The 132,536-nt window shown below is 52.3% G+C and overlaps 5 protein-coding genes and 1 long non-coding RNA gene across 7 annotated transcripts; 2 read left to right on the top strand and 4 right to left on the bottom strand.

Annotated features, from left to right (window-relative positions):
* Positions 1-2,474: 2,474 nt before the first annotated feature.
* Positions 2,475-5,137, bottom strand: CIAO2A (cytosolic iron-sulfur assembly component 2A). Its single transcript, XM_066558761.1, has 5 exons — positions 4,965-5,137; positions 4,508-4,672; positions 3,927-3,976; positions 3,555-3,600; positions 2,475-2,906 (listed from the first exon to the last, which is right to left on the bottom strand). The coding sequence occupies exons 1-5, from the start codon at positions 5,086-5,088 to the stop codon at positions 2,809-2,811; spliced, it is 483 nt and encodes a 160-aa protein (XP_066414858.1). The 5' UTR covers positions 5,089-5,137; the 3' UTR covers positions 2,475-2,808.
* SPG11 (SPG11 vesicle trafficking associated, spatacsin) lies at positions 5,087-37,271 on the top strand. Its single transcript, XM_066558487.1, has 41 exons — positions 5,087-5,196; positions 5,619-5,918; positions 7,238-7,422; positions 8,163-8,390; positions 8,921-9,107; positions 9,668-9,805; positions 10,513-10,970; positions 11,188-11,333; positions 12,003-12,135; positions 12,237-12,392; positions 12,843-13,018; positions 13,132-13,308; positions 14,383-14,454; positions 15,334-15,461; positions 16,021-16,193; positions 17,591-17,798; positions 18,248-18,451; positions 19,128-19,234; positions 19,956-20,101; positions 20,989-21,150; positions 21,500-21,566; positions 21,986-22,151; positions 23,118-23,296; positions 23,826-23,934; positions 24,136-24,295; positions 25,012-25,239; positions 25,973-26,173; positions 26,497-26,604; positions 27,201-27,360; positions 27,472-27,686; positions 28,095-28,782; positions 29,540-29,676; positions 30,585-30,783; positions 31,461-31,598; positions 32,114-32,247; positions 33,610-33,717; positions 34,203-34,371; positions 34,969-35,057; positions 35,503-35,658; positions 36,195-36,346; positions 36,887-37,271. The coding sequence occupies exons 1-41, from the start codon at positions 5,087-5,089 to the stop codon at positions 37,068-37,070; spliced, it is 7,341 nt and encodes a 2,446-aa protein (XP_066414584.1). The 3' UTR covers positions 37,071-37,271.
* Positions 37,272-37,715: 444 nt separating this feature from the next.
* On the bottom strand, positions 37,716-45,904 carry EIF3J (eukaryotic translation initiation factor 3 subunit J). The gene is made up of 8 exons (XM_066559108.1): positions 45,813-45,904; positions 45,624-45,724; positions 41,876-41,933; positions 41,563-41,654; positions 41,038-41,152; positions 40,062-40,220; positions 39,020-39,093; positions 37,716-38,710 (listed from the first exon to the last, which is right to left on the bottom strand). Exons 1-8 carry the CDS (start codon positions 45,838-45,840, stop codon positions 38,582-38,584), a joined length of 756 nt encoding a protein of 251 aa, XP_066415205.1. The 5' UTR covers positions 45,841-45,904; the 3' UTR covers positions 37,716-38,581.
* Positions 45,905-48,339: 2,435 nt separating this feature from the next.
* On the bottom strand, positions 48,340-79,614 carry CTDSPL2 (CTD small phosphatase like 2). The gene is made up of 13 exons (XM_066558981.1): positions 79,557-79,614; positions 63,113-63,321; positions 61,484-61,622; positions 59,844-59,993; positions 59,173-59,385; positions 57,080-57,158; positions 56,705-56,816; positions 55,774-55,860; positions 54,202-54,264; positions 53,490-53,569; positions 51,056-51,182; positions 50,755-50,850; positions 48,340-50,303 (listed from the first exon to the last, which is right to left on the bottom strand). The coding sequence occupies exons 2-13, from the start codon at positions 63,302-63,304 to the stop codon at positions 50,238-50,240; spliced, it is 1,404 nt and encodes a 467-aa protein (XP_066415078.1). The 5' UTR covers positions 63,305-63,321; positions 79,557-79,614; the 3' UTR covers positions 48,340-50,237.
* A 219-nt stretch (positions 79,615-79,833) lies between these two features.
* Positions 79,834-83,173, top strand: LOC136562111 (uncharacterized). Its single transcript, XR_010784468.1, has 2 exons — positions 79,834-79,946; positions 80,353-83,173. It is a non-coding gene; the product is annotated as an uncharacterized lncRNA (long non-coding RNA).
* A 1,252-nt stretch (positions 83,174-84,425) lies between these two features.
* On the bottom strand, positions 84,426-102,456 carry GOLM2 (golgi membrane protein 2). 2 transcript variants are annotated; one of them, XM_066558739.1, is made up of 10 exons: positions 102,013-102,450; positions 96,389-96,443; positions 95,298-95,400; positions 94,197-94,287; positions 93,208-93,352; positions 92,902-92,982; positions 92,465-92,563; positions 91,684-91,857; positions 88,841-89,008; positions 84,426-85,642 (listed from the first exon to the last, which is right to left on the bottom strand). In XM_066558739.1, the coding sequence occupies exons 1-10, from the start codon at positions 102,337-102,339 to the stop codon at positions 85,569-85,571; spliced, it is 1,317 nt and encodes a 438-aa protein (XP_066414836.1). In that variant the 5' UTR covers positions 102,340-102,450; the 3' UTR covers positions 84,426-85,568. The 2 variants fall into 2 exon arrangements, with proteins under 2 accessions (XP_066414836.1, XP_066414837.1); XM_066558740.1 differs by lacking the exon at positions 88,841-89,008 and having other exon boundaries at positions 102,013-102,456.
* Positions 102,457-132,536: the final 30,080 nt, after the last annotated feature.

Here is a 132,536-nt window from a genome sequence, read left to right on the forward strand (position 1 = left end):
CTCCTGCTCGGACAGGGCGAGCCGCAGGGAAGGAAGCAGAGCTCCCCCAGCCCTGAGTTTTGGGGTTTGCTGAGCTCTCTGCTCCTCCCGTCCCTCCCGGGCTGCTCTGAGCCCCTGCCGCGCGGTGACCCCGGCAGCGCAGCCTCCGGCCGGGGCACATGCAGGGAGCCCGGCCCCTTCAGCTCAGAGACTGTCCACAGCTCGGTGATCCGCCCTGGGATTGCCCACAGCTCGGTGATCCAGCCGGGAAACAGCACCGAGAGCGCAGAGCCCGCTCAGCTCAGCTCAGCCCCGGCCGCTCCTCCGCTCCCAGCTTGTCCGCAGCTCCTCCAGCAACCCCCGGGGGCTCTGCAGCCGCAGAGCTGCTGCTGGTGGCGGGCACGGGGCAGACGGGGGTCCCCGGGCTCGGTTCCCGGGATGGGTCCCCGGGCCGGGTCCCCGGGATGGGTCCCCGGGATGGGTCCCTGGGCTCGGTCCCCGGGATGGGTCCCCGGGCCGGGTCCCCGGGATGGGTCCCCGGGCCGGGTTCCCGGGCTGGCCCCTCCCGGCACAGCGGTGCCGCGGGTCGCTGGTGCCCTCTGCAGTTGTCCCTCCCCGCTGTAAATGCAAAGGATTCCTAATCCCAAGGAACGATTTTAGGACTTTTTGCTCCAGGTGAGGAGGGTGGCCCGTGTGTGTCCTGCCGGGTTTGGAGGAACGTCCCGAGTTCCTCCAGCACCCCAAATCCTGCCCGATGGGATCCCCCTGGAGCTGTCCCCGTCCCCTCCTCAGTGTCTCCTGCTCCCTGGCTGTTCCTCAGTGTCCCCAGAGGCCGATGGCAGCAAAGCCTCTGCCCAGCCCGGTCCGTGGGGCAGCAGCGGCGGGGAGGGACCGGGATCCCGAGCCCAGTTCAACTGGAAACGCTGGGAAGTGCAGCAGCTCTCAGGAGTCACCTCCCAGTGTCGCAGCAATGCTCCACTGCCTGCAGAACTGGGAACATTCCTGCTTCCCGAGGCCCGGGTTTGGGACCTGGCCCATTTTCCCGAATTGTTGCTCCAGAGAAGACCTTTCACCCTCTGTGCCCCAGCACAAACCCCTCATTGCTGAGGACCCCAGGGCACTGCAGGGACCAGGAGAGTCACCTTAGGGTCACCAGAGCATCCCATGTCCCCTGAGCTTGTGTCAGAGCTGGGAGTGCAGTTTGGGTGGTGGCACCGAGCTGTGCAGGGGCACACGGAGCCCCCAGGAGCCCACCCAGGAGAGGAGCTGCTATCTCCTGGCCCCAGGACCCACAGAACCTCCGTGCTGGCAGAGATATCTGCACTCTGAAAGGAAAATACCAACCCCTCTGCTGGAGGGCAAAAAAAAAAGCAAATTCCAGGAAAGAAGCCAGCAGATAATGGCAGCTCAGGCTCCTGGAGCATTTGGTCCATGCCTGCAGGAATGACCTGCCTGGGCCCCTGCCCAGCTGTGGGGTGGGACACAGGACATGTCCCCTGTGCTGGCACATGAGGCACATCTGTCCACGGGCTACAAAGGAGTTTGAAATTTAACTGAAATTTAACTGAAGCTGAGTAACTGGAGTTGAGAAGTGGTTTTCCACACCTGCAGGAACCTGTGGAAAAAAGGGGACTGTTCTCCTCCCCCTTTAATTAATTTCTTCAGCTGATTTGGCACTTGAGGGGAGGGGTGCCATGGAGCAGGTCAGTAGTTTGCCAAGGGGAACATTCCCTGTTTATAATGCTGAGTCCATTCCATGCTTCCGTGCCCTCAGGGAAGCTCTGTGGGGTTTATTAAAACGGCCACAAATCCCTGAAATCCCCACAGATGTTTGCTCTGTGCCCCAAGGATCTCTCACCATGGAACAGCCACAAACCAGGGAGCAGCAGTTCCCAAAGCCCTCAGGAGCCACGGCAGCAGATCCTGGACACCTGCCCTGGGAGGAGGAGCGGGAGGGAACTGCCCGATCCCCAGGGAAAGGTAAATCCGTAAATCCATGCTCAGCTCCAGAGCTGCTGGAAGGAGCCCTGGGGCACGGCCCCAGTGGGAGAGGAGGCAGCTGGAAATGCCGTGGGTGCTCCAGGTGAGGGCAGCGAGGGAGCAGTGACAGGAGCAGGACAGTGGCAGCCAGCAGGAGGGGCTGGGGGATGCTGTCGCCTCCCACACTGCAGGCAAGTCAGGAGGAAAAGCAGGGTCAAGTTCTCATCCACAGGGAAACTTCACCCTCAGGGTGGTTATGAAGCAAAGCTTCCAGAATCAGAAGTGTGTGACACTAACAGGAAAAAGAGCACGAGGATTTGGCAGGAATTGTGTCCCAGTAAAAATCTCCTTGTTCTAGTGCAGTCCCTCAGCTCCAAATTCTTCTTCTGGATTAATTTCAGCTTTGATGCTTATCAACACCAAAGAAGCTGAATGAAATTAATTTCTGTAACAGAAATCTAAACTTGATCTTTAAGAAAAAAAAACAAAACAAATTCAGGACCCAGGAAGCAACATTTCAGTACAAGAATCTGTTTTATTTTTACAGTGCAGTGATTGAAACAATGTAGAAATTCAACTTGCAAAACTGAATTTGTATCACAACGTCTCTCAGAAGGCAATGCAGATGTGTTGCTTTGAATCACAAAATATTCCTCTGGACACCAAAAATTACAAACTTCCAGCTTCCTTTAGAGACTGATTCCTCATAATTTAAATCTATCTTATAAACAATTTCTCTTTAAAAAAAGAAAACCACATGGAAGATAAGAACAACTCAAGTATAAACCCCAAGGCGTTGATTATTTGACTTGCTCAGCTTGCAGCGGGGCTGTGCCCGGGGCCGTGCCCCTAGTCGGGCTCAGTGACGCACTGCTCCACGATCTCGCGCAGGTTCGGGTTCTCCATGGCTGCTGCCACCCTCTCCTTGTCATTGATCTGCTTGTTGACTGCAAAACACCAGCACAGGGCTCAGGGGCTCAGCAGGAAAGGGCACATCGAGGGGCATTGCTGGGAAACGGGGAACGAGGCAGATGCAGGCGCAGTCACCACAAAGCAACCATGGGAAATCACAATTCCTGTCACTTTTCCGGCTCAGGAAAAGGGTGTGAGGTGTTCCAGTGGCATGTCCCAAAACCAAGGGTGAAATTCAGGGTAAATGAGTGGCCCAGGTTCAGTGTACAGCTCTTTAACCACAACATCCCATTTCTGGCAGGCACTGAATGCTCTGGGCACTGCTGGGACAGGGCCTGGCTCTGGCTGGGCAGAACACCCAGGTCCTGCCAGCTTTGCTGCAAAACCTGCCTGAGAAACATCCAGACTTGGTGTGGGGAGTTGAGGACAGTGGGGCCAGCAGCTGAGGCAGCTCCTCCTGTCAATTACTCAACTTTTGTTACAAACCCCTGCCAGAACTGGGGGGCTTTGTTATAAAACCAAAGCAGCAGCCAGCAGGTGGTCACAGAGCCACCACAGCCCTGGGGACACCTTGATGCCACTGGGTTTGCAGGCTCTGACAGGGGATTAGTTTCTGGGGAGGCAGGGGAGCAGAGGACAGGGCACAAGAGGCTGAAGCAGCAGCATGCACAGGCTCTACTCACTGTCCTCCTCCGTGGAATGTGTGCCCTCAGAAATGTAGATTTCCAGCTGGAGGAGAGATCAGCAGTGTTAGGGGCACCACAGCAGTGGAACATTTTCCTCCTGGCAGGAAAACCCCATCCCCACACCCAGGGCTGTCACCCTGCTGCCCCAGGAGGGGACTGCTGCCAGGAGCTCCCTTTGTAGCGCTCAGCTGGGAGCGTGGAGCAGCTACAAAAACAGAACCACCACCCAAAAATCAACTGCAGAGATCCTCAAGTAACTAATGTGTTCTTTACATTATTGGGGTCAAGTCTCTAAAGGTCTGTGTTTAATTTATGGAGGCTGACATTCATTCATGGAGTGTAAAACAGGCTTCAAACCAGGCACTTTACCTTGTGTCTAAAAGGCAAACATCTCTGAAGTTTTATTCTTAAACAAAGACCTGTTAAAAGAGAACACAAAAGAGATTTTCCTGTAAAATTGAAGGTCTGGGGAGCATTTTCAGGGAATCCATGTTTAATAACCAGTGTAAGTGACAGTGTCCTTCTGTACTCTGAGCAGCACAAGGCACAGAGGGAAAGGGGACAAGCAGAAAGTTGTACTTTTTTTGATTTTTAAAAGTTTGAGAGTTGAGAAACTCAGTTAATAACATTACTGAAGTAACTTGGAGACTACAAAGAAGGAATTCTGTACCACTTCCCAGCAGAGTTTTGAGAGGAATCTCTCCTTGAAGAGATTCCCTAACACGACACAAACAGATGGCTGTCCCCATTTCTCTGGATTTGGGGGTTTGTTTGGTTTGGTTTGGTTTGGTTTTTGGTTTGGTTGCACTGGTGGCAGGGTTCTCAAGCTGTAATTCCTGATCAAACCAACACAGGCAGGCAAGACTGAATCTGCACTGGGACTGGTGGCATCCAGGTAGCCTCAAAGGACCCCGAGCTCTTTGTTTGTGATCTAATTAAAGGAATCTCACCGATGAGAGTGGCCAAGGAGCAATGAGGTACTGTTGGTGTAAACCTGATGATGACCAGATATTCATCCTCCCCTATCTCCTGCACTTCCACGCAGTTTTCCGTCACCACTTCCAGTTCTTCCAAAGTGTTTGGCTTCTCCGGGTCCCGGATAGTCCGGATTATATCTGAGACAAGGGGCACAATAAGGAATCTTCCCTGGGACTCACAAAAGGGATTTCCACGAGCACCCCTTCCCGGCACTGCTGATAGAAGTGCTCACTTCCAAAGGTTCACTCTTTGGAAGCCACAAGCGATCCCAACGAGCCAAGCAGGCCCTTTCTCCCTGCCCAGCCCCTCGGGGCCCCCTCAGCGCTCCGAGCCCCTCAGGACCCCGCGCGTTCCCCCTCAGCCCCCCAAGGGCAAACCGGCACCGCGCCCGGGGCTCCCCCCGCGGCCCCCGCGCCCCCCGGCAGTCACCGTAGACCTCGATGGCCCTGTCGTGCTCCATGGCGCGGCTCGGGGGCGCATGGCGGGCGCTACTGGCAGGGCTCCGCCACACCCGGCCCAGCGCCTGCCACAGCAGCGCCAGCGCCAGCGCCATGGCCGCGCTCCGCCATCGGCCCGCGGGCCGCCGCGCTTCCGCCTGGGCGGGGCGGCACCGGCCAATGGCGGCCGGGGGCGGGACCGGGGCCGGCCAATGGGCGGGGAGGTACCGGGAACCACGCCCACGTGGGGCGTGACCTCGCCTCCGGGGTGGGGACACGGAGCGGGGACACAGAGAGACCCCCGGGACACGGAGAGGGGACACAGAGAGACCCCCGGGACACGGAGAGGGGACACGGAGAGACCCCCGGGACAGCCCCGGGGCACAGAGTGTGGACACAAAGGGACGTCCCGGCGCACAGAGAGAGCCCAGGACAGCTCCAGGACATAGAGGGGCCCCCGAGACAGCCGCTGCCGCAGAGTGGGGACGCAGAAATGCCATGGGGATGCATCTACAACAGAGATCAGAGGAAATATACAGAGAATTCTACTTAAGAATAAAGAAAAGTCTGCTGAAGTTGCGGGCCAGGGGGGAACTACAGCTCCCAGCGCGCATTGCTGTGCCGCGGTGTGTGCCGGGGGTTGTAGTCGGGCCCGGCGGTGCCCAGCTGACCGGAACGAGGGGCGGCCCCGCCGGGATGGCGGCGGCTCGGGCCGGGCGCGTCGGGCGGCGCTGAGGCCGGGCCGGAGGATGGCGGCGGCCGGGGCCCGGGCGGAGCTGCGTGTGCTGCTGGTGCCCCGCTCGGAGCAGCCGCGGGGCGCGGCGCGGGTGCGGCTGAGCAGGGCCCGGCACGCCCTGGGCACCGTGCTGCTGGCCGGCGGCATCCGCCTGGAGTCGCTGGGGACCGGGCGGGCCCGGGGCAGCGTCCTGCGGGGAGCCTGGGCTGAGTGAGTGCGGGCCGGGGCAGCGTCCTGCGGGGAGCCTGGGCTGAGTGAGTGCGGGCCGGGGCTGCGGGACTGCGGGGAGCCTGGGCTGAGTGAGTGCGGGCCGGGGCTGCGGGCAGCGTCCTGCGGGGAGCCTGGGCTGAGTGAGTGCGGGCCGGGGCTGCGGGCAGCGTCCTGCGGGGAGCCTGGGCTCAGTGAGTGCGGGCCGGGGCTGCGGGACTGCGGGGAGCCTGGGCTGAGTGAGTGCGGACCGGGGCTGCGGGCAGCGTCCTGCGGGGAGCCTGGGCTCAGTGAGTGCGGGCCGGGGCTGCGGGACTGCGGGCCCGCAACGGGAGCGCTCCCGTTGGGAGCTGGGTCTGTCTGCCCGTCCTGCCGGGTCGTGTATGTCCGTCCGGCCGGGTCGTGTGTGTCTGTCTGGCCGGGTGGTGTCTGTCCGTCCTGCCGGATGTGCTCACGGCACCTCATCCCAGAGCAAACAAGAAGGGTTTGTCTGTCTGTCTGTCGGGCTGTTGCTTCACGCCGCAGTGCCCCGAGTGCTGCGCCTCCCCCGCAGCCCGGGGCCAGCCCGGGTGACACTCGGCGGTCACATGGTGGCTTTAACGCGTGGTGGCTCCAGCATCTGCTTTGGCAGCTTCCGTGCCGAGCCAAAACCACACCTTAGTTCTGAGCACCTGCAGTGTCCGGCAGCAGCAGCAGCCGGACGTTCTGTGTCACACACAATCCCCAGCTGCTTCGGCTGTGAGGGACATTAAATCCCAGCCAGTGCCACCCCTGCCATGGCAGGGACACTGCCGCTGTCCCAGGCTGCTCCCAGCCCCAGTATCCAGCCTGGCCTGGGACATTCCGGGGCTGGGCAGTGCTTCAGGGCTGTCACAGGGCTCTGCTCTCTGCTTTGCCCTGCCCCGTGCTGAGCTGGTCGCTCTCTGTCCCCTCCCCATCACCACGGAGCAGGTGTGACACACCTGGAGGGGTTGTCAGCCCAAAAACCAGGGAAAAGTCTGGAATGGACAGTGTGTTCTGCTCTCCCTTGTGCTGGTGTTCTCCTGAAGCAGAGCATCCCTGGTGTCCTGGGTGGCTGGAGTGAAAAATGGAGAGGATGGAACCCCTTTATCCTGGAGAGGAGGAGGAGCAGGAGCTGGGGCTCCTCAGGCTCTGTCCTGCCAGGGATGGAGCAGTTCAGTGCTGGGAGGGCCAGGGTGGCAGCAGGGCTTTCAGTGCTGAGGTGAAGGTGTTGTCCCCTGCCAGTGCACACCCAGAATGGTCAGAGTGGGAAATGGGGAGAGGGAATAAAGCCATAACTTCTCTGAATGTTTCCCCTTCAGCTTCCTGTGGGACAGCTTGGAAGATGATGGTTCACAGTCCACCAAGACAAAGCTCCTGGCTCTTGCTCAAAGCCATGACCTGTTTGTCTATGAGTTCAGTGTAGAAGATGGAAAGCACAACTCCAATTCCCTGCACAGCTGTGAGGCAGAGACGCTGAGAAAGCTCCTTGAAGCTAAAAACATCAGTGAGTAAATTTCAATGTGTGGCATGTGTGAAATACTGCAGCTCTGGTTCTGCTGCTCCTGGTGGGATGGAGCACTAGGGAATTTCAGTTACCTCCCCACTGATCCAATGGGATCAGCAGGATTCATGGGCTTGAAAAATAATGGGGACATTTCTGTGTTCAAAGGTGACGTTGCCAGAAAGAATAAAACTCTTGTAGGGTCATTTTTTAATGATACAAAGTTAAAAATGAATTTTAATAAGATATATGCGACCCTGCTCTCTCAAATTTTAACTTTAATATTGGGACTGATGGGAAGAAAAGGGAGACAAGGCTCATCAATAACCCTGCAAAGACTAATTAAACATTTAACCTTGTATTTTATGATTAGCAAATATAGTGTGCCGTTAGAATGAGGCTTTGGTATTTTACATGTTCTTAAACAGTCTCCCTTCCTAAAATATTTTATTTCTAAAGTTTGTAGCTTTTCTTCTCAGTGCTGACTGAAATCCTATTTTGTGTGGATTTTTTAATGTTCTTCATAGTATTGTCCACTGAAAAAGCCACATAAAAAGTTTTGGGAAATGGTTCTAGAATTAGTGCCCCTGGCACAGAAAGTGAGATTTAAAACCAACCACCCCAACTTCTGTTAGGATGGGAACTGGGGCAATGAGTTTGAGCTGTCATTTTCTTGGGATTCCTTTACAAATCAAAAGTCTAGCTGGCTGTAATGTGAAATTTAAATACATTTAAATTTACAGGTCTGCCTTCAATTTCCTCTGTGAAGATTCTGTCTTTTGGAAACAACAAGTGCAAACTTCTGCTCAACCAGTTTCTCCTTGTGCACCTGACCTTTCCTGGGGAAGGCTCACCCCCAGAGCCCTGTGGCTGCTTCCCCCTGGCCCTGCCTCCAGGAGCTGTGGGGAGGATTGCAGACTCCCAGTTCTGCAGGGGGATCCTGTTCCTGTTGGACAGTGCTGGCTGGATTTGTATCCTTTGCAGGAGAGATCAGGGAAAAATCATCTGGAAGAGCAAAGCTGCTTTTCTCTGCTGTCAGGGCTGAGCAGAAATTTCTTTACAGATGTTTAAGTGGTGCCTGCAGAGAGGGTTGTGTAGCCAAATCCTGGTTATTGTAGAGCAGTGCCACAGCTGTGTGTGCAGGCTTTCCCACTACAGACCTGGGTTTATGGGTTTCATTAAGGGGTTTGATTCATGGCTCTGTGTGTAACAGGCTGATTTCTGCTGTCACCTCATGGCTAAATTAAACCAGAAATGATCTGCGGGCTCCCAGGGAGCCTGGGAGGCAGGTTTGTGTTGGGATGAGCAGGGGCTCAGGCCTGTCAGCTCCAGCAGCTGCTGCCATTAACCTGTCCCTGCTCACCTCCTCTGGCACATCAGAGCACAGTGAAGTCCTCTTGCCTTTCCCTCCTCCTGGGGCCAAAACCCAGCCCCTTCCCCTGCTGTGTAGGTGCTCTGGTGATCCCTCCAGGCCTGGGCTTTTCTTTGATGCTGTTTGCAGACATATTTGACTGCAGTGATGGTGCCCCCCTTGGGAGGGTGGGTGTGGCCCTGGGGGCTGGGCAGGGGCAGGGCCCAGCCCCTGTGTCCCCCCTGGCTGCCCTGGCGGTGTCTCCTGACCTCAGCACGGCCGTGGTCACCAACAGCTGCCAGTGGGCCCTGGCTGTGCAGCTCAACACCTACTTCAGGTACAGCTCCCAGGAGAGGGCTGCGGGCTCCCTGACCCTCACAGCTCCTGAATTCTGTGCCTGTCCTCCCTCACCGGGGTGCTGGCAGCTTTTTGCTCTGACTTCTGTGCTAGAGCAGAAATTCCTTCTTTGTTTAAAGATCGTCCTTGCATTGCTTGCTCCAGTTTATTCTCTGTCACAAAGGAAGCTGTGTCTATAACATCTCTTTATTTTAATCTGTCTGTTAACAAGCAGATTAACTTTGTCTTGCCCTTCATATTTTTTCCAGGAAGATGAGGTGCTCTCAGTGCCAGGGGTGGGTGGTAGAACCTTTTAGAAGTACTGTGGGGTATGGAATTATCAAACTCTGCTGGTACAGATGTACTGATTCAGCTTGGTGAATTAGGGCCAGCTGGTAATTAAGAGGTGGTGTCCACCTCAAAGGAAGGAGCATCAGGTTTTGATGGCTCACCTGTTACCCTGAGAGAAAACTGCACCCAGAGCTCCTGGAGGAGTTAAACATGAAAAAAACATCTTAAATCATCTGAGCAAGGTGAAATTTCATATTTATTTCTTTACAGACAGTTCCCTGAACATTTGCTCTGTAAGAGAGATCCTGAAAATCTCCCAGTGAAGCCTGCAGAGGGACTGGATGAGGATGAGCTGGCCAGCTCTGAGCACAGCATGGAGCTCCTGCCGCTGCCCTTCCGCACAGACAGGTACAGGAGGGAAGAGCTCCTGACACAGGCTGGCCTTTGTCTCCTCTGCATCACTGATAATAAACTGCTGATCTGTTTTCTCAGGTGTAGTTGGGACAGGTAAAATCAGCCATTCTGCTGTAAATGTTTTGAACTTGGGGTGGACCAGGACAGCTTTAGGTGTGGCATTGGACAGCTTCCAAACAGGAATTGCTGCTTTGGGGTCACCTGTGAGTCTTAGAGTATTGATAATAATAAAGCATGTCAGTTATAACTTTGTGTATAGATGAGAAAGGGTCAGTTCTGGAGTTAATTCTGTCCTACGTTTTTTTAATTGATAACTATTTGTTATCAGTTAAAAATAGTACAACATTTATATATAACTATCTATAACTATAATTTATTTATAACTATCTATAAATATAATTTATATATAACTATCTATAAATGTCTGTTCCACTATATTTTAATTGGCATTTTCTGTGAGGAAAAGAAAACTTTTCACTAAAAATGCTGGACATGGATGTTGTCAGCTGATCCAGCTGTGGTCACTCAGTTTGGCTGCAGGGGGTATTTAAATGTAAATAAAGAGGCTGTCATAAGCTTAAAATGCAGGATGTTGGATGGATTTGATGAGCTCTAAGTGTATTTTATTGAACTGAGAAAGCTTTGCCTGCCTTGTTCCTGGGGTAATACCTGGTGTTGAGGTGACTGTGTGCCCTGGGCAGGTCCTGGAAGGCACACCTATCCTCACTGTGGGACAGAGTCAGGAGAAGAAGAGCACCAGGCTCTCCAGAGTTGGTGAACGACTTGAATTTGCCCTGGTATCAGTTTTTTACCCATCTGGAAGATCACGATCCCGAAGTTTGCGAGGATCCAGAGAGGATGGTGGCCTTTGTGCCCCGGGCTGTCACATGGGCAGCTTCCCCAGCGCTCCAAGGCCAGCCTGCGGGTGCAGGACAGCAGTGGGCACAAATCCCCGCGGGAGCAGCCCAGGAAACGGTGAAACTGGAGTGCAAACTGGTGACTGGAGCCAAGGCTGTGTTTGTGCTGCAGGCACAGGACATGGGGCTGTCTCTGGCGCTCTGGGATTTTGAGTCCCAGGACGTGACGTGTTCCCACTTTGGCAGAAGCAGTGTCTATGTGGAGTGCAGTGCAGAGCTGCCACTGTGTCTGCTGCTCACAGGTGAGGGCTCACAAACTGTCCTGAGACAGCTGCTTTAGGGGATTTTAGTGTTTTACCTGGCTGCTGGTGGGTAACTTCCATCGTGTCCTGCTTGGGGAAACCCAAAGGGAGCTGCTGCAGCCTTGCCTCACTGTTCTGGAAGCAGCAGTGGGTAGAGATGCTGCTGCCCAGAAATGGGCTCCTGTGCCTTTACTAATGGCTTGGTTGTGTCGTTCAGAGCTTGGTCTGTCCCTGGTCCTGTTTGGGGTCACTCAGGAGGAGTTCCTGACCAGGCTGATGATGTTCGGCAGCGCCGGGGTCGTGGATTCCCTGTGCCACCTCAATGGCTGGGAGAGGTGCTCCATTCCCATCCATGCCCTCGAGGTGAGGAAAGATGCCTGTTGTTTGCAAGCTGTCCTGCAAAAAACAAACTCTGTATTCAAAGCATTGAATGCAGTTTGGCAATGCCAGTGTGGGTTTAGACACAATTAAAAGTGTGCCTCAAACCTAGGGGCAAAAGAAAGTGGTTTAGTTATTTGAATAAACAGCAAAACCCCAAGCAGATGAGTAACCCAAAGGAAGCAATACAGCAGCAAAGTGAATGCACATTAATAAAATAAAAGAGAGCAAAGCAGCGCTCAAAATTCCCTCTTAAATGAACCCAAAAGCAATTTTGCCAGTTTCTGCAGCAGTTTTTGTCCCCTTGCAAAATGTTAGCTATGAAAAGAAATCCTTGGAACTAGGTTTCTGGTTTTTGTGCTGTTCTTATAAAATTGCTGTAAGCTTATTCAGGGTCCTGATTCTCATAGTATTCACTTCATATTGCTGCAATAGCATTTTTTGTGTGGAGATCCAGGGCAGGGCTGGAGCAGAGCCTGGCTGAGGAGCCTGGCAGGTCACCTTGTTACTGCAGGCTGCAGGTGCTGCTCACAGAGTTTAAATCCCCTCTGGTTTCCTGTGTGTGTCACTGAGGCTGGAGGAAGAATCCCAGCAGCAAGTGTATGGTGCATGGGTGTAAATCCATGCTTAATTGTCCTGCTTCTGTTTGTCCAGGCAGGTTTGGAGAATCGCCAACTGGACACGGTGGACTTGTTTTTGAAAAGCAAAGAAAGTGTTTTCAGTCTGTCTGCAGCCTGCCCTGGGCCTGAGCAGCCTGGGGGTGCTGCCTCCCAGTCCTACCTGAGAAGTGAGTGAAGAACCTCAGCTGCTCAGGGGCTCATTTCACCCTCTGTCCCCCTGGCTCAGTGCAGGATGCTGATGTGTGAGCTGTTTCTGGACCCATTGCAGATCTGGAGGAGCTCAGGCCAGCTCTAAACTTGCTCTGCTCAGCAATCCAAGCCAATGATATGGAGCCTCACAGCAAGCCCTTCTCCGAGCAGCTCCTGAACCTCACCCTGACCTTCCTCACCAAGCAGCTGGAGGAAATCTTTGTGCACACAGAGGGTAAGATCACTCCTGCTGGGTCATACCTAGTAATGTGTGTCATCGTTTAAGTAAGTAAGAACTGCTAATTCTTTGAATTAAAAGCTTGATTTTGCCTGGGATTAACATAAAAATACTAGAATTAAGTGAGTGAAAGATGTTCTCCCTGTGTTTTAGATTGGACTTACCTGACTAATAATTGGTGGGACTAATACAAAATTTCAGTTCTCCTTTACTGATCCCTGGGCAGAAAAACCCCTCATTGAGGGCAGGGAGCTCTGTGGGGCTGTGACTGTGTCCTGTGTCCTGACAGGGTGCTGGGCTGTCACTGCCTGCACGGGGGACAGAGCTGATGTGCTCTTCCCTCTGTTTATTAATCATAATCAGCACATGTATTAATTCAGCATTGCTAAACATTAAAATCCTGCCTGTTCATTCCCATTTCACCGAAGTCTTGGATGCTTTTGGCAGAGCCTGATGAGTTCCTGCAGAAGGCTGCAGATATTTTGACTGATTACATCATTAAGCTGAGGAAGTTCCTGAGGAGGTACCCTCACCCAGCAGTGACCCCAGGGCAGGGAGCTGAGCTGGATGAGGACCTGCCTGAGATAGAAGAGAGCCAAGAATGGGAAAAACTGACTCCAGAGGTGAAAATCAGCAAGTTTATATAAGGAGATCGTTTATGTGGAAATGTCTTAAAGTACTGGAGAAGAAAGTCAGCATAGGGATGCTCTAGTGTGTTCCATGTTTTTCTCTTTAGGAAGTGATTGCTGAGGCCATCCTAAGCAACAAAATACCAGAGGCCCAAATCTTCTTCAGAAGGCAGAAACACCCTGCTGAGAGTCTGCAGGAGTTTGTGCAGACAGGTTTGAGCCTGGTCTATGACTGCCTGCTGAAGGGCAGCACCAGGGAGGCCTCAGAGCTGCTGAGGAACATGGTGAGAGGTGTTTGGGGTGCTCACTCTGCTTTGGGACTGTGCAGGGCACGGGGAGCCTCAGCTCCTGGGGTGGATTGATTGAAAACAGGGGGGATTGCAGTGGGAATGGCTGGCGTGAGGGAGCCTGGCTGGGGCTGTGTGCTGGCTGAGCAGCAGAGAAAGGGTGGCTCTGCCTGGGGAAGGGGCACAGGGACAGCAGGGACATCCCTGGCATGGGGCCACAGGGTTGGGGACAGCAGGGACATCCCTGGGATGGGGCCGCAGGGTTGGGGACAGCAGGGACATCCCTGGGATGGCACTGCAGGGTTGGGGACAGCAGGGACATCCCTGGCATGGGGCCACAGGGTTTGGGGACAGCAGGGACATCCCTGGGATGGGGCCGCAGGGTTTGGGGACAGCAGGGACATCCCTGGGATGGCACTGCAGGGTTGGGGACAGCAGGGACATCCCTGGGATGGGGCCACAGGGTTTGGGGACAGCAGGGACATCCCTGGGATGGCACTGCAGGGTTGGGGACAGCAGGGACATCCCTGGGATGGGGCCACAGGGTTGGGGCCAGCAGGGACATCCCTGGGATGGCACTGCAGGTTTGGGGACAGCAGGGACATCCCTGGGATGGCACTGCAGGGTTGGGGACAGCAGGGACATCCCTGGCATGGGGCCACAGGGTTGGGGACAGCAGGGACATCCCTGGCATGGCACCGCAGGGTTGGGGACAGCAGGGACATCCCTGGGATGGCACTGCAGGGTTGGGGACAGCAGGGACGTCCCTGGCATGGCACCGCAGGGTTGGGGACAGCAGGGACATCCCTGGGATGGGGCCACAGGGTTTGGGGACAGCAGGGACATCCCTGGGATGGGGCCGCAGGGTTTGGGGACAGCAGGGACATCCCTGGGATGGCACTGCAGGGTTGGGGACAGCAGGGACGTCCCTGCAGGAGCTGGTGCAGGGCTGGCACAAGCCTGCTCGTCAGGGCTGTGTGCTTGGGAGGAAAGCTGCTGTGTTCATTCTGTGCTCGACCTGTTCAGTGCATTCTGTGGGCACCTTTTACAGCGAGTGCCTCTCTGTGGCAGGGCCTGGATGTGAAGCAGGAGCTGCACAAGATCTGCTTGCACACACAGGACAGGCACGTCAGGGAGCTCCTGGTGAGTGCAGCAAGGGCTGCCTGGCTCCAGCCCTGCAGCCTGGCCTGGGTATGTGCTGAGGGAGACTCTGGGAAATGGATTTATAGAAAACTTTCAGAGTTTGGTAGACGGCTCACACAGTGTGTATTTGTATGTAAACTTTGTGATAAGAAATGCTGACTTAGAGATGTCATGGAACAGGACAGATATTGTTGAGAAAGAAATGGAACTGGAAATAAGTCTCAAAGGATAGTCTTACAAATAAAACTAGATGTTCTAGAGAAATAGAATTATGAAAGATGTATTGCAGTAGGACTTATGAAGGGTAATTTTAGATAATTTGTTTTAAGGTATTTACAGCATGGCGTGGCAAAAGCTGATAGACTAAGCACTTGTAATGTATTGTAATTAGGAAATAGTTGGCTTCTGATTGTGAGGCCATGAATTATAATATCTGTATTGTCTCACCCTTCTTATGAGACTGAAAATGGATTAAAAGTTATTAAACACCTCTCAGGTGCCCCACCTCTGGGTGAGAAAAAAGCTCAGTGTGACAAGAAACCCCTGAGTGCACTGACCTTCAGAGCAGAGACAGCCAGCCTTGCACCTGCCCCTCCTGGTGGCATTCCTGGAGCATCCCTGTCCCTTTGCAGCTGCAGTTAAACTACAGAGCTGTTCCTGGGTCATTCATTGCTCTCATCTAGTTCTCTCACAGTCTGGAGTCCTCTTGTCATTTAAGTGCATCGCCCTCTGCTTGCAGAATTGTTTCCCTACAGTTGGTTAATTGTTTGCACTTGCAGGATCGTTTACAACTTGAATAGATTAAAGATAGATAAAGACTGGGGGGAATTGGAGGTAATATTTTAACAGGTGGAGGTAACGCTCTAATTTGAATTAAAGGTGAAAGTCTTACAAGAAGAAAATTACTTTTCTGAAAAAGAAAAGAAAATGATTGACTTTGTGCATCAGGTTGAAAGCTTCTACTCAGAATCCTTCCAGGAAAACAAAGAGACTCAGTCTCTTTCCAGGTAATGTGGGTTATTAATTTTAATCATTAATTAATAGCATTAATGGGGTTTAAAGTGTGCTGGATTCTACATTCTGTGGGATTTACTGCACTAACAAATTTAATGTCATTAATTTCACACTGGTGTTCGTTTGCAGAAATCAGAGTCAGTGTGGGAACTGAGTCATTTTCTCATTTCTGTGGCAGTTGCTGTCATGTTCTCTCGTGACAAACTGCTCTGTGAGTCATGACAAACTATTGTGGGGGTGACAGAGCTCTTCTGCCTCAAAGGAAGCATTTTTAATAATAATATTAGAATTACCACTCAATTATTCGTGTTCAGATGTTTGCTCTGGTTTTGATCTATGATGTCTTTAATACAGCAAACCAAATAACCTAGAAAATAATTTTACAGTTAAATAATGGTAACTGATGATACTGATAATCTGTTGGAAAACCAGGCAGTTCTTTACTCCTGAACCCTCGAGCTCAGCTCAGTCCCCCTGGCATGCCGGGCTGGGGGCTTTGCTGAGCCCTCCCCAGGTGCTGCTGAGCCCCCTGAGCCCTGCCCGTTGTTGCAGGTGCAGCAGCTGGAGGAGGCAGCAGGAGCTCTCTGGGCCCCGGGCAGTGCTGGGCTCCCAGCTGGGCTGGGGCAGCCCCAGGGCGCCCTGGCTCACAGTGACCCTCAGCTGGGCCCTCTGCTGGGAGCAGCGGCTGCAGGAGATGGTGCTGCTGCCCTGGAAAGCACAGCAAGGCAAGTGCTGTGCCATGGGGCTGCGCTGGCACCTGTGGGCACAGCCACAGAGGCCATGTGTGTGTCACTCACCGTGGGGGCAGTGGGGCTCACCCCGTTCCGTCCTGGTGGGGCTCACCCCGTTCCATCCTGGTGGGTTTCACCCCGTTCCATCCTGGGTCTGGGCTCACCCCGTTCCATCCTGGTGGGGCTCACCCCGTTCCATCCCGGTGGGGCTCACCCCGTTCCATCCCGGTGGGGCTCACCCCGTTCCATCCCGGTGGGGCTCACCCCGTTCCATCCTGGTGGGTTTCACCCCGTTCCATCCTGGTGGGGCTCACCCCGCTCCATCCTGGTGGGTTTCACCCTGTTCCGTCCCGGTGGAGCTCACCCCGTTCCATCCCGGTGGGGCTCACCCCGTTCCATCCTGGTGGGGCTCACCCCGTTCCGTCCTGGTGGGGCTCACCCCGTTCCGTCCTGGTGGAGCTCACCCCGTTCCATCCTGGTGGGGCTCACCCCGTTCCATCCTGGTGGGGCTCACCCCGTTCCATCCTGGGTCTGGGCTCACCCCGTTCCATCCTGGGTCTGGGCTCACCCCGTTCCATCCCGGTGGGGCTCACCCCGTTCCATCCTGGGTCTGGGCTCACCCCATTCCATCCTGGTGGGGCTCACCCCGTTCCATCCCGGTGGGGCTCACCCCGTTCCATCCCGGTGGGGCTCACCCCGTTCCATCCTGGGTCTGGGCTCACCCCGTTCCATCCTGGGTCTGGGCTCACCCCGTTCCATCCTGGTGGGGCTCACCCCGTTCCATCCTGGGTCTGGGCTCACCCCGTTCCGTCCTGGTGGGTTTCACCCCGTTCCATCCTGGGTCTGGGCTCACCCCGTTCCATCCCGGTGGGTTTCACCCCGTTCCATCCTGGGTCTGGGCTCACCCCGTTCCATCCTGGGTCTGGGCTCCTCCTGTGGAGAGGGGTTTGGAATTAGCTGGGAGGGACTTACCTCATGGGAATGCCACCCTCTGCCCTGGGGAACTGCTTCCAGCTCTGCCAACGTGAGGCTCCAAGAGCTGGAACAATACCCTTGATCCCATGGCAGCTGTTGATTAAAAATAGGTACCTGGAGGGACAGGACCCAGGAATGGCTCCCACTGCCAGAGGGCAGGGCTGGATGGGATTTTGGGAATCAGGAATTGTTCCCTGGCAGGGTGGGCACGGCCTGGATCCCTGGCAGTGCCCAAGGCCAGGCTGGGTGGACTTGGAGCCACCTGGGACAGTGGGAGGTGTCCCTGCCCATGGCTCTGGATGCTCTTTAAGGTCCCAGCCCAAACCATTGCACAATTCTGTGTAAGAAAACACCAGTACTTCCCTCAGGAGTGTTTGTGTGTGCTGGTTTCATCCATTTGCCTTTTTGAAATGCAGAACTCAAGACCTGCAGCGCTGAGGTGCTCTGGATGCACCTGACAGCCCAGCATGACTGGTTGAGGATTTGTTCCTGGATTGAGGAGTCAGAGCCCAGCCAGGCTCCATGTGGCAGAGCTGCCTGGCCCCCCCTGAGCCCTGACATCGTGGACAGGAGCACTCTGTGCAGCCCCTACATGAGACAGGACATCCTCAACAAGCTGGCCAGGTAGGGGCCCCAAGGCTTCTCTCTCCTTCCTGTGTGAAGCCAAAATCAGAAATAAAATCCTTGGCACATACTGGTTTTTATACTGCTCTTTTTGGAAACAGCGCAAATCCATTGATAAATGTGATTTTAGTCTCCTACTTTACCTGCCAACAGTAAGAGCCAGGAGAGCAGGAGCACTCCTCCCTCAGCCCTTGGATGTTTCAGGGGTTACACTCCTGATGCCCACTTTAATGCCAGGGAGGAAATGCTGAGCATTTCCCTGGTCACACCTCGCTCTGGGCAGTGCCCTGCAGTAACCACAGTGCTGTTGGGGCACAGGCAGATGGATTTTGGCACTCTGTGTCTGCCCTAGCAGGGAATTAATCCCTGCTCTAATTGTGAGCTGGAAACACCCATCAGAACTTGTCAAGGAGAGCTGTGTGATCAGTGTCTGTGCTTTTTTCTGACAGAAAGGGCATTTTTGTCCCTTCTGAGCTGGAAGATTTTGAGCTGCTGCTCCAGAGGTTGTCGTGCCTGGGGGGAGTCCTGCAGAATCCTCACCCTGTTCCAAAATACAGCTCTGCCAGTGGCCTGGACTTCCATGCCCAGTTTGTCCTCCACTGCCTGGAGCACAGCCTGCAGTACCTGCTGTACACTTACCTGGACTATTACAGGTAGGAATGCTTCCCATCCCTCAAACCCCACAAGGGATCCAAAATTTAAAGAAGGAAACACAATTTGAACACTTGGTGGGGAGCGTTTTCCTCAGCCCTGGCAGTGTCATTTACCAGAAACTCTGGGGCAGTGTGGGAGATTTTAAGCTGTATTTTGAAGCTTTATTCAGATTGTCTTAATATTAATTTGCGTGTCAGTCGTGAAAGGAAACAATTACAGCTGTAATTAGTATAATGCTGCAAGCAGTACAATCCTGAATGAGCCAAGTTGCTCTTCAGAAACTCCGAATTTACAGAATTCAGAAACTCTCTTGAGCACAAGTGTGAGTTGACTCCTGATATGTTCACAGATAAGGAAATTGCTGATTTCCACCTAATCTAGGGTTAGTTGGGGCTTGAAGGTGGTACCAGTATTAGCTATTGGAGCTATATGAATACTTCCCACTTAATGCTTACTTGGCAATTAGAATTTCTGAGCTCTAACTCCAGTCTAACACTGGAATTACCAGAGATGTAGAAGTGGACCAGAAAAAAAAGCCAGTACATAATTTTCTGGTTGTTTGTCTAACCACTTGTATTTGGTATTAACACCCATGAGATGCTCCAGTCTTTAAGGCTGTGTCACAGCAGTGGTTTCCAATGCTGTATTTTCACTGTGCTGCTCATTTATTTGCAGTTTAACCCCTTCAAACTGCCCTGTCCTGGGTAACAAGGAGCTGCAGGAAGCACATCCCTGGTTTGAGTTCCTGGTGCAGTGCAGAGGGGTCGCCAGCAATCCCCGAGGTAGGAATTGCTCCAGAGGGGGCTGATGTTCCTGCCCTAGCCCAGGGCTTGGCACAGCTGGATTAAACCTCTGCTCTGCTGCAAACCCCCTGTCCATCACCTCCTCATCTCTGAAATCTGGATTAGTTCCTGCTGGAGCTGTGCTCAAAGACCTGGAGACTGCACAGGAGTGAGGATCACTCTGTGTGTGACCATCCTTTCCTCCAGTTCAGTTACGTTGCCAACAGGTTGAGCAGAAGGAGAATTCATGAGAAGACACACATCCCATTAAAATTAAACCTTCCTCTAGTCCCTGTGGTGCATTTTGATTTCTCTGCCCTTGGGTTGTGTGTTTGCTTTACTGAAAACCAATAGAGTTTGTGCCCCTAGCTCCTTGCACTTTTAAAACATTTCATCTTCTGCAGAGTCACACATCAACAAAAGACAAAACTAATCCCAAGTGAAGCTTTTTTAGAAAGCATGGTCAGTGTAGGATAAAGAATTGAACCACTCCAGTGCTAAACTGTGGGGCTCAAGCCAAGCCTGTCTGTGTGGGCAAAGCTTGGTAAACCTTAGCTCATCTTCATTGTGTTTATAGGCAAAGTGAGGGAAAGCAGAATGGACAGCAAAAAGTAATAAAATTCAGCATTTTTCACAGGCAGAGGACAGCTGTAATGTGTAATTAATCGTTTAATACTGGTTTTACATGGAATTAAATTTCACTTTTTTTTTTCCTTTTAAGATCCCAAGATGATTTTCCAGGCCAGTCTGGCCAATGCTCAGATGCTGATTCCCAGCAGCCAGGGGGGTGTGAGCAGCATCCTGCTGGAGGGCAGGACCCTGCTGGCCCTGGCCACCACAGTCTATGGGCCTGGGGGCATCGACCAGGTACTGCCTGACCCCTCTGACCCCCCTGCCCAGGTACTGCCTGACCCCCCTGACCAGGTACTGCCTGACCCCCCTGACCCCCTGACCAGGTACTGCCTGACCCCCCTGACCCCCTGACCAGGTACTGCCTGACCCCTCTGACCAGGTACTGCCTGACCCCCCTGACCCCCCTGACCCCCTGACCAGGTACTGCCTGACCCCCCTGACCAGGTACTGCCTGACCCCTCTGACCCCCTGACCAGGTACTGCCTGACAGCCCTGACCCCCTGCCCAGGTACTGCCTGACCCCCCTGACCCCCTGACCAGGTACTGCCTGACCCCCCTGACCAGGTACTGCCTGACCCCTCTGACCCCCTGACCCCTCTGACCCCCTGCCCAGGTACTGCCTGACCCCCTGACCAGGTACTGCCTGACCCCTCTGACCCCCTGCCCAGGTACTGCCTGACCCCCTGACCAGGTACTGCCTGACCCCTCTGACCTCCCTGACCCCCCTGACCTCCTGACCAGGTACTGCCTGACAGCCCTGACCAGGTACTGCCTGACCCCCTGACCCCCCTGACCCCCTGACCAGGTACTGCCTGACCTGACCCCCTGACCCCTCTGACCCCCCTGCCCTGCTGCTCCTATCTTGGCTGTGACAGAAAAATGCCCCCTTGGATAGAAAACTGCTGGAGCAGAGGGGGTGACCAGAGTGTCTTGATCCACAGCACAGTCACCTGCAGCATCAGGTGCTGGGGCCTGATACAACTGAAAAGCATTTTACAGGAAAGAAGATGGTATTTTCTGTGTTGTCAAATTCCCGTGGGGTAGATCGGGACACCCCAGAATTGTTTTGTTGCTATTGAATGCAGTTTCCTCCTAATTAATTTTGCTTGCTTGCAATGTAGGTCCTTCAGAATGAAGATACAGAAAAACCTCTAAAGAAAGTTGATCCACAGCTCTTGAAGATGGCCTTGACCCCTTACCCCAAGCTCAAGGCTGCTCTCTTTCCCTCCTGCACTGCTCATGGGATTTTGCCTCCTGACATCTCTCTCTACCACCTCCTGCAGGTACCCAGAGTGCTTTTGGCAGGGCACCAGGACAGAGGGGTTTGTTTGCAGATAAAGCTGGGGCTGGGGGCCAGGGATTTCTTTGGCATCCTGGATGTGGAGCTGAAGTTCACAGCTTCATCCTGAGCTGCTTTTTCGGGTGCTCTCTACACCCTGTGAGTTTGCAGTGCTGGAATGTCAGAGGGGTGTTCTCGCAGTGTTCAGTGGGCAAGGTGTTAAATAGTGCAGAAATTGCAGTATTTCAATTTTACAATGTTTGTACCGGTATGAGAATTAGAAATTGAGAGTTACAGGACAGTGATGTGAAATTCTTAAGCTGCCTCAATTTATTTTGTTTCTGATCTTTCAGTCATTAATGCCCTTTGATCCCACGAAATTGTTTGGCTGGCAGTCAGCAAACACTCTGGCTGTGTCAGGTATGTCCCTTGCCAAGGTTTCCATGCTTTCCTAAAGAAAATTACTGTCCAGGGGAATTGTTTGGCAGATAAATTTACTCAAAAGGCCATTTCTTTCACAAGAAAAATAGTGTAATCTACTGAAATTCTGTTTTGCACTAGAGTTCTAGATTTTTGCGTTAAGCTTTTCACAGGCAGAACTTTTTCTAAATATAGAAAATTATCTGAATATAAGATAGAAAACCAATGTTTTCTTTTCCAAGCAAGCTGAGGCGATAGAGCTGTGCTTTCCCAGTGAGGAGTGGGGTTTCAGGGTGGTTTTGGATGTGACTTAGAGCCCGAGGAGCACGTTTGGCTCTCCCCTGAGTTCTGCAGCTGAGCCCTGCTGCTGCTGCTGTGCCCTCAGAGTGTCCCTGACAGTGCTGCTGTGTTGTTCGCAGATGCCTGGAGCCAGCTGCCCCACTTCTCCAGCCCGGGGCTGGTGAGCAGGCACGCCGTGCTGGAGAGGCTGGATTTCCTGTTCTACCTGCGGCACGGCCGGCCCGCCTTCGCCTTCGGCACCTTCCTGGGCCAGCAGCTGGCCAGGAGCAAAGCCCCCAGGCAGCTGTGAGTGTCCCCAGCTGGGAGCCCCTGCACCCTCCCCAGCAGCACTCAGTGTCCTAAGGGTTAGAAATCAGATAGCGCTGAAAAGACGCGAGCTTGGTTTGGAGTCACCTCGGCAAATCTGCACAAAGGAAGTGAGGAAAAGATCCCCGGTTTGATCAAACATGGGTGGGCTCCTCTTTTAGGAAACTGAGCCCCTAGTTGACTTTGTAGGAGCATGATGCCCCTTTTCTGTGACATTTCCTAGTTTAAATAGTAAGGCAAAAAATGCACTGGAGGTTGATAGAATTAAATGTCCTGGCTGAAGCTTCAAAATCAGGTGTTCAGTCAAGTGACACATCTTGCTTGAGTACATGAAACTTGCTGTTTAGTGTGGGAATTAGAGCAAATCACTTTGTTTCTGTCTGGTTTGTGTATCAGTCACTGTTTGTTTCTCTCCATCATTTCCACACAGATCTGTTTCTCTTGTGTAAACAGGTAAAACCGGGGCAAAAAGGGAAACATGCATTAATGTGAAGTCATGGTGTAACAGACAGCCAGGGATGCAGGGTTATTTCAGTGACTGCTGTGGGAAAACCCTTTGGGTTCATTTTTCTCTTAGCACCATCTGCAGGTCAGACTCAGGTTCCTGGTGCTGCAGTGGACTGCAAACTGCAAAGGCTCTTTCTGCCTTTCTCAGCTGCTGAGGGGGTGTTTTGTTAATTATAACACCAATTCCACTACCTTTAGTTTTTGATAAGCATGTTAAATTGCAAACTCTGCTTATCACATGTAAGCCTTCATTCTCATCCCCACATTTTTTACAAATATGAAGCTTTTGGCTCACAGTTACCTCTGATACTGATGGCTCAGAGTTCAGCAAACCCCACAGCTGCTTGTTTGCCTGGGGAGGGAGTTTGGGGGGGTTATCTGGGAAAGGGAGGCTGACTGCATTGGTGCAGTGGTGCCAGCTGTGTGTGCTCCCTGCAGGATCCAGCAGGCAGCTCGGGAGGCCCAGCTGCTGGCCCTGAGCTCCTTTGGTGTCCCCTCGGTGGCTGCAGCCTGCGTGTGCTTCCTGGAGCTGCTGGGGCAGGACAGCCTGGGGCTGCGCGTGGCCCTCAGGGCTGCCAGCCTCATCTCCAGCCACTGCCCCACCAGGGACTCCCTGGGTAAGGCTGCCCTTGTCTGCCTTGCGTGCCTGCTCTGGGTGTCTTGGCAAGGGAGGGAGGGATGCGAGGGGCTGCCTGGGGCTCAGCACTGCACTAAAAGCATGGAAGAGCTTCCTTGTTCTTTTGTTCCCGTTTCTTTACTCATTTTGAAAGGTGCATTTTGATCCTGTAGTGTCAAGTAAGGCAGGCAGACTGATACAGGCTGTATCAGGATCTAACAGACACTGCCCAGCAGCTGCCTGACACTGATACTAGTGAGGTTCAGTTGTAATAACATTGCAGAGAGTTAAACAAAGTCCATTGCCAAATCCCCTTTCTCCTTCCTTTCATTTACCTGCAGGGATATCAGGTGTTCAAAGCTGTGGGGAAATTTATCCTAGGGTAAACTTATCCTAGAAATAACTCTAGAAAGTTGAATTTCTAACACCAGGGCCACAGGTGTCTGCTTGCCCAGCTAGGAAGCTACTCCTGAAAATGCTGGCCCGGCTCTGATCCCAGTAGCACCTCAGGAATGTGTTCTTTTAAACAGTTGAGAAGCTAACAAGGTTGGCTGATGGTGAAAAGGCAGCAGCAGCAGCAGTTCTGACCTCCTTGGAAGAGGCCTTCTGGGATGCCATTGAGCAGCAAGGCATAAAGAGGTGAGAGCAGCCGGGTTTGCTTTCCTGGGAGGTGGAGGCTGAGCGCTGCCCTCTGCCCTCTGAGTGCCAGATAACACCGAGGAGGGCAGCACAGGACGGGGACCTGGCTGCAGTGGCCCCCGGTGCTGTGTGCAGGCAGTGCCAGGGTCGCTCCAGACCCGAGCGTGTGCTGCAAACTGCAGCTCTCTGAACTCTGTGCAGGACATCCAGTGACTGCAGGAGGCAGTGGTCCCTGGTCATGCAGTTCTGCAAGCTGCATAACCTGGAGCTGAGCACGTCCTTCCTGAGGGAATGTGCCAGGTCCAACGAGTGGCTGCAGTTCCTGATCCAGACCCAGCTCCACGGCCACCAGCCAGCCCAGGTGAGCTCCCTGTGCACTGAGCTGGGTCTGGGAGCAAGGGAATGTCCCAGTGTGGAGACAGCAGGAGCCTCACCAGCTCTGGGTTTTGGTTCTCTTGGGATGTCCATACCCTGGGACTGTGGTAGCCCTTCCCTTGCAGCCACACTTGTAAATTTAATTTAAACTCAAGTAGTTACTGCTTTTTTTAATGGGAGAGTTGCCAGATGTTCAGTGTAAGTTATAATGAAGCTATTCATCTTTCCTTTCAAAAATTATTTTTTTTGTAAAGATACTTAAACTTTTGAAAATCCAAATTTTCCAAGTTTAATTTTGAATGCAATTTAAAAAGGAATAAAACACTCCAATAAAAGCAATTGGGAAAAGTCATGTGAGGAAGCTAAGTGGGAAATTCCAGGTAAGATGGTGCTTAGCAGACCTAGAATTTTAACTTGGATCTGCTTGTGGTTTTGAAGAATTTATAACTCCACAAAAGCACCTGAGTAGACTCTTTTCACCTCTGTTGCTGCCCTACAAGATAGAGCAGAACTGAGGCTCCCTTTGTGGAATAGGATGAGCTTTCATTAGAATAATTCACACCTACAGAACCTTTTTCATCTCCAGGTCTCCAAAGCTGTTCTAAAAACGGAATTTGGAGAGTGTTTTGTCTGTGTGTTCAGTGCTTCCATCCTGCCCCGTCCTGTCAGGCCTCACAAGGCTCTGGTGCTGTTTCCCCACAGGTCATTCCCCTGCTGCAGGATTTCCCTGCTGTGGTCCAGGATCACCTGCAGCTGGCCCTGGGGAGGCTGCTGGGAGCTGAGGCAGGAGCTGCAGGCAGGGCCTGTGCAGGGAGCCTGTTCCAGACGCTGCTGCAGTGCCAGGAGCAGCCCAGCCCCTGCGGGTTCCTGCTGGCTGAAGGGCTCAGGGCACAGGCCCCCGTCCTCAGCGTGCTGGCAGCCTGCTGCCCTGTGAGTCTGCCCTGTGGGGATGGGTGGCTGTGCCAGGCTGTGCCAGGCTGTGCCAGGCTCTGCTGCCCTGTGGGATGGGTGGCTGTGCCAGGCTCTGCCAGGCTCTGCTGCCCTGTGAGTCTGCCCTGTGGGGATGGGTGGCTGTGCCAGGCTCTGCCAGGCTCTGCTGCCCTGTGAGTCTGCCCTGTGGGATGGCTGGCTGTGCCAGGCTGTGCCAGGCTCTGCTGCCCTGTGAGTCTGCCCTGTGGGATGGCTGGCTGTGCCAGGCTGTGCCAGGCTGTGCCAGGCTGTGCCAGGCTCTGCTGCCCTGTGAGTCTGCCCTGTGGGGATGGCTGGCTGTGCCAGGCTGTGCCAGGCTGTGCCAGGCTCTGCTGCCCTGTGAGTCTGCCCTGTGGGATGGCTGGTGGCACAGCTGGCACTGCCAGGCTCTGCTGCCCTGTGAGTCTGCCCTGTGGGATGGGTGGCTGTGCCAGGCTGTGCCAGGCTCTCCTGCCCCGTGAGTCTGCCCTGTGGGATGGGTGGCTGTGCCAGGCTGTGCCAGGCTGTGCCAGGCTCTCCTGCCCCGTGAGTCTGCCCTCCTGGGCCTGTGGGATGGGTGGTGGCACAGCTGGCTCTGCCCCAGGGCTGTCTGCACTGCCATCACAGCTGCTCTTGTGTTTCTGGGGTGGCTGTGCCCAGCGTGCCCCCTTCCACCAGGAGGGGAGGTGTGAACCCTTCCTTTTGGCATTTCCAGGGTGCCAACCTCATCTCCTGCCTCTGTGTGTGGGTCATCACTTCTGTGGATGATGCCACCAGGGCTGAGGCCACTGCCCACAGCCAGGGCGGGGCAGAGGGTCCCCAGTGGGACCTGCAGGACCTTGCTGTCATCTGGAAAGTCCTCTTGAGGAAGCAGAAGAGCAAAACACTTCTGAGTGGCTTCCAGCTCTTTTTAAAGGTGAGGGGATGTGGTTTCAGGGGTGTATTTGATGTGGGCCTCACCTTCTGGGCCGTAAACTCCCCTCTCTCTTGCTTGTGCCAAGGATAACCTGCCTCTCCACTGAAATTCCCAGTCAAATTGGAAATTCTTCCAGTTATCACAGATTTTTAGATCCTACATCAACCTTGCATGCAATTTTAATAAATTAAAGCTCCATTGTTCTGCTGCTGAGGGTGACAAATTCTACATTGATTGAATGAAATAATAGACGATTTTTAAAGTATGATTTATTTATTGGGTACTTTTGGGAATTCATTATCATCTGGTTTTGTGTCTTAAAGGATTCCCCTTTGCTGCACATCCTGGAGATGTATGAGCTCTGCATGAACTGTAAGAAGTACAGTGAAGCTAAAACCAAACTGGACAAATTTCAGGAAAGCCTCACAAACGTAAGGAAATAAATTTTCTCTAAATGTCATTGCTGGGATTGGGCAGCTGGGCCAAGAGGAACAGTGTGTGAAAACACTCTGTCTCTCGATGCAGATGCTTTAGCAATTCTTTCCTTTCCATCCCAGTTTCTGGTTCCCTGCTAACTGACATTATTCCTTGTCATTAATGGTTTTCCTTCCTGGACACTGGGCTCAGGCAGCTCAGTTCCCTTCCTCAGCAGTGTAACAATAAATTCTACCTGGCCCTGCTGGCCCTGCTCGGCTCTCCCACCTCCCCTGGCTCTCAGCAGTACCTGCTGCTCACCTGCAGTGCAATGTCCCAGCTCAGCGCAGCTCGGGGCTGGCAGCTCCGTGTTCCATCAGTTAATTAATTGATGGAACAATTAATTCTACCTGGCCCTGCTCAGCCCTCCCACCTCCCCTGGCTCTGAGCAGTACCTGCAGCTCACCTGCGGTGCAATGTCCAGCTCCAGCTCAGCGCAGCTCGGGGCTGGCAGCTCCCTGTTCCCCGAGGAGGGGCACAGCTGCTGCCCCTTCCACTCCCCCCAGGAGCACGGGGAAGGGCCCCCCTGATCCTGAACCCCTTGTTTCCCCAGCTGGGGGCCGCAGGGGGAGCAGCCCCCGCGGTGCCGCTGCCGTGGCTGCGCTCGCAGGCGCTGTTCCTCCTGGAGCTGATGCTGCAGCAGTGCCACACTGACTACGAGCTGGGCAGGCTCCTGCAGCTGCTGGCTGCGGCAGAGCCCCTCCTGCTGGACGGTGAGGACAGCGGGAACCCCAGCCCTGCGGCAGGGCTGGCTCCTGGGGGAGCCCCGGCCTCCCCTGGGCTTCAGCCCCAGCCTTGCTGAGCTCTTGGTTCTCTTTTGCCAGGCCCGCACCTGAAGAGGCTCTGTGCCCTCAGTGAGGCCCTGAGGGACGCCTCCATCTCCATCAGCCGCTCCGTCCTGACCGCCTGCAGCCTGGAGGCGTTCCAGGGGGAGTGCAGCTCCATTCTGGAGCAGCTGCAGGAGAAGGGAATGTTCAGCCTGGCTCGGGAGGTGGCAGCCCTGGCTGAGCTGCCCGTGGACAGCGTGGTCACACAGGAGGTACAGTGCACGTGGTGACAGTCACCTCTTCCTGCTGCTGCCAGGATTGAGGATGCGACTTCTCAGCCTTCCTGAAACATTCATTTTTTTGTTAAGTAATTTTTTATTTTAAATGCAAGTACAGCCAACACACAGGCTGTAAGTGCTGAGCTGCAGAGTGCAGGACAACTGTCCTCATTCTCCTGCTGTTTTTATTTGTATGCAATCACTTTTATTTGGGGAGAAAAATAGATGGGTTTGTCCATCAGGGGGTGTAAGGAGATGGTCTTTGAGGTCCCTTCCAACCCAAAACTTGTTGCGTTTTGGGGCACTTCCCTAAATCCAGTGTTTCAGTGCTGCCCGTCCTGTGTGAGCTGGAGTTTTCTTTCTTGGGAAGACAATTGTGATAAACCTCTGTGGATTTTACAGGTTCTGAGAGATCTACATCATTTAAGAGACACTGGCCAGTGGCATCAGAGCCAGACCAGAGCAGAGTTCTGGCAGAAGTGCAACGACATCTTCAGTAGACATTCCATCTGCAGCCGAGCCGCTGCAGGCTTCTTCCTGCAGCAGGCTGACAGCGTGTGGGCTTGCTCGGGGCAGGAGAAGACAACCAGCATGGTGGAGAGGCAGCTGCTGCTCACCCTGGCGGGGCACTGGCTGGCCAAGGAGCGCGGGGTGGCGGCGCAGGAGCTGCAGGAGGTGGAGAAGCGGATCTGGCAGTGCCGCGTGGCGGAGCGGGCGCTGCTGCCCGAGGGCTCGGAGCCGTGCCCCGGGGCCCTGCGCTTCGGCAGCCTGGCTGAGCGCTTCTCCTTTGCGCGGCTGCCGGCGCTGGACGCGGCCGAGCCCCGCGGGCTGCGGGCGCTGCCCGCCCGGGAGGCACGGGCGGCGCTGGGGGCCGCGGAGCGGGCGGCGCTGGGGGCCCTGCTGGGGACGCTGCTGGAGCAGGGCAGCGTGCACGAGGCCGCCCGCGTGTGCCGCTACTTCCAGCTGTGGCACCGGGACGTGGCCCTGGTGCTGCACTGCAGGGCCCTGGCCCTGGGCGAGGCCGCGCTGCAGCAGCTGCAGCCCGAGGTGCAGACCCTGCTGACGGCCGAGGCCAGCGCAGAGCCCAGCAGTGAGTGACTCCCGAGCCCTGCTCCCCCCTCCCCGAAGCTCTGCAGAACCCCAGCTCCTCCCGCCTTCTCTCCCTGCTGCAGAAATGCTCTTCTGAGAGCAGCTTGTGGCCTTGCCGTGCACGTGTCCCTGTGTGCTCCTGGCAGAGTGTTCTGTGTACACTTCCCATCGATCCTGAACCTTCCATTTGTCATAGCTCCCGGTTCTGGCCCAGTAAAGCAGCACTGGGCTTTATCCCTCTTCCTGCTTTTAGAAAAGACTCCACTAATTTTTTTCCTGTAGCTGAAGCAAGGCAATACCTTAGTTAATACATTTTTCTGACTCCTTTAGGCATTATGAAGGGTTTGGTGTTTCTTGTTTAGTAGTAAGGCTAAGGCTGAGAATGTTTATCTGTAAAGTTCTCTGCCTGTCTCTGAGGTCTGAGTGAGCAAGTTTCAGCTGGAACATCCCTTTCTAATACTGATGTGTAAAGCTGAATAGATAGAGAAGAGCATAAATGAATCCTAAGCCATCAGGAAGGCTGCAGAACACTTAATCTTAGAGATTTTATATCTGAGAAATTATTGAGGATATTTGAGTTCTGTTACATTGTTTGTACCCTGAAACAAATGTAAGATTTAAAAATCACAGGTGCCAAGAGCAAGTTTTCAAGGTTTGAGGAAGTGTTACAGAATTGCTGCAGGTTTTGAGAGCCTTGCCCAGGTATAAGGGAGTTGTCTGCCTTTGTGAGATAGGAATTGATGGTTTTTTGTTTCCAGCATCCAGCCTGGAGGACTGGACCCCTCTGGGGTGTGGGGATGATGCCGTGGTGGCAGCACTGAAGGCCCTGGCAGAGGAATGTGTCCATGGCAGGGGTTACTGCAGGCAGGTCCTGTGCCTCTACGAGCTCTCCAAGGTAAGCCCAGGGGCCAGGGCCTTGGGCCAGCCCTGCCGGGGCTGGGGAGGGCAGGGTGAGAGGGTAGAGGTCCTGGCAGGTGCTGCAGAGGGTGGAATTCCAGCCCTTGTGTGGGAAAAGGCCAGAGGCTTCCTGGGCATGATGTGCTGAGATGAGCTTGAGCACAGCTGTGCAATTCCAGCTCCAGGTGATGCAGTCCATCCCCCCACTTTGCTCTCCTCAATTCAGTGTTGTTTTACACTTTTTGGGCCTGAAGCTGCAGCGGTGTCCTTGGTTCTGGGGCTGGAAAAGGATTGTTTTATCTGGCTGAGCTGTGAGGAGAACTGCTGACACTCTGTAATGGAGTTCAGAGTTGTAAACTAATGCAGTACAGAATCTGGAAAATGTGGAAGCTCAAGCTTAAGGCATCACCTGGGGTTAAGGGGAGGTGCCATGGGTGGGGATGCTCTGATGGTTTTGGTGCTGCTCCTTTGGGGAGGTGCCATGGGTTGGGGATGCTCTGATGGTTTTGGTGCTGCTCCTTTGCGGAGGTGCCATGGTCAGGGATGCCCTGATGGTTTTGGTGCTCTCCCCCAGGACCTGAGCTGCTCCTTTGGGGAGGTTCCATGGTCAGGGATGCTCTGATGGTTTTGGTGCTGCTCCTTTGCGGAGGTGCCATGGGTTAAGGATGCCCTGATGGTTTTGGTGCTCTCCCCCAGGACCTGAGCTGCTCCTTTGCGGAGGTGCCATGGTCAGGGATGCCCTGATGGTTTTGGTGCTCTCCCCCAGGACCTGAGCTGCTCCTTTGCGGAGGTGCCATGGTCAGGGATGCCCTGATGGTTTTGGTGCTCTCCCCCAGGACCTGAGCTGCTCCTTTGCGGAGGTGCCATGGTCAGGGATGCCCTGATGGTTTTGGTGCTCTCCCCCAGGACCTGAGCTGCTCCTTTGCGGAGGTGTCGGCGCGGGAGCCGCGGGAGGTGCTCGGGGCCCTCCTGGCGCGGCGGGGGCCGGAGCGGGGCCGTCGAGCCCAGGCCTTCATCACCTGCCAGGGGCTGCCCCCCGCCACCGTGGCCCCTCTGCTGGCACAGCAGATCACCCACGAGCTGCTGGCCTCGGCCCAGGGGAAAGGTGGGCACAGGCTGCCTGTGGTGTGGGCACACACCTGGGCTGTGCTGGGGGCACAGGGAGCACACCTGGGCTGTGCTGGGGTTTGGTGTGTGCACAGGGAAAAGGGGACAGGACAGGTTTGGTCTCTGGGGACATTTCTGTGTCCCCAAAGCAGCCCCTGCACTCAGTCTCTGAGAGCTCAGCTCTGCTCTGTGAGCATTGTCTGCCTCATGTAAAGTTCTGTACAAATGCTCATTTGTAATTATTCCTGTGTCCAGTATGGTGTTGCAGTAGTTAAGGCTGTATTTTTGTGGACATAAATTTAATATTTTTTTAAAGGCTTTTTGGCCTTGGTCTTTGCTGCCCCACATCATCTGACCTGGGAATATCATGTGCATTTCCCTGTGTAAAATATGACAAAAGGTTCTCCCCTTTCTTTTTTCCTTTGGGAAATCAGGGGCAGCTGTATGGTTGTCCACTAGGATTTTGTTGGGTTAAACTGGCAAAAAAGTATTTTCTGATTGTTAAATTTAAGCAATAATGCCCAAAGTGTCTTTAGGATTGTAGTCCCAAGTCCTCAGTCAGTCTGGATGATACCAGATTGGTTTGTTTGGGGTTTGTTAATTAATGATAAGAAATAATAGGAGTTCTCTCCTGCACAATCAGCAGTGGTGACAGAATTCTCTCTCTGGCCACAGGGCAGAAGCAGGCTTGGAACCCTGCAGTGGAGAGCCAGGAGCTCCTGCAGCTTGCCAAGCTGTGCCAGGATCACACCTTGGTTGGGATGAAGTTGCTGGATAAAATCTCCTCAGTCCCCCGTGGGGAGCTGTCGTGCAGTGAGTAAATGGCAAATCCTGCCTGGTGTAACCTGTGTGTAACTAACGTGGCATTGTTGGCTTAAACTCACAGCTCAAAGGGGAGGCTCTGCTGCTGATCTCCAATTTGATATCCAGTTAGTAGGGCTGAGGATGTGCACAGTAGATAGGGGTGTTGCTTAAGGGTTTATTTTCCAAACAAAATTCAGATTTTTGTGCTAAGCAAGAGGTGGGAGATGCAGCCAGGGAGTAAACTGAGCTGTTGTGGTTTGTTACAGAAGGGGCATTGTGACTTTGTTCATATTTATCACAGTTAGGAACTGAATGTTTCAAACCCAAATGCAAAACTCGTGCCCTTCCTTTTCCCAGTGCAGGGCTGGCAGGCAGGGCAGTGAGGATGTGTTACACATTTGTCAGCCTTGGCTGGGGGAGGCTGCAGCTTCCGTGCTTGTGTGTGGTTTGTGTTTTCTGGAGAGAGGCAGCAATTCACTTCCTCAGCCCTTTCACTGAAGTACCAGAACTCTTCTGCTCCTCAGTTACAGAGCTGCTGATCCTGGCCCACAGCCTCTTCAGCCTGACGTGTCACATGGAAGGGATCACGCGAGTGCTGCAGGCAGCTCGGCTGCTCACCGAGGAGCACCTGGCTCCCAGGGAGGAGTACGGGCTGGTGGTGAGTGTCCCTGGGGCTGGGGCTGTCCTGGGCTGTCCCTGGGCTGTCCCTGGGCTGTCCCTGGGGCTGGGGCTGTCCTGGGCTGTCCCTGGGGCTGGGGCTGTCCCTGCGCTGTCCCTGGGCTGTCCTGGGCTGTCCCTGGGGCTGGGGCTGTCCCTGGGCTGTCCTGGGCTGTCCCTGGGCTGTCCCTGGGGCTGGGGCTGTCCCTGCGCTGTCCCTGGGCTGTCCCTGGGCTGTCCCTGGGGCTGTCCCTGGGCTGTCCCTGGGGCTGGGGCTGTCCCTGCGCTGTCCCTGGGCTGGGGCTGTCCTGGGCTGGGGCTGTCCCTGGGCTGGGGCTGTCCCTGGGCTGGGGCTGTCCCTGGGCTGTCCCTGCGCTGTCCCTGGGGCTGGGGCTGTCCCTGCGCTGTCCCTGGGCTGGGGCTGTCCCTGGGGCTGGGGCTGTCCTGGGCTGTCCTGGGCTGTCCCTGGGCTGTCCTGGGCTGTCCCTGCGCTGTCCCTGGGGCTGGGGCTGTCCTGGGCTGTCCTGGGCTGTCCCTGGGCTGTCCCTGGGCTGTCCTGGGCTGTCCCTGGGCTGTCCCTGGGCTGTCCCTGGGCTGTCCCTGCACTGTCCCTGGGCTGGGGCTGTCCTGGGCTGTCCTGGGCTGTCCCTGGGCTGTCCTGGGCTGTCCCTGGGCTGGGGCTGTCCTGGGCTGTCCTGGGCTGTCCCTGGGCTGTCCCTGCACTGTCCCTGGGCTGTCCCTGGGCTGGGGCTGTCCTGGGCTGTCCCTGGGCTGTCCTGGGCTGTCCCTGCACTGTCCCTGGGCTGTCCCTGGGCTGGGGCTGTCCCTGGGCTGTCCTGGGCTGTCCTGGGCTGTCCTGGGCTGTCCCTGGGCTGGGGCTGTCCCTGGGCTGTCCTGGGCTGTCCCTGCGCTGTCCTGGGCTGTCCCTGGGCTGGGGCTGTCCCTGGGCTGTCCCTGCACTGTCCTTGGGCTGTCCCTGGGCTGGGGCTGTCCCTGCGCTGTCCCTGGGCTGGCTGGGGCTGTGCCTGTCCTGGCTGTGCCTGTCCTGGCTGTGCCTGCCCAGTGGTGATTCAGCTGCTGGGGAAATGTGCTGCTCTGTGGCACTGGGCATCTTTAATTGCTGCCTTGAAGGATCTCCTGGAGCCTGGGACGTGCCCAGTGGAATGGTGTCAGTGCTGAAAGCTTCACAGCCTATTTTTATGAGATCAAATCATGCCCTTTGAGCTCCCTGTGGGGCAGCTGCAGTTTGTGTTGGTCTAGGAGTACCCCCATGGCTCCAGGGGAACGCGTGCAGCCTGGGCTGCCCTGGGAGGAGGGGATTGTTCACTCCCCTGGAGCTGCTGAGGTGCCCCGGTGTCCCCAGGTGCGCCTGCTGACAGGCATTGGCAGGTACAATGAGATGACCTACATCTTTGAGCTGCTGCACCAGAAACACTACTTCGAGGTGCTCATGAGGAAGAAGCTGGACCCGGTATGTGAGGGACAAACGTGCAGGGAAGTTACACCCAGTTTACACAGGCTGAAATTGTCTGGACATTTTACTTTCTGAGTAAAATTTACTTCCTGAATAGAGAGTCAGGTTTCATAGAAATAAATTAATGCTGGGGTTTACTCTTATTTTAGTTGAAACATTATTTCCTAATTAGTTCAGTGCTACAACGAGAGCAGCGTTGAAGCTTGAACTTGACATTGTCAGAGTTTTAACATCCTTGCTTTGCTTTTATTTGCAGTTAAAGTTTCGTGGGGGTTTTAAAAATCACAGATACTCATAGCTGTTTAAAGTAAGCCATGAAGAAATGTCACATACTGACATTGGTATGCAAAGAAGCACACGGGTGCTGGATTTTCATGCCCAGCTGAGCATGGGCGTGGGGCTGCTGTTGGGTTTTAGGTGCAGTGGTCCCTTCTGGGGACAGGGTGGGTGCAGGCTGTGCTCAGGGTGCCCTCTGTGCCCAGAGCGGGACGCTGAAGGCAGCACTGCTGGACTACACCAAGCGCTGCCGGCCCGGCGACAGCGAGAAGCACAACATGATCGCGCTGTGCTTCAGCATGTGCAGGGAGATCGGCCAGAACCACGAGGCTGCCGCCTGCACCCAGCTCAAACTCATCGAGTGCCGGCCCTGGGGTGAGCGGGGGCGGACGGGAGGGGAGGTCCTGGGCTCCTGGAGCAGCCCTGGAGCTGCTGCTGCCGGCGGGAGGCTCCTGCCCTGGGTGTGCACACAGGGTCTGACACCCGGGGCTCTTTCCTGATGTAACATTCCCGCGGAGCAGGGACGCTGCCAGGTTTCCCTCAGCCCACAGGATGTGACACAGCGGCCTCACAGGGGCTCTGTGGAGTGCTGGGGTTTGTCTGTGAGTGTGGCAGCCACGGGGCGAGCTCTGCAGCGTGGGCAGCCAGTGCTGTGAGAGCAGCGACGCCGGGAGCTGTGCCGAGGGATTTCCGAGTGGCTCTGGCAGTGGTCAGTGCTGGGATCTGCCACAAATATGGGGCTGGGGTTTCTTTCCAGCTTCCCATCACTCAACCAGGCTCCAGCAAAGCTTTGGTCCATTAACTGAACAGGCACTGTGTTTCATCCTGCTTTTTTAATACATAAATGTTGGTTTAGTTTTTGGTGCTTTATGAGACAACACCAGGGACAGACTTGGCACTGGGAGGGAGTTTTAAAAGTAACTTTGTCACCTTTATAAATAATTGGTTATTCCTTCCTTTTTCCCCTTTCAGAGGAGTCTCTTCAGGATGTTCCAAATTTAAAGAAGCTGCTGCTGAAAGCTGTGACTCTCTTCATTGATGCAGCAGAAAGTTACTCCAAGGTAAAGTGAGATGGAATGGAATGATTTGTGGAGCACTTGAGGAGTGGGCTGTGCTGGGAGAACACCCCGAGCTGCCCTGGGGAGGGTGTGCAGGGCCCCGTGCAGAAGGGATCTGTGTCTCTGCAGCCCAGGGCACCAGCAGCGTGGCTGTATCTGAGTGTGCCATGCTGGCCCCTGCTCAGGCTTTAACAAAGCCTGGGTTACAGGTGTGTTCCCCACTGTCAGGGCAGGGACCATGAGCCTAAGGAGCAAGGTTAAAACAATTACAGTATTTAAACCCAAGCGTAATTATGGTGGAAGTATTTGTGGGAATGAAGCTTTGTTGAATGCCGATGGTGGATGTGAAGCTGCAGTGCTCTGTCGCTGCTTCGGGCCCTGCAGGGCTCTCAGCTGTCTCAGGGCTGTCCCCAGGCTCCCCTGGAAGCTCTCAGCTGCTCTGTTCCAGGACTCGTGTGTGCGGCAGGCGTTGCGCTGCCGCCGCCAGACGCGGCTCATCACGCTCCAGCTGCACTTCCTGGGCTCAGGGCAGAGCACCAGGATCATCAACCTGGGCAGGCAGGAGCTGCCAGGAGCCATCCTGGCCTTGCCCAGGTTCTACCAGGTGAGCTGGGCTCCCTTGGGCTCCAGGAACTCCTAATTTGGGCACTGCAGTGCCTGAGTGCTCAGCTCCTTCTCCTGGCCTCAGAGCCTGTGGCTGTTACCCCACCTTATATCCCGTGTGATGGAGGGACAGGACACAGGGAGTGGCTTCCTGAGGGTGTTGGATGGGATAATGGGAGGGAATTGTTCCTGGGAGGGTGGGCAGGCCCTGGCACAGGTGCCCAGAGCAGCTGTGGCAGCCCCTGGATCCCTGGGAGTGCCCAAGGCCAGGCTGGATGGGGCTTGGGGCAGTCTGGGATGCTGGAAATTGTCCCTCTTTAGGGGCTGAGGAAGGTTGTGCACAGTGCTTTGTTCCCTGTATTTCTCTGCTGTTATTTGTTACCCTGTATTTCACAGCTGCTCTCAAGAACAGCAGCAAGGGCTGGGTCGAGCAGAAGCTCCCCAGTAGCGAGTTCTCAGCATGGAAGGTTCTGTGCAATGAGTTCTCAGTGTGGAATGCTCTGTGCCATCCCCGTCCTGTTCCTGCTCTCCCTGCAGGCAGCCATCGTGGCCGAGGCCTACGAGTTCCTGCCGGACTGGGCTGAGGTTCTGTTCCAGCAGGTGATCACCAGGGGGGACTTTGTGTACCTGGAGGAGTTCCGGCAGCAGCGGCCGCTGCGGCCCGGCCTCTTCGAGGAGGTGGCCAAGAAGTGAGTGAGGCTCTGCAGCTCTACCTGCACAGGGCCCCTGAGAGGGGGGGAAAGGGTTAAACTGTCCAACCTGTTATGGGGGCTTGAGATGGAATTCCAGAATGGTTTGGGTGGGAAGGGACCTTAAAGCCCATCCAATGCCATGGCAGGGACACCTTCCACTGTCCCAGGTGCTTCAAGTCCCAATGTCCAACCTGGCCTTGGGCATTCCAGGGATCCAGGGGCAGCCCCAGCTGCTCTGGGCACCCTGTGCCAGGGCCTGCCCACCGTGCCAGTGAAGGATTTGTTGGTAGGCTTGGTTCCTGGCACAGCATGGGAGTCACTCTGCTCCAGCCTTGTCCTTGAGCTGGACAAGGAGGGAGCTCAGGGCTGGGCAGAGCAAATCCTTAAAATGAATCAGAGCAAATAAACAACCAGGAGATTCAAGTGTAGGTGTTGAGTGCGACCTCTTGCTGAAATGTCATTCTAGCAGGCCCAGAGCAAGAGTCTCAGGGGCCTGGGGAGGTTCTGTGCCTCCACTCCCATGTGCAATTGTTGCAGGGTCAAACAGCAGCACGCCCCTGCTGATGCTGCCCTGAGGAACCTGAAGCGCTTCCTCACCCACTGCGAGGACATCTACACCTACTACAGGCTGGCCTACGACCACAAGTTCTATGACGTGGTGAACTCCCTGCTGAAGGACCCTCAGACTGGCTGCTGCCTCAATGACCTCTTATCCAACTGAATTCCAGCTGAATTCCAGCCTGGAGCACAGGCTGCAGGCTCACTGCTGATTTACACAGATTTTATCAATGGCCTGCTCACAGCGCTCTGCTGCTCCGTAAAAATTACTCCAGAAAACTGAACAAGGTTGTAAGTAGTTAAATGCTGACTGTGTTAACCTAAAATTGTGTTTTGTATAATAAATCTTATTGTTTATAAATTACTTGAGTCACCAGCAAACACTGACTGGCCCAGGTGGGGGGTGAAGCAGGGATCCAGCAGCCCTTTAAATCAGGGGCATGGGGAGGGAGCAGCCCAGGAATTGTATCCAAAGAGGCTGGAACAGGTGTACAGAATGGCCACGCAAAGGGGGTGGAACGAGCAGAATCATTGCAGGTTTCAGGTACCCAATAGAATAATGTCTTCTTTGAGTCCAGTCTGATTTCTAAAATCTTGTACAGCCTTAAACAGCCCATTCCTAATTCTGCTGTCTGGGAGTAAAAGAAATAATCAAGTGCAAATGTATTTTTACAGTTATTAAATGTTAATTCCTTTCCAGGCCCAGGCCATGGGCAGACTCCCAGCACAGCTCAGCTTTGCAGCTCTCCCTCTTCAGGTATTTTTCCTGTCAGGCCCCAAAAAGAACTCTGCTCCAAGGCCAGCCTGGTGAAGTCCTCAATAGTGATTTTTATTAAATTAGTTGCTTTATAAAACATTGCAGATGTTGTAATTGTTAACATAACAATTTGCCCAACTGTAGGAACTGCTGCAGTTTGCTAAGCAAGTTTGGTTTTTAATGAAAGAAAACGGCCGAGTTGTGAGACCCACCACAACCCAGGAGAGCCCCAAGGAATTCATGTGGCTTGGTTTTTCTTTTACACTTAACCCCTTAATTAACTGTTAAAGAACACCCAACCCAGACAGCTGCATTAGTAGAAATTTAAATGACTGGAACTAAATAAACTTCATCCTTGAGACACAAGTGGGTTTTGCCTTGCTCTGCCCCCACCAGGTGCTGTTCAGGTGTCAGGCTCTGGAGCAGTGGCTGTCCCAGGGGACAGGCTCCCAGGTGCAGTATTCCACACTGAAGTTAGCAGTTCCCTTCCCAAAATACTGAAATCCTCAAGCTCTAACTCAAGACAAAGCGACTGGAACTCTACGTGCACACCCTGCCCTTGCTGCAAACTGCTCTTGCTCAGCCCTGGCCCTGGAGCAGAAACAGTTAAGGCCATGTCATGGAGCTGTGCTGGTTATAATCCTTCACCTTGTTCCAATTCCTTCCCGATTTAGTGGCTGTTGCTATGAATAGCAGCAGTGCCCATTATCAGAATTTTGGGTTTTTAACTGCAATTTACAGACCTTGTCCGTTCTACCCCCGCCCGGAGCTCCCGCCCGGACCCAGCACCTCCAGCCCCCAGCACACAGATACTGCAATTCTGATTGTAGCATTTGGCAGAATTTAGAGGAAGAAAGGTTGTGCTACATGTTTAAGGGATTATGGGCAACAGAAAGACAACAGAAGGGAGATAAATGTCACATGAAGTCTTCAAAGTCTTGTACGTACTCGCCGTCATAGCCGCCGTAGTCGGCCAGGTCGTCTTTCATCGTCGCCTTCAGCCCCCCACCAGGCACAACACCTTTTTTCTTCTTTTTGGCTTTATTCTGTGCCAAGAGGACAAGGGTGGTTATTGCACAGGCCCAGAGCTCTGTCACTACCCCAGCCAGGCTCAGCCCAGTGGCACTGAGCTGCCACAGCCCCTGCACTGAGCGTGGCCCTGCTGATGGTTTCCACCCCACGATTTCTCTTTTTAGGAAAGCTGTGACAGTTCCAGGTGTCCCCAGCCCCCTGCACCACAGCCCTGCCACCCTTTGCCTTTCATCTATTTCCCCTGGACTCTCAACAAGTAACTAATGAATGCAGGGGAGCCCCAAGCAGGGGCTGTGATCCCTGAGGAATAGCCCCAGCCTTACCTTCTCTTGTTTTTGTTTTTCACTGCATAATACTGTCAGAGTGTTTGTGATCTTTTTCAAATCATCCACCTCCACTGCATCAGGGAAGAAAAAGGAAAAAAAAAAGATTCCTTATCAATTTTGTTCTTATAAGGCAGTTAAGTAACATCCACAGTCTCTAAAACTAGAAATAAGCATTAGTGTAACTATGGGCAATTACTTGATTTAAATCAGCAGAACACAGAGTGGGTGGTTCTGGTCCTTACAATCCCAACAAAGATTCCAGCTGGTTCCTTGGAAGCCTGAGCCTTGTAGAAGGTAAAACTTGCAAATAAAGTCACTGAACACAAGGGTTTTATAGAGACATTTGAACAGTAAAATATGGAGACAGTAAAATACAGTAAAATGTATTAAAAGGAGCACTGGATTAACAATAAATTATTCTGTTTATCAATAAGTGGTGCGAGAGGCTGGCAGTGCCTCCTGTTAGGAGCTCTGGAAGCCCTGAGATGGAAGCTGCCAGCTGGGATGATGGATGTAGGCAGCTCCTCCTGGGATCGAGTTACCCCTCCCTGAAGGACAACTGGGTACAGGACAGGGAACCATCCCAGCCACTGCTCCAGCCACCAGGGCACTGGGAATAGGAGTTTAAATTACTTCATCTCTGTATAGTTACATGCTGAATTCCAGAACAGTTAATCTGCAGCTCCAGAATTACATGAACTTGATTTTGTAATAGTTTCCCTCTAAATGAAGTACACAAATTATCTGCCTCAGAAAATTTACTCCTATTACTATTTTAGAAATGGCTTCAAGAAAAACATGCAGGGTTTGGATCAGCATAAAAATTCACACTTTTCAGAGAACTGTCTCTAACCAACGTGCAGAAAGAGTACTCTTGCACGAGGAGAGGATCCTTAGTGGAATCTGCGGGAATGGAATCAGGTCAGTGCCTCACTTAGTACAAACTAACAGAGCAATCCCCTCTGAGCACTACCACAGCACGTTTTCTACCTCAGCTGCAGCCAGCTCTGGCAGTAGAGCTGGGGCTGTCTGCACTTACAGGAAATACAGACGTCCCGAAGCAACGCTTCCAAAAACCCGGCGTAATGTAAGGACTTCTCGTACTGTGTGATCTTCTCCTTGAGCAGCTTCCCAAATTCCGTGAAGTCATCTTTTGAAGAGGGGTTCATGGCATCTATTCCACAAGTGCTATTTACACCTGCAGGGACAGGCAGGGCTGTTACACAGAACATGAGCTGTGAGCCCTCAAAGCGGGCCTGGCCCCCACCTCCCCGAGCTCCGCTCCCCTACAGCCAGGGCCCATCCCTGGCCTTACAGGAAAGAAGGAAGTTTGCTGCAAAACTCAGTCATTTCATAGAAACCCTGAATGGTCTGGGTTGGAAGGGTTAAACCCCATCCAGTGCCACTCTGGCAGGGCAGGGACACCTTCCACTAGCCCAGGTTGCTCCAAGTCCATCCAACCTGATCTTGGGCACTTCCAGGGATCCAGGGGCAGCCACAGCTTCTCTGGGCACCCTGTGCCAGGGCCTACCCCTCCTCACAAGGAACAATTCCTGCCCAATATCCCACTTAACACTGCCCTTTGTCAGTGGAAAGCCATTCCCCCTTGTTCAGTCACTCCATGCCCTTGTCCAAAGCCTCTGTCCAACAATTTTTGAAGCCGAGTCAAACTCAGTAATTTGACCCAGCTATTCCTGTTCTCTGGACAACCTGCACCAGGAAGCCCCTTTTCCCTCACATGAACAATTCCTGCCTCAGCCTCCTGAGTGCAGAACTCAGCCGGTTCTTTGCAGCTGTGCACACCCCCCAAGATCTGTGACAACCTCCCCCGAGCAATGAGCTGAATCATTCACCATAATTAAGGAAACTCTTCCAGTTTGAGGAATGCTGCTGTGCATCAGCATCTTTGCTACTTCTTTGTTCTCAGTGCCACAACTCTGCGTGCTGAGAGCCAAACCCTGCTCATGCTTTGCAGGGTCCCAGGGGTTTATTTATTTCCTGCTGCTTTAACTCACCGAAGGTTTCCTTTGCCAGCTCCAGGTCCGACTCCTCTTGTAACTTCTTTAGCCGTAGTTTGTCTGCCAACTGTTCTTCTGGTGTGAGCTCCTTCTGTTCCTCAGGTGCCTCTAACTGCAGGGAGAGCACACAGAGAAGGTGGCACGCTACAGACATGGTGCCTTCTCCAGAGCCACTGCAGCACTCACTGCTGCCTCGACTCGGGGCACATGGAAAACCTGGGACCCGTTCCCTGCAGTCTCCATAAATTGTTCATTTCACAAGGAATGGGAAGAAACACCAAACTCCCACTCCTGGCTGTTCCATCACGTGCTGCACACAAAGGAACTGGGATAACACTGATCCAATCACTGGTTAAACTATGCGGGAATTAAAGCTCCCAGCCCCAGAATGGGATCACTTACAAGACCTAAGTTTGGTTTATCAGATGAGTCAAGACCTTTTCAGATCTTGCTCAACCTCTAAAAAACCAAATCAAACCCGCCCTCTGAATTTTATGTGACCCAGAAGAAATCAGGAGTTACCCTTTTTTTAAGCTCTTCTTGCTTTTTCTTTTGTAGCTTTTCTTTTTCTTTGATTTTTTCTGCTATTTTCTTTTTTTCTGAAACTTTCGGTTCTGTAAAGGGTGGAACAACAAACACAGCTCTCAAAAGTCTGATGATTTTTTTTCCCCTACACAACCACAGAAACACTGGAAGCTCAGTTCTGAGCAGAGTTAAAGACATTTCTGTCAAACCCAGCCCCAGCCCCGCTCCAGTTTGATCCTCACACACCCCAGACACATCCAGTGCCTGCTCCCATGCTGATACAGAGCCAGGGGTTATCTTAAAGTCTCACCTTGTTTTACCTCTGTCTCCTTCACCTCCTCCTCTTCCTCCTCATCATCCCAGTTATCCTGCAAAATAGTGAAGATCCTTTTACAGATGCCTGTCACCTCCTCCAGAGCCCACAAACCCACTGATCTGGTATCAGGGTGAGAGAGCCATGGGAGCTGGACCTCAGGGGTTTTTGGAGCTGTCCACACTGATTGGGGCCAGTTCCTACTATGAAAAAGGCAGGTTTTGGTCAAACAACCATCTTGTGCCAGTCATTACAACAGGCAGGTCACAAACAGTCAAACACCACTGACACAAACAGGACTTTATTCTCATTTCTGGCATTTTGAGACACTGAACATCCCTGAGGGATGGGGGCCCTGCCGGAAACCCCCAGAGTTTTCAGCTGAAACCACGTCAGAGCAGCACAGGCTGTTCTGTCCTACAGCACCCAGGGCCCCTCTCCTGGGCTGGGAAAAGCTTCCCATGGCTGCAGGGATTTTCTGGGAGGCCCCAGCAGAGGCAGTGGTGCAGAGCCCCACGTTGCACCGGGATGTGCTGATCCAAGCAAGGAGACACCGAGTCCTTCCACCAGCTCAGCCCGGATAATTGGCACCTGTAGGGGACTCGGCTTCCCTTCCACATTCCATGGAGCTGACTTGAATTTGGAGCAGCATTATTTTAGCTCACATCTAATTAACTTTGCTACACCCACTGCTTAAACAGCTCCACTCAGCACTGAGGAGCTGCCTCAGCCCCAGCCCGGCCAGGCTGCGAGTCAGATGCAAACTGCAGGGGAAGGGCAGCCTGGCCATGAGGGATTCATCCATGGCACTGGGATGTCTGGGACACTTCACAGAGGGCACGTGGGCAAGGACTCGATGCCATGAGATGTGCCCCAATCCCATCCTGCCAGCCTTGCCTGGCTCATAAAGCCAGGGAATACCAAGTCCTGCCAGCCAGGCCTGGTTTATAAAGCCAGGGAATACCAAGTCCTGCCAGCCAGGCCTGGTTTATAAAGCCAGGGAATACCAAGTCCTGCCAGCCAGGCCTGGCTCATAAAGCCAGGGAATACCAAGTCCTGCCAGCCAGGCCTGGTTTATAAAGCCAGGGAATACCAAGTCCTGCCAGCCAGGCCTGGTTTATAAAGCCAGGGAATACCAAGTCCTGCCAGCCAGGCCTGGTTTATAAAGCCAGGGAATACCAAGTCCTGCCAGCCAGGCCTGGTTTATAAAGCCAGGGAGCTCTCTGGCAGGAAGAGCCAACTGCCCCAGCGCTGTGTCCTTGCAGTGATACAGTAGTTCCCAGAGAACACATTCATTCCCAGTATTTCAACACTGTTTCTGTGTCCTTCACCCGCCCAGGAACATCCTCCCTGTGGCTGGGACCGGGCACTGGCTCCCAGCTCCAGCCGAGCTCTGGGATCGAGCAGGCCCTGCCCTGCTCTGGCTGTGCCAGCCCTGAGTCAATAGATGAAAATTCCTGGCAGCAGGCCTGACTTCTGGGGAACATGTGCTGGGGAACACTGAGAGGAGTTTTGTTACCAAAGGTGCTAATTTTAAACCCGGGAAGTTGACGTTTCCCAAATTAACAGCTACTGCAAGTTCATTACTCAAAAACCTTCCAAAACACAGATCTGCAGCTACAAAGCACATTCCACAATGTGAGATGCCTTAGGAAAGCCATGGCCAGAAAACACTTTGTGCTGCCACTTTAGACCACGTCATCTCCCTCACGTGGGGATTTCCCCATGTGGGCCCTGGCACTGAGGGATCCAGGGCCTGAGCAGGGGCCTTTGGGAGTCTGGCAGGAGGAGCAAACCAAAGGAAAATAAACCAAAATAAAACACCTTTCCTTGCTGGATCCTCTCTAGATGCAGCTCTGGCACTAAACCCATAATCCCTTGGAAATAGTTAAGCAACTGCATTAAAGTACGTGTAAGATGTGAAATGTCTTCCCACTGCCAGAGGGCAGGGATGGATGAGATATTGGAAAGGGATTGTTCCCTGGGAGGGTGGGGAGGGACTGGGATGGAACTCCCAGCACAGCTGAGGCTGCCCCTGGGTCCCTGGCAGTGCCCAAGGCCAGGCTGCACAGGGCTTGGAGCAGTGGAAGGTGTTCCTGCTGTGGCAGGGGTGGCACTGGATGGGATTTAAGGTCCCCTCCAACCCAAACCATTCTGGGATTCCATGTGGGGAATGTTTGCTCCTTCATTAAACAGACAGAGACCCCTCAGGTGTCTCCAAGAGAACCACTCTGGTCCAGTTCTCCTGGACACATTCTATCCAGCAGGAAAGTTTCTCACTTTCTAAGGAAGGAGGAAAAGCAAATGTCACAAACAGTCTGAGCTACAGGTGTCTGTACACACCTGTCAGTCACAGAGCTGTCAATCACACACACCTGTGCCACTTCCACCCCTGCAGTTCCACGCTGCCCACAGCCATTCCCAGTGCCTGGAGCTGCTGTGCACACACCTGTCCTTGTCCTGCTGCTCTAATGTGACACCTGGGACACTGGGCTGGGGCTACTATTCAATTTAAGAAGGAAAGTTACACACAGAATCACAGAAATGTGCTAACTTCAGGGTTTTTAAAAGATGAAATACTTTTCCCGTACTGTTTATGGGAAGAACTCCACCTGAGCCCCAAGAAAAACTGCTGGTGCTTTTCAGAGATTCTGGTAACAGTGTCCTCAAAACCAACCCTGAGTCCTCACCCAGTGTTACAATGTCCTAGGGCTGGAGAAAACAAAAAGGTCTTTTGTAGTCACCTTATTCCACTGACAGAACCCCGGGATGGTTTGGGTCCCCAGGGACCTCAGAGACCACCCAGCACCACCCTCTGCCCTGGGCAGGGACTCCTTCCACTGTCCCAGGCTGCTGCAAGCCCTGTCCAGCCTGGCCCTGAAACCCATCTGGTGCGCTCCTTGTGCATTCCCTGGCAGGCCTTAGCACTATCCGTACGAATATGGAGGTTTTTGTGGCACCACCAGCCTGCCAAGGGGAGCCGAGCAGGAGCAAACAGCCTTTGAGGGAGCTCTGCCTGCAGAAGCACCAGCAATGATCATCCGCACGTTTTATCCCACTGCCGTGCAGACACCACGCTGAAACACGGCAAGATCCCACCTCGTGGCGTCTGGAGAAGCAGGAAAATCGGGCGGAAAAGACGTGCTGGTAGAGCACAGAAGCTTCTGGTCAGCAGCAGAAGCACCAGCACAGCACACGGCTGTCATTAACCCCGTCCCGACGCCTCAGCAGCGCATCCCACCCACAGCGCAGGGCCCGAAAGGCTGCAGACAGCGGGGGCACAGTGCCCTGCAGCCGGGGAGCAGCTGGAGCGCAGCAGGTGGATCCCCCAGAGAGCGGGAGGTGCCGCTCCCGGAGCGCCTGTCTGACCCTCCGTGCGCTGCACGCCCCGGGGCAGCGGCACCGGCTGCGGCCAGGGCGGCTCGGCTCCTCCTGCCATTCCCACTTGTCACCGTGACCGACCCGGGGCCGCTGCCGCGCGGGCGGAGCCGCCGTGCCCGGGAGCCCCGGGGGCGTCCGGCCCGGCCCCGGCGCCTGCCGAGGCCCGAGCCCGGCCCGGGGCCGCGCAAACCCGCCCGGCCCGGCCCGACGGGGCCCCGAGCCCCCGCCCCGGCACCCGCCCCGGCTGGGCCCGCGGCCCCGCACTCGGGCGCCATATGGCAGCGGCCCGCCCGCCCCGCCGTCCCCATAGCGGGCCCCGCAGCCGCCGCGCCGCGGGGTCCCGGCGGGGCCCGCCCGGCCGCACCTTCACGTCGTCCTCCTCATCCTCGCCGGCCCAGCGGTCCCCGGCCACCCCCGGCACCAGCCGCTTCGCCACCGGCTCCACCACCTCGAAGCTGTCGGCGTCTGTGGGGAGAGGAGCGCGGGTGAGGGGCGGGGAGCGGCGCGGGGGGGCCCCCGCCGGCCCCGGGCCCCGCGGCCCCGCCGCACCCACCCCACGAGTCCGCCGCCTCCGCCGCCATCTTGCCCCGACCGCGGCCGCCGGGCAGCGCCGCGCGGGGCACGCCGGGACGGCGGCGGGGTGACCCCGCCCCGCCCCCGGACACGCCCCCGAGAGGCGGGGCCTGAGCGCCGCGCGGGAACGGGGCGGGGCCGGGACCGGGAACGGGACCGGGAACGGGATCGGGAACGGGATCGGGAACGGTACCGGGATCGAGAACGGGATCGGGATCGGCCCTGGGCCCAGCATCCCGCTCCCCCGCCCGCAGTCCCGGTCTGTCCCGGGGCAGCGCCCGCCCGGTGCTCTCGCGGGCCGCAGCCGCGGGAGCCGCCCCGGCCCCGCCGCACGCCCAGCCCGGGAGCGGAGCGGAGGGAGCCGAGCCGAGCCGAGCCGAGCCGAGCCGGGCCGGGCCGGGACCGGCCGCGCTCGGATCCCGGCAGCATCCCGGCAGCATCCCGGCACGGCTCGGGCACGCCACGCGCGGGTTTACCCACACCGGGGCGCCAGGCTCTCCTCCCCTCTGTCCTGTAACATGAACAGAGAAAAGCTGGAATTGTTCACTTCACTGTCAGCTCCCAGCTTCTGTGAGAATCCCAGGAAGCGGAAAAGGAGGATAGATTTTGTCTGAAGATAATAAATTTAAAACGTGCCTTTCATAAAGCAAATCAATGATCTCTGTATACACCTGTATAAATCACACACGTGTCTAGGGAAAACACAAAGGAAAACAGAGACTTGCAAATTTATCATCCTTTTCCTGTTCTCCATTTTCGAGACAATATAAATAATAACAGCTATACCTACGGCTCAAACCATGTCACAAGTTACATCCTCACCAAGTCTACACAGTTTCAGAGCCTCAGGGTGCTGTGGAGATAATCACAAAATTGCCAGGAATTGTGCAGTGATTTGGAATACATTAATACTGGAATATGTAATTTGGAATGCTAAGGATTTACACAGAATATTTAAATTTTTCCTTGACAGTAAAACACAGACAGGACTTCTTCCACTTCAAGGCTGAAAACTGACAGGAGCAAAGTCTTGACTTACAGAAAACTGAGGCTCACTGAAGGATGATATCAGCTAAAAATCATAAAAACAGAATCCAGAGCATAAGTATTTAATTAAATCTTTGTGCTTCTGTAGACTAGAAATGATTGCAGAAGAAACAGAAATCCGTAGCACAGGACTTCTCTTCCCATCAGTATTTTACAAGACTGCACCCCATCAGCACAAATGACATTTTTGCAAGTACCAAGAACAAAAACTCCTCCTCCGCTGCCGCGGGTCCCTCCTGCCCCGAGCTCGGTGATTTCCAGCGGCCCCACTGCGGCCCCGGAGCTGCGGTGCTGGCAGGGCAGGGACGGCGCTGGCAGGGCAGTGCAGGGCAGGGACGATGATGGCAGAGCTCCTGTCACTCCCGCCAGGGTCAGTTCCACACTTCAGGGCTCTTCCTGAACCCCATCCGTGCCTTCGACGCCTCCCACTCCAGTCCCGGCACATCCAAAAGCAATGGAATTGTCAGGTGGGGTGAATCCAAGGTGGGGGAAGCAGGAACACCGAGGCTGGGAAAACAAAGGCCTGGACAGGTACTGCCACCGAAGGGCTGGGAGGTGTGACATGGAACAGAATCCACAGGGACACGGAAAACAGGCCACCACAAGCCAGCACAGACCACAAAGGAAATCATTCAGAACTTTGGAAATAGGATGTGGTGCTTTCCATAAGGACAAGACCATATTCCATAAAGAATCAGTGATCCAGCTGCACGGTGCCCTGCTCGGGGGCACTCACACCTGGCTGAGCCCCCCAGGCACAGGGGGGGTTTTGGGGACACAGCCTGACCCAGAGCTCGGCACAGGAACAGGGAACTCCCCCTTGAGATGAATGCAACAGAAATAAAACCTGTGGATGAAAAGTCTGCTTCACAGCAGAAAGGTGTGCAGGAGGCAGAAGCACTCTGCAGAGTTCAGTGATAAGCACCAGGCTTGCAGCACAGGAAAATATGAATATTTAATATGTTTACCAAGCATCTCTGTCAGTCCCGTTGTGCACCGCTGCAGAACCACATCCCCTCGTTCACATTCGGGATTCCCTCGCGGATCTGACGGGCACAGCACACACACAGCTGGAAAGTGCAACATGCCTTTGGTTTGCTCAGCTCTGGAAGCACTTCTGGGATGGCTGGAGCCACAGAGGACCTGGGGATGTTCCTGGAACGGGTGAACATCCCGCCACAGCTGGAAAAGGCCGTGAGCTAAAGCTGGGCTCCTTCTGGCAGATCTGTGAATTTTACAGCAGTTCTGTGATGTGGAGAAACTGGGAGGAATAATCCCCTGTTAGGCAAAGCTTCACCAGGGAACTGAAACCCCTCAGGTTCAGATTTACATCGCAAGGAACAAGGGAGAAATGGCTGCAAAGCAAGGGGCAGCTGCACACAAGCTGCCCCTCCCTTCCAGAGTCCATCCATCCATCTCTCCATCAGCTGCCCAGGGGACACAGCTGCACCAAGCAGGTGTAAAGGTAATGTTCTGTACATTTTATTTCAATAAAGACATAAGACAAACAGCGTAAAGATGCCCAGATGCCCTAAAGATAAATACATTTAAAAGATTCTCATTAAAATGAATCTGTAGTATTTCTTTCCTGCAAGCAAAATACCTTTCTTTAAATACAAAAAAAAAAAAAAATCAGTATTCTGAATTGCAAATGTTTTCACTTTTTTTGCAGAAAATCTGCCATGATGATTTTGTTTTTAATGAATAAGGATTTTCCACAAAACAGGCTTGCTCTACATGCTAAGTTTTAACAGTTCAGTGACACCATGTGCTAGCTACATACACAACAGATAATATAGTAAGAAAACACTCAACCTGATGAAAAGTTAAAATCTTCATTAATACACTGGAAAAAGTTGACATAACTCATGCCTTTTAAAATCAAAAATACAAAAATTAAATGTTTTGCTAAAAAGATTTTCCTTATTTTAAGGACTCATTTGAAAATGAAGCTGCATGTAATTTGTACAATAAAATTGTACAAGTAAACAGGTAATATACATAAAAAATTAATTGACATACTTCTCAATTATCAGCTGTCCACCTTTAATTTCCAATACTGTACTTTCTTATCAAGCATACAAAATAGCAAACTTCTCTTTAGAAAAAGTGCCGTTCTGTGACATCTTTTACACAAAACCAGTCCGAGCCTGTGGCGTGGTAATGCAGTCGAGAGGCAAAGCTTCCTAACTCGTACAAATCCTACCTTCCGTAAAAAGCCTCCGGGAAAGGCGACTCCCACCGCTACAAAAATATCCCTCCGGGGCGCTGCATTAGGAGCCAGGGCCGGGCTGTTCCCTCGGAAACCAGTGGGATGGCAGGGCAGCCCTGCCCCGGAGAGGCTGCTTGGAACCAGGAGTGTCACAGGAGCCCTGCCCGGGGCGGCCTGGCCACAGCTGCCAGGTGAGCAGCCCGTCCTGCCCGGGCCCCGGGCACAGCAGAGGGTGAGGTATTCCTTGTCCATCGTGGTGCCACTGCCAGCTGTGCTCTGTCCAGAGGACGTGCCATCGCAATGGTTTAGGATATTCCCAACGTTAGTAATTCTTATCTTCGTCTTATCTAGCCAGTCTCTTGATTTTTTTGAAAAGGTTTTCAACTACAGTAGAATATTACAGAAAGAAAATATAAATGCAGGGTTTCTTTTTTTTTTTTTTTTTTCTTTCTAAATGAAACTTACGTGGGCTAAAACTAGAGAATATTTTTAAACAAATATACAGGATGCAGGCAGACAAAGCAGGGAAACGGCCAGCCAACTGTTTAATAAAAAACTAACAAAATTTGGCTATTTCCAGAAAAACTATGAAGCGCCTCAACTAAAAGGAATGCATAATGAAATTCTAATCTAATACAGGTCAAAAATGTAAAAAGGTTATAAACCTTAACAGGAAAAATAAAACAACTTTTACTGGCCATTCCTGTTGAAATGAGAATCTTAAAAGTAACAGAAAAGTGGCTACAAACCCACTTAGAGCACCGAACAGAGAGAAAATCCGAGTCCGTTTTCAATCTCTGTTGTATCATAAAATCCTGTGTTTCTACAGGTCAAACTGCTGGTGGCAGAAACAGAATTTTCTTTATAAACTGCAGATGTCCTGTACATAAAAAATTTCCTTGGAGTTGCACTAGTTCTAAAGACTTTTCTGTTCTAGCCTCCCTACTGAGGGTACTGGATTGTACTGATGGCGGCAACCTCAGGTGTAGAAAGTCTCTTTCTGTAACCCTTGATCATTGTTGGGCACCAAAGATAAGAAAAGCAAGACGGGGTACAAAAATGCAAAATTTCAACAGTAATGGCAATGTTTTGTATTAGTCCAACAGGGTCCTGCATTTCCTCCCCTCGGCAGCGCGAGCACGGGCTTTAATCGGGGGGTAGCAAATCATGCAAGCGAAATCTGTCTCTGATGTGAGGTCGGACGTCTTCGTTCTGTGGGGGAAAGGGCGGCATTAGGAGAAGGAGCACAGCCAGAACCCCATTGCAGCAGGGCTCCTCGCCTGACACCCCTCTCTGAACACACAAACAGAACACAGGGACGATGCCATTCCAGAGACTTACAGAAACAACTCCACAGCACCCACAAGAGCTCAGGAGTGATTTATTGGCCTTTCAGGAGCAAAGGCACACAGCACAGCCAGCAACAGGCACTATGGCATCAAAACGCTCAGAGGTTCCCAATTTCCTGGCGACTGATGTCACAGTCCCACAGCCCTGCATTTTCAGCACAGTCAGCAGTGACAAGCCCCCTTTTGCTGTGTGAACACGTCCCTGGATCTTCAGCAGCCTCAACCTCAGTGACTCAGAAAGCCTTAACAATAGGTGAAAATATTAAAGGAACTCTCTGACAGTTCTTGGAAAAGCCAAGAAAGCAAACACTTACCAGCTCTACTAGTTTCTCCAGAAATGGAATCAACTTTAGGAGTTCATTATCATTTTTATCCATGAACCAGCTTTCTATAGGAATTCCATTGGAAAGCTGAAGTTAAAATACAAAAAAAATTAATCAACACACAATTTATATTTAATTTATCTACAAATAAGACTTGTGAAATAGCATTTGGGGGAAAAATGTTTCCAAGTTACAGATTCCTGAGTGTTTTCCCCACAGTTTGGTTTGCAGACTTCAATACCAAGCCCCAGACTTACATTTCCCTGAGGTGTCCCCTGCCCCAGCCCCTCACCTGGTAAGCAAAGGCTTGCGGTGAATTGTCAATGATGATGGTTTTGGAGAGGTCTCTGCCCAGGATGTTCAAATCCTTGATGTAATTCCCTTGTACACACACACAATGCTCACGGAAGAGTCGATGCCTGTCGTTAAAGGAAAACACTCATCAATGAGGCCAAGGACTACATCCACACTGCACCCAGAACACACAGCTTTGCCAAGCATTATCCAGTTTTTTTCTCTTCCCATCTCCTGTTAGAGAATTGTTCCCCTTTTCTGTTCTCTTTAGAGCTTTTTACTGGTAAAATTCCCAGTTATTTGATTTTGCACTAACCCAGTTCTGGGGTGGGTGTTTGTATTTATTCAGGCTCTTCTTTCTGACCCCGTTCCCAGACAGGCCAACGAAGGGACCCAAGAACACCCCAAGGATCTGCCAAGCTCCACAGAGGTGGTGCTCCACAGAGCCAGTGGGTTTATTATTTATTGGGGTTTATTATCCCTTTATTCTGTCCCAGCCCTCTCAGAACAGAGCCTCCCTGTGCCACCTCACAGAACACAAAGTGTCACAAGGAATGTTTCCTTCCCTGTTGCACCTCTGCTGGCAATTAACCTATTTCAGTTATTACACCTCAAAAAAACCAAAACCTTGGGGCCAAAACATCCCATCACCACCTCCTTCCTTTGCCATCAGCCAGCTCCTGTGTAATTCATGACAGAAGGAATGGACAGATTGACTAAGAGGACTCTGATTGAGAACCCAGCAGGAATAAAACTCCCATCCCATGGCATATCCACAGAACCATAAATTGCAAAGTAGGCAGATTTGGTGCTGCCCAGCCCCACTGCAGAGCAGCCCCTTCAGGCTGCCTGTATATTTAAATGAGTGCTCAGGAGCTGCACAGTGTGCCTAATTCCATGCAGGAGCTGAGCTGCCCACGTTGCCATGGAGGGAAGCGAGCTGCTGCATTTATATATAGAGTGTGAGTCACACGTGTGGGGCCTGGCAGGCACTGGGGCTGGTGGCAGAGCCCAGTGAGCCCAGCCACAGCAGCCCCAGCCAGAGCCAGGCAGCACAGGAACACCTCTGCAGGCTCCCTGCTGCTGCTTGTGCCATTGGCTCTGCCCTGTGCCAGGAGCATCAGAGCCCTGAGGGCTGGATCAGGTGTCTGCAGCAAGGTGTGACACCTGGACACAGCCCCACCTGGACACAGCCCCACCTGGACACAGCCACACCGGGACACAGCCACACAGGGACACAGGGACACCTGGACACAGCCACACCTGGACACAGCCACACCTGGACACAGCCACACATGGACACAGCCACACCTGGACACAGCCACACAGGGACACAGCCACACACACTGTCCTGTCTGCAGCAAGGTGTGTGTGACACATGGACACAGCCCCACACACTGTCCTGTCTGCAGCAAGGTGTGTGTGACACCTGGACACAGCCACACCTGGACACAGCCCCACCTGGACACAGCCACAGAGGGACACAGCCACACCTGGACACAGCCACACCTGGACACAGCCACACAGGGACACAGCCCCACCTGGACACAGCCACACAGGGACACAGCCACACAGGGACACAGCCACACCTGGACACAGCCACACACACTGTCCTGTCTGCAGCAAGGTGTGTGTGACACATGGACACAGCCACACCTGGACAGAGGGACACAGGGACACAGCCACACAGGGACACAGCCACACCTGGACACAGCCCCACGCACTGTCCTGTCTGCAGCAAGGTGTGTGTGACACCTGGACACAGCCCCACGCACTGTCCTGGAGTGCCATGCCCTACTGGGCACCATCCTCTGGGGTGTCCCCACCAGGGAGGGCTTCCCTGGCCTGGACACCCCACACAGGGAAAGCCCTGAGCTGAAATCAGTTTGGATCCAGCATTGCCAGGTACAGTCCCCCTGCCAGGTGAGAGAGACAGAATCTCACCCCTGGAATTTCCTTCTGCCCTAAGGAACTGGAAAAGCCAACACTTCCCAACAAAGCTCAGTAATGAGGAATGAAAAGCCAAACCAGCTCCAATACAAAACCAACAGACAAATGATTTTGTGACTGAATGAGAATTAAAAGGATGCTGATTGTAAAAGCTATACAAATCACAATTTATAATAAATAACTCAAGTTATTAAGTTGAAAAGTAATCAGGCACTCATTTAATTTCCTTTATTTGCAGTGGGTATTCCAGAGCACATTTTTGATCCCCAAGAGGACATTTCCCATGAGCCAGCCTAACAGAGACCTAACAGGGACAGGTTTTGGCCTGGGGTTAATTTATCACAAGGCACCAATCCCATCACTTCAGTCTATTTTTCTCCCTCTCTTAGCCCAGGCAAACCCCAAGGAATCAGTCAGGGAGACGCTGCAGTGGGTGAGCAGGCACAGGACTCAGTTTGCTCACGACATTATTCTGGTTTTACCTGACCAGCTGCTTTTTGGGGTCCAGGATGTTCAACAACTTGTCTGCATACACCTTCTTAGAAGCAGTAAACAGAATAATCTGGGGATTGGAGGGGAAAAAAGTCACCACTGGAGGTACAAGGAAGTGGATACCAATTCAAAATGAAATTCAAAGGTGGTTGGGGGAAATGAATTTGTAGAAAAATTTTGAAGTTTGATAGAATGTTCTTATAGTGTGTATTTGTATGTAAACTTTGGGATAAGAAATATTGACTTAGAAATGTTATGGAATAGGATAGATATTGTTGAGAGAGAAATGGAAATAGAAATAAGTTTTAAAAGGTGGTTTTGTAAATAAGATTAGATATTTTGGAGAAATAGAATTATGAAAGATGTATTGTAGTAAGATTTATGAGGGGTAATTTTAGATTATTGCTTCTAAGGTATTTATAGCATGGTATGGGTAAAGTTGATAGGTTAAGAAATGTTTATAGTGTATTGTAATTAGGAAATAGTTGGTTTGTGATTGTAATGGTGCGAATTATAACATTGGTATTACTTTACTTTTTATATGAGATTGAGAATAGAATAAAAGTTTTAAAAATGTTTTTAGTTGTTTTATTTTCGGGTTAGAAGAGAGTTTTAATCTGATAAATTGGTGTTTAGTGTGAGGAAAAAGGGGTCTGACAGTTGGAAAGTGCCAAAGGGAGAGCTGGAGCGTGCCAGCCTTACCTCGTAGATCTGAGACATGCGCTCCAGGAACTCTCGGAAGAACGGCCTTAGCCGGACATACACCTGCACAGAGAGGGGTTCAGCAAAGGGGAGATTCCAGCCTCCCCCAGGTGAGCATCACACACAGAGAGGGGTTCAGCAAAGGGGAGATTCCAGCCTCCCCCAGGTGAGCATCACACACACACAGAGAGGGGTTCAGCAAAGGGGAGATTCCAGCCTCCCCCAGCATCACACACACACAGAGGGGTTCAGCAACAGGGGAGATTCCAGCCTCCCCCAGGTGAGCATCACACACAGAGAGGGGTTCAGCAAAGGGGAGATTCCAGCCTCCCCCAGCATCACACACAGAGAGGGGTTCAGCAACAGGGGAGCTTCCAGCCTCCCCCAGGTGAGCATCACACACACACAGAGAGGGGTTCAGCAAAGGGGAGATTCCAGCCTCCCCCAGGTGAGCATCACACACAGAGAGGGGTTCAGCAAAGGGGAGATTCCAGCCTCCCCCAGGTGAGCATCACACACACACAGAGGGGTTCAGCAAAGGGGAGATTCCAGCCTCCCCCAGGTGAGCATCACACACAGAGAGGGGTTCAGCAACAGGGGAACTTCCAGCCTCCCCCAGGTGAGCATCACATACACAGAGGGGTTTCAGCAAAGGGGAGATTCCAGCCTCCCCCAGCACCACACACACAGAGGGGTTCAGCAACAGGGGAGATTCCAGCCTCCCCCAGGTGAGCATCACACACAGAGGGGTTCAGCAAAGGGGAGATTCCAGCCTCCCCCAGCAGCACAGAGAGAGGTTCAGCAAAGGCGCAGCCTGCAGCAGCACAGCCAGCTTGCACCCTCCCACCAGGGTCAGCACCACAAGCAAACAAGCAAGCAAACAAACAAACAAACAAACAGCAAGGATCAGGTTCCTGTGTAACAGCACCCCAGGGCCACCAATGCCCAGCCTGAGCAGCTCAGAGGGAGCAGTAACACACTGACATCAGCCTGAACATTCTGACGGAAAACTGGATGGAATTAGGAAAAAAATGAATAAAATACAGACGTTGGACAATCTCTATGTTAAAAATGAAACTGGTTGCTTTGACCAAACACCCTGAGTCAGCTCTGACCAGCAGGGCAGCACCAGTTCAGGCCCTGGACACAATAAATAAATCCTCCTCTGAACAACCACCAACAACTACCTGAGGCTGGGGATGTCAGAGTGATTTAAACAAAGGCTTCAGCTGTTTCTATAATTCCATAAACTCAACCACCAGCAGCACAGAACTGCACACACAGAGAAGCCATGCCCTGTAAGGAACTGTGGAGTCACAAGAGGCCCCAGCCAGGAGGGTTCTGCCTCCCTCTGACTCCAAAGAGAATCATCTGGGCTCCTGGGGAAGAGCTGGAAGGGGAACAGCTTCAGTGAATACAGAATTTCCTGCCAGACCTGACACCTGCAGTTCATCGCCAGACAGGTGCAAACGCCAGGCTGCTGCTCCTCCCTCTTCAAACAAGCTGGGAACAACTGCACACAGCAAGGAATCCCACAAAACAAAATCATAAAGTTTGTGTTTCGCTATTTACCTGGTAAATGACATCTTGAAAAAGAACTGGAAAAGTGAGTGCAGCATCTTCTAATTCATTTAGACTACAGTGCACTAATGTTTCATCCTGGAGGAAAAAGTTACACAAAAGAAAGAAAAGAGTGTGAAAAAACAATGTGGAAAACACAAGTATTTTCTGCATTTTTTTTCTTCATTTTAAAGCAGGTTTATTTAGAATGGAAACTGTACTTTTGTGCAAGTGCTGTCAAGATTGAAGAAAATTCTTAGGATGAATTAACATTTCATTATTCTTGTAATCTTTTAAAATTTTCAGTAAAACTGTATGCTGGGGGTGTAGTTATAGAGAGGTATTTTAGTTTGTAGGCTCTTCTCTCATTCAGTTCCAGGCTGTATCTTTCAGTGTGAATAATCCACCCATCCCTATGATCACAGGGATGGCCCAGCTGGTGCTGCTCAAACAAACACACCACCATTAACAGGGTCTGAAACAACCTTCAAAACAGAGACACTGAAACAAACCATCATAAAGAAAAATGTATCTTATAGAGCATTTCAAAAAGTGGATTTGTGCCCTTTAAGAATGTTCTAAAAAGCAAAAGTTTAATTTTTCATCAATCTTGATGAAAGACACTCGTAACTGAATTCTGCTATTTATTCCACCTCATTTTTCCCCTCCTGGATTTAGGGAAGCTTTGTGGGGACAGATGAATGTTTGAGATGTTAAAACTGTAATGCTTTTCTTTTTTAAAAAAAGCAGGATGTAAGTATTTGACAAATGCAGCTCACATTCTATTCCTACCACAATTAATTCTTCTTCAACTATTTTTAACTAAAATTATGCAACATTCAGCAGTCTTTGTTTAAAGCAAGCATAACTGATTTCCACAATGAACAAAATAAGGGAAATGCTCCATTCCCCTGCTCTGTTTTGTGTTTAGAAAGGTATTTACCAAGTCTAGAACTAATGAGAACTCTGGTGTGCTTCTGGTTTTCAGTGGGAGAGCTGGCTTTCTGTTCAGCTGCTCTTCTGTTAGTGGGGGGACATGTTTGATGAAATAGTATCTGAAAAGAAAACAGACTTTGCTGTAAGAATGTACATTATTGAACTGCAATGTAGTATCCTAACTTAATATTTGAAATATTTAAGGCACCAGAAGTATTTTAAATTGAAATAAACCCCACATGAGCATACACTTTTTTTTTAAGCTCAGAGTTTTTGGAGTTCATTATCATAACATGAAAATTATCCAATTTAAATAGAAGTATCTTAATTCAATACCCCAAATGATTAATTTACTATTTCCAGCAGAAACACTGGCACTTACGGATCAAAGACTTCCCAGTCCTCTTCATAGGTGGCTTCTGCATGAGCTGATGAGTAGCCACTGTCTGGAGATACTGGTGCTGAAATTCAACGAAAATGACCAAAACAAAAAATAAAACAAAAAACCACAAGAGCTGGTCTTATTAGTGCAGTTCTTTAGAGTGACAATTTGCACTCGAGACTCGTGGGGAGGAAACCAGTGACAAACTCTCCCTCCAGCCCCAGCTCCCCTGCTCAGGGGTCACATTCACCCCTAATGCAAAGCTGCTCATCCACCACAGCTTGGAGGGTCTGGGGAGGCTTTAGCTCAGGATTTGATGCTGCCCATGCACACAGAAGCTGAATTTTTGTCAAAAAAAGATGTTGTCTTCTGAAGAAAATATGGAAAATGAATGAAAGATCTGTGTGTTTCTCATTTACCACATGCTTCTAATAAAAGACATCAAAACGTAGCAAACATCTCTGGAGATCAGCAAGCCCAGAGTGTGCAAGTTCAGTGGTAATAGTAAATCCTTTCCTCTGGAATCTCTGTTTCCACGGGAAGAAGAGTTATGAGGCCACCTGAGCTACAGCAGGAACAGCTAAGTCCTGCCAAAACTGTCTTTGGTGCCTGAACCAGATCTGCCTGCCAACCACAAAAATCAGTATTGACACTGTTTGCACAGCCCAAGGGAAGGTGGGACAGCAGCCCCTGCCAAGGTGCTGGATTCCCTGGGATTAGCCCTTCCCTGTCCTGTGGCACAGTCCCCTGTCCCTGTCCCTTACCACAGGACAGGTGGGACAGGAGTCCCTGCTGAGGCACTGTCCCCCAGGATGACCCTGTCCCCATCCTAAGGACAGGTGGGACAGGAGTCCCTGCTGAGGCACTGTCCCCCAGGCTCACCGTGTGTGTCCCCCAGGCTCACCGTGTGTGTCCCCCCAGGATCACCGTGTGTGTCCCCAGGCTCACCATGTCCCCCCAGGCTCACCGTGTGTGTCCCCAGGATCACCGTGTGTGTCCCCAGGCTCACCGTGTGTCCCCCCAGGCTCACCATGTGTGTGTCCCCAGGCTCACCATGTGTGTGTCCCCAGGCTCACCGTGTGTGTCCCCAGGCTCACCATGTGTGTCCCCAGGCTCACCATGTGTGTGTCCCCAGGCTCACCGTGTGTGTCCCCAGGCTCACCATGTGTGTCCCCAGGCTCACCATGTGTGTGTCCCCAGGCTCACCATGTGTGTGTCCCCAGGCTCACCGTGTGTGTCCCCAGGCTCACCGTGTGTGTCCCCAGGCTCACCGTGTGTGTCCCCCCAGGCTCACCGTGTGTGTCCCCCCAGGCTCACCATGCTCCCCCCAGGCTCACCATGTGTGTCCCCAGGATCACCGTGTGTGTCCCCAGGCTCACCGTGTGTGTCCCCCCAGGCTCACCGTGTGTGTCCCCCCAGGCTCACCATGCTCCCCCCAGGCTCACCATGTGTGTGTCCCCAGGATCACCGTGTCTGTCCCCCCAGGATCACCGTGTCTCCCCAGGCTCACTGTGTGTGTGTCCCCCCAGGCTCACCGTGTGTGTCCCCCCAGGATCACTGTGTGTGTGTCCCCAGGCTCACCATGTGTGTCCCCCCAGGATCACTGTGTGTGTGTCCCCCCAGGATCACCATGTGTGTCCCCAGGCTCACCGTGTGTGTCCCCCCAGGCTCACTGTGTGTGTGTCACCCCAGGCTCACCGTGTCTCCCCAGGCTCACCGTGTGTGTCCCCCCAGGATCACCGTGTCTGTCACCCCAGGCTCACCGTGTGTCCCCCCAGGCTCACTGTGTGTGTCCCCCCAGGCTCACCGTGTCTGTCACCCCAGGCTCACCATGTGTCCCCCCAGGCTCACTGTGTGTGTCTCCCCAGGCTCACCATGCTCCCCCCAGGCTCACCGTGTGTGTCCCCCCAGGATCACTGTGTGTGTGTCCCCAGGCTCACCATGTGTGTCCCCCCAGGCTCACCATGCTCCCCCCAGGCTCACCGTGTGTGTCCCCAGGCTCACCATGTGTGTCCCCAGGCTCACCATGTGTGTCCCCCCAGGCTCACCGTGTCCCCCCAGGCTCACCGTGTCCCCCTTGTCCCGTCCCTTACCGGTGAGCGGGGGCAGGTCGCGGTCCCCCGGCTCCTCGGGCTCCCCCAGGCCGTTGTTGAGGGCCCTGCCCTGGCCGGGCGGCGCGGGGAAGGCGGCGCCGTTGGTGGAGGTGGCCGTGCTCGTGGTGATCTCGTCCACCTGCTCCATGTCCAGCTGCTTCACGATCTCCTCAGCCTCCACTGCCTGGCCCGGCGAGTCGGAGCCCGACGTTCCTGAGGCACATTTCAAACACCCTCACCCTCAGGCTGGGCTCCCAGCACCGCGCTCACACTCACTACAAACCACACGCACACACCAAGTCTCAGAATAATTAAAGATACCTGCACAGATTCACGCCACAAAAACAAGAACCCAAATGAAGACCATGACGATGACTTTAAAACATGTCTGGGACAAGGAATGTAATCCCTTTGTTTTTCCTCTCCTTATTTTCTTTTTTAATGAAAGGTGCACCACTAAATACACCCAATGAAAGAAATGTTCTAATGTTTGTAAGCTTCTTCTATTAACCATCAACCCATCCAAGAATGAAGGAGCCTTTTTGCCTGGCAGCAGTAACCCTTGGTTTGTAAGCCAGAATGAAAAGTGTACTGTCACTCAAAGCAGCTATTTTACACAAAACTCTGTCACTCTCAGCTTTAAGACTATTGGCTTTTTAAATAATACTCACCATTTTTATTTGCTGGTGAAAAAAAATTGAAAACAGGAGAAAATATGGTTCCCAGTAACGTTGTTCGTGGGGGACTGCCTGTGGTGGGGTTATCTTCCAATTTTCCATTTTGCTTTACGTGTTGGTTCGTCATCTCATAACTTCCAGCTTCTGGAAAAGAAAAAAATACAAGTTTTAACACCACCCAGCCGGGCTTCAGGTGTTCCTTTCTGGTCAGCCTTTGCACTCTAAGGGTGTACTCTTGTTCATGGCTCAGCTGGGTCCATGAGAGTCAGCAACTCTCTACCAGCACAAACCCAAAATGTCCATTCTCAACACGCTCAGAAGCTTCTCTCTGGATGGGGCAGCAGCCCCTGCTCACACCAACAGCAGAGGTGGAAATGCTGGCAGGGATTCGGTGGAGGCAGCCCCGGAGCTGCCAGTGCCAGGACTCCACTAGAGGGAGGCACCAGAAAGGGTCAGAACTCCCTGGCTGAGCCTCCAGCTGCTCCACAGCCCCGAGTTTGGAGTTTGTTCCTCTCCACACACACAGAGAGGCACAGCCACAACTTGGAAGGGAAGGAATTGTCAGTTGTGATCATAGATAACACAGGACACAATTAAATGAACATCCACGTTCCAGATCTGACACATAACAAGGGTGATCTCTCATGCCACAACTCAAATCCCCATCTCACAACTCTGACAGCAACCTGCCTGTGTTTGACAAGAGCTCTCAGTATCTAATGACACCTGCTTACTTCCACAAAAGTCAGGAGTTGGGAGGTCATGTTTCCCTCTTATTTGTGAGAAAACGGGAGAAGAGCTAAATCAAATTATTATGGGACTTTCAGAATAATAATTAAAATAAAAAAGTTAAATTAGTTCCAAAGCAGTAGCTGCTGATCCAAACTGTACTCACAGAGACACAGTGGGAGTGTCTGGGGGATGGAAGTGCTGCTCACCCCTGGAAATCGTGTTTGGCTGTGACCAGCTCAGCTGGGCTCTCCCTGCAGGCAGCCAGAGCTGCAGTAACCTCCCCACTGCAGCAGGGCCCTGGCTCAGGGCACAGCCGGAGGGGCAGAGCTGCCCTGCCCTGCAGTGCCCCACAGTGCCCTGCCCTGCCCTGCAGTGCCCCACAGTGCCCTGCCCTGCCCTGCAGTGCCCAGTGTGCCCACAGCCCTGGCTCAGGGCACAGCTGGAGGGGCAGAGCTGCCCCGCCCTGCAGTGCCCATGGCCCTGGGTCAGTGCACAGCTGGAGGGGCAGAGCTGCCCTGCCCTGCCCTGCCCCACAGTGCCCTGCCCTGCCCTGCAGTGCCCCACAGTGCCCTGCCCTGCCCCACAGTGCCCTTCCCTGCCCCACAGTGCCCTGCCCTGCCCCACAGTGCCCTGCAGTGCCCCACAGTGCCCTGCCCTGCCCCACAGTGCCCCACAGTGCCCTGCCCCACAGTGCCCCACAGTGCCCTGCCCTGCCCCACAGTGCCCTGCAGTGCCCCACAGTGCCCTGCCCTGCCCCACAGTGCCCCACAGTGCCCTGCCCCACAGTGCCCCACAGTGCCCTGCCCTGCCCCACAGTGCCCTGCAGTGCCCCACAGTGCCCTGCCCTGCCCCACAGTGCCCTGCCCCACAGTGCCGTGCCCTGCAGTGTGCCATTCACCCACCTCCATTGAGCTGACTTTTCCGCCGCACACGTGAGAGCTGTTTGTTGGGCTTCTCTCCTGTCTGGGGCGTGGAGGTGATCAAGTTGTTATCGATATCCCGCTCAATCCGACTCCTCTTGGGGGGATTTTCTCTTTCTTCCTTAAAATACAAAAGAGGGGGAAAACAAACGTGCTGAGCAGTGCCATTTTCCATGGGACAGACCAGAGAATGTCATCTCCTGGAGAAAGTTCACCAAAAATCCCTTTACTGCTCCACTTCCAGGTGCAGAACGTGCAACAAGGGTCTGGCCAGCTGGGATCTTACATGAGTTTAAACTAAGTCAAAGTATGGGGAATGAAAACTGTACATGGAGCTGCTGTAGTAGAAAAACTGTCCTTACAGCCAAGCTAAATATTCCAGTGCTGCAGAGGCTGGGAAATGCAGAGACAAAGCCACTAAAATTACCTGAAACTTGATTTCTCTGTCTGCTAAACACACAACAGGTGCACTGCCCAACAATATCCAATGTGACAATCCATATCAGTACAGGGCAAAACTGAGCTGTGAAAAGTCCAAGGATTCTCCTTACCTGGGAATAAGTGACTGCAGCACTCATGGGAATGAGACAGAACCAAACAGTTCTGCCCATCTTCTGTGCATGGCTGTATGTGCAGGCACACGTTTATGGCAGGTTTCTTACCCTTTTCCCCCAAAACACCTACGACAAGTCGATAAAATGTTGAAATTTTATCAGATTTTTATTTATCACAGAGCTGATCTGGGATACATTGTAAATTAGTTCTGACTTCCTGGATACTCTTCTTTCGAATCTGCAGTTACATAATGGCAGTATCTGAACGGCTGGGATGGATGATGTGGGGTTTTTAACTGGCCTCCATCTAGAGAAAAAAAGCCAGTTTTTGAAGTAATTGCAAGGTTACATTCAGCCTATAAAAGTTTTTATATATTTATATTTATATTTTTAATTTATATATATGTGTGTGTTTGTGTATATATATTTTTCAGCCTCAAATATCCATGCAGCACATGCAACAGGTGCTCCCATGTGCAGATCAGTAAAGCTCAGCTTTCTAGCTGCACCAAGATGTGAGATTTTGTGGTTTTCCCCAACAAAACCTGGATGTGATGCTCCAAGCAGGGAAGTGCTCACTGCAGGAATCCCTGAGCAGGGGATCAATTCCATGGCACTTGGATTTGTGAGGTTTGACCTTCATTGATTAAATGACTCCTGAACAATTTTGAATAAAACTGCCAGAAATAGTAAAAAAATTAATGCTTACAGACTGGCTTTTCTAAGTTGTTAGTACTGGTAATTCCTTGAATTTGGATCCAAGGAATCCTTAAAGTAGAAATTAAGAATGTACTGAATTTATTTGACATTTTTACAAAGAAACACCAGGTAATAAAGCCTGGTGATTTATTGGACTATTAAATACACCTACAACTGACTCTTGAGGGTTTCAAAGTCAGCTGCTTTACCTGACACAACTCACAGGCACCTGTTGCCTTCCAACTCTTTACATTTTGCTTCCACCACACGATTAATTCTTAACAGAGCTGGTTTTCAATCAAACTTGAAGTGATTATGACCCACTTGAAAGCAAAGCAGGGGCCTGCAGGCGGCGTACCTTGGGTGTGCTTCCTTTAATGAACTTTTTGATCGAAGACAAGAGGCCTGTCTCATTTTTGGGTGGTTTTCCCCCGCCGCCGGCCAAGGGCTCCTCCACCTCCGAGTGTTTCCGCTTGGCCCGCAGCGCCCGCTGCGTGTGGAGCTGGTTGGACTGCTGGGAAGCTTTCCGTGTCCTCAGCCTCATCTTCATGGGTACCACATGGAACGCTGCAGAGGGAAAAAGGGAAAAAGCCCCGCACTGAGGAAACGTGGTAAAGCTGCAGCTCCCGAATCTCAAGGGTGACGTGAGGCTGGTGGTGCTGAGCCCCCGGTGTGCCCCAGCACAGAGCTGTGTGCCCAGGGAGGGCACCACGCTGCCAGGGGGACAAACTGTGGAATCTGCCATGGGTACAGCACCCAGCACATCCATGGATCCAGCACTGAGCCTGGCACAGCCCTGGTACAGCACCCAGCACATCCACGGGTACAGCACTGAGCCTGGCACAGCCCTGGAACAGCACCCAGCACATCCATGGATCCAGCACTGAGCCTGGTACAGCACCCAGCACATCCATGGGTACAGCACTGAGCCTGGCACAGCCCTGGAACAGCACCCAGCACAGCACTGAGCCTGGCACAGCCCTGGTACAGCACCCAGCACATCCATGGGTACAGCACTGAGCCTGGCACAGCCCTGGTACAGCACCCAGCACATCCATGGGTACAGCACTGAGCCTGGCACAGCCCTGGTACAGCACCCAGCACATCCATGGGTCCAGCACTGAGCCTGGCACAGCCCTGGAACAGCACCCAGCACATCCATGGGTCCAGCACTGAGCCTGGCACAGCCCTGGTACAGCACCCAGCACAACACTGAGCCTGGCACAACCCTGGTACAGCACCCAGCACATCCATGGGTACAGCACTGAGCCTGGCACAGCCCTGGAACAGCACCCAGCACATCCATGGGTACAGCACTGAGCCTGGCACAGCCCTGGAACAGCACCCAGCACATCCATGGATCCAGCACTGAGCCTGGCACAGCCCTGGAACAGCACCCAGCACATCCATGGATCCAGCACTGAGCCTGGCACAGCCCTGGTACAGCACCCAGCACATCCATGGGTACAGCACTGAGCCTGGCACAGCCCTGGTACAGCTGGGACAGGCAGGAAACCCTGACCTGCTCAGAATGACAGAGCTGTCTAGGGTGGAAAGGACCTCTCAGGTCATGGAGTCCAACCTGAGAACAATGACACCTTGTCTACCAGCTGGGTGTCACCTGCTCTGATGAAAGCATTGATTGTAGGGTGTCTGTTGTCTCCAGCCCCAAATGACTGGACTCTGTGACCCAGGAAGTTCTTTCCTCTCTCTGTTCCTCAAAATCCTTCACTGCAAGTCTCCACATTAAACTTGGGATGAGGCATAAAGGTAAATTCCTGCCGAGTGCTCACAGAAGGAATCATGAGCATGTGCACTCGGAGTGGGTGAGTACAGGGCAGCTCTGCAAAGAACCCAAGCTGAGCTCCAAGACAGCTGAGTCCGGGAACCACACCAGACCTTGGGAACACCCATGCAAGGGCAGTATCTGTTAAAGCACAGTAAAAGGCCATTCCAGGGAATGCATCTCATTTATCTCCAGCCTCCAAGTGGGTGCTGGTACTGTCACGGCAAGCCTCAATGTCACCGCTCTCTGGGCTGGGGACGTGCTCTCTGCAGCTGCCTGGAGCTGGGCTGGTTTGAAGGGGACTCCTCCTTCAAAGAAAAACGAAGTAGCAAGAAATCCATCTGAGGTGCAATGCACAGAAATACTGGAAATAAAGTAATTTGCCTTTCCTAGCTGAAATCCTGACAAAACGCAGGTTTTTAAAGAAAACTGTATGCTTATCATTACAGGAATCAGTGCCTGCCTTTCTGGAGTCCATTCAGTGTGGATCTGATTGCTGCAGAGACAGAATAAACAATCTGCAACATTTAACATATAGGTAATGTCACAACAGGTATGTTGCTTAGGAAAAGGCAATGGTGGCACTGGGATGAGTCACAGACAGGGAAACAGTGATAATGTTTTTGAAAACCTGTTACACAGCAGTGTTTGTTCCCAGGTAAGTCTCAGTCTCACACAAAGGGGCTGCAGCTAACGAGGAATGACCCAAGTACTGACACTGCTGTCAGGCTTAGCAAGGAAAGTGCTCTGTGGGTACTGCCAAGGGTGAAACACGGTGTTACACAGAACTGCTAATGGAATATTCACTGCAACTGCCAGCAAACACGGGGCTCAATTTCCACAGGTCCGTGCTCAGCACTTCCATCAGTGGCCAGCTCAGTCCAAGTGTCCCCAGCACTGCAAGGCCACCACTGACCTAGGGGCCACGTCCACAGGGCTGTTAAATCTCTCCAGCAGCAGGGTCCCCAACACTGCCCTGGGCAGCTGTGCCATGGCTGGACAGCCCTTGCCATGAAGGAATTTTCCCCAATATGCACCCTGAGCCTCCCTTGGCCCAGTTCCCTCTCCTCCTGTCCCTGTTCCCAGCCTGACCCCCCAGCTGTCCCCTCCTGGCAGGAGCTGTGCACAGCCACAAGGTCCCCCTGAGCCTCTTTTCCTCCAGGCTGAGCCCTTTCCCAGCTCCCTCAGAAGCTCCTCACATGATTCATGTTTCAGACCCTTCCCCAGCTCTGTTGCCCTTGTCTGGACATGCTCCAACACCTCAGTGGCCTTGCTCCTGTTCCCTCATTTCTTTCCCACACTTACTTCAGATCCTGTCTCCTCCTCAGAGACCTGAGCAGCTCATCGAGATAACAGGGGAAATTCCTTCATTTTTACACCATCAAATCAGCCTGTAAGGGGAACCAGTGAGCATCTGAGCAACGCAAGGGAGTGTCCGTGACACAGCTGGACATCCCACAGCCCGGGGGATGCCGGACAGGACAGAGCCCAAGGACAGCAGCAGGGAGCCCCGGGAGGCTCCTTTGCCAGAGCACTCACCGTGCTGCAGCCCTGAGCCTGCAGTGAGCCGGGCAGTGTGCGTGGGGCCAGGGCACACGGAACAGAGCCAGCGGGCCTCTGTGACCTGCCAGTGATGTCACGGAACCACTGAGCTGGACGAGACCACTGAGAACACCTGGTCCAACGGCCCCCAGCACTGCAGGGCCACCACGGCCCGTGTCCCAGGTGCCACATTCACAGGGCTGCTGAGCCCCTCCACATTGGGGACTCACTCCACCACGGCCTGGCAGCTGTGCCAGGCCTGCAGAACTCCCAGTGGAGAAATTTTTCTTAATATCCACCCTGAGCCTGCCCTGGCCCAGCCTGAGGCCATTCCCTTCTCTCCCGTTCCTGTTCCCAGCCCGACCCCCCGGCTGTCCCCTCCTGGCAGGAGCTGTGCAGAGCCACAAGGGCCCCCTGAGCCTCTTTTGCTCCAGGCTGAGCCCCTGCCCAGCTCCCTCAGCCTCTCCTGGGGCTCCAGCCCCTTCCCCAGCTCGGTTCCCTGCCCTGCACACACTCCAGGTCTCTCTTTTTGGGAGGGGCTCAGAGCTGCCCCCAGCACTGGAGGTGCCCCAGCAGTGCCACCTCAGGGCACGGGCACTGCCCTGGGCTGTGCTGACCACACAAAACAAATGCGTGTAAAAAGGAATTAAAACTGTAAAACATGGACAGGAGACAGACACTAGTGAAATTCCAATGTGGGAATGAAAATATCACTTCCAATTTGCTATAGTATAAGCCTGACTTTGCTTGCCTGACTTTTCTAGAACTGAAACAAGTATCAGTGGGACAAAAGATGAATCAATTAAATACTTGTCAATAGTGAGGACACATTTATGCAGCAGGGAAATGCTCAGCTCCTCAGTGCAGCCCTGCCAGGGACTCCTTTGGCTCACTGCACATGCTGGGTATCAAGCCTGGGGTTATAAATATCTCTAATGGACTTAGCAACAGGTACCTACAATCCTCTCAGAGACAGGAGTTTGCTTTTCTAGCACTGGATCCAGACGGGAGGAGAGTTTTTACTGAATTATAGTTGTGGTTCTTTCCTGAACCAGGCTATAAAACTTAATGCAGTCAAAATAATCAAGTCTAAACATGTAGGAGAATTTCCTTCCTCAGAGCTGCAGGATTTTGATTTCCCCAGCACGTGCCATCCCTTACGGGTGACCAAGGACCTGAGCCTGGGCTGGCACTGCCACCTCCACTGTGCCAGGGAGTTTGCTCAGGGAAATCAGCTCCCAAAGCCCCTTCTCTCTTCAATGACTTCTACACTTACAATAAACCCAGAAAGAGTGGGGGGAAAAAACCATGTTCTTCAAGAGAGAATTACATGGAAAAAGAAGGACTAAAAGGAATATCCACTCAATAATTTGTGGGACAGGAAAATAAAATGTAGGAGCTGTTTAAAAGCAGCAGCTGAAGGAGCTATGGCTGCAATAAATTCCATTTTCCTGAGTTCACACACACCAAGTGTCAGGCTCCCTACCTTGAGAACACTGTTGTTATTCCATGGCCCAGGTACACTGTACTTACAGGAAAGAAATTCCTGTGAATGACTCATATTTCAAACTGAGAGCACACCTCCACGGAATCTGCACTTAGGGATGGTTTATTTCCCACCATGTATGACACTGCTGTTTTCTCTGCTTTCCCCCAAACTATTAAAAGGAAAATTAGGTGAGGCACATCTAATTACAGGGTTTAGGGCTTTCTGATACAGGAAAAGGTTGAGGATGGTAAAAGAACAATGGTGAAGAACAATAGGCAGAGATAAGTGACAAGAAAATTCCAAACTCTGTTGTTGAACAATTTCTCCATTCAGTTTGGCACTCAGGAATAACACGGAGCTGCCACCACAGATATCAATCTATCCCAAGCCTCCACACCACCCAGCAGCTCCAGAGCATTCAGACAACCTGAGCATGTCCAGAGTGTGACTTTGGTGACAGCAACACAGGAGGTGAAAAACTTCTATTTCTTTATCTGCGTTTTTTTCTTGAAACATTTTTTACACAAAGCCAAGAAAGTAAATCTTTAAACAATTTTAAAATTTTGAGCAAGAGCATCAACGCATGGTGTAAACAGAGAGGGAGACGTGACCGACTGCACAAAGCTGTGACCTGTCCCCACATTTAACAGCTGTGCCAAGTGAGGGGTTTGAAACTGAGGGAGTGGCAGGCTCGGTGTCCCTGTCCCCTGCCAGCCCAGCTGACACACACCTCCCTGCTGAGACGCGTGTGCTTCTTTCTGATCTGCGGGATCCGCAGGCAGAGCCACGGGCAGAGCAACCAGCAGCAGATCTTTTGCTCAGTTTCCTTGCAGACAAGTCATGGCAGAGGTGTTTTGTTTTGTCAGGTGTTTCACGGCTGCGATGTGACCCAGGTTTCAGGGTGAGGAGCAGCCCAAGGAGGCGATGTGCTCCTGGCTGGCTGGGATCCATCCCCACGGGGCTGGGGATGCTTTCAGGAAAGCCAGAGCCCAAGCTGGGCGCAGCCCTGAGCCACAGGGGAAGGTTATGTTGTTAATATTATGTTATTGGTGTGGTATCTGTACACGCTGGCAGGGCTCTGGGGACACAGCAGCGTGGGCTGAACCGTGCTGTGCCCCCCAAAGCCAAGGGCAAGGATGGGCGGGTAAACCTGCACCCAGACAGGTCCCAAAGCCCTTCTCACACCTCAAGGAAATACTCCTTGTTAGCTCAAGATGTTGAGACCCTTCCCCTTTAACGACTCTTGGCCTTTTTTAACCAACTTACTCTCCTTCCCTAGAAAATCACAGCCATTTCATGTCACTCCAGCAGATGCATTTCATGTTTTCTAATGCACTGCACTACTTGTCACTCTTCTCCAATCTTTAGGTGTGTTTTTCTGCCACTGCAGCACTAAGAGAGCAATAAACCAGGAAAGCCTGACTCAAAGCAGTCTGGAAGTGATGCTAGTCTGGGATGGGTGAAAGCAAAATAAAAAGGCACTGATTTATTAAAAGAGCAAATCACCCAACACATACTATTCAAATGTTGGTGCTGGGTTAAGAAATCTGGATAAATGTATAAAGCCATCACAAGTTCCATCAAAACAACAGTAAGTAATTCCAGCTATCAAAGGCACCTCTAAATTCTCCCTGTTTCACTGAAAGCCCATTTTCTGCTCCTCCCCACCATCCAGGGCACCAAATCATTTCCATCTGAAACAAAATCCTGCTTGAAATCCTTGCTCTTCAGCTGTTCGAACCCTGATCCCTCAGGACACCTACCTTGTGCTCACTTCTACTCTCCCAAAGTCTGAGTACTGCCCCTAAAACAAGCCCATCCTTAGAAGGATTTGCCAAAGAAGGATGGCAGCTTTTTACAATCGGCCTCAACAGAAAATAGATCTTCTGTTCCTTTCTTTTTCTGCTCTAGCCATCATATTTCTGTTTTGCCATTGCTTTGCTAGTGAGGCTTTGTTTTGATTATACCAAATGCATTTGGAACTGAAAGTTTATTCCCTCCCAGCCAAGATATTTTTCTCTTTGCACTGAGGGTACACGCTGGTAATTAATTCAGGCTTTCCAGTTTTGTGTCACACTAAGCAAGGAGGAAACTTGGAGAACTGGGGTAAGCACGGGACAGCAAACCTCAGAGCAAACCCCAAAACCTGCTGCAGAAAGAAGGGCCTATTTCCAACCTCTGGTGCTGCCAAGATGACAATTTCACATCAGCCACCTCCAGATCTTGTGGGGCTCCTGAGAGGTCGGGAGAGGAAAGTTTGCAGGGCTGGAGTTGCAGACGAGCAGGAACAGATTCCACAGAACCAGCACTGCTCCTGTTGGGATTCTGGGAGGGACCAGCTGTCCTCAGGCTCTCTGGACATTTAATCCACACTGCCAGGCACACAGGGAGCCTATTTATGGAAGTCAAGTCCCTCTGTTAGAAGCCGTGGCATGGACAGGTTGCAAACACTTCCTGAACAGACCTTCCGGGATGTGGTCTGAACACAAAACAATCCCGAGGAGTTACTTGTGCTAATTGTTCAGCTCGCCCATATCAGTTATCTTTTTCATTAAAAAACAGCAGAAACAGCAGATTAATAAGCCTGAGTACGTCTGGGTTTGCCTATGGAAGCTGAGGAGTAGCTCCTGTGTTTGTGAGGAGAATGTAGGAATTTCTGCACGGTCTGCACAGCAGCAGAGCTGCCTTTTGCTTCACTTCAGAGAACCTAATCCTGCTCCACTCCACCTGAACCCTCCCGGGGGATCGCAGCCACAATCCCGTATCCCACAGGACCTTGTCAGGCTGCTATCTTTCAAAGGGATAGATAAGGGTTCTGGCTGCTCCTTCGGCCTCAAAAATAGCAGACTATTTTTATTGCAGGATAAAGACTCTTTAAACGATAATATGATTCTCACTGCCCTGGCAAACACCTTCCTTGGTACACTGCATCCCTTCAGAGCCTTTCACAAGAGGTTAAACTCTGCTCTCCCCTTTGCACGGGGCTGTTTTCATGCTCTCCTCGCACCTGGCCTCCCTGATTTACAATAAAAAAATCAACCAACTCTGTTGTTAAAATGGGGAAAATTCCAGCACAATCAGGATTCGTATTACTCAGTGTCCAGACAAAATTTAAACGAATCATTTTCCCTTATGAATACATGCTGAATTAATACTGACTCTTTCATAGCCCATCCTGGCTTCTTTCCTGCATGGAAAACTTCATTCTCACAAAATTGCAAATCTGAGATTAATTTGGGCCTGTACCTGAGTTAAAACTGACATGAAAATAAGTTCTAAAGGTTTAACAGCTGTACTCACTTGTGAGTGATGCTATGTTTTTACCCTTAAAACATAATATTGAGACATGATGAACTTGAAACGTATCCAGTCCCAAAAACTTGCCTGAAATGAATTTCAGGGACCTGTCTGATTCCGTCACAATGAAGCTATTTTGTACATTTTATTTCATTCTCTTTTTTTACTCCCTGTTTTACTTTGGGTAAAAAATCCACAAGAAAAAAAAAAAACAAAAGAAAAAATAACAACAAGCTTTGTTGCTTACTCAATGGAAAGTTATAGGAAGTTTCTGCTCAATATTCCAATAATACAAAGTATAATAAGCACAAGCTACCAATGACAACAGAAATTCTGGAGGGTGAAACTGCCCTGCATCCACGCTGCAACGTTTCCAGTTGATTTCACCCTGAATTTCACTTATTTCTTTCACAAGATAATCACCTCCAGGTTGGTCCAATGCATCTCTGTCACTCTGAAATGCACAACATGCAATGAAACAAGAACTTTCCGGCTGTGCGGTGGCAGATCTGGCTCTGCAAGCAGCCAGGGCACTGCTCTGCTGAGCGAGGAGAAGGGGTCTGGCTCGTGCCCTGCTTTGGGGAGTTCTGTCTGCGGGGCTTTGGAGCTGGGGAAAAGAGGGGTCCTGCTCCTGGACCACAGCCTCGTGGTGGAAACCTGTGGGTGAGTGCCCTGATCGCCACACAGCCGCTGAGAATCTGTACTGAGGGACCCTGAACCAGAGAAATCAGCAGGAACAAGAAGTGCCGGTACCACCTGGGAGCTTCCACAGTCGTTGGATTTGTTTCCAGCCATTCCCCAGGATCAGGAGTGAGCCTGGCCTCTGGTCAGAAATCCCTACCATGGAGAAAGCACCAAGGCACGTTCCAAAGCAGCACAAGTGGTTAATTTATCACATTGCAAAGCAGCTACATTAGACTTTGGGAAAATCTTCCAGATACTGAGGAAACCTGAGTTAACTTAAGTAACAAATTTCCTTAAGTAACAAGTTACCTTAAATACCAAAGAAATACTTGAAACAAGCTAGCTGCCACCGCTGTGCCGTGCGGTATATGACAGAGCACACATCACTTCTCACCAGCAGGGCTGAAGAAACAACTCAGCAAAACTGTGGGAGAGTAGAAATGTTTTACTGGAGGTGAAAGGAATGCTCTCTAATGCCCATTCCTCCTTTCCCTTCATCCTTCCAGCCCCTGCAGCTCCTTTGTCCTGACCCTCCAGCCAGCCATGTCTTCAGGCTGGAGTGTTTCCACTCGGGAATAAAACATGGAACTCCTGGCTGGCAGGGAAAAGGACAGTTCTAGCATGGGTTTCTTTTGCTCACTGCACTCTTTGATGGGCTCTGTCCTTCAGCACAGAAACACTGATCAGCTCTTCCTAGAGAAAATGGGGCTTATCCAATTGCAAGTGTCTGTGTGTCTGTCAGTCCTCCCTGGGAATTGCAGAGTCCACGGACCAGCATCAACCCAATGTCACAGAAGAACAGAAATTTTAAATATACTCAGTTCCTACAAGGTTTCTGAAAATTCAAACCTGTGTAGGTAAGCCAGATCCTTCAAGCATCCCAGGTAAGCCAAAGATGGCCGTGGCTCAGTCCTTACACACAGGCACATTCCACCTTGCTTCCTTGCTTATCCCACCTCTGGAATATTTAAAAACTGGCACACTGAAGTAGGAAAATATTCCTTGCTTCGTCCTTTCAGTATCATGTATGTTACAAATCAGAAATTAGTGCTGTTAATTGTCTCTGAGCACAGAGGGCAAGCAAAGCCCACCCCCCTGATTTCAAAGAGGCAGAGCCCAGAGCAGGAGCAGGGGAGGAGTGTCCGTGCAGCCCCAGGGAGCGAGCAGAGCTGAGCAGCACCTCAGCCCCACTCTGACACTCAGAACGCTGCACAGGTGCTGTGCCTCCAGCCTGTGGGTGCTGAGGGGGGCTTTGAACCCTCTGTCACAGCCTTTCCACCCCGGTTTGTCCCTCCCTGCTTTCCCCAGGGGTTGAACACAACACCTCACCAGCAGGGTGGCATCCTCTGCCTGCTCCTGCAGTACCATGCTAATTGACTTAGGATATTTCCATATTAACTATTAATCTTTGAGATGGAACATTATCAAACCTTTTCAGGTATATAATAAACCAATCTACTATCAAAAGAGAATTATCTTCAAATGAGTCCAAGAGGGTAATTACACCTAACAATTAAGTCTGACACCTCTTCACCTGAATCTCTGTAGCCCCTTTTTCCAACTGAGCTCCCAAAAACCTTTCTCTTAAAAGTACCAATGAGCTTCCTAGTCCCTAAGCAACACAAAAGTAAAAGACTCTAAACCCAGAAATTACAGTTGTTTAGGAATATTATTTTAGCTACAATGAAGTCCTCAAAAGTTTCTTCCAAATCTTTAAGATCATAAAAGCATCAAGATTACACTAACTTTATTTTCTCCTGTAATCTTTGTAATTTCTGGCCTGATAAGCAAAATAAACAAGCTTTTCCAATTGTATTTAAATTGATTTAACTACAACTGCTTGGTCTTGACAGGAGCTCAAGGTGTCAGACAAACTGAGGTAGGTAACTCAATCAAATATAATGTAGTTAAATCCCACACTCACAATGCCTGCAAGTACCTTGAACATTCTTGTATATATTCCTGCTATTTATTAAACACTTCCCTTACTTTTTGCACACTGTTTTCCCCCTCTGAAAACAAACCTTAAACCTGCAGTTCACACTCTGCCTTGCTTTGGCAAGCCCCAGCCCAGACCTGCTGCCCACAAAGCTCACAGGAGCTGTGCATTCCTGGCTGTTTTCCTTTCCCTGACCATCGCCCCTGCTTTCCCAGCTGCTCCCACAGCCCACACTGCCAGCACCAGCACTCAGCCCTCACCTGTAGGATTGCCCTGCCAGGTGATGGACTGGAACTGGGTACCAGGCACCGCCCTGCAGCCAGAGCACTGCTCCAGAGAAACAGAAGCCTCCTGCCCCTAAATGAGCTCCCCTGGGACGGTAAAATGAGAGAAGCCTCCAGGATGGGGAGGAACAAGGAGCGGTGCTGTTACGTCCTCTGGAAGGGAAGTGGAGGAGAAGCAAGGGCACAGGGCAGGTCCCAGCTGTCACCTGGAGCAGGGGACCCCCTCCTTCCTGGAGCAGCAGCGCACACACAGCAGTGCCTGGACGTGAACCAGAGGAGGGCAAGCCTGCAGGGAGCTCCAGCAGGCGGAGTGCAATGCCAGCACGGGCTCAGAAACACACACACACACACACGCACACACAGTGTCGGGCTCTGCCCCAGCCCCTCCGTGCTGAGCACAGCACGCACAGCCCCCGGAGCTCTGCCCAGCCTAAGGAAACCTGTGCTAGGCTGGGTCTAAGCCAGCAGCCTTCCCAGGCAGAGCCAGCTGTGGGAAGAGGGAAGGGAAGGGGGAATGCTGCTTCTCCCCAGCCAGGCCGAGAGGCTCCCGGAGGGCACCACGGCAGCCCAGGAGCCCGCGTGGGGCTCCCCACCAACCAGGCTGCTGCTGTGGGGCCAGGGAAGCCCTTGTGGTACAGCCTCAGCCTTAGATTGAATTACCTCCCTTCCACTAATTAGCACCTCCTAAAGTACAGGGTAAATCAAAGCAGCCGTGGGTTAGAATGGCCTAGGGTAAACTGAGTTCTGATTTAGACTGAATTGGTGCAGCACAGGCCAAACTGCTCAGAACAACTGCTCTGATTTGATCAGAGTTCCTGCTACTTTATTAACTTAAATTAGCTATTCCCAAACACAGCCTAAATAAGGACAGGATCCCTCCCTTCCCTGGGAGGCTTTGAGGATGCTAATGAGCCCTGCAGCATCAGCTGCCTGGCCCTCTTCTGCTGCTAACAACACTCTTGTTTATACATATAAGGTAATTAATTTACAGGTAAGGTCTAAACCAAACGCTTTAGAGTCCTAGATTCTTTTCTCCTACTTACACCTGGAATATTGGCAATGACTAGCAGGATGTATTTTTTGTAACTATGCTCCTTTAAGTAAGTATCCATATTTAAGTAAGTATCCATAGTTTATTTTCCAGATGCCGTGGAGTTTACAGCTCCTTTTAGTTAAATTTATTTTCATGACAGTATTATGCTTAAAATTATACTGCCACACGAAATACTATGGGCACAGAAGTAGAGGTGTTTCATGCATCCTAACTAGAGTCCTCACCCACCAAAACTGAACGCTGAATTCAGACAGGTTAGGACTGTTAGGGATAATTTCTATTTCCATCATCTCTTTTCTATGTAACTCCAGCAGAAGCGTCACTTGGTGGGCAGTGGATCCTTGCTGGACCTAATGCAGCACAGGCACTTCCTAAATGTTGGCTTTAGGGTTATTTTTAGCAGGATGCACAGAAATCTGACTGATGGGGCTGGACTCTGAAAACGCCTCCCGCGGGGAGCTGTATTTTGCATGTCCCAACAGAGCAGAGATCAATGTGCTGCTGCGTTAATCCTGTCCACCAGCAGCTGCACAACTCCTTCCCCTGGGCTTGGCCACACATTACCAAAACACTGCCCCATCAGACAGGGAAACTGAGGCAGCAAAGGCCGTACCTCCTCAGATCCCGCACGGATCCCCAGTGCTGGCAGAGGTGGGAGTGCACTGCAGGCTGTGCTCAACTCCCTGTTTTCTTACAGCAGATTGTCCTGACAAGGGTTTTCCTTGGATCACAGGATATGATGAGAGAACTTATCATTTGAGAAGTTAAGAGCACCTTAATCAAAGTAATTACTGAAACTGATCTGATTGGGAAGTAATTTATTTAGAAAAAGTTAGGACTGCCAACTGGGAAGCTCCGACCCAACCCCCGAGCTGATTGCTTTAGATGTGGATGATTTCCCACTTAATTTTTCAAGTGCTATTGAAAATGTCTTCATCTGTGAATGTCAAATATTTATTTTTCTAAAACACTAAATAATGGCCATCTAGGCATCTCAACATGTAAACAACATGTTAGATAGGCTTTCAAGCACCCTGGTGTATGTGAGCTTCTCTGAAGCATCAGAGCTGCACCCCACTGCAGCTCCGTGGCACTCCAGGGAATTCCCCAGGGATGGAGCCCTGTAGGGCTGGCACTGCCACATCCTGCCTGGGAGAGCTCCTCTTAAACTGCTGAGAGCTCGCTCTTCCCTCCCAGGATCCCAGCAATGATTCCATTTGAACAGTCTGCCCCCTGAAAAGCACAGCCCATCATGGATTTGATTAATCAGCTCTGCACTTGTGGTGCGTATTTGCATTTTCTGAGGATTCAGTTGGGATGTACAAACATCAAATCACAGAACTGTAGAATGGTTTGGGTTGGGAGGGACCTTAAAGCTGATTCTGCTCCACCCCCCTGCCATGGACCCCCTGCCACCTTCCCCTGTCCCAGGCTGCTCCAGGCCCCATCCAGCCTGGCCTGGGACACTGACAGGGATCCAGGGGCAGCCACAGCTGCTCTGGGCACCTGTGCCAGGGCCCCATCCCCTCACAGCCGGGAATCCCTTCCCAATATCCATCCATCCCTGCCCCCTGGCAGTGGGAAGCCATTCCCTGTGTCCTGTCCCTCCAGACCCTTGTAAAGGGTCTCTCTCCATCTTTCTTGCTGGCTCCTTCAGGTCCTGGAAGGCCACAATGAGATCCCCCTGAAGGTTCTCTTCTCCAGGCTGAACAATCCCAATTCTGCCAGGCTTCCCCCACAGCAGAGCTGCTCCATGCCCCTGATCAGCCTGGGGGTCTCCTCTGGACTCAGTCCAACAGGTCCATGTCCCTGCTGTGCTGGGAACCCCAGAGCTGGGAGCAGCACCCCAGGAACTTTTCATACACAGCACACAAAAACCAATCTCCTCTCTAAAACATACAAGAGATGGTGACAGCAACTCAGGGGCCAGCAAATGAAGGGATTTCATTCAGACTTGGTCCTTTGCTTCCTGGGCTCCGAGTAAGAATCACCACATCTGATCTGCCGTGAGTGAAGAATGAGAAAGGCACTTGTGGAGAGGAGCACTCCTGAGGAATTACAGAGTGAGGATGCAGTCACAGAGGGAGCCTGTGTGAGGGGCAGCCTTTAACTCTGGGATGATCTCAGTGGTCCTGCACCGACGTCACCAAAGTGCCAAACCCAGCAGACATGGGAACTGCCTTCCCCAGGGAGACCAGGCTGAAAGCACGTGGATGGGGCACAACCTGGGCAGGGCACAGCTGCACACCCACAACCTGGAAAAGGCACCTTTAGGGCTGTATGATTACTTATCCAGCTGTGATCCTGAAATGATCACAGTGATGCTCTGGAATCCATTGCACTGTCCCAAAAAAGGCAAGAAGTCTCAAGCTCCTCTCAGAGCACACATATGTCTAGAAATACACAGGAATTCTAAATTTATGTCAAATTCCAGCCCTACTTCATGCATCCTGCTTTTCTAGACTCCCAGAATGGCTGAGGTAGGAAGGCAACTCTGGAGTTTCTCTTGTGCAACCCCCCTGCTCAAGCTTTTCTTGCAAGTTCTTGCCAAAATAGTTCAGCCTGACTTTCAGAATGGTTTTTACAAAAATGTGTAAGTGCCCCAAGTTGTTCTTCCCCTTACACCTGTGGGAAAGCTTCTTCCACAGGAATGAAATATGTGCACAGAAATCTGTCGAAAGAGCAGATGTGATTCCCAAAGTCTCCTGCAAACACGATTTCTGTTGGTGGCACCTCACAGCATTACAAGAGATCAAAGAGGAGCCAGTGCAGTATGGAAAAACTTGGGAAGGTGAAGACTCAGTGTCCTTTTGAATTCTGACAACTTTTTCTGTTTTTTTAACTGCTTAATGCTGCCGAGGCTCTGACAGTGTCACATCCTTGTGCTGGGGAACCACCACCCTGGAAGGGGTGCAAGGCTGGGCATGGAAAATCACCTTTCAATTATGAAATGCACGCATGGCCCCAGCATACGTGGAATGTTTACATCCTTAGAAAAACGATCCAACTGTCCCATTCAATCTCCAGGGCAGACTGACAGGGGAATTTTTTCTTTAATAAAGAACTTTGATGGAACAGGAATGTCAGCTTTGGTGCACACTGCACTGACTGGAACAGGATCAAAACTAAGTTCCACACGATGTTTTCAGAGGAAAAGAGGAGAATGTTTCATGGAATTTAAGTCGGGATTTGGCTTGCATCCTAGAACATATATCTTGTTATGAAAACTGCTGAAACACTTTTAAGTGGGCAAGCCGTAAGTGTCCTTGGAGCTATCCAGTCAACTGGAAGTCACACAGGCAGAACCTCCTAAAGTAGAAAAGCCTGAAATTGGGAGGGGGGGGTGAGGGAGGGGCAAGTAATCTTGGAATCCTATCTGTTATCCAGAACGGCTCCCTTGTGCCTACAGCATGAAGTAGTTACAACTTGTTTTCTGCTATTGTCACAGATCCAGGACGTTACTCTGGCTAAATCATAATCTCTTCCTGCCTCAGTTCATCCATGTGCAAACCTGGCTCGCTAACTCTTACCTTAATGTGTCATGGGGCTTAATTAATAACACTTAGGTCTTTTAAGTCCTCTACAAACATTAACTACTTCTTGTAACAACTCTCCAAGGTATTATTATCCCCATTTTACTCGTGGAGAAACGGCAAAAGAGGTTGTCACTTGCCCAAGGCAACAGAGTAATAGTTACACTTAGAGATCCTCTTCACGGGCTACTCTAACAGTGGAAACACATCAACAAAGGCAAAGACAATAACGACAAACTCGAAGTTACTTTTAAAAGTGCACCATAAGCATCTGGAAGACGATGGAAAATCCCTCCCAGAAACAATAGGCTTGGGACCAGAAGCAGCATCACAACTGTCACCACAGAGAACGAAGTTCCTTGGACGGACCCAGGCTTGAGCTCACCCAAACAGCCTGACACAAACAGCCAGACCTGTCCTCTCCAGCGCTCTTAAGTACCATAAAATTGAGCAACAGGCTCGTACAGTGCTCTCCAGTAACACCGAGCGAGCAGATAATCAATGTGGTATGCAGCATGCTAATTCCTTCCGCCGCGTTCCCAGCAGGGACCGGGAACGCCAATAACGGCCCCGGACGGCGGGGGTCCCGCACGGTGCCGGCGCGGCCGCCGCCCCCGCCGCAGACGGCGACAAAGTTGGTGTCCCCCGCGCCCCGCCGCGCTGACATCCCCGGAGCCGCCGCCGGGAGCCCTGCCCGGGCAGCGCGGAGCGGCCGCCCCCGCCGAGCCCGTCCCGCTGCCCCCGGGGCCGCTGACAGGCGCGTCCGGCGCTGCCGCCCCGGCGGCGACAACACCGCCAGCAACAGGCGCGTCCTGCGCGGGACCCGCGCGGGCACGGCCCGCGATGCGCCCGCAGCGCTGCGGCTCCGGCCCGGCCCCGGGGCGCGGGACGGGCCGGGCGGGCGGGACCCGCCGCAGGCCTCGGCCTGGAGGGGCGGGCGGGGGGTGTCAGGCGGGGTGACACCGCTCCGCCGCTCCCCGCGGCAGGGCCGGCCCGCCAGGGCTGCGGCCGGGGCTCGCCCGGGGCTCCGCGGCGGCCGCGGGGGGCGAGCGGGGGGGACGCGGCGTGTCGGCGGGCGGCGGGCCCGCCGCGGGCAGGCCCCGAGGGGACATCCCGCCGGTCACTCGGAGCGGCCACCCCGCGCCCCCACCTGATCCCGGGCTGGGACCCGCGCGGGTCCGCCGCGTCACTCACCTGCGGGAGCGGGGGCCGGGGAGCGGCGCCGCGGGGCCGCGCTGCGGGCGGCCGGGCGGCCGGGCGGGCGGAGGGGGCGGGCGGCGGCGGCGGGTCCGCGCTCCGGGCGCTCGGCGCTCAGCGCTCAGTCGCCATTTCCCGCCTACCGACCCGCTGCACCGCACCGAGGGACCCGGATGGCAGCGGGGCCGCCGCGCAGGCGCGCCCGGCCGGGGGAGGGGGCCGGGCCGGGGCAGGCCGGGAAGGAGGGAACGGGGCCTGGCGCGGCGGCGGCGCCGGAGCCGGCGGGAGCGGGGCCGGCAGCGGGACGGAGAGCAGCGCCCAGCGCCCGCGGTGCCTCGGCGGAGGAAGCACGGCTGCCCCGGGTCCTCCGCCGGGCCGCGCCGGGAGGTGAGCGGAGAAAGGGGAGCTCTGAGGGGACCGCGGGGCGCGAGCGGGGCGGGGGGCGAGCGGCAGCGAGTCCCGGCCCTGCCCGCGGCCCCCGGCCCTTCCGGCGCTCCCCGGGAGCAGCAGCGGCAGCGCCGGGCAGCACTCGCCGCGGGCGGACGGACGAACGGACGGACGGACAGACGGGCAGCGCAGCCCCGCGCCGGCCCCGGCTCCGGCCGCTCTCGCCCCGCGCTCCCCTGGGCACCGCCGGGCGCTCCCCGCTCCCGGCCCGGCCCTGCTGGCTCGCCCTCCGTCCCATTCCCCAAGCGTAGGGCAGCGCTGGCTTGCGGTTTCGGTTGCTGTTTTAAGTCGCCTGTGGAGTGTGTTGTGAAGTTTTATTTCCGCTTTCTCTTTTTTTTTTTCCTAGGCAGCCTCTTTGTGTGGGAAATGCTGAGGATGCTGCGTGCTTTACTATTTGAAGGGCTTAATGAAGCAGCTTGGCCATCTCTTGCAGTACAGCAGCATGTAGTGAGGTTATATTTCTCATCTCAATGCTACTGAAGTTGGAAATCTTAAGTTTTCTTTTGATGATCACTTTTACTTACCAGTCTTTGTAACAGAAATCAGTTCTCAGGTTCCCCTGTGTTATGACAGGATAATATCTCAAGGTACTGCCCTGAGTGGAAGGTTTTTACAGGAGTATCTGGCATCCTCGAATTTAGCAGTGAAGAAACTTACAGGGGTGTTGTGTTTCCTGGTACCTGTGGACTCCCTGCTTAGCTTTTGAACGTGGATCAGATTATAGAAGTCCCAGCTCTCTAGTCACCTAAAATATTCATTGGCTTGTTAAAGAGAAGTACATCTGCTGCTGTGAAGCCAAGATTTGGTTTAGAATTCTATAAGCAGGACTCTACTGGTCTGTCTTTAACAGAAGACGTTATAAAGCTAATTTTACCATAGAAAAGAGGTTGTAGGAAGGCAGTGGAAACTCATTCAGAACAGGGAACCATATTCCTTTAGAGCATTCCAGTATTTCCTGTGAATATTTTGTGAGTGATCAGCTGTGAAAAAGGTTCGTTTGGGCATGTTAGAGCCTCATTAAGATGGTTTGGCAGTCCCTGAGGAGGAACCTGTATGGCAGGATAACTGTGTGATGTCTCACACTGTTACCCCAAAAGGACAGTCACTGATACTTAGAAAGTGGGAGTTTTGGGAAATGGTGGGTGGAAATACTCTCTCAAGCCATGTAATTAAAATGAAACAAGTGGCCAGAGGAGCTGATCCAGCAAGATTCAAAGCAAGCAGGTATTTGTGTGAGCACCAGCATGGCCAAAAACACTCTGACAAGAGATCAAACGTGTGACTCAGGGTTCAAACTGATCTTTATGGCAAAGAGAACTGCCCTTTTCTGTGTAACAGGATATCAAAATTTGCTTTTCACAGTGCCTTGTGCTCTCCTCGAGTTCCCTGCTGCTGAATTAGGGAGAAGGGGCTGGACTGGCAGGAAAGGGGATGTGGAAAATCATCTTGCTGATGGTGTTGCTGTGCAGGGAGGAGTTCAGAGGTCCCCCTGCTGTACCCTGCTCCCCACGGAGCACAGCCTCAGCCCCATGTGGGCAGTGTCAAAACCCTGTGCTGGCACACACAGCTCAGAACGTGGGTTTGGGCCAAAGAAGAGGCTGAGCTGGCAGCAGTGGGCCTCCCCTGGCTGGAGGGTCTGGGCTCCTGAGACCTTTGAGGAGCACGTTTGCTTCACTTCACAGAGACGCTGAAGGGGAAACGTGCGCCTGTCAGACCACTGCCCATTCCTGCACTGGGATCCCGACTGCTCCTGGAAGACATTGGGCTTTAGGATCAGGGTTTAGGATTTCCTCCCAGCTCTGTCCCCTGAGCCTCGCAGAGCCCTTAGCTCTGTGGTCATACACCACGTAAACTGACGTGCTCCAGAGTGAGCTCCCTGATGCTGCAGAGCTCATGTGGGGAGGGTTGTTGTAGCATCTGCAGCTCAGGACTGGGTGGGGTTTATTCCAGTTCCACTTTCAGTTTAACTTCAGCATCTGGCACTTCTCAGCAAATTCAGAGTCTTCTTTGGGTTTCTATGTTACTACTGCCCATTTCCAGTGTTTGCTGTCCCTGTTGCCTTTCTGAAGGGGATCAGTTCCCTCGGATAGCTGACCAGAGTTGAGAGAAGCAGCTCCCAGGCTGTGCTGCTGCTCCATCCCAGCAGTCTGGGAGCCAATCTGGCTGTCCAGGAGGAGCTCCAGACTCGCTGTTCTCACTGCAGACACTCCAGCTGACAGCACCAGGGATTCATCTGCTCCCAAAGCCTGCAGAAACACGGGAATGAGCCTTGTGTTTGATCTGGCACAGTGCAGCACTGGAGAGTGGCATGAGACATTCCTCCAGGGATGGAAATGCACAGCCACCAGCAGTCAAACCTGGTTTTGGGAAGTTGAACTGTAGATTATCCATCCCAGTAATTCCAGTGTGGCTACACAGGGTTTCATATAGGTTGAGGAATTGGAGTATTATGGTTTCTATATTGGCATAAAAATGTTCAGGCATAAATATCATTACTCTGTTTCTGGCTGGCTTGAAAATTCCACTGCACTCTCATAAATAGGGAGAGATGGCCCCGGTTGGTTTTGTGGGTTTGTTTTCCTGTTTTATTTTAACTGCAGAAATCTGGTCTCAGTGCTGGAGCCAGCTGGAACAGCAGGACACTGCTCCTCCTTATAAAGTGCCTAATCTCACATTTTCTATCATTGCAGCAAGATTTGATCCTATCCTTTTGGTCAGCCTCCTCAAGGAAGGGTCCCAGGTTACTTCAGCTGGAAGTTCCCTGTGTGGGTGCCAGGTTACTGAAAGCTCCGTGTATCTCCTGGAGCAGAGAGTGCAGCTGGCAGATTTATGGCATGTGGAAATTCGCCTTAATAGGGATAAAGGAGAAAGTTTTCAGACAGAGAATTTCTTCACAGATGTGTGTGTACAGGGAAATGGGTCCTGTTGAGAGCTCAGGACCTCCAAACCACCACATAAATGAGCATCATTCAGTCCATTGTGCAAACTGTAAATAGGCAGAAAATAATTTATAGAGAAGAAAACCTTTTGTACTTTCTGCATGTACTACTGCAGAACACTCACTCACCAGCTCTTCTGTCCTGCAGGCTTTGGATTTCCCACTGTTGCTGGGTTTGCATATATGGAAATGTAAAATGGTAACATTTAATAAAATCCACAAACCATTATCTCGTGTTTGTTTGTTTCTTGTCACTTCGAAGTATCTTCAGCTCTTCATGGCTATTAAAATGCTGAAAAATATGAGGGTTTGTTTCATCCAGAACTGGGTTTGACCTTTTGGCAAGATCCTGCCCATCAGTTTGGTTTTCCTCATTTTGAAATGAAAATGGGTTCACCAGTGATTGGTTGTTTTTGTGGGATCCATGTGACTTCGGGAAAGCTTTGGCAGAGTCTGCTTGCTGAAAACCTCCAAAACTGGGCAGCTTGGACTGGCTGGAGTAACTGGAGTTGTTTCTCTGGCTGTTGGGTGGAGGTGCCTGCATTTCTGACACTGCCTGAACTCATCCCTCAGCCTTGGCACTGGAACCTCAGCTCCCTGCTGTCTGAAATGCATTTTTGTCACGTGGATCCCAAGGGATTTGGAACTGGAACCTCAGACCCAGCACTGGGTGTGCTGCTGGAGCTACCTGGGCGTCCTGGTTAAAATGTGGGCTGGCCTTTGTTGGGTTTCTGCTGCGGGGCTGGAATGTGAGAGCCAGTTTGATTCCAGTCTCGCCGGGTGCTGAGGGAAGCAGCTGCTCGGGATCTGTCAGCGTTGTCTGTGCTGCCATTGCCATGGCAACGGGAGCCGGCTCCACACAAGCGGCACAAGGATGTCGGAACAGCATTTCAAAACAAACCCGAGCTGGATTGTGCTCAGAGCCCGCGGGGCGCTGCACAGCCCGGCTGCATCTCCTGCTTGGAGAGGTGCTCCAGACCCCTCATCATCTTGGTGGCCTCCTGGACCCTCACCAGTAGCCCCCTTGTCTTTCCTGAGCTGTGGAGCCCAGGATTGAACACAATGCTCCAGGTGTGGCTGCACAAGGGTGAAGTAATCACTTGGACAGAAAGAGGAAAAAAAGAGAAAACATGGAATGCAAGAAAAAGAAAAGGCAGAGAAGGAGGAACATGGAGCAACCCACCTTCAGCACGGGGGCCCAACAGGGATGGTCCTGGTGACGGGCAGGGAAGGGAAAAGCAGCTGAAGCTGTGAGTACAGAATGGTCTCATGTCAACATTTCAGAAGCAGCTCTCTATTTAGGGGTCTCCCCAAGCTGTGCCATGTGATGTGCACTACTTTGGAGAATGTGGGGTTCAGCTGGAACCAGGACACAGCCTTGAGCTGGAGTTCCACGTTTTAAATGCAGAAACTGGGGGGATTTTTTTTTTGGCATTGACACTTGAAGTAATAATAAACTGTCTTAAAAACCCATAACAAAATTGTACAAGCATTGAACTTTATTTAAGAGGTTCACTGAGCTGGCAAGGAGCAAACCTGACCCATTACTTCAGCCCAGCACCAGAGCACAGGGATGAGTCCAATCACCCTCACCAGGGCCATCAACCCGTGTCCACAGGAGCCCTTGGGAGAGCAGGGGGGACAATCCCCTTCATTCCCACCACTGCAGAGCAATGGAATCATCCCCATCAATTCTGAAAGTGAATACAGAATACAGAAAAGGGTCTGACTTACAGCTCTGATGGAGGAAACCAAACCGTGGGATGTGCTGGGTGCTCAGGATCAGGGCAGCGAACTGGACATGAACTGGAGTGGCTAGAGCTGGGATGGACACTCTGGACAGCACAGCAGCACCCACAGCGTGTTTACCTGGGCACAGGCTGGTCCTTCCATCGAGGGGCTGACACAGCTGCTGGACATGTGTCTCACTGACACACTTACCCTCTTTAACACAAAGATTTCCTGCAAGCTGCAAATTACTTATATCACCTTTTAAATCGAGCTATTAGTTGCACAGCTTTTTTGGGATGTATCGAATTATTCAAGTCCTACTACAGATTTACAGCTCTAGCTATGAGATGTGGTCACTGCACAGGAGTTCAGTGGGATGTAGTGCTGGGTCGCAGTGAGGAGGGAGCAGTTACTGAACCATTCAGTTCCCAGTCCCTCTGACATTCCATTCTCACTGCTGTACAAGCCCAGCACTCGGGAGCAGCAGCTCTGCCACACAGGTGGGACTGTAGAAAAGGAGTTCTTGGCTGTACATGGCTTCCACAGTGGCTTTGTTACATCAGGTACAAACTGTACAAGTTCTCTGGGTTCCAAGTGTTCTAAGTGGCAGAAACAGTTCAGCCTGTGTTTATAGACTGGGTTTAAGTGTAGAGATTATTACAGGTAAGGACCAGGCTGAGTAACCAGCTCCATGTGACAGCAAAGATGTGGGTTTAATACAACCTGCAACAGTACAAATATGTACATATGTACAGAGGGGGTCCTCTCCTCCTGCTGCTGAGCACTCTCGGCACTTGATCCTCAGCTTCCCTGGAAGCAAGAAACACTGGAGTGAAACAGGTCCAGTTTTGCAGCACCTCAGGTTCCTGGGTTGAGCTCTCTGTGCCCGGGGCCTACAGGACCCCCTCGCTGAGGCGGGACTTGCTGTAGTCCCCCAGGTCGTTCTGCAGGTCTCGCTCCTCATCATCTGCAATTACAGATTGCAATTAGATCACAACTGAAATGCTCGCATCAGATCTGATGTGGTATCACTGAAAAAATACTGAAGTGCAGTTCCCAGGACATGGTGCTAAAGGGCACAGCCCTGAGCTGGCCAGGGCTGGTGGCAGGATGTGTCCAGCCCAGCTGTGAGTGCTGCAGGGGGATCTCTGGCAGCAGGGCAGCCCCGCCTCACAGACTGCCTGAGTGCAGACACTGCAGACTGTCACACCAGCTGCTGGCTTTGAGACTGCCTAGCAAGCTCTCAAACTCCCCCACTCAAACCCAGCTCCTGCTCCAAGTCCCATGCCCAGAGCTGACACCATTCACAGAGGGTGGGAACCTCAGGGACTAGCACAGGGAAGTCACTGGGACCCCTTCTTCACCAAGGGCCTCCTTCCCTCAAAAAGTGAAAAACCCTAAAACTTCCATTTGCTCCAACTAATAAGCTTTTCCTGCACCTCAGAGCTATTCCTTTCTCTCAGGAAAGACTCTTGTTCACAGCAAAGGAGATCCAAGCTGAGCTCCCCCAGCTCTACCTGGAGCTCTCCACACCGTCACACCCAGCACCCCGGGAGCCAGGCAGGGGCCTGAGGTGCTGCTCCAGCAGCAAAAGGCTGGAGTTCCCCTGCATGACACGGGTTTGTTCCACAAGGAAGTGCCACCACAGCACCTGGATGCCCTGGAGTTACCCCCCCTCCACCATCCAGCCATCACTAACAGACATTTTAGAAGCTGCCACCTTCAAACATCCCCTTGCCCTTCAGCAGGTGCCTGAGGGCAGGAACCAGGCTGGGTGCTGCCCTGCCCCAAGGAACATCCCCCAAATTGGCAATTTCCCCTGGATAATTTCAATCTAAGCCTGCACATTCCTGGAGGCAAGAGAAACCACGTGGAATCCAGTGGCTTTGCAGCACATGCCACAGGCTTTGTTCAGCCTGATGCAGACCCGGGTGATGTTTACCTGACAGCTTTCAGACAGAAATTCTCGTTCCTTTTTTCCCCTCCCTAAACAAATATAACCACCCTCCCTTCAACCCCCCCATTCTGCCCTCTCCTGCCCTGCAGACAAATCAGTATAAAGCCTGAAGCAGCCACTTTTTCTGGAATACTGTCCCTGGAAGCTCCACCAGCCACACTCAAATCACAGCTCAAGCCAACACGACAAGTTATTAAGGAACAACAGAACAAAGCTTGGGAAATGTGGCTTGAGAAAGTAACACATCTGTTCAGACCATCTGCAGGAAGAAGCTTCCAGAAGTCACCCTTTAACCCTAGCTCTTAATCCAGTCTGTCTATACAGAGACAAAGAGGGGTTCATCAGCAGAAGGACCTTCCCCAAGTTCAAATTCCAAGCCACCAGAGCAGGGACCTTGCAGGGACCCCATCTGGAAGGGAAATGATTTGATGGGGTCACTGTCAGTCAGAGCTCTGTTTTTCCAAACACCACTCACACTGCAAGTTACACGAGCCCAGTCTCTGGGGTTTAACATGTTCCCACCACCTAGAGGTGTATCATGCCCACCCTTTCCAAAGAGGCACTGGGGAATGCTGCCCTTGTCAGTGCAGCTGTTCATGGCAGCCCTGCTGCCTGAGCCACCAGCTCCCCCCTGGAGACCCCACAGGCAGGTACTCACACTGATGGAGCAGCACAGAGCTCTGTGGGATGGGGACAGGGACAGAGTGCTGCATCCCTGCCCCTACGGTCTGGCTCTGCTCCCAGGGAACAAGGGACAGGACAAGAGGAAACAGCCTCAGGCTGTGCCAGGGGAGGGTCAGGTTGGATATTGGGAACATTTCTTCACAGCAAGGGCTGTCCAGAGCACCTACACTGAGCGAGGCAGGTGGCACCACCAGCACAGACTCAGCTGCACTCACAACCTCCACAGGAGAAGCCCAGGTCAGGAACTACTGCAGCGAGGAGCTGGGTAGGACTCACTGAGGGCTCAGGGACACACAGGAGACCCTGCACTGCCTGCCCACAGCAGCCCTACACCATCAGGGGCATGGCTCCCATGGCCCCAGCACGGACAGGAAAGTGCCACAGGAAGGGACACCTGCTACTGGACCAGGCTGCTCTGCATGCCCCTGGGCCTGTGAGCTGCCAGCCCAGGGACCACCTGCCAGAGGGGCAGGTGTGACACACAAACCCCTGCAAGTCCTGAGCACAAGGGGCACACAGCAGCCTGCAGCTGGGGCAGCAGGCACTGCAGTCCATTAATAAGTTAATCAATTGCCACAGGTCCTGGTCCATCCTATTCCTTCACTTGTGCATGAGTTTCAAACTGCCAGCCCAGCCCAGCCTGCTGACACTGCACTTAGCTGCATGCTCACACAGTCAGCTGCTTTCTACTGGCTTTGCCCATTCATTTTGCCTAGATGCCAGTTAAATACAGTGCCTGAAAAACCTCCAGCTAAAAAAATTACTAACTTATATAACTTATGAGGGTCAAAATCAGGGGGGCTGTAGGATTTTTGTCCCATTTCCTATTTTTTTCCCCCCCTCTTTATTTCACATTTCCATTTAACTGGAAATACTCTCTATGTTTACCCAACATTCTCACCCTACAGACATGCAGGCCTGTCCCAAATATCCCCCAAGAGCTGGATGGAGAAGGCAGACAAGGCAGGCAGAGGCAAGCAAGGGAGGCGATGCAGGAGCTGCATGCAGGACAGGGAATGGCCATGCACACACAGGTGTTAGGCAGCACTGGATCAGGAGCTCCAAGGTGGGTTAGCAGAACACCACAAGCCTGTTGAATCTGTGTATAATGCACAAAAGTGACACCTGGAATCACCACCTGAGGCCTCACTGCACACCAGCTCCAGGCAGGTGTGACAAGAGCAGGAGTTGAACCACTTCATTCCTCTATTTGACAATTTAGCAATGTCAAGGGCCAAAGCCCTCCCAGCCAGGGGCAGAGCTGGGGGTTTGAGTAAAACCATGTCTGGAATTTAGAGTCTTGCTTTTCCTAGCAGGAGCTATAGACAACTGCAGTAAGGTGCCAAAACCCTCACTCTCAAGACTTGCATTGTTGCTGTCCCACAGAGAGCGAGACCAAATTTCAAGCTTGTTTATCTGTCTGAGCAATTTGTGATCAGCTGAACCAGAGAGGCTTTACACAAATTCAACAAGTAGCTCAGCATGGATTTATCACAATGGGATGGAGGTAAGGCCCAAGCTCACCTTGGACGTCTTCTTCTCCACCATCACCATCCTCTTCCTCATTGTAAGCCAGCTCGGCCTGTTTGTCTGCCTCATACTCACCCACGTTCCCATCATCCCCATTATAATCTGCCAGTTTAGAACCCTGCTGCGGGTCCACAGGGGATTCATTCTCATCAAAGAACCGGCCTGTGGAGTAGGAAAGGAGTGAGTCAGCAGCAGAGAGGAAAGAAACAGGGAGATCCTACACGAGAGCAGATTGCAGGTGGAGGCAGCTGGGGTCTGTGGTAGATCCAGCTGGAGAGAAAGGGGGGAGAAGGGAGGGGCTGGGGCAGGGCTTGAACAAGGCTGGTGGAGCACCTCTGTGCAGGTGACACCTCCATGTCACCCTCGTGACACCTGACTGTCCCACACTCCTCTCTCCACGGGAAGGGCTGAGGGAGCGCCCAAACAGCTCCACCTTGCATTGCCCACAGGCACCAACACAAGAATCCTCAAAAAGCACAAGAGCTCTCACTCTTGGAAGGGTCAGTACCCAATTTGCTGAGGTCTGGCATTTTGCACACCCTGGAGCCAGCCCACGCTGCCCTGGTGCCCTGCAGAGGGTGCCCTGCTGGCACGGGAGGGAGCCCAGCACAGGCCTGCCCTCACTGCTCAGCTTGCAAACTCTAGCTGGCTAGACTCTGCCTCCCTAGCAAGCTGTAACCGTTTCCAAAATGCCCCGAATCCAGTATTTCCATCTCCCAAAAAAAAATTAAGAGTGGTTCTGGAAATACGGAACGAGCAGGCAATCAGCCAGGCACACGGCGAGAGATTACTGGTGTGATGTCAGCTCAGAGCTGGTGTTTAATGGGATACAGGGAGATCTCCTCCAGCACACTGCTGAAGGGAAGCAGCTCTGAGTCTGCAGAGGTCACTGGCCTGGAAGACTCTGTGTAAATGGGAAAAATGGGATTAAAGTGTGATACAATTCTTACACACTGGGCACCAAGGCTGCCAGGGCAGGTGATGATTCCCAGTGCAAGCAACTAATGGAGAAGTAAAACTGGAGAATGATTTCAACATCAGGATTAAAAATGGACAGATGTAGAAGAAAAATTATTCCCTAAAACAATGTGTATATAAAAACCAGGACAGAAGCAGTACCATCCTGCTTCTCTGTATGGGGGAAAAGCAGCAGAATCACACCCAGCAGAGCTCAAACATACTGGAGCACCACTTTCAGGTATTTTCATAAAACAAGCAAGAAAAACACCCACGATCTGTTTAGAAATCCAAAGTTCCATACATTATCCATTGCCTGCTCATGTCTAATGGAGAGATCCTGTTGGTATTTTTGACACTGCATTATATACAAAACCCAGGTAGGACAGTGGGATTTGCACATGTTAAACCCTAACTGAGCCATGGAGGACGAGGGCATGTACCCAACTTCCAGCAAAACCAGCCCGTGGGTAGCCAGAGACACTGTGACAAACAAGCACTGAATGAATTGAAGTTGACAGAAGGAAAGGTTGAAGTTGATGAAGAGATCCCAGGAAATGCAGCAGGCCCACAAAGGCTATGGACTGAGCTCAGGGAGCACAGTCAGTCTGGTGAACCCACCCAGTGCCACTCCTGCCATGGCAGGGACACCTCCCACTGCCCCAGGCTGCTCCAAGCCCCATCCAACCTGGCCTTGGACACTTCCCGAGATCCAGGGGCAGCCACAGCTGCTCTGGGAATGCTATCCCAGCCCCTGTCACCCTAAGAGGGAACAATCCCTTCCCAACATCCCATCCATCCCTGCCCTCTGGCAGTGGGAGCCATTCCCTGTGTCCTGTCCCTCCATCCCTTATCCCAGTCCCTCTCCAGCTCTCCTGGAGCCCCTTTGGGCACTCTAAGCTCTCCCCAGGCTCTTCTCTCCTCCAGGCTGACCAGTCCCACTCTGCACCCTCTGCTTCACAGCCCTCAGTCACCAACACCAGCCAGGCACCTGCCCACGGTGGGAGCTGCAGAGCTGGGCCACAGCTTGGCTCCTCCATACCAGGGGTGAGTGTGTCACCAATGGACCTCTCTAAACAGCCACTGACCATCAGGACAGACCCTTACACAAACCTGGATTAGCTATTTCCTTCCATGATAAGTCTCTCCCTCATTGCAGCATTAAAACCTACAACCAGAGTTATTCCAAAGACAAGAGAATAAGTGGGGACAATTCCTGACTCCCAAGTACCCCCTCAGAGCCTACAATGGAGACATTTCCTTCCCAGCTCCAAATACCCCCCATCATTTAATCTGTGACAAGGAAAGAGAGACAGTCCATTAACAAACCCAACCACTGAAACGAGAAGCTGTCACTGCAGAAGTTTCTTCCAGAAGCTGCTTTGATAAAATAAGGAGCCTTGCAGGATACACAGAGTGGAAGCCAGGCCTGCCCAGGTTCTGTGATAATTTGTAATACACTTGTCCCTGCTCCATCACAAAGTTCTATGAGTGATATTAAAACAACCAAAGTTTTCTCAGTTTTGACTGAATTCCTACAATATTGTCCAAAAAGTGTACTGAAGTCAAGTAATAAAGTGAGTAACTCAGCATCCTGCATGTATCAAAGTTCTGACTTAAACCAATTTATCCATGCAGTAATTTCCAAAAATATCTTAAATTCCAATAAGGAAATAATTTTTTAAAATAGCTGAATGTACATGTGAAAAATAACACATTAAAGCCTATCTTTTACCCAGGAACACATTATATTCCTTCTCAGACTCCCTCTCTGAAGCCACCTTCTGCAATGGTCCCCCTTTTCCAGACAGGTACTTACACAGATAAAAAATGAAGGGATTTTTTTAATATATGGAAGTGTGTGATATTGGCCAACTTACTTTGCTTAATCTTCTGCAAGTCACTAACTCGGCTCTTTGGGATTTTTATCTGGTCTGGCTCAACCTTGTGCTCTTTCTGGGTTTCCACATTTTCTTCAAAATTCAAGTGCTGGAGAGAATTTGGAGGGATCTGCTTGGCAATGTCAGCGTTTCCATCACTGTCACTGGGCAAACCTACAACGTTGAAATGGGAAGTCACACTCAGAACTTTAGCAGGACAGGACTGGAACAAGCCACCTGCAGTGCAGGCATCACCTGATATTCTCTGACCTTAAAGTGACTGGTCAAGCACTGAGTTTATTTTCTTTGGGTTTGTCTCTCTTCTAACTGCAATTCCTCCAAACCCTTTCACTGCAGGACTTTCAAGTTCTCACATCCTAAACCTTCCCCGTGTCACCCTCAAGCGAGCTGTTCCCAGGGACAGGAGGACACTGAGCAGGGGACAGGACCATCTGATTGTGGCTACCAAGAGATCAACAACCAACCCCTGAGGGCGTGGTGCAGCCCTAATTAGTACCCTAAGGGGAACCCTCATTTCAATTACTCTGTCCACTGGAGGAATCTTGAAGCACTTATCTTTGAAACTTCTAACTCTAATTTAGCTATGATTGGTCAAAAGGCTCAGAAATTACTGGTTTGGAGGATACAAGAAGAGATCATACAATAGCAGCCAAGTACCTCAGCCAGGTGAAAACACAGGCTTGGATCCTGCAGAAATTTATCCTTGGTTCTCTTCTTGTTACCAAAATATTGTCCCATCACCTGCTAACAGGAATTTTACCTGGTGCCCGGTTTGGAGCATGGGGCTGTTCGGTTGGAAGATTGCTAACAGACTGATGAGCTTCACTTTTAGGAGCTGAGATAAGTGGCCTCTTTAAAGCTAAAACAGAACACAGGGACAAAAGCATTAATGTGAAACAAACACACGATTCACCTGGTCTTGCTCTAACAATCCTGTAAACTTCTATTTTTTTATAATTTTCTTAATGAAAATATAAAAGGTAAGATTTCAGGAGGGGCATTATCCAAAACATTCCATTTTGAGAATTCAAACCTCTAAGGCACAGTAGAAATGATCTGATTTTACACCCCACTTGAATTTTATTACCACAGAGAGATTTTAAAAGCCTGCACTTGCTGTGAACCACATGGTGTTCACACACAACATCTACATCACCAAGACCCAAATGTGAAAGAATGAAGAGTATTTCTCCTAACCAGTGGGAGTATCTTCAGCTTTAGCAGGGTCATTATCTTCTATTTCAGGCATGCCTGCATCTCCTCCTGGCTTGATTTTCTCTGCAAGACAAGAAAAGGATATTCTGCCTTACTAACCCTTCAGTCTGAACTGTGAATTTCCCTCTTGTGGAAGACTCTAATTTAGAACAATCACTGCAGCTAATCAATATACCTGAGCCAAACAATTCCTCCTTCTGCTTCAGAGAAACGCACAGTCTGGAGGCTGGCAAAGGCTGCAACCCAAGTGGCCCATTCTCTATCACAAATGCCCAAAAAAGGAAATACCTTTGCCATTTGCAACATGTTCTGAAGGCTCCTCATTCTTCACTATGTCTTTAACTTCCACCTCTGCAATAGTCTCAGGTATTGCCTGGTCACCATTGCTGGGGCTGACTGCAGTGTCTTTACTAGACTGAACTTTTTGTGTGGCCTGTTAAAAAAATAAGGAGACAACACTAAACACTTCCCTGGAGATTACAAAATAAACATGCTCAAATTCAAGATTACTTTGGGTCAGCAAAACTGCATTTATGAATTTAGTGATCACCAAAGCAAAGAGCAGAGCACTCTATGCACATAGATGGACCCTGGAAACACAACTGGACAGAAAATGTTCATCACAGCACAGCTGCAGGACATTTCCACTGCCATACACAGGTGTTAAGCACAACAAAACCAGGTTAAGGTAAGCCTTAAGCCTCAGGTCAGAGCCTTGAAACAATTCTAGACTGTAAGAGAAGATGTGACAAACTTGCTCTCAGTCTGCCCTATTATTTGAGATGTTTATAGATGAAGTAAGGAAACAAAATTTTAAGCATCTGTTTGCAGGAAAGAGGCCCAACTTCTACTGGCAGCCTGCTTGACGTAATCACACCCTTGATACCATTCCAGTACCATCACAATTTGCATCACATTAGCACCTCAGGCCTCGGCAGAGCTCAGGCTCCCTCCGCAGTAACCTGGGTAAGGCTGTGAGAGCACAGACCCCACCCTGGAGAGCTGAACAGAGAGATCCACGTTACAGGCAACAACTGAAATCCTCTGCAATGACATCATGGAGCAAGGCTGGAGCACAGCAAAGAATTTGGCCTCAGCTTCCAGCTCAGCCCAGTGGTGAGACAGTAGGCAGATTTCTTACACTAACACCCACTTAGAGCTGCACAGGGGGATACTGAACGCAAAGTTAGGGCAGAAATGTCCCAGGCCTCCACATCTCTGAGGCAAACAGCAGGCTCTGGGCTCTTCTCATTCAACACAAACTTTTTTGGCATTACCTTTTGTTCCCGAGCAATTTGGTCCATTAATTTCTTGATGTTCTCTTCATGCTGCAGTCTCATTTCCTTGATCTGCTGCCCACACTGCAGGCTTGAGGAGAAACACACCGTTAGTTACACTTCATTTGTTGGATCTGCTCTCCCACAAATAAAATAAGGGGGAAAATATGAAGTGGCACAAAAAGCCAAACCTGAGCTATAACCAGAATAGTCTGTCCCAGAAGCCTGGTCCTGGCATGTATATGGAGTGGGAATGGACTGAATACAGTAAGAAAGCAGAGCTGGAAAAAAGTAGGCACAGAGCCGAGAAAACAGTAAAATAAAGGGAATGGCCTTGAATATACTTCCTCCAGAAGCTGGAATGCAACCAAAAGGTCAAGCTGCACAGTTAATCTGTCCACAAATATTAATTCCGCTGGGAAAGCAACGTGTCTCTCCTGGCTGTCAACAGAGAAGGTGCACGAGTGCCACTATCAGTTACTGCTCCCAACTCAAATAACACCATCTGAATACACAGCCAGCTGCCCCAACTTCCCCAGCAAGCCACAACATCAGCCCAATCACCAAAACTCCCATGTCCCACAAACTCTCAGCATAGCACAGAACTTTATGTGTGTAAAAGTTTCAAACACTTTCTCAAGAGTTAAGTCTTCCTTACTTTTCAAAGCAGGAGTATTTGTTCTCCCCGTTTCTCTATCATCAACTGAAAGGGCTGAAGTCAACTTAAAATTTTAATCTACGCAAGGTGCATTCAGCTTCAGCTGAAACAAATGAAACTACACTGCTAGAAAGGCAGCAATTAACAACGCTGGTGACACAGGACTTGTCCTTTAGACTCCTTCATGTGTTAATGAACCAAATCTCCATGTTATAAAAAATACATTGACTTAAAAATGCGGAACGATTCCACTAAGTCAAGATTCTCCTTAGCTCCTATCTCAGGCTGGGGAAAGGACTACATCACAAAGAACTTGAAAGTCAAACAGTCAGCTCAGTCATGTCTGATGATTAGCAGACACAAGATTAATTAGCACTTTTTAGTAAAAGCAGGTGCCCCTCACGCACACCAGCCTGCAGCTCCCAACACTCCTGAGGACATACCTGTCATACTCCAGCCTCCTTGTCAGGTAGGTGTTGTTCTTCTTGTACTCGTGCAGCTGATCTTCCTGGCGGATGAACTCCTGCCGTAACTCCGCCAGTTGCTCTGGGCCAAAAGAGCAAAACCAGCATGAATACAGAAAGATAAGAAAAAATGCCCTGTGGCAGATAGCAGTTCCAATATTGCTAAGTAAGTAAGAAATTGCTCAAGTTTCATGTCTAGACATACTTCAAAGATTCTTAAACCAATTTGAAGAAGATGCCACTTTACTCATGTATGCCAGATGGCAGCATGAATTAGAGACAAATTCTTCTGATACTATGCCAATCTCCCTAAGTGTTTCTGCACCTTTGCATTCAGAAACCTTGCACAACACTATTTCCCTTATCTGCTGGAAATGTCCATAATTTCCTGAATGGCTCTGTCACTCTGAGTAACACAGAAGTGCTGCCAAGTTGCTCCAGGCAGGATGCTCAAACACTGTTTGTGGCAGTGAGTGTACAAAAGGAGGCACCTTTCTGCTACCTGTAAAGCCAACACGAATTTCCTGTCTTCACAACTGCTCTAGAAGTTCTCCCTGCTCCTCAGGCTACGAATAATGAAGCTCCCTACTATTTTAAGCTGCAGCTACATGGATACAGGCAGAGCCCATGTGTGTTGTGTGCAGGCATGTTCAGATGTGATCACGTTCTGGCTCACTCTGAAGTGCTCTGAATACAGCAACACCCCAGGCATTATAATCATGTCTGTACAGAACTGCAGAGATGTGTCCTGGACCTTTTCTAACCTAGCATAACCATCACAGTGTTTCTGATCAAACTCTGCTAAACTGCATGTTTGGCCATGAAAATGGTTCTACTGTCTTGTAACTCAGCAGTGCCAGAACACACATCCTTTCTGCAGCAAGGTGAGAGCCAGCTCTGTACTTACCTACACCAGGTAACAAACACAATGAGATTTCACATTATGAGAAATGTGAAATTACGAGTTCCAGCATCACCAGATCCTTCATTTATACTGCATTCTGCAGCACCTGGGCAGTTAAAATGCACAACTTCAGCCTGCCAAATGAGTTTGGCCATGAATCCCTCACCCTTTAGCCGATGTATGTCTGCCATCTGATACGAGATGTTGTTCTGCAGCTTCATCTGGAAGAAAGAAAAGGATTAATAAATACATGTGACCAGCAGGCTGGGAAGGGTTTGGGCTGGGAAGACTCAGGTGTGTCTGTTTGCTTGGTGAAGCAACGTATGGACAGGATTATCAGAGTGACGTGCACAAAGTTCCTGTAAATCCAAGAAATGTGTATTTAGTGAGTGTAAGTGACATCACCAAACTAAACACTGTGTTCAGGCTTTGCTAACAAAGGCTTAAATTTTAATTCCAGAACATATTTATATCAAAAAAAACAGATTGTCTCAACTAAAATAAACATGCTGCATCCTGATATTGCAAGAGGGACAGTAAACAGCCAATGTCAAAGCACAGGTGGATAAAAATAAATACAGCATCAACAGCAAAACCAATTGTTACCTAAGATATATGATATAATAGAATTGTTATATTTAAATAGCTCTTTTATATGCTGCTATCTAACATCCTAACACATTTTATTTTGAGAGAGAATCTCACACCAGTAAACAACAACAGCTTTTAATTTGGCATTTTTAGTAAGGAAAAAAATAGTTACAATAAGTAAGAAATACACGTACACACAGCCCTGAAGTAAAGATGCTTTGTTTTGTCATTACATAAAGACAAAACCCAGCAGGAACGAAGAGAAAGATTAAAGTGTGGAATATTCTGAAAAAGCAGGTAAAAATCCCTGCCTGCCCTCAGGCATCTCGGGTTTTTCTAGCAATTTCACAGTGGTACAAAGGGTAACTGCAGGAAGGTGCTGAGCAGGGCTGTCACGCGTGGGTGACAAGGTCAGCATCACCTCTGGGAACAGCACACTGCAGTGCCAGCACAGCCCCTTGGCCAGGACATGGTGGGACAGACATGGGGACACAGCAGGACACAGGGCCTGTTTCAGTTCCCCCCTCAGTCCCTGAAGTGTCTGTGTCAGTCACCTCCGTTTCCTGTCAAAACACCCCAAAACACACCTGCCCTGTCTTCAGCACTTCCTCCCTGCACCTGAGCCTTCCCTTTTATCAAATTCTTCATTCTTTAAATGCATCTCCCATTGTGGTTTTGTTGTCACAAAAGCACTCTGAGCAGGCTGATGCCTTTGTCCTGTGTGGGTGCCCTCCAGCCATGCAGGAACTGCAGCGATGGTGCTCTCCTGCAGCACAGTGTACACGGAACATCCCACAGCTCTGGGCACACAGCAGAGCCTCCAAGGGCAGCTGAGCTTTTGTGCCAGCCTGCAGGATCCTGGCTGACCCTGCCTCACCCCTGGAGCACAGACAAATCCTGACCCACGCCAAAAACAAGAGCCAAGGGGGTTCTAGGGCCTGGAGGGGCACCACCACAGCTCCCGCCTACGACAGGACACAGCACTGCTTCACCCAAGGCTTTTCCCAAAAAAAGAAAGCAAGCAGAACTGGACAATTCTAGGGACAGAGCAGAAAAAACCAGTAAATAAACAAAATGGCCTTGAACATATTTCCTCCAAACCCTGGAACATAAGTGAAAAGTCCAGCTCCACAGTTAATCTGTCAGCATTTATTAATTCCACCAGGAATGTGATCTTTAGGTAACCTGAGCCCTCTGACCACAGTGCAGACGGACAAAATTACTGCCCAAAAGGACACTGAAGGAGCCTCCTGGCATGTCAGAGCCACGTCTGTCTCATGCTCTGCCCACCGAGGCACTCAAGGCCCCCTTACAGGATGCACAACAGAACATCTCATCAGCGCCAGCCTGGGTAGCACTTGTAGAGCTTCACTTCAAATGCACAACTGGCCCTGCAGTGGGGACACGCAGGGAAGCAGAACACACGAGTCACCACCAGGCCTCTCCATCCACTGGGCACCCACTGTGCCAGCTCCCCCTCCAACAGGGGGCAGGGGAGCAGCTACACCCAGTGATTTGTTGTGTGAATGAACAAGGATCTCCCCCTCTTGCAAAACTACAGGCAATAATCACATTTTCCTGTATTCCACTCTAATGCAGCTGTTTCCCAGAACCCAATAAATCTGTGAACAAAGGAGATCCTGGGAAGTAGCAGGGTCTATTTTCAGAGCAGAATCCCTCACACACAAACCCTTCCCACTGGCTCTTGCTTATCCCATAACCATGTGCCTGGCTGGGGGAGGGCTGCTGTCTGTGAGCAGGAGCTGCATGGGAATGTGCAGCACTTTTATCACACAATCTTTCCTTTTGGTGATTTTGAGTTTCAGAGAGAAGTGACAGAATTTATATCCAAACCAGCTCAGCTGACAGCAAATGTCCCTCATCTGAAGGACAGAAAAGGAGGAAGCTTTTTTATGATTCATGGGATCTGTTCCACCTACACATGCAAAACCCACAATCCATGAGCCGTGGCGCAGGTCCAGCTCTTCCTTGGCCCCATCCTCCTTTGGTCTAGACCTGTTTGTATTGCTGAGCTGTCAGGGGCTCCTCGGGGCCTTTCCAAGCACTTGGGATGGAGAAAATAAACCCTCTGCAGCCCAGTGAGCCCTGCACAGGAAAAAAACCCACCAGAAATCCTATGCATGGTCATGTGGCAACCCTCCAGTGAATCCTGAGTTGTGAATCTTGCGGTGTAACAACTCCACATTGCTGCTGTCAAGCTACAGCTTTGCAAACTGGAGAGTTACCAAGTTTTGGCAACAAAGAGCAGACCCAGCTGCTGCTGGGGATGTTTGACTAAACAGCTCATCCCAAGCATTTCTGGGCAGCAGGTAAGGGCAGGGCAGTGCTGCACAGCTGGCAGGGCCAGCAGCAGGCAGGGAATGAGAGGTGCTCCATGCACTAGGCGCCTGCCACCTGGAAGCTCTCCACCACGCACTGCTGCCAGTCCCAAGGCAGCATGCTCACAGCAAATGGATGTGCTAAGCTATGGAAAAACCCCAAACCCACCAGCGTGCTGCCAAAAGCCCATGGAATGCCCAGGGAGCTGGTGCTACCTGAGCACGCACTTCAAGAGAGACCTCCTTGCTTGTTCCAGGTCCAACAGACCCTCAGGAGCTCACCACAGGAGGGGAGAATTCCCAAGAATTCATGTTTTCCCGTTTCTTTTTAAACACAAGACACTGGGTCACACTCCCATATTTGCTCCCAAAAGCAAACAACACCCTGGTGCAGTGTGATGGGCTCGTTCCACAAGCAGGGGACAGAGGGGAGAGCCAGGGGTTTGGCCTTGACTCCAGAAATCCCTGAGCCAAGAGCAGGCTGCTGCAGAAACTGGAGTTGCCTCAGCACTGGGAAAGGCACTTGATTTATGTGACCACAAGGCAAAGAACCTCAGCTGAGGACAAAGGAGCACAAAGCACAACTGACACTGAGACTCTTCAAATGAGTTTTCCTTAAAATGAGCCTGAATTTGTTGTGATCACTTGATACCAATGCTGGGGTTTTATTTCAACTCCTGCATTTCACAAACGGACTAAGATCACAGGTAATGAGCAGTTGGGTCAGACAGACTTGCCAAATTCTATTTTGAGAGGAAAAACATTATTATTCAAGACTTTTGTGGTCAGACACTTTATATCTACTACTGTTTCCTTGTGACAAACTTTCATTCTCTAAAACAAAGCTTTACTCTCTACTCTCACAGAAGCAGTAGTCCTCAAAAAAAAAAGTCATTTAAAGGGTTTTAGGAAAAAATAAACATTGTTGCCACTGAGAAAAGACAGTGGCTTACATGGGAGGAAAAAAGGCCAATGACTGGTTTGTGATAAAATCCTGCTCTTCTGGCCTCTTAGGGCACTCTGAACATTTTGAACAACAGAGAGAGGATGCTCAAAAGCTACGAGCTCACACGGCCTTACCCGGCAGCTTCTGGAACAAAGGAGGAAGACTCCCGGCACACGCTGCAGGCAATTAACAGTAAATTTGATTTGGCAGGTTTACGGGGCAGGTTCCTCTGGCTGCCCTCTGGCTCTGCCCTGTGCAGTGTCACACTCAGACCGTCCAAAGCCCAGGCAGATGTCAGGGAGCAGCAGAGGGTGGGCAGGCAGGGGCAGCCAGCAGCAGCTGCTCATGGCTTGTGGTCATGGCTTGTGGCCAGTGCTGCACTGCCCAGCTCAGACCTGCACCTCCTGCCCCGGCGCCCTACAGGATCACAGAATTCCAAAATAATAATAATAATAATACCAATTCCTTGCATTAAAGCACCCCTTGTCGTGCAGCCCAGTAACTGATCCCAGAATCCCTGAGGCTGGAAAGGCCCTCCCAGACCATCCAGCCCAACTTGTGCCCGATCCCCACCTTGTCACTGCCCAGAGCACATCCAGGAATTCCCTGCACACCTCCAGGGATGGGGACTCCAAACCTCCCTGGGCAGTTCCAGTGCCTGACCATTCCTTCCAGGAAGAAATCCTTCCTGAACTGTGCCTGACAGCTTACCTGAATCCTGCCAGGGCAGTTTTACACCCACAGGCAGAGACACTAACACACCAAACAAGCTGACTGCCCTTTTGCAGACAGAAGGGAAAGTATCTTGGCTAAACCCCAACTGCTTTGGAATCACTGAATCACTGAGGCTGGAAAACACCTTTAAGATCATGGAGTCCATGTCATATCCAACCGGAATTTTCATTGCAATCTAAGGAAAAATAAAAATTAAAAATATGCTTGCTGAACAGCCAAAGGGCTTAGTTTTAATGGTTCAGTAGGAAACATTAATACAAACTTAATCAGTTTGAGGGAGTCTAACTCTTGAGTGCGATGTGTACATATTTGGCTTTTTCTGTGACAACTCAATGCATTTTCTGAGGCTGTTCATCCAATGTGCAATAAGAAAGGGCCAGAAAAACAAACCTAGCCAGCAATAACCCTGGAGAGTGTGGCATTTCCATAAATCCCACTGTGAGAACAGTGTTCAATGAGCAGAGAGGTGACCTGCATGCAAATACACCCCACACGCCCCCTGAGCAGGACTTGTGTGCTGAGCCCCGTGAACTTCCCTGCTCAGGACGGTTATGAAAGCACAACAGTGAAAGTTGAACCATTCACTCATCTTCCACAACAAAAGAAATCCCCAGGCCACCCCCACTGAACGGGCCAGCTGAATTTTCAATGAGCTTGGCTTCTCCAAGCCAAGGAAAATGACACGTTAGTCAGCAGCAGGCTTGTTTGGTTTTTTTTTTTTCTCAAGTACACGCTGGCAGCATAAAAATCAGAGTGTGCTGTACCAGGCATTCCAAGAGGCAAGCTCAGGGTGCTACTGAACACCAGACTGATTTCATTTCCCTTGAAACTGTATGTAGTTTTTGCGTCTGGTTTCTTGAATGATCACAAAAGATCAAATATTCTCTGCAGAGACAGAAAGCTAAAAAAAACAATAAGTAAATTTGAAACAGCCATCTGGAAACGAGCGATCTCTCGGGATTTTCATTGTTCACAGGACATCTCAGCTCTTTTGGGGGACGTTTTCATTAAACAGAGAGCGCTGCAGCTGTCCCAGCAGCACCAAACCTGAGCCTCGGGGCTCGGGTCACTGCCGGGCTGCAGAGGCTGCGGGGACACCTGGGCAAGCGAGGACCGACAGTGCCCCGGGCTGAGCCGCCCCGCAGGGCACCGGGACCCCTCGCCGCCCCCTGCCCTTACCTTGCCGTCCTCGCACCGCTTCACCTGGCCGTCCCTGGCCTGCAGCTGGCTGCTCAGGTGGCTGTAGTCTGCCTCCTTCTGCTCCAGCCGCTTCCTGTGCGAGTCCACCTTGCCCAGCAGGTCCGAGTTGCGCCGCTCCAGGCGGCCCCGCGCCACCTCGGTGCGCTGGGCCTGGCTCTGCAGCTCGGCCAGCTCCTCCCGCAGCAGGGCCTGCCGCGACGCCGCGTTCCAGCAGTGGAAGGCGAGCACGGCGATCACGGCCAGCAGCACCACGAGCACCAGCGAGGGCAGGCGGCCGCCCCGGCGGTTCGCCCCGAACCCCACCATGGGGGAGGCCGCGGGCGGGGGCTTCAGGCGAAGCGGGGAAGGCGCTCAGGGGGCCTGAGCGTGCGGGGGATGTGAGGGGAAGGGGATACCCTGAGGGGGGAAGAGGGAATGACCGGGGCGAACTGGGGGGTCCGCGGGGAGGGGGGTGAGGTGGGGGGGGTGAAGAAGGGAAGAGGCCCTGAGGGCAGCGGGCTCGGGGAGCTGGGAGAGAAGGGCGGGAGGGAAGAGCCCGAGGGGAGCGGGCGGTGGCCGGCAGGGCTGCGCCGGTGCCGGTACAGCCGAGCCGCCGCCGCCGCCGGGCCGTGCGGGACCGACCGGCCGAGCCGCCACCGCGGCGCCCCGCCCGCCGCCCGCCCCTTGCGGCTCTCGCGAGAGGAGCCCGCGGAGCGCTCGCGAGAGCCGGGCCCCGCCTGCCCTGAGGCGGCGTGTGCCAGGCGGCACGGGTGGGAGGGCGGCATGGCAGGGGCGTGCTAAAGGGCATTAAAAACCTGCCCGTGTCACACCGTGCCGTGCGTGGGGAAACGCTAAAGGGCATTAAAAACCTGCCCGTGTCACACCGTGCCGTGCGTGGGGAAACGCTAAAGGACGTTAAAAACCTGCCCGTGTCACACTGTGCCGTGCGCGGGGAAACGCTAAAGGACGTTAAAAACCTGCCCGTGTCACACCGTGCCGTGCGCGGGGAAACGCTTCAGTCACAGCCCCAGTGTCCAAGCCGGCCTTGGGCACTGCCAGCGATCCAGGGGCAGCCTCAGCTGCTCTGGGCACCCTGTGCCAGGGCCTGCCCACCCTCCCCGGGAACAATCCCTGCCCAGAGTCCCATCCATCCCTGCCCTCCGGCAGTGGGAAGCCTTTCCGTCTTGTCCTGTCCCTCCATCCCTTGTCCCCAGTCCCTCTCCAGCTCTCCTGGAGCCCCTTTAGGCCCTGGAAGGGCTCTGAGGATTCATTCCCTGGATCTTTCCCTTCTCCAGGTGAGCATCCCCAGCTCTCCCGGCCTGGCTCCAGGGCAGGGCACACTGCGGCAGGAACGTCTCGGGCTTCTCAGCCCCACATGAGAGGCATTTCCTGAGGATGGAGGCGTGTCCTCACTCCACCCCGAGTGGACCATTTGTTTTATTAGAAACACTGAGATAACGCATGTACTTCGGGGCAGATTCTCACACCCCCTTAGTATCACAGTGCCGCTGAGTTTTCACAAGGGAAAATGGGACGACAGAGCTGGGCTGGAACATAGACCTTGAAATATACAGGGCAGGAGATCTTCCTCCTTTTAAGCGCCTTTATCAAAAATCACCTCGAGTGGGGAGAACCGAGGGGTTGCTCTCACACCGCCGCTGCTTGCAGGAATGGCATGGAGAAAGAACAAACGCGCAGTTTTGATCGCTGCTCTGTAGGCAAGCGACAGGTTACGCTCCTCTCCCCAGCAAAATTGCCCTGTTGCGCTTCGACTTTCGAGCTCCTGTCTCCAGCCAACATCTTTGAGGTTAGGGTGAGGAGTAAAAAGGGTCTTAGTGGATAGTGGATTCTGTTCCTCACCTCTGGACATCATTTTAATCTCTCAATTTCGTGTTGGCTCATTGCTTTTAGGGTTTTTTTGCTAGGTTTGGTGAGGGGCTTCTTCATTTGCATGCCAGCCCCGATGTCCCCTCCTCTTCACCGTCTGGGTGCCATCCTCCCGGAAGCGGCAGGGTGCCACTCGACAAAAAAGGGGAATTCCCAACCATCAACAACAGGTGATTACAACAACAAACAGTCAGAACTCCACCCTGGCAGCAACTGGCCCAACCTGTGAACTCTGCAACCTTTTAAATAAACGGGCAGCTTTTCTACTCATAACAGAACCAGCTCTGGCCGTGGCTGCAGCCCCTGCCTCGGTGTGAGGAGAGAAAGTTCCCAGCAAAGTCAGGGCTCCATGTGATGGGAGAGAGATCCCAGCAAAGTCCGGGTTTGATGTGAGGGGACAGAGATCTCAGCAAAGTCAGGTGTGCAGGTGTTCACCCACACAGAGGCTTTGGGCTTGGCTTTGCTCCCTGCGATGGGATTTAGTAACAGTTCTGCTGCGCTGCTATGACCGAGCACCTCGGGCAGCAGAGGGTCACAGTGAGCTGCTGGGCACAGTCCAGCACCTTCAGCTGCAAATGGTGTGGGGACCATGTGGGAGAAACAGAAGGGGATCGGTTTTCTTCCTAAGAGGAGCTAAAAGAACAATATTTGAGAAATAAAGTATAAAATACCTTCCTGAGATACAGCATACATTGTGCAGAATTGTCAGCCGTGACAATGGTGTCACAGCTTTCTCCTTCCCACCCAATTCCATACTTTACATACCAATATTTGCACTTTAGCAATTTAATTGCTGCTACGCTGATGGCCCATTAATTTGCCAGCCTACTCTCTGCAGATGGCAGTGCAGATTCACATTCCAAATCCAGCGCTGCAAATTTTCCTTCCTTGTGAAGCTGGATGGTTCCAGGGTTTAAGTCTGCCCTGTTCAGCTTATTCCTTCTGGCTGCACTTACTCTGTGCCAGCCTGACCACTGTAAGCCAGGAAATGTTTGTCTAAATAATGGAAATACAATATAAATGTGACAGATTTGAGCTCACAACTATACCCGGGTTTATTTTATTTAATCTAGACCTGGGTTTCGCACACTTTGGTTTTGTACTAACCTGTAAGAGTCAGCTCAAAAATCTCTCCATGTAGTGCTCAGTGGTGCTGGCCCCTCTCCTGTTTCAGCTCTTCCTGTTGGAATTTGTTTGATTTCCCAGCTCCTCAGAGTTCAGGGTCAGAACTTGCCCCTGCACAATTTTTTTGTGGCTTCCTTTGCATATCTGGGAACTGAGGCATTACCGGGGAGTTTTCTTTTTCCAATTAATTTGCCATTTGATTTCATCTGTGTTCCACGCCCATGTGTGTTCTTTTCCTGGTTGGAAAGGTGCTCCCGCTGCCTCTCCCTGGCTGTAACCTTACACTGTGTGTTGGAATGATGTATCCCATGGCATGTTGAGCTCAGCCTCTGACAAGATCTTGGCTGATCCTTGGCTGCTCTGCCCACGACCTGGTGTGAATGAGGATATCACTCCCCGGGGCACTGGAGGTGTTTCATCCTGAAACAGGGCAAGCACAAGAACTAAACCTTAATCCCTGGACTTACCATGGAGAAAGTGAAGGATCCAAAGAGGAAAATTTAGTTGGTGTTGTACTAAAACCTTCCAGATCTTTCCATGCATCTTTTCCATTTGTCTGCCACTAACCAGATTAATATACACAAAGGTTATTTAACAAAATAGTAATAAAACACCAAACTCTTATATCCACTAATGTAATCAAGAAGAAGTCACCCAGGCCAGCATTTATGGACTTTTTTTCTACATCATAGAGAAGAAAAACTGATGCAATTGAATGACTTTTCTGTTAGCATTACCAGGGTGTCATAAAAATGTGCAGAAGTTTGATAATATAAGGAAAATGCTCAGGACTGGTGGTGCTGCAGAGGCGTGTAAGCAGCAGCATGAGAGCTCTTATCAGCAGAGAAAACACGCAAAAGAACCTCAAAAACTGCTACTTCAACCCCTGTACTGTTACAGCCTAGGACAGCATCCTCCTGGCTTGGCTTTGCTGATAAAATCCATCACATACATTTGATTTTTTTCTTCCCTTCATACATTCCACTTTGCAAAGGAATTGCTGATTATTTGCTTCCTTTTTCTTATTATTTTTTCCTGCTGTGAGGTTGGAAAGTTTAGGAGCCCCACATGTGGTATTTTTAGAACCAATGTTGTATTGTTACTGCCATGGCACTTTTATCAGTTAAAGCAATAAAAAATCTGAGGTGTTGTTCCAGCCAAGTATTTTGATGCCTTCAGAATCCAGAGCAGGCTTTTAAGTGAAAGTTAAGTTTAGCCATATTTATTTTTTTGTGCATAATTTAACTCAAAGATAAGAAGACAGTCTGATTTAATAATCTATTCAGCAGTACAGAAAATTGGTGATTTTAAAAGCCTCTGATTAAAGATTCTAGGATTCCGTTTCCTTCCACAGTAGCAGAATAAACCTTTTTTAAAATCCATTACAAGTTCGTGTTTTTTTACAAACATTCTGAAGACAGAACTCAAATTATCCCAGACTTTTAGCATATCCTTAAAAACTGATTAGCATACTCCATCTGTTGGTATGCCAAGCAACTGTCCAAATGAGCAGCATTTCCATGGAGATTTGTAAAACTCCAGTTAAAGTAGGAAAACAGCTCTGGCAGGGGGATGGCATTGGAGGGGTTTTATTGCAACGTGGTTGTTGCACTGCTGGGTGAGGTTGATGCTCAAAGTGCTGTTGTCCTGCAAGGTGTGCAGGACCTCCTCATCCCAGAGCTGAGTCTGTGAACACTTTGGGTGCTTACTTGCAGAAAGAAAGGTAAAAATAAATCCTTTCCATTTCAGCACATTCGAGGAGCACCCACAAGCGGCCCTCAGTGCTCTGAGGGCACCTCTCTCCCAGCTCTAATAAAGGGTAACTTGGGCTGCAGAAGCCAGGTAAGGCCTGTTGACTTCTCAGGAAAATGTTTGCTGTGCCTCTGAAATGTTTGCCATCTCTGAAGATAACACTTGAGCAGCTGGAGAAGGACTTGAATGGAATCAGAACTGGGGTTTGGAGCTGAAATGGCGTTGTGTTTATTTACGGGCACCTGAGGTTTGGAAATCTTTGTGAGAATAAATGCTCTGGAGTGAGGTATCAGAATCAATCTCCTGGAACATGTTGCTTTATGAAAACAAACCCAGGAGCATCTGGGATTGGCTCAGCAAATGGCAGCCCAAAGAGCAGACCTGTACCCAGGGAATTGTGATTGGCTTGAAGCTGCATCCCAGGCCGGGAGCAGGGAGCACATCTGTTCCTGGGAAGCAGCTGAGGAGGCCCAGTGCAGTCTGGCATTTTGGAAAAAGGTGCTTTCTCTCAATAGCATCCCACAGAAGGAGGATTGTTTTCATTTTTAGTAGCAGCTCCGAGGGGCTGGTGGAATTCCTGTAACAGCAAATGACATTTCCAGCAAGGATAAAGCCACAGCTGCTGGCAGGAGCTCCCATAGGTTACTGTGGATAATCACTGAAAAGGCAAAGCATTGATTTTGGAGTGATTCTTGCAGGGAAGCGTCTGTGAGGGAATGAAGAGTGAATGGTGCTCTGGGAATGGTTTTGTCTGAGAGTCAGAGAGGAGCTGACAGCTCAGGGCTCACGGAGCTCCTAGGGATGCAAACCAGGCTGGGAATGTCCAGAGTGGGCGTGGGGGGATCAAAATTCCCCTGTTCCCTCCAGCAGCAGTGGCTGCAGGAGGGGAAGGCATTGCTGTGGATTTCCCTGGCAAGAGATGAGCCGCACAGGAACAGAGCTGCAGCCAGGTCCTCACAGCAGCTGCTGAAGAGGGTGACCTGGGGGGCAAGAAGTGGGGCAAAAAGAAGAATATCCCTGGAGATGAGGCAGCTGTGGCCCTGGAGGGGGGCAGGAAGCTTTGGTGAGTCCCTGCTCCTAGAAGGAAAGGTTATGTGTGCTGGGAAGGAGCTCAGCCAGAGTGCACACAAGTGTTTTAACACAGGGAGCTGAGGTTCTGTTGTCTCATGTTGTGGTTTCACAAAACATCCACCTCAATTACTGTTGCTTTGTTGCTGGGGAGCACAAGCAGAGGAGGAAAATAATAATTTAAATTTAACTCTGCTAAATATACATGAGATTTCCTGGGACAAAGAAAAGACTTTTGTAGCTTGAGGGGGTGTTGCTGTGCCAGATTTCAGAGGCTCTACTACAGCCAATAACATTCTTGGAACAGCTTAGTTGGAAGCATTTTTATAACATTTTTTGAGGCAACACAAATACAGCCATTGCCTCCAGGAGTGTATGGGATTCCTCTGGAAGTCACACCAAGTATATTTGTGTGGTGCTGATTGTTACTGAGTTATTTGGGGGAATTAGAGAGAGTCCTGGATGATACAGTTTGCAGATAATGCCCTTGAAATGTAAAGAAAATGTTTTAAAATGTACCCCTGGCCTCACTTTCCTCGGACGTTTATGGGCACAGTATGGACATTCAGATACTCCAAGGGCAGGGGCTCTGTGTTTTCAGTCTCCCCAGAACAACGAAGCCCTTCCTCAACTCTTGGTGCTGAAACGGTCCTGTAATAAAGACTCCAGCTGCCACATGATGCCAGTTACAGTAGATCTAAGTTATCTACATTTCATGGGTCAAACAGGTAGTCAACAATTCTCCAATAAACATGCCTTATTAAGAAAATCTTCTGTCTGGTGCGTGGTATTCTTCTGAGGCACTTTCTGATAAATGGGAATTGGTTGCACAAAACATCTTTTTAAAAACCTTAATTTGATAATGTGAGTGCTGTTAAAATAATTTATTTCAGAACTGGTAGGGATGGTGGCAGTTTTATGTTGCTGCCTATTCTAAATTTGATAGCAGCTTGAGGCCAAGATTTTAAGGCATTTAAACATCCCCAGCTCCATGAGGGAATTTTCTGCTCCATCCACCGAAAACCCCAACAGTTTTGCCATAATGTGTAAGGGTTCATGTGCAGTGTCACAGGACAAAAATCTCACCCTGTCCTGGTTGTGCTCTGGATTCACAGCTGGGAACTGATGTTTTTGTTTTAATAATTGAACATCCTCAAACTCACATTAAAGTAACAAACTCATCATGCAGAGGGACTCCACTCCTTGGGGGTGAGATGTTTCCACGAGGAGGGGGTGGATATTTGGGGGGTCAGAGCTCAGGCCGGTGGGACTGGCTGGGAAATGCACTTCACCCAGTCAGCCTTTCCTCCTGGGAGAGGTGTTCCATTGCTGAGTCGTCAGGAGGCCTGCAGGGGACAAGAATATTCTGAATTGTACAGCCTAAACCTCTTGTCAAGCTGGAGCGAGGTTTGCCCGGGCCCCTCCCCACATTCCTGTCCCCAGGGGCCCTGTGCTGTACCCAGGACAGTTTGACCAGGAGCTGGGCGAGGATTTTTCATTCTGGTTGCTGAGCACTGCTCTGACCTGCGCTGGCTGCTTTCCTGAGATGACTTAGGGCTGGATCCGGTGATCCTTGGGGTCCCTTCCACATCAGGATATCCTGTGATTCCACGATCTGAGGCCGGGCTGCCCGTGCCGTGCCCCAGCCGGGCATCCCAGCAGTGGATGGTGCCAGGCACCGCCGTGCCATGGTGAGGAGTGGCAGACCCAATTGCACAGGCACTGGAGCGAGGCAGAGCCATAAAACTCTGCTGCAAACAATGTTCATCAATTATGGTGTAAGTACTGGGCTACGATAAAATCAGCAATTAAGGCCAAATGCTTATTAAGGACTGAGAGATTCAATGAGAGCTCACTGGGCCGTGAGCAGCGGTGCTGGAGCCCAGCTGATTCTTCTGCTTTTCCCAGCTTACACACAAATGGCTGCTGCTGTTTACTGCTTGCTCCGGGAGACAATTGGGAATGGCAATTGACAGGAAGAGCTCTAAAAGGCCGAGTAATTTGTTTCAGGCAGGTGATGATGATTTCTGTACGTGAGTGCAGGAATCCGCGGTCTCAATAGCCCAATTCCTTGTGCTGTTTGTGCCCGCTGGTTAGGTCACAGTTATCATTCCTGGCCTAAGTGGCTTTTGTATTTTTTTTTGTAGACTAAGAAAGCCACAAATTGAGCATCAGAGATAGCTGGTGTGTGTGTCAAACCCTGACATGAGCTTGGAGCATGCTTTTGTATTCCCAAGTATATTTTAAGAAGGAAAAAAAAGAAAACAAATTATTATTGCAACACCTGGATTGAAAAGCACTTTTCATCATACTTGGGAATCTCTTGTGTTTTTCTCTGCCTTCAAAGTAGAACCCCAGGATTTGATTAGTAAAGTCCTGGTCACAATTTGGGCAGATTTCCTTTATTGCTCTAGAGGAATTGGCATTTACATGTAGGAAAAGCAGCAGATTGAGCTGAGAACTAGGAGAGCTCTCTGTGCGCATTGTGCATTAGCATAGTTTCAATTATATATAAAGTGTGCATTTCTAATTCAATTTAGGTGTCAGTGAAACAGCAGCCATTGAGCAGTGGATATTTACGGGCTCTCCAGCACAGAGCTGAGCCCAGCCCCACTCCCATTGTGCTCATCACATCAACAGCAATCATCTTCCCTGGGACTTCTCTGGGAGCCTTCCAGAGAGTGCTGAGAGCTCAGGGGGCCTGTGCAGGGCCCAGGAGGGATGGAAGGAGACGTCCTGGGCTGTCTCCCTGGCCAGTGCTGGGTGTGCATCAGGGACGTGGCTTACAGAAGCCAGAGCACCTGGGTGTGCTGGGTCCTTCCTCGGCAGGACGGACAGTGTACCAGCTGTGCGCTTTAGTGTGGGCTGGGTGAATTCCCAAGCCCATTCCAGGTCCCTTTGCCACAAATCACTGCAGTGAGATCCTGGCCTCCAACCTTAAAGGAAAATGAAGCAGACGTTGTGTAGATGCTCCCGCAAAGGCAAAAGGAATATTGAGCCAGCTTAAGGAAAAGCTGACATAGGGCAGAAATGGGATATGTTTTCAAGAGCAAATGGTTCCATTAAGTCCAGGGAAGTGCTTGTGTCCTTGGAAGTCAGAGCTGGCCTGAAGTACTCTGTCCATCCAGGGCACTCAAAAACTGAACAGGCCGTGATGTGCTAAATTAGGTTACAAATCATTTAAACAATGCCTCCAGAGAAAATTTGTATTTCCTTGTCCCCCCGACTGTGGCTCTTCCCCTTCTTGCCTTTGCTCCTTGTCCTCTGCCGCATACCCACTCCAGAATTTTTGTTGTTCTCTAAGTGCCAAATTGCTTCTGTCCCGTCACTCGATTTTTTCTAATGTTCAGTGTAATTAAGGCCTCGGAGCCAAGATGTGCAGAACAAGGGGGTCAATTGTGCTCCCACTTCCATGGTGCGAGCCCAGAGTGGCTCTGTGGAATGCTGCAGTAAATTTCCATGAGCCTGGGCAGAGCTGCTCCGCCGGGCAGCTCAGGGGGAGCTGACTCAAACCTCCGGAGCGTCAGGAGGGCACCAAAGACAATCCATTACCACGGGGAGCTGCCACACTGCATGGGAATGAGAGAGGAGAGAGCTGGGAGGCAGCCAGGCTGCCTCATCCCGGGGTGTCCTTGGGAGCTCTGCTGTCCTGTGGGGCTCTGGGAGAGGGAGAGCAGGCTGGGCAGGCACAGGGACATCCTCGGTGGCCATGGCTGCTTCCCCTCTCGGACATCACGGTGTCACAGAATCCCAGGACCGCTGACTTGGAAAAGACCTCCAAGACCACTGAGTCCACCCTGCGACCAACCCCAGCCTTGTCAGCCGGACCACAGTGATGGAGCTTCTCACAGCAATTTGTTTCCTTTCCTGCCTTCTAGATGCTTTTTCCACAGGATAGCAGTTGGCATCAAGAGCGTTCCTGTGGGAGCAGAGAGATCAGGAAGGGGAGTGATTGTCAGGGCTGCTTCAGTCATGGGCCTAATTTATTGGGATGGCTGCAACCCAGGCTGGAGGTTGAGCAGGGAAGTGATGCAAGTCGGAGCAGAGAAGAGAGGTCACGTAAATAACATCATGCAGCGTGTTTGCTGTGAGCAAGCAGAATGTGAGTCGGGCAGAAATCTCTCTCTGTCAGGGACTCCTGCCGATCCATTTCTCCATGGATCAGCTGCACGTAAACTTAATCTGCTTATGCAGCAGCTGAGAGACTGAGATGCCCTCAATGCCCTCATCTTATCCCTGCATCCACGCTGAGTGTCCAGATCCCAGGGGAGCAAAAATCCCATCTGCATTTGGCGTGACCACCACTCATGCCTCTCCTTTCCTCTCCCTCTCTGCAAGGCACTGGGTGGGACAGGACTGAGCAGGAGTCACCTCTGAGGACACATCTCATGGAAGGTGTCCCTGTGCATGGCAGGGGTGGAATGAGATGAGCTTTAAGGTCCCTTCCTGCCCAAACCATTCCATGATTCCATGATTCTGTGGGCTGGGGTGGAAGCTTGTGGGCTTAGAGCCTCAGTGCCACTTCAGTTTGTCCATAACTCTGTCATGGGTGTTCAGGGGAATCACACGTGTGTGTGTGTGTCCTCCAAACCTTGGACTGGCCTCCATCAGTGGCTCCTTGTCCTCACCAGCAGCGTCAGCCAGGCTGCTCCAGGCAGTCTGGTCTGCCCAGTGTTGTTGTGCAGCCACAGGAGCTCAAATGCCACAGAAAGGAAAAGAAGAAAATCTTTATCTTGTCCTATTTTAAACTCAGCCAAAGTGTGTAGGTTGGAAGATTCAGTTCATGTTTGTAAACATTAGTGGCAAATGTGTAATTTAATCTGCATCTTATTTTATTTATTTCATTTGCAGTTTCATTCATAATACCTCATCCTGTATAACATTTATAGTCACATTGCAAGGCCCAACCAGAATTAATCCGTGATGCTTCCCTCTGATTCATTTCTACATAGAAACCCTGGAAGATAATTTACATTCAATACAGGTGTTCTTTACCACTTTGGACCCATGTTCCTGTCCCCTGCCTGGTGGGTCAGCACAGTCCCTTCCCCTCTGGATGTAGTGCTGCCTCCAGGCCTGGCTGCTCCACGATCCAAGGGCTGGTGGATTCCAGAGCACTCATCCATGTCTGCACTGCTGTGATTTCCTGTCGCAAGCAGAGCAAGGTCGTTGCTGTGGGGATGGCTCGCTCCCGATGCTGCTCCCTGCTCCCGCAGAGCTCTGCAGCACCGGGCTGCACGTTGGGCACGTTCCAGTGCCAGTGTGGAGCACCTGTGTGGGCAGCACAGCCCGTGGGCAGGACACTCCTTTTGTGCTGCATCATTGCAAGGCAGGGAAACCACTGAGACAATGCTGTGCTTCCATGGGGAAGAGTTTGGGATGGGGAAGGGCTGGGCCTGCCTGACCACATCGGCGTGCATCCTTGGCTTCCCTGGTTCAGCTGGATTTCTGAGGCCCCAGTTCACATGCACCCCTTTACTTAGCTTTATTTAGCTTTGCTCGCTGGAGGAGACAGAGCCAGTGCACTCCGAAAGTGCTTCTTCCTGACTGCTTTCCCTTCCCAGCTGCATTTTAGCAGGACAGCAGGTCAGACAGCAGGACCTCCTGCACTCTCAACTCTGTCCTAGGAGCATCATTTTTCCAAGCCCCCTCACCCTCTCTGGGGTTTCTCTCCCTGCTTAGCACCACACACAGCAACAATCCCATTCTCATCACCTGAGCGCCTTCAACAGATTCTCAGTCTCAACAAGTTAATTAGATTAGAGTGTTTAAAAAAAATCACTTTCACAGTGAGACATGAGCAGAAAGCAAGATGCTTCTCCTCATCTAAGAGAGCAAGAGCCATGTGTTATATCAGTTAATTGGTTCAGCTAAAACTTGGATAATTCAGTTACTCCAGAGTGAGTGATTTCATAACAAACCCTCCAGTTCACAGCAGCCCAGCAGTCAGGAGTGTGAGGATGTGCAGCAGGGCTGTGTGCAGGCAGGGCTGTGCAGGGTCCTCTGAGGAGCTCCGGGTGTCTTCAGCCAACACAGGCACCAAGGGCATGAACCTGCCTGGATAAAGGGAGGAGCAAGCAGCAGGTGCCCAGAGAGGAGTAATTATTCCTGGGGACCTCTCGACAAAGGTCATCCTCAGATGGTTTCAGTGCAGCCTCTTAAGCCTGCACCTCAAGACTGTCTCTGTTACAGTGATCTACATTTTTAGCCCCGTTTTCCCCAGGATGAAGCGTTGCAGTCGCACCATCTGGCTGCCTGCACACTTCCCTCCCAGAGCCTTTGTCATGTGCTTTGACATGTACTATTTGGTAGGCTTTACCAAATTGCATTTGCTATACTTCAGTGTTTTTCAAAAATCAACACTACTGAAGTTTGCTTTTAAAAATATTTACCCCAAAGACAGTGGGGAAAAGGCTCCCAAGTGGTATTGAACATATGAGATTATGCAGGAAAATGTGTTTCTCAATGGGGAATTTTACATCCACTTAGTTCCAGTCACAGTACAGTTGTGTTTGTCCCACAAGTGAGTCCTCACCTTCAGTACCTACCCACAGGACAGCTAAAGCTTGATAATTGCTGCAAACATTAGTGAGGATTGAAATTAGATGATTTTTAAGGTGCCTTCTGACCCAAACCATTCCAGGTTCATTCTGCACCTGACCATGACCCCAGGGGTCAATGGAATTGGGGTTTTTTGACTTCTTGGCTGTTCTGTCCTGGTTCAGAGTCAGGTGAGGGGGGCCCCAGGGCTCTGTCCACGCAGCCCATTGCCCCTGGAGAGGGTCAGAGTGCAGAGAAGCTGAACTTCTGCCTGGGCAGGGCTGGGCCGGGCTGTGTGCCTGCGCTGGCGGGCAGCAGAACGCCAGCACTGCCTGAGCCATGGCTCTGAGCCACAGCCCTGTTCCCTTCCAGCTCTATTGAAGTGCTCCTCTCTGTCTAGACTGTTTCGTGTCCTTCTCAGTGCCTTTTTTATGCCCAGAGTTTATGGCAGCAGCCTGGGAGCATAATTCCCTTGCCCTGGAGAAGCAGCCGTCAAGGCAAGAGCAGTGTTGGAGCTGTTTGTGCTCTCCTGCAGCGTTGTGCCCACACAGAGCAACTCCTGCCTTTCTCATGGCATCTGCTCTCAGGCACAGTTGATGTAAATATCCTCAAAGCCATTTTATGTCCAGCTGCTAGTGAATCTACTGGAAGTACACCCACACATTTTCAACCTACAGCTCATGGAACATGGAGCCAGAAGTGTAAAGTTCTCTGTTTGGTAGAGGACATGCTAGAAACTGCTGCTTCAAAAAGATTAGGCACAGTAATTAAAGCATAATTGCTATTAATAGTTGTCTTCCTAATCAGACTTAGCTCTCTATTGCTCCTTACCTCAGAGGATTTTTTCCTTCTCTGTGTTTTTCTGGGAATGTGTTTGTTACGCAGGAAACAAAGCAAACCACGGCCATAAAGCTGTGGGTAAACGTGTGTAATTCAGTGAGCCCAGCACACACCGGTGGCTCCCTGGATGGGAGTGGATCTGTTTTCCTCGCCTGCCTCCCCGTGCAGCAGCTGCTGGCACTCTGGCATTGCCTGCAGCCCCGTTCTGGGCAGTGCAGTGGGTGGGTGCTCCCAGCCCGGGCTCCGTGCTGTCCCTGCGGGCTGGCACAAGGGGGTTTTGCTCTGGCAGAGCCACAGCAAGGGCTGTGTGCTGTCCCTGCGGGCTGGCACAAGGGGGTTTTGCTCTGGCAGAGCCACAGCAAGGGCTGTGTGCTGTCCCTGCGGGCTGGCAGGAGCTGCTGCTCTGGCCAGAGCCACAGCAAGGGCTGCTCGTGCCTGATAGCCCTCACTTCTCCCACAGGCAGGGTGCTGGGGAGGGCAGCTGGGCATCTGCACGTTCCAGCCCTTGGCACAGCCTCTGTGGAGACTTCAGAGTCCAGCCCAGCCCAGTGTGGTGCCAGCTGCGTTCCTCTGGAGGCCTGTGTTGGCACAGGGGCAGGGCAGGGAGTGCTCCATCAGTCCTTTCTCTGCTTCACTTTGTGCAAAGACAGCACGTTTTCCTCCTGTCTTGGTTTTATCTTTCCTGAACTGTCTCTATCCCACCCCTCTGTGCTTCCCCTTTTCTGCCATCCCCATTTCTACTTGCTCCTTCCTTTGCCTTTTTTCCTTCCCAGTATTCACGTTGCCCCGAGTGCAGCCGTGCAGCTACAGGGGAAATCCCCAAACAATCTGCCAGCCCTTTGAAGAAGGGTTGTGTTCCTCTGTGTCAGCTTAATTACTGTGTCCCACTGCGGATGCCGAGGCCTTTGGGGAGGGGAGAGCAGAGGCAGCTCTGAGCGCTGGATTCAGGCTGGGGCTGTGCCCGGGGCACTGCAGGCTCCCGAGGGACACTGCCTGTCACTGCCCTCTTGTCGCCCTGTCTGTGCCTCCAGCACCTGATTGTGCTGGATTTATGACGGGCTGGTTCTTACAGACCTGTCCCTCAAGCGCTGAGCTCCTCACCTGTGATCTGGGAAAGTGCTGAGCACAGTGCTCAGAAATAAGCACTTTATGTAGTCACTGAGCTGGGTCAGGGCAGGCCTGCACTGCACCACACAGAGGGCAAAGCAAATTGCAGAGGCCCTGGGGACAACTCCTGCTCAGTGCCCTCCCTGCTGGCTTCTCTCCCTGAACCTGTGGATTCTGCTTTTCCCACACCCCAGGTCCTGCCTGCCTCTCTTACCTGGTCACTGCCAATATCGACAAACTGAACTGCCCAGAGCACAAGCTTTGCAAGAAAATCCAGATTTTTCATGGCTCAACACCTTTCCTGTCCAAACACTGTGATTTCCTGGAAACAGCATCAAGCTGTTGTTAATGGGCCTGATCCCATAAGCTCACTTCATTATCACTACTTCCTTGGCAAGTGAAAATATTCATTTACATTCATATGAAATATAGTAAATATAAAATAACATGCAAAATTTATTACACAAAATGAATATATCCGTTTACATTTTTATTATATAAATATTCATATATTCATTTGACTTTTGCAGTCTGCTGGCACGTGTCTGCCCTTCTTATGAGGACTTGCTTTAGCAATGGAGGGAGGCAATGGAAAGGATACACAGGATTTGAACCAGGCTTATCTTATTCCCCATCCCAATCAGGCTAAGCCAGAGCATCACGTCTGGAAGCAGAGCCCTTCTGGAGCCTCACAAGGAACCCTGCAGCTCTGGTGCCACTGAGCTGGAACCTCAGTTGTTTTTAAGGAGGGTGTTTTGGGGTGGCCTGTGGATGCTGTGTGCATCAGCCCAGCGTGTTTCTGGAGCAGGCAGGGTCACATCAGCCCCGTGCTTTTTACAGAAATAGCTCCCAGATGTAACCATTGTGTCACAGCACATTTATGAAATTTGGCAGAATTGCAGGATGTGTGGGGTTTGTGTGCGTGAGGGTAAATCTGTGCTCCAGCCTCCTCTCTTGACCTGCAGACAAGGTTTGTCCCAGCCTCTTGGGCTGTGTGTCCTTGCCTAGTTTGGGACACAATAAACAGCCCTGGATGGTGATAAGACAATGCCAGGGCTTGAACTCCTGGAGTTTTCCTCTGCTGGTGGAGATGGACATGGAAGCAGAGTCAAGGCGTTTCCAATCTCCAGTGAAAAAAGAGAACAGAATTGCTTCCCTTCTTGCATCTATTTGACAATTTTTCATGGCTTTTTAATGCTCTTAATTGTTGTGAGAAAAATCCAAGCATGAGTGAAAGCAAGACTGGTAAATGCTTTCATTTCTTCAGCTTATGGGCACCAACCATCTCCCATTGCCTATTTCTGTTAGACTGTAATTAATGGTTTGATGAATCTGTCAAAGTGGAGAAAAATAACCCTAACCCTGTGCAAAGAGCTTTCTTTGCAAAACAGAAGGCCACACAAGAAAGAGGGCATCTCAGGTTTGCTCCTGGTCATGTGTGTTTCCAGCCATCGAGTCATGTGGAGAGTGATGAGCAGTGACACGTTGGAGTTCAGAGGAGGCAGCCTTTCTGGGGGCTTACTCACAAAACTGGAGTAAGGAAGGTTTTTCTCCTTGTGGGAGTCAATAAAGCATCTGGCAGAGGCTTGGGAAACATTTTCAGTGGGGGTCCCTGGAGCCCCCTCATGGGGTTCCCACCTCACCAGCTCTCACCCCAGCGTGCACAGGACAGACAAGGGCCAGAGCAGGAGGGACAATGTGCCAGGGGCTGTGCCACCAGCCAGGGCACGGCCAGAGCAGGAGGGACAATGTGCCAGGGGCTGTGCCACCAGCCAGGGTGAGAGGCAGAGCAGGAGGGACAATGTGCCAGGGGCTGTGCCACCAGCCAGGGTGACAGGCAGAGCAGGAGGGACAATGTGCCAGGAGCTGTGCCACCAGCCAGGGCACGGCCAGAGCAGGAGGGACAATGTGCCAGGGGCTGTGCCACCAGCCAGGGTGAGAGGCAGGGCACGGCCAGAGCAGGAGGGACAATGTGCCAGGGGCTGTGCCACCGGCCAGGGCACGGCCAGAGCAGGAGGGACAATGTGCCAGGGACTGTGCCACCAGCCAGGGCACGGCCAGAGCAGGAGGGACAATGTGCTGGGGGCTGTGCCACCAGCCAGGGTGAGAGGCAGAGCAGGAGGGACAATGTGCTGGGGGCTGTGCCACCAGCCAGGGCACGGCCAGAGCAGGAGGGACAATGTGCCAGGGGCTGTGCCACCAGCCAGGGCACGGCGAGAGCAGGAGGGACAATGTGCCAGGGGCTGTGCCACCAGCCAGGGCACAGCCAGAGCAGGAGGGACAATGTGCCAGGGGCTGTGCCACCAGCCAGGGTGAGAGGCAGGGCACGGCCAGAGCAGGAGGGACAATGTGCCAGGGGCTGTGCCACCAGCCAGGGTGAGAGGCAGAGCAGGAGGGACAATGTGCCAGGGGCTGTGCCACCAGCCAGGGCACGGCCAGAGCAGGAGGGACAATGTGCCAGGAGCTGTGCCACCAGCCAGGGTGAGAGGCAGAGCAGGAGGGACAATGTGCCAGGGGCTGTGCCACCAGCCAGGGCACGGCCAGAGCAGGAGGGACAATGTGCCAGGGGCTGTGCCACCAGCCAGGGTGAGAGGCAGAGCAGGAGGGACAATGTGCCAGGAGCTGTGCCACCAGCCAGGGTGAGAGGCAGAGCAGGAGGGACAATGTGCCAGGGGCTGTGCCACCAGCCAGGGCACGGCCAGAGCAGGAGGGACAATGTGCTGGGGGCTGTGCCACCAGCCAGGGCATGGCCAGAGCAGGAGGGACAATGTGCCAGGGGCTGTGCCACCAGCCAGGGCACGGCCAGAGCAGGAGAGCTCCCATGGCTCCAGGGTTTTGCATGCTGGCATTGTGCCCCACAGGCTGTGCTGGGCAGCGAGGAGAGGCCGTGCCACTCCAAACCCAGGAGATGCTGGTCCCCACGTCCTGCCTGGCTCTGGGAGGAACAGATGTAACCTATTTGCTGGATGTCTGAAGGGCATTAGGAAAAGGTCAGTGGCTAGAATGCAGATGACGTGCTTCAAAGGTGCTTCAAAATAGCACAGTTCATTAAACTCTGAGCAGCAGAATGGTCACAGTTAAGGGGGGAATTGCCTTTATAATCCCCTTTGTGGACGGTTTTGTGTGGAGGAATTTAAAATAGTTTCATATAGTTTGGCATAGGGTTTTTTTGGCCTTGTTATGAAATATTCATACTGCAGTTGAGAGAACGGAATCAGGACTTGCAGTCTGCTCCTGTGACTGGCATGTATCCCCATGCCCTGCCTGTGTTCCTGTTTTTTCCAATACACACCCAACGGTGGAGCAAACACCGTCAGTGCCAAGCGTGTTCCCTGTCATTGGGAAGCCATCCTTGGTAAGAACAGATTGCCTTCAACAATTTGTCTTCAACAGATTGTCCTCAGCCTCCTGAAGGAGGAGTGGATCTGCTTCTCCAACTCCAGATTGGAAACCCTGCCCCTGAGCCATGAAAGCAACAGCAGAAAACAGCTCCCTGTGTTCTTCTGGAAATAGAAGAGGGTTACAGACGAGGCCAATCAAGCAAACCAGGCAGTGGTTCAATGAGAGTGGCCCAGAGAAGCAGCCCAGGGGCTGTGCCTCAGGAATGCTGTTTGCTGGGCACCCATCCCTGCTGCCAGAGCGGGCAGGAGCCCCTCTCAGAGGGTGTGGGCACTCAAAGAAGGAAGACAAAAGAACTCATCCAGTCTCCAGCACCATCAGCATGGCCAGCAAATGCATGGCCAAGCATTTCCTTTGGCCACGCTGGAGCTCTGGTGCTCCAGGCACTCGCCTGCCCTGAAGGAGCCCTGGGCAGCCCCACGCAGGAGGTTTCATCCTCCTGTCCCTGAAACACTCAGGAGTGGGATGGAAACTCCCTCACCCGGCAGTGTCTGGATGCCAGGACTGTCCCTCATTCTCCCTGCAGCCTGCCAGGAATTGTTTTGCTGCGGGAGGGGCTGGCCAGGGGCACGGTGAGGGTCCCAGGAGGCTGCTGGTGCCTCTCGGTGCCAAAGGGTGGTTCTGGAGCCTCCTGGCCGAGTGAACATCACCCCAAAACGGACAGGGCAGCTCTGCAGCTCCTTGCTCTGAGTGCCATCAGAGTGCCACCAGCAACGGGCTTGAAACGGGCATGAGGGGCTTTACCCTCACTCTTTATGCTGCTGAGCCCCTGAAATGCTGCAGGATTCCTGCTCTGTTCGCTGCCTTCCTCAGGGTCAGCCGGGTCAGCTCCCGGTGGCCAGGAGTGCGTGGAGCTGCGGGATGAGTCAGTGTCTCACAGGGAGGGAGGGAGGGAGGGAGGGAGCCGCTCCTGACTCACCGTGCGCATCGCAAGGGCTGCGGAGAGCCAGGGGGGACCCTGCGGAGCGGCGGCCCCGCTGCTGCCCCGCTGCTGTCCCGGTGCTGTCCCGGTGCTGTCCCGGTTCTGTCCCGGTGCTGTCCCGGTGCTGTCCCGGTTCTGTCCCGGTGCTGCCCCGGTGCTGTCCCGTGCTGTCCCGGTGCTGTCCCGTGCTGTCCCGGTTCAGTCTCTGATTCTGTCCCGCTGCTGTCCCGGTGCTGTCCCGGTTCTGTCCCGGTGCTGTCCCGGTTCTGTCCCGGTGCTGTCCCGCTGCTGCCCCGGTTCTGTCCCGGTGCTGCCCCGGTGCTGTCCCGTGCTGTCCCGGTGCTGCCCCGGTGCTGTCCCGGTGCTGTCCTGCTGCTGCCCCGCTGCTGCCCCGGTGCTGTCCCGGTGCTGTCCCGCTTCTGTCCCGGTGCTGTCCCGGTGCTGTCCCGGTGCTGTCCCGGTGCTGTCCCGCTGCTGCCCCGGTTCAGTCTCTGATTCTGTCCCGCTGCTGTCCCGGTTCAGTCTCTGATTCTGTCCCGGTGCTGTCCCGGTTCTGTCCCGGTGCTGTCCCGGTGCTGTCCCGGTTCAGTCTCTGATTCTGTCCCGGTGCTGTCCCGGTTCTGTCCCGGTTCTGTCCCCGCTGCTGTCCCGGGGCCCGGCTCTGTTCCTGAGCCCGTGGGGCCGTGCCCTCCCGCCTGGGCCACACGAGAGGCAGGGGATGCTCCCTGCCCTTTTCAGGCGATGCTTTCCATGGCATGGATGAAGGCGCGGGCGGGCGTGAGCGGTGGAGCACCCAGGTGCTCAGCAGCGCTCAGGGGTCCATCGGCCCTGCTCTGAGCTCAGGCTCACCCGGGTGACAGCAGAGTCTCAGGTGCCGCCCGCAGGCTGCTGAGCCTTTTCCTGTGCCCAGGGGATGAGCGATTTGCTCCGCAGCGTCTCCCGGCAGCGGGAGGGTCCCGGCGGCCCAGCCTGCGCCCAGAGCCCACCACGAGCAGGGCGAGGCAGGAGGGTCCTGCTCGCACCTGGGCGCTGCTGCCTGGGAAACCACTCCCTCCTCCTCTGCTCCTGCCTTCCTGAAGGCAATGCCGCGATGGAGCAGCCCCAGGGACAGCACAGGGACAAGAGAAGGCACAGGGAAGGGGTGGAAATATTCCCGAATGTTTTGTGAGAACAAGTACCTAAAAATATTTGTGTTTTCACGTGCAGCATGCAGGGAAACAGACTTGGAATGGTGTGGGGCTGTGCTCCAGGCTGCAGCCTGCTCCAGGCCAGGGTTTGCTGGGCTCTGAAGGTGAAATTCTGACCCCACAGCTCTCTGGGTCTGTGCTGTCAGTCCTCAAGGAAATAATTGGACATTTCAGTCAAAATTTCTTTTCCTTTTCCTGGGAGATCCCCCTCTGGTGACCAGGGCATTAGTGTGGTTTTTTCCAGGATTCAGATTTTCAGGTGGGGTGTGTGGTAGTTCACTGTGGGAGCCTTTGGGTCCTGCAGGTCACCAGCTGGCAGCTCGACCCTCCCTCTGAAATTGCTCCCTGATCACAAGAACTGGCGCTTTTTGATGTTCCTAAACGATGACATTAATCATTTGCTATTTCTGTTCACTCTGTCAGAACCGTTTGGTAAAGCCTTTTTGTTTCTCTTCCCCTCCCAGGCTGTTTCCAGGCACTCACAGCCCCCTCCCCTGGACCGGGATTCTCCTCTCTGCCCTCCCAGGCTCCGTGCTGTGGGACGGATGGGAGCGAGCAGAGTGAACAACCAACACCTCCACGAGCTTCTCCTCTTCATCCTGCAAAAAACCAGGTTCTAAATGGCAAGGCTGTGCCTCAGAGAAGAGCTGGGATGGCAGCACCTCTGCCAGGCTGTCAGGGACCGGCTGCATGGGGGCAGAGCTGGGGAGATGGGTGCCCAACGCCAGCCTCCCCATCCACTGCTAACGTCACTTCGATCTGACAGGGAGAGAAACATCTCTCTGAGCTAAGGCTCTTCCACCCGTTCTCCAGGACACTTAATTACCATGCAGCCAGTGCGTTTCGTGGTGCCGTTACAAATAATTTAGCTGCAACGATATGGCAGTTTAATTTGCCTTATTTATCTCAATCATTTTGCATGAGGGAGATGAATGCCTCAGCAGGAGTTCACATGGACGCTCCGTCTCCTGTAATGTGGTTTCAGGTAAAGGCTGCACGACACATCCTTGCAAAAAATTAATCTTGCAGGCAATTGGCCTGAACTGAAACACCCCGAGCAGGCAGAGAGGACTTTGCCTGCTGGCTCTGAGCCGAGCCAGGGCTCTGCCATGAGCTGGTGTACAGGTACCTTACCTTGGAGCCCAGCAGAGGGGAAAGGCAACACAGATCCCCCTCAGCCACGTCCACGGCATCCTGCTGAGCACGTACTTTGCTGCTTCTTTCTTTTTTTAGTTTGGAAATGTCAGCACTTTCCGTTCCCATGGGAACGCTGCCTTTTCCCTTGGCACGTTGCTGTGCTGGGAGCTGCCGGGCTGGCGGGGCTGTGGTGCTGCTGGGAGCGTGTGCCAGCCATGCCTGGGCTCCCCAGCCCTTCCTGGGGCTCCAGCCCCTCCAGACCCATGTGGGGCTGTGCTGGGAGCGTGTGCCAGCCATGCCTGGGCTCCCCAGCCCTTCTCTGAGGGTCCTTCCCCTCCAAACCCCGAGTGGGGCTGTGCTGGGAGCGTGTGCCAGCCATGCCTGGGCTCCCCAGCCCTTCCCTGAGGGTCCTTCCCCTCCAAACCCCATGTGGGGCTGTGCTGGGAGCGTGTGCCAGCCATGCCTGGGCTCCCCAGCCCTTCCTGGGGCTCCAGCCCCTCCAAACCCCATGTGGGGCTGTGCTGGGAGCGTGTGCCAGCCATGCCTGGGCTCCCCAGCCCTTCCATGGGGCTCCTGCCCCTCCAAACCCCATGTGGGGCTGTGCTGGGAGCGTGTGCCAGCCGTGCCTGGGCTCCCCAGCCCTTCCCTGGATTTCCTGCCCCTCCAAACCCCATGTGGGGCTGTGCTGGGAGCGTGTGCCAGCCATGCCTGGGCTCCCCAGCCCTTCCCTGGATTTCCTGCCCCTCCAGACCCCGAGTGGGGCTGAACCCAGCAGCCCTGGGCTTCCAGGAGCAGCCTCAGCCACGGCACAACTGCGACAAGGGGTCAGAGGCTGGTGGTAAAAACTCTTGTGATTGTAACCTCTTAGTCCAATTAATCTAATTATTCTAATTCTCTATAGCCATGTGGGGTCAGGCTCTGGTCCCAGGGAACGGCCTCAGGCTGGGCCACGGGAGGCTCAGGGTGGGCACCAGGAATTTCTCCATGGGAAGGGTGGCCAGGCTTTGGCAGGGGCTGCCCAGGGGTCCCTGGAGGTGTCCAGGGAAGGCCTGGATGTGGCACTCAGAGCCCTGGGCTGGGCACAAGGTGGGCACAGGGCAGAGCTGGCACTCAACAGCCTGGGAGGGATTTTCCAGCCTCAGTGAATGCGGGACTCTGTGTTCCATGAAGCACCCAGTGAGCTCCTGGGAGAGCAGGGGATGTCCCCAGTGTGGAGGGGGCCTGGCAGGTACACCAGCACTGTGCTGATGGTGGAACTCACACTCTTGGTGTAAAAACCTGGTTTTGCCACTGTTGCAAACCTCCAGGTCAGAGGGAACCCATTTGCTTCTGAAGAATTTGTGATGAGAAGCAGCAGCAGCAGCAGGTGTGCTGGGGTGGCCAGTGCTCCTGAGGGGACACTCTGGAACACATTGAGTTAGTTCAGTTCCCAAACACACCGAGTTCACTGGGGCTAGGGCTGCCACAACCATTACCTTCATTGCTCAGTTTTCAAATGCTGCTGCTCAAAAAAGCTCCTTTCAGAGCAGTGGGACGTGTGAAACAATGCCGAGCTGCTGACAGGTACCATGGCAATGGCTGTGCCAGGAGCTGCTCTGCTATCGCCTGAGCTAATTTCCACTCCATATTTATGAGTATTCCCACTCCTGAAGGAGGCTGGCAGCTCTTCCCTGGGTTGCTGCTGTCTCGGGCTGGGGGCTGTGCCCTGTTTGTGCTGGGCAGGGGGAGTGTGGCCACAGCTCTGTCCGTGCCTGGCGGGTCAGGGACCCTGAGGTCCGGGGCCCACCTGGGATGTTCTGAGGCTGCACTCCCACCCTGCTGTTCCCAGCTGCCTTCTGTCCCTGCCAGAGCCGAGCCATGTCCCACATCCCAGCAGGGCTGTGCCACCCCTGGAGCCATCCCTGGTGCCACCCCTGGTGCCACCCCTGGTGTCCCTGAGCCCCATCCCAGCAGGGCTGTGCCACCCCTGGTGCCATCCCTGGTGCCACCCCTGGTGTCCCTGAGCCCCATCCCAGCAGGGCTGTGCCACCCCTGGAGCCATCCCTGGTGCCATCCCTGGTACCATCCCTGGTGCCATCCCTGGTACCATCCCTGGTGCCATCCCTGGTGTCCCTGAGCCCCATCCCAGCAGGGCTGTGCCACCCCTGGTGCCATCCCTGGTGCCATCCCTGGTGCCACCCCTGGTGCCATTCCCAGTGCCACCCCTGGTGCCACCCCTGGTGCCACCCCTGGTGCCACCCCAGCCCAGCCCAGCCGCAGCAGGGGCTGCTCCCCTCGCAGTGCAGTGTTCCAAGCTCTGGAAGCCAGGATTTCAGAGCAGCAAGGTTAATTGCTATTTGCTTTCCAAGCCTTTATCTCGTTTTTAACTCCTCTCTCTTTCATCTTCCCTCTCTGCTTTTTGAAGAACCACTTTTAGAGATCTGTTTCCAGGCTCCAAAGCAGCTGCAGGTTCAGGGCCAGGGAGAATTAGCAGAGGAGGCTCATCTGCAGGCTGTGGTGGTCCGTGGGCAGGATCCTGTGCTGCTGAGAGTCACACTCTGTAGGAACAGGATTTAGGGGCGTGGGGAGTCACCAATCCCCAGGGTGGCCTGGCCTGTGAGCCCCGAGTCTCAGCTTCCCTGCTGGCACCTTCTCTGCCTTTCTGTGTGAAACAAAAGCACCATCAGGTGCTTTCCTTACCATAAAGATATTTACACACTTCAATAAAGGCAGCTCTCAGCATTCCATGAAGTTAAGCAGATGGAGCTCGTGGGGTGTTTTTGCAGCCTCTCAGGGATTTTACTCATTCTCTCTGCACTTGCTGCACATCTCTGTTAAGCACTCAAACACCAAACCTGAATGCAGATCTCCAGGGCAAGTCTAAACACTGGGTAATTGAATTTTCCATGGGCAAATTCACTGCCCTGCTCTTCTGGCTGCTGGCTTTGTTTGCCAGGGCGCACCCTGGATGCTCCTGGTGCTTTGTTTCTCCCCCCATGCTCTCCCAGGGCTTTCCAGGAGCAACCTCCAGCCCCCTCAGCATGGCCCAGCAGGTGAGCATGGCCAGGGTCTTGCACTCCCATCTGCAGTTCAATTCCAGGTTCATTACAGCCTCTGTGTTCGGATGAGTGCAGTGTTTGGGAGCACTGTGTGCCTCAGCTGCTCTTCCTTGTTAGTGACTCTCCTGCCAGGCTCTTAATCACCCATATGTTTTATCAGCAGCGATCTTGCATTTGCTAACAATCTGCAGATTAGAAAAAAATTACCCCCGGTCCCTGGCGAGCCCCTGCACAGGCCGGGTGTGCTGATGGTGCCACGGGCCTGGCACAGCCCTGCCAGCTGCCAGTGCCACCCCACCGCGGCCTGGGGCTGCTCTCGCCCTGCCAGCCCCGCGCTGGGGCACACCTGCACCTCAAACTCACCACAGGGCAGGCTGAGATGGGGTCCTGGATCAGATTCCTCCCTGGCAGGGTGGGCAGGGCCTGGCACAGGTGCCCAGAGCAGCTGGGGCTGCCCCTGGGTCCCTGCAGTGCCCCAGGCCAGGCTGGACACTGGGGCTGGGAGCACCTGGGACAGTGGGAGGTGTCCCTGCCGTGGCAGGGGTGGATCTGGGCAGGCTTTAAATCCCTTCCAGCCTGAACTATTCTGGGTTTCCTTGGTTCTCTGAATTTCACTGACCTGTGATCTTATCAAGCAGTGGAAGCACATTTATTTGACAGAATCTACTGTCTATAAAACTGTATTAGCAACAGCTGTATTTTTGTCCCTTAACTCTGTCTCAGTTTTTCCATTACTTTTCCTGTCTGGAAATCTGCCAGTCTGCTTGATTTTCACTACAGCATCAGCACTTTCTTTCTGATTTCCCCCTGCATTCAAAGGTGTATTCAAAATTAACAGCACTGGGTCAGCTCCCTCTTTTTAGATTCTGGTGTTCCTGATTGTGGCTCTTTCACATCAATGGCTTTTTTCATCAGTTTTCTTCTCTCTCTGTTTTCTCCCCAGTCTCTGTGTTCCTAATTCAGCTCGTTAGAATCAAGAAGTGTACAAAAACCTGACCTCTGTTAACGAACCTGCCCAGTGAATACCTGTGTTTGCTGGTGGGTTTGAAGGGGCTGCTTTCCTCCCAGCTCATACAGATGCCAGTTGCTTTCCTAAACGTGCTTCCACCAGGGTGCTTTCAGCTACAGGAGCTCTCACAGTTCCTCCACACATCCCTACTTTTTAATTTCTTCTCTGCAGCTTGGCGGAGGCTCCGGCTCCCAGACAGCTCTCAGGAATCCACGGGGATGAGAGGATTTCATATTGGCTCTAAATAAAGGGTAGAGTTGCACAGAGGAAAAAGCATATCCAAACAGAGCAGAAGCCCAGTTCCCAGGGCTCCTGCGAGGAAGGGAAGGTTTCATTTCTTACCCCACGCCTGAGGTCAGCCCTGCTGCAGCACCGCAGCTTTCATTCCTCCTCCTCTCCCACCAGGAGAAGCCTTTGGAATGAATCTCTTTCCTTACAATTCCTCATGCTGTACAAAGCATCTGTTTGCAGCAGAAAAGGCCATTTCCTGGGGGACAGGCGGCCATCACCTCCGGGCTGGCTGTCCAGGGACCCATCCATAGAAAGAGGTGACTGGGGCAGACTGGGAGCTGTGGCTGTGCCTGGGTGGCCTCGTTGGGCTCGGAGGAAGGGGCTCCATGGTCCCTGTGTTCCCAAAAGGGCAGAGGGACGAGGAGCATTGGAGACACCCAAGGTGGGTGTCCCAGTGCAGCCCTGCCCTGCCGGGGGCCCTGCACAGCCCTCCCAGACCCTCAGGCCCTCCGCCCGAAATGTGCAGTGAGTGCTCATCCTGAAATGCCAGGGATTATCCACTCCCCGCTGGCAGCCTCGTGACGTGTCTGCAGATGCCCAAATTATTGCCTTTGCTGTTCTCTCGTGGCTGCGACTGCCCAAAAGTCTGGATACAGAATGAAGATAATGGAGCAGTAAATATCCAGCCCAGGCTGTGGAAGTTGTAGCTGTAGCAGCATCCTGGGAGTCCATTGCTCAGACAACAGGGTTCCACAAGAAATATTTGGAAGAAAGTAATTTTAAACATACTTAAGAGAAAAATAAAAGCAATTTAAGGAAAGCAATGCCCATTGCCTGGAACACCTCCCAGGCAAATGCATTTCCTATGGTGCCCGAGCACTGGGTTTGGGATGCTGAGGGCGATGGGCCTCCCCCATCAAAATCCCTCAGATCTGAGCAACGAGGCTTCCCTGTGGTAAAATGGGTGCCCTGTGCTCCAGCAGGTCGGTGGGGCAGCGCTGTCCCCCAGTCCTGCCCCGCCCTGCCAGGGAGCCAGGGCTGCTCACCCCCAGCCCCTCCAACCACGGCAGGCATCGGGCAGAGGCCAAAGCAGAGGTGCCGAGAGTGGCTTAGATTAAATCCAAATTAAATCCAAATTAAATCCAAATTAAATCCAAGGCTTGTCACTTGTGGCCACCTTCCCCTGCAGTGAAATGCCACCTGGATTCCTGCAGTGCCTGCAGCCTCCATCACCCTCCCGCTCGTTTTGGGCTGTTTGGATGCTGGCTGTAGCTGGCAGGGCTTTTCTGCTGCCTTCAGGTGCCCACTGGTGCCCCAGGAGGTGCCAGGACGGGAGCCCTGTGCCCACGAGGGGTCCCACGGGCACTTAAAGGAGGGGGCTTCAGCAGAGCTGAACGGCCTTGGGGCCCAGATCTTGTAGGACTGGGGGCCCAGATCTTGTAGGATTAGGTGCCCAAGTCCTTCAAGCATCCTTCAAGCATCAATGTAAATGAAGTCTTTATTTACAGTTAGATTCCTGCACACACATCAAGGACAGCATTAGCAAATCCAAGCCTGAAAATCAGGAGCCAGGGGTGCAAAGCCTGGGATGGAGAGTGAAAACCCCAGGGCTGCTGCTCCTGTTGTCTTATCTGTGACCCCTGCTGAGCACCCTCTGGGCCATCTGCCTCTCACATTTTCCAGCCTTCTTTGACAATCAGCAGAGATTTTTATATTTTTTTTTTTAACAGAGTCTGTGATTACTTTTCATGAAGAGCAGGAAGTGGGACTTTGAAGAAAACACCACTAAATATTGTGAGAATGATGAAGGAAGCACAAGTGCTGGATGCTGGTGCCCAGCTGTGGGTCGTGGCAGAGCTTCCCTGGCTGTGCTGGGCACACAGGACCCCAGAAATGTGCTTTTATGACCCCCCAGTCCACAGCAGAGTCCCCAGAGGCAGAGAAACACAGAGATACCCTCCTCTCAGCCTGTTACAACATTTACAGAAACAGTCTGTAAATAGAATTATGGGAGTGTTTTAAATGGATTTCTGAGCTGGATTCAGAACTATTCCCTGGTTGCATTCCCTAAATATAAACCAGAGCTTATCTTGCTGGCACAAAACTGCCGAGAGCGTCTTCCAGCGTTACCTCTGTGAGCACCCGGGGGCTGGGAGCTGGATCTGCACTTTTTAGGGACTGCTGGGGTACAACTGCAACTCAGGAGGGATTCGGGAGAGGAGAAGGCCCTGTGCCCCACGCAGGCAGGAAAAGGCACGGAGCCTCCAAAGGGGAGAGTGCTGTGAACACATGGAGCAAAGCTGGTCCTGCACCCCTGAGCAGGACATGGAGCAAAGCTGGTCCTGCACCCCTGATCAGAACCCAGAGCAAAGCTGGTCCTGCACCCCTGAGCAGGACATGGAGCAAAGCTGGTCCTGCACCCCTGAGCAGGACATGGAGCAAAGCCTGTCCTGCACCCCTGAGCAGGACATGGAGCAAAGCTGGTCCTGCACCCCTGATCAGCACATGGAGCAAAGCTGGTCCTGCACCCCTGAACAGAGCACAGAGCAAAGCTGGTCCTGCACCCCTGAGCAGCCCATGAAGCAAAGCTGGTCCTGCACCCCTGAGCAGCCCATGAAGCAAAGCTGGTCCTGCACCCCTGAGCAGCCCATGAAGCAAAGCTGGTCCTGCACCCCTGAGCAGCCCATGAAGCAAAGCTGGTCCTGCACCCCTGATCAGAACACAGAGCAAAGCTGGTCCTGCACCCCTGAGCAGAACACAGAGCAAAGCCTGTCCTGCACCCCTGAACAGCACACAGAGCAAACCTGTCCTGCACCCCTGAGCAGCACATGGAGCAAAGCTGGTCCTGCACATTGATCAGCACACAAAGCAAAGCTGGTCCTGAGCAGCACACAGAGCAAAGCCTGTCCTCAGCTGATCAGCTCTGCCAGCAGGGAAAGGGGCTGGAGTGAAGAATTCCTGACCTGAACAGTAACACAGTTGGTGTCCTGTGTCTAAGTGTCTCTGCTGTATTTCAGAGTGAAAACAGACAATTACAAGCCTTAGTCTGGGGTTATTTGGTGCAATAATGGAATGATAGAATCCCAGAATGATTTAGGTTGGAAGGGACCTTAAGGCTCATCCAGTGCCACCCCTGCCATGGCAGGGACACCTTCCTCTGTCCCAGGCTGCTCCAAGCCTCAATGTCCAGCCTGGCCTGGGACACTTCAGGGATCCAGGGACAGCCACAGCTGCTCTGGGAATTCCAGCCCAGCCAGGAATTCCCAATTCCCAATGTCCCATCCCTCCCTGCCCTCTGGCAGTGGGAGCCACTCCCTGTGTCCTGTCCCTCCAGGCCCTGAGCTCTGTCCCTGCTCCTTGCTGGGCTCTCCGCAGCCCCTTCCCCATCCCGAGAGCCTCTCTGATGCCTGCAGCTGCAGGGGTGGATGGGTCAGCTCCTCTGACCTGCCCAGCAGCACAGGCTCTATAATTACTCCCTGGAATATCTGCCTGGAGCCAGAAGTTGTGTGCTGGAACTGAAGGAGCCTCTGTCTAATGAGCCTGTCCCTGGATGTCAGCAGTAATTAATGTGCATCGCCCTGCAGGTTCCCACCTCCTCTTAATAGGCTGAAATTTTATCCTCTGGTTATAATTGCAAATTATGGTTAAAATTTTACATGCCTGGCAGTCGAGAAGCTGGATGCTGCAGCTCATTCCCCTGTGGGTACACGTGGGGATGTTGCTGAGATGGTTCCAGCCCCTCCTTTCACTCCTGGCCCTCTTACACTTGACTCCATCCTCATCACCCTCTTCTCCTCTCATCCCCCTTCTCTTCCCTTTCTCCCTCTCTTTGTCTCCTCCTTTCCTTGCCTCCTTTTCTGTGTCTGAGGGGCAGCATCTGAGCCTAAATAACTTCAACTTATTGACCTCATTTGGCAGGAGGAGACAGCTCAGCTGCTGGTCCAAGCGTTCCCCATGGCCATCAGTGCCCAGCTGAGGGTGAAGGATACACAAACCCTCACTGAAAGGCTCCCACACTCCCCAAACACCAGCTGGTGGCAGAACTCCTGCTGCTGCACCCTCTGGAACCAGCCTGCAGTGCTAAACCTGGCCTGGGGCCAGTGGTGAGTGCCTCCACTGTTGCCATGGCGTTATAACCATTCATTATTGTAGGGAAATATTGCACAAAGAGGTGACAGACATTGACTCCAGATCCAGGGCAGGTACATGGGGAGGAGCTCAGGGCTGGTTTTAGTAGCCAGGTGAACCTCTCTCAAGAAGAGGCTCACTCTTCTTTTCCAAACCTTTTCATAAAGAAAACAAAAATTAAGGACTAAGAGAGAATTTGGCCTTTGTTCCTGTCAATTCTCAGTGCGCAGGAAGCTGAGAGCAAACGTGAGGTGGTGAATGATGGGTGAGGCAGCCTGGAGAGCTGCCCAGGGATGAGCCCAGCTGCTCTGGAAGGCTGATGGGAATGCTGACAGCACTGCTGGCCACTGGATTACGGGCAAGCCCTGGGCCCCACGGGGACATCTCGCCCAGCCAGCACTGGCCCGTGCCAGAGCTCGGGGCTGAGAACAGGGGGTTTATGTAATTTCAGCTGCAGGTAGCTGTGAAAGGCAGAGCAGAGCTGACAGCCGCGCTCCCAGCTCCAGGAAATGCTGGATGTGTCCCAGCAGAGCAGGCTGCACTCAAACAGGGAGTGTCCCCCCGAGCAGAGGGCTGTGCTTCGGTCATCTCAGCACAGGGAGCAGTTACTGCCTGCAGCATCTGCATCATTCAAAGGTGAACAGCCCTCCTGGAGCCCTGGGCCCAAGCCAGCACTCCACATCCCCAGGCCCTGCTCCAGCCCTACCTGGGCAGCACCCACGTCTTGTTCTCCCCACCTCGGACAGAGCTGCTCTGCTCTAGAGCTGCAGCTACCTGCGGGTGACGTGTTGTAAAGGATGAGAAATGCATGGATTATGTACAGAATAGATAATGAGCGATATTTTCTATTGAAAGCACAGAATCACAGAATCCTGGAAGGGTTTGGGCTGGAAGGGACCTTAGATCTCATCTCATCCCACCCCCTGCCATGGGCAGGGACACCTTCCACTATCCCAGGTTGCTCCAAGCCCTGTCCAGGAGCTGGAACATTTCAAGGGCTCTGGCAGACACAACTTCTCTGGGCAGCCTGTGCAGCTCTCTTAGTGAAATGTAACCTGCTGGAAAACAAACAGCTAAGAATTCACTTTACATTTGGAAAGCTGCATTTTGAGTTTTTTTAGCTCAAAACTGCAAGTACCAGAGAATCCAAATCG

This window comes from Molothrus aeneus, chromosome 13 (genome assembly GCF_037042795.1).
Source record: "Molothrus aeneus isolate 106 chromosome 13, BPBGC_Maene_1.0, whole genome shotgun sequence".
Classification (NCBI taxonomy): Eukaryota; Metazoa; Chordata; class Aves; order Passeriformes; family Icteridae; genus Molothrus; species Molothrus aeneus.

Excerpts from the sequence above, each read along its gene's own strand:
- SPG11 (XM_066558487.1), top strand. The coding sequence starts at position 5,087 with ATGGCCGCGCTCCGCCATCGGCCCGCGGGCCGCCGCGCTTCCGCCTGG. Across the intron at positions 26,174-26,496 it reads GCTTCCAGCTCTTTTTAAAG|GATTCCCCTTTGCTGCACAT; the intron begins GTGAGGGGATGT and ends TGTGTCTTAAAG. Across the intron at positions 35,659-36,194 it reads CCTTGCCCAGGTTCTACCAG|GCAGCCATCGTGGCCGAGGC; the intron begins GTGAGCTGGGCT and ends CTCTCCCTGCAG.
- CIAO2A (XM_066558761.1), bottom strand. The coding sequence starts at position 5,088 with ATGGCGCTGGCGCTGGCGCTGCTGTGGCAGGCGCTGGGCCGGGTGTGG. Across the intron at positions 3,977-4,507 it reads CTCCTTGGCCACTCTCATCG|GTCTTTGTTTAAGAATAAAA; the intron begins GTGAGATTCCTT and ends CTCTTTTAACAG. Across the intron at positions 2,907-3,554 it reads ACATTCCACGGAGGAGGACA|TCAACAAGCAGATCAATGAC; the intron begins GTGAGTAGAGCC and ends GGTGTTTTGCAG.
- EIF3J (XM_066559108.1), bottom strand. The coding sequence starts at position 45,840 with ATGGCGGCGGAGGCGGCGGACTCGTGGG. Across the intron at positions 45,725-45,812 it reads GGAGGCGGCGGACTCGTGGG|ACGCCGACAGCTTCGAGGTG; the intron begins GTGGGTGCGGCG and ends CTCTCCCCACAG. Across the intron at positions 41,934-45,623 it reads ATGAGGAGGACGACGTGAAG|GATAACTGGGATGATGAGGA; the intron begins GTGCGGCCGGGC and ends ACTATTTTGCAG.
- CTDSPL2 (XM_066558981.1), bottom strand. The coding sequence starts at position 63,304 with ATGAAGATGAGGCTGAGGACACGGAAAGCTTCCCAGCAGTCCAACCAG. Across the intron at positions 53,570-54,201 it reads GCATGTCTCAGATCTACGAG|ATTATTCTGTTTACTGCTTC; the intron begins GTAAGGCTGGCA and ends TCCAATCCCCAG. Across the intron at positions 51,183-53,489 it reads CCCAAAAAGCAGCTGGTCAG|GCATCGACTCTTCCGTGAGC; the intron begins GTAAAACCAGAA and ends CTTTAACGACAG.
- GOLM2 (XM_066558739.1), bottom strand. The coding sequence starts at position 102,339 with ATGGTGGGGTTCGGGGCGAACCGCCGGGGCGGCCGCCTGCCCTCGCTG. Across the intron at positions 95,401-96,388 it reads AGACATACATCGGCTAAAGG|AGCAACTGGCGGAGTTACGG; the intron begins GTGAGGGATTCA and ends CTTTTGGCCCAG. Across the intron at positions 94,288-95,297 it reads AGGAGGCTGGAGTATGACAG|CCTGCAGTGTGGGCAGCAGA; the intron begins GTATGTCCTCAG and ends TTTCTCCTCAAG.